Raw genomic sequence first — 137,436 nt, 5'->3', positions numbered from 1 at the left:
GTGTGTGTGTGTGTGTGTGTGTGTGTGTGTGTGTGTGTGTGTGTGTGGTGTGTGTGTGTGTGTGTGTGCAGGCACATGTGGTTGAGGTGGATTGTGATGTCTCTGTACTCAAAATGCTCCTAACTAACCCTCACTCTCTCTGGTATGGGTCAAATTCCTCTGGGTCTTCGCTGCCATGACAATTCCGTGTGCTTCTGTGATATTGTGATTTATAAGAAATCTATGTTTGGTCATTCAGACGACCAAAATATACTTCTCATGTATATTTGGTCTTCCTCCACAGTTCCTGGCTCACCGTACCCCCAACCCTTGGAATTTCCTAAGTGATGAGAGCTATCGAGCTGTCTTTTGTTATGTAAATGAGGTAACTTTGGGAGCGCACCTAAGAATGCAGGCTGGTTGCCAGAGAACCAGTCCACATGATTGAGGGCTTAAACTTTCAGTCCCACACCTTGATTTCCAGGGAGGGGAGAAGGGCTTCAGGTTGAATCAGTAGCCACTGGCAATGATTTATGTAATGAAGCCTCCATAAAAACCCAAACAAGGATAGCTTTTTGACCCTTTTCAGAGCTTCATGCTGGGGAACCAGAACACTTCCCTGTGGCTGGCCGCATGCTCCAGGAGGACAGAAGCTCCTTTGTTCAGGACCTTGCCCTCTGTATCTCTTCATCTGGCTCTTGATTCATATTCTTTAATATCCTTTTATAATAAATTGGTAATCTAGCTGTTCTAGCAAATTAATCAAGCCTGAAGAGGGGTTGTGGGAACCTCTGATTTATAGCCAGTCAGTTAGAAACACAGGTGACAACTTGGACTTGCTATTGACATCCTGAGGTGGAGGGGATTGTGGGAACCTCCAATCTGTAGACAGTTGGTCAGAAACGCAGGTGACAACCCCTAGGCTTGTGACTGAGCCTTTTACCTGTGGAAACTGATTCTGTCTTCAGTAGATAGTGTAGAATTGAGTTGAGTTCTCAGATACCCCGCTGGTGTCCAAGAATTGCTTTGTTGGGTGGAGAAACCTCCACACACATGTGTTGGAATTGGGTCCAGGAACCCTTATCAGCGTCTAAGAAGAAAGAACAACTTATCAGCTGGATAGATATGTTTCCTTTCATGGTGATCATAGTGGAATTTATTCTGGCAAATAGTCTTCTGTGTTTGTAGTAGGAGGTTGGGCCCTTCCTAGGCATCAAGGCAGGTAAAGCTCTGTTCCTTCTTTGTGTTTAATAGGGATAAATCTATGGGAACATTTAGGCTAGAAGAATACATTACACAAGAGCTGATTGTTCTTAATCTGTAGTATTTTAGATGAAGCTCAACAGAATTTAAGTAAGACTCATTTGCTAAATAAGCTAAGGCAACGAACAGGCTACAGAACTGGAACACAGTGTACAAATCAGCAATAATAAAGTGCTCATCAAAAAGTACAGGAGACACATCATACTGGGAGAATCCCTTCCCAGCCTGGCACCGCATTTTGAAAGTGATGTTGATAAGTTCCTCTATATCAAAAAGTGGGCAACCATGGTAGAGAATTGTCTGGAAAGAGAGTCATATTTTTGAAGATCGTTTTCAGATTTTGTAGTGGCTTCCAGATGGAAAAGAGAACAATATTATGAGTGACTTTAATCAGCAGAAAAAATATTAATGATGAGATGTTATAGGGAGGAATTTTTTGGTTTATATTAAGTAATATAATTTATATTTATTTTTAGTTTAGAAAGAGATATCCTTCTAACAATTAGATATATCCCAAAACAGAATAGGTCACCTTCTGAAAAATATTAGATCATTTTAGTTAAGAGCTTAATTTGAGGTTAAAATAAGCTTTGTCTTTGTTTTGAATCACTAAGTGTGACCTTGGGGCAAATTACTAACTTTCTCTGAGCCACTAGTTCTAAATTTGCAACATTTTCATAAATGTTGTTATAAAGATAAAATTATAATGAGATGTTCTTAGAACAGCGCTCACACTCAACAGATGCATTTATGTTGTCACTGGTGAGTGGTGAGTTTCCCATTTCCCGGGTGTATTCAGGTAGAATCTGGATATTCTACCTCGAATAGTGTACAGGGGATTCCAGTGTTGAAATGGAGGTTGGATTCGATTTGGTCAAGTAAGTTTTGACCACATATGTACTGACTTTAATTTTGCACATCCTTTGGTTTATTCATTTGTCCCAACAAATATTTACTGACTGCCCATTATGTACCAGATGCTAGAATTCCAGCTGATAAAGGAGATAAGATAAATCCTTGGTCTCTTAGAACTTGTACTTCAAGGCGGGGAGAAGAGATAAGAAATAAACCTTAGGGCTTCCCTGGTGGCGCAGTGGTTGAGAGTCCGCCTGCCGATGCAGGGGACACGAGTTCGTGCCCCGGTCCGGGAAGATCCCACATGCCGCGGAGCGGCTGGGCCCGTGAGCCATGGCCGCTGAGCCTGCGCGTCCGGAGCCTGTGCTCCGCAACGGGAGAGGCCACAGCAATGAGAGGCCCGCGTAGTGCAAAAAAAAAAAAAGAAAAAAAAAGAAATAAACCTTAAAAAGCAAGAAAACATTAGATAGTGGTAAATGCTCTACTTAAAGTTAAAGGAGGATAAAATAGCAGAGTGTGACTGGGAAGGCCTCTCTATGTGAAGCCATTGAGATGGTGGAGTTGTTCACTAAAGCAGCACAATCTAACTTAGTCTGACTAATTCAGGGAATGACTAGTAGTAGAGGATATGGTTAGAGATGCAGGCCAGGGCCAGATAATATTGGGTTTTGTAGGCCAGAATAAAGTGAGGATTTGTGAACAAGATTAATGAACAGCCACTGTTGTCTACTGCCTGATTACAACACTGCCATAACTCTTCAACTCTCAAACCCAAATCTCTAAAAATTTGCATGATCTGCTGAGGTCCTACCTCCTCACCCTGCATCAACTACATCATGTCATGAGAAAGTCAACCTAAATAGATTTTATGGATTTAAAAGCAAAAGGGAAAAAGAAAGCAAGCAACAGATTTTACAAGTCCTGTAAGGATGTCTTCCGATATACGCTTCACCACCTCTTCACTATAATCATTTTTTTCTATTTTTTCTTGGTTTTGTTTTGTTTTTGTTTTCTGACTTTTGCAAAGTATTTTGCCAAAAAGTATTTATCAAGTAAAGGATTAATTTATAAATATTTGTTGTAATTTTCTTTTTCTATCTTTCTATGTCCTTTTAAAGAAGGAAAGATTGCCAAGTTCCAAACTGCATTAAATGCACACCTGTCTAAGTGCTAAACCTGAGTCATAATTAACAGGAAATAAGCCAAGTAACCGTATTCTTTTCTGTCAACAATCAAATACAGTTTTACGCCATGCAGAGAAGTCATGACCGCATGTTTAATTATAGTTTTCAAATGTCTTTTTTATGAGGATATTATTGCCTAACATTTACAGAGGATTTACCACTGATATATGCCAGGCAGAGTCCTAAGCACTGTATATATACTATCTCGTTTAATCTTTACAATGATTCTATAAAGTAGATTTTATCGTTATGCCATTTTATAGATAAGGAAACTGAAGCTCAAGAAAAGTTTAGCAAGTTGACTAAGTTTACACAACTAATAAGGGGTTGAACTGAAACTGAATTAAGGCAATTTGACCAAGGATCCTACATTCTTAATTATTCTAAAAGCTGTCGTGATATAAGAAAGATAATGAGGAAAACATTTACTTGAAGTCAGGAAGGCTGTCTACTTACAGAGTGACCACTCTGATTTGGGGCAGATATGTGATATTTTCTCTGTTTTGAGATGGAAAGTTAGCTGTGGGAAATGGAGAAAGATGTGCTATATAGAACAGATTATTTAATCTCTTTGATTCTCAACTCTCTTGTCGGTAAAATGAGGATTAGAATACCTACCATATAGATTCCTGATGAAGATTAAATGAGATGATGGGCCAAGAGTAGGCATTCTATAAATACCAATTATCTGATTAAGTTCTTTATTTCCTTCCCATCTCTCACTGAAATCTTGGAGATGAGTGGTACCAAACTGTAAATCATTTTACAATCCAGGGATGAAAGCTGATGCAAACATACAGTGTTATAATTCCTTCTGGAATCAAAAAAGATTTTTACAATATCCTTTGATTTACTGTGGAGGAAAATGTCATGCACACTAAAGGTAAATTAAGTAAGACAATTGTTATGATCTATATGGTGATGGCAGTTACGTATCTTATCCAAGTTCATGGTGCTAGTAAGTAAAAGAGGCAGGACTTAGAAGCGACACTGTTATCTTCTTTTCAAGTAGCTTTCCTGCTACATCCCCCTGAAAAGGTACTAATTTATTATTTGGTTTCTCTCAACTACAAATCACCTTATTTTTCCTTTTTCCTCTAAATCATGTTAGTGGACAACAAGCTACAGAGAAAGTCTGTGTATCACTGTCTAATCTCCTTTTGGACAATATCACCCTGCCATGTTTCTGTCGAAATGAATCTGCAACACTGACGGGAGAAAAAATATCTAAAGTAAAAGTCCTCATTGTTCATTCAGGGATGGAGTTGGCTGAACGAAGCCTTGGGAGGTGGCATCACCAGGGCAGACTGGATGCAATTAGGAGACGCTGGATGCTGCTGTGTTCCCTGGCACTTCTGCACTCACTTAAAAGGGCAATTTCGCTTTGTTTCTGTCCTGGCTTTCATTCCACTTCTGCGGTTCACAGCCATGGCCAACCCTGAACGCACTTTTATATTGTATGTGTGGACAGTGTCTGTGACATATTGACCTTGCTTAAGATAGGGGAACTGGAGGCTCTTTCTTCTACGCGTGGGGAAACCAGCTATGCTGGTGAGTACTGCATGGAATGAAAGGACAGCAGAAGCTGTTTTCAGAATTTCCTGAAAATCAGGGGAATGAAGCTAGAGTTGAGATGCTTGAAACTATTTTTATACATGATTTGAATTTGCTGTGTGAAATATTGATGCAAAAAAAGCCCGTATCATAATACCTACTCATACAGCCCTTTGGTGAGTAGGGAGGGAACATTTCCTCTCTTCCTTAACTCGGATTTCCAGGGTTTACCAGGAATACAAGGAAAGGGTATGGACTATAGTGTATGCTAATTGTTATGACTGTCACCCATCCATCTGTCAAATGATGCTGAAATTGTATCTGGCAGGAAGGGTAGCACTTACTTTCAGGACTATATGTCCATGAGTTTTTATTTCAGATATACTAAGTCTCAGAAAGTTCAGATGTTTATGTGCCTCTACCTGACAAAATTCCATCAGGATCCCCATGATAAGATAAAGGAGAGGGTCCAAAAGTGCATTTTCTGAAAATATTTTGAGAGTCACCTTTTGGTATCCAGGCATAGGCAGTATCCTCTAGAGGCAAGTCTTGACTCGAGGGATAAACACAGAATTTATCACAAATGTAGAGGGGAGAAAAGTGAAGATTTATACGTTACAGAAAAAAAAAAGAGTCCATAGCTAGAGTGGATTTGGACTGATTTGCAAATAGTTGGCCTAGAACTTTTTAAAGACTATCAGCCTAAATATTGGCTACTCCCCCCAAAACTTACCTCAATTTCCACTGGCCCCATTTAGGTGAGGTCTTAAAAGATATTTAACAAAGTTCTTGGAACTGAGAGGCAAGGAACCAAAGTCATGTATCATCCTAAGGGTGTACTATTTAGCCTCTGTGACAACCTTGTTGTTGGTGGTGGGTTATTTTTTTTTTTATGTATATAAAGTAAAATTCATTCTGTGCGGTACAGTTCTATGGGTTTTGACAAATGCATGGAATCATATATCCAGCCCCATGGCCATGGCACAGAACACTTCCATTATCCCCAAAATTCCTTTCTCTGTCTCCTTTGCAGTCAAGCCTTCCCTCCACCATCAACCCATGGCAACCAATAATCTGTTTTCCACCCTATAGTTTTCCCCCCATTGTATTAGGTGTGGAATAGTATCATGTTGAAGATTTAAAATTTTTTTAATATAAATTTATTTATTTATTTTTGGCTGTGTTGAGTCTTCCTTGCTGCGCTCAGGCTTTCTCTAGTCGCAGCGAGTGGGGCTACTCTTCGTTGCGGTGCTCGGGCTTCTCATTGCGGTGACTTCTCTTGTTGCAGAGCACGGACTCTAGGCGCGTGGGCTTCAGTAGTTGTGACACGTGGGCTCAGTAGTGTGGCTCACGGGCTTAGTTACTTAGTCGCTCCGTGGCATGTGGGATCTTCCAGGACCAGGGCTCGAACCCGTGTCCCCTGCATTGGCAGGCGGATTCTCAACCACTGTACCACCAGGGAAGCCCGAAGATTTAATTTGCATTTTTCTAATCACTAATGATGCTGAGCAGTTTTCATGTGTGTATTTGTCATCCTTATATCTTATTCAGTGAAATGTCTGTTAAATATTTTGCCTATCTTCTAATTGAATTGTTTTCTTACTGTTGGGTTTTGAAAGTTCATTATATATTCTGCATAAAATTTCTTTATCAGATATAAGTTTTGCAAATATTTTCTCATAGTCAGTGACTTGCCTTTTCGCTCTCTTAACTTTGCCTTCTGAAGAGCAAAATTTCTCAATTTTGGTAAGTCCAGTTAATGAATTTTTTAAAAATTTTATGGATCATGATTTTGGCATCATATTTAAGAAATTTTTGCCTAACTCAGGGTCACATAGATTTCTTCTCTGTGTGTGTATGTGTGTTTCTAGATTGCTGTGATTTTAGGTTTTTACGTTTATGCTCCATTTTGAGTTAATTCTTGTATAGGGAGCAAGCTATGGACCAGGGCTCATATATCTTGTGTTTTATATTCCAGCATAATTCGTCAAAAAGACTATCCTGTCTCTATTTAACTACCTTTGCACCTTTTCAAAAATCAATCAACCAGGGGCTTCCCTGGTGGCGCAGTGGTTGAGAGTCCGCCTGCCGATGCAGGGGACGCGGGTTCGTGCCCCGGTCCGGGAAGATCCCACGTGCCGCGGAGCGGCTGGGCCCGTGAGCCATGGCCGCTGAGCCTGCGTGTCCGGAGCCTGTGCTCCGCAGCGGAAGAGGCCAGTGAGAGGCCCGCATACCGCAAAAAAAAAAAAAAAAAAATCAATCAGCCATAATGTGTGGGTCTATTTCTGGACTTTCTAATCTGTTCTATTGATCTATCTGTCCTTCCTTTCTCCAGTACCACACCTATTACCCTTATTTGGTTGGATTGTCAGAAAGATGATGAAATAGGTGAAACACAGGTTTTGTTTTGTTTTGGTTTGGTTTTAGGGATGTGAAACTATTCTGTATGATGCTATAATGGTAGATACATGACATTATGTGTTTGTCAAGAAGCCACAGAACTTTACAGCACAAAGAGTGAACCTTAATGTATCCAAATTGAAAATAAAGCATTTAAGAGATGGAGAGATCCCAGGATGGAATACAGACCATAACAAAAGAATCTAACTATATTACAAACACTGTGCCCGAGAGAAACTCACAGAAGGGATGGAAGAAAAAGGTGCTGATCTAAGTAACTCTGGAAATGAGTACGGTCTGTAAGACTAAAGGCAAAATAAATGTCACGTAAGCACTGTAATTGACAAAGGTGTTTCCCACAGGGATGGCAGTTAACAATCCTGAAACCATTACACATGTGTACGTGAATTGAACAGTTAAGTAAATGGATGGCAGATGGGGGAAACCACGTTTTTCCTTGTTGGAGTGTGAAGTTACAGACAATCAAGGGAGAAGGCTCCAATGATCCATGAGGTAACGGATCAAAGTTGGAGTCATTAGCATGAACTCTTGTTTAGCTTAATACAGATACAGATACATATGTATAGATATGTGTATATACAAAAATTAGTATATATATGTACATATATATTAGAATCAACAATGCACTTGCAGCAGTGAGCACACCAAGGGCCCAGATTCTGGTTTCTAATTCTATTCTCCAATAAAAGGAACAACGGCTTCTTGGGAAAATGGCTGATTTAAGGACTGGGTCAGGATATACAAAATGAGCCTGAAGAGTCTTGTAGTGCCAAAAAGTACAGAAAGCCTCAAAAAAAATCATTAGTGGGAGTACGTCAAAGGGACATAGAAGCCAACTGAAAGCACATCCAATGACCAAAGCTGGGAGATTTAAGCAACAAAACACAGTAGCATTCCAAAAGTTTAAAATCATAACCGAAAGTTTAAAATCAATATTCATACTATATACTGGTGTAAATAAATGATTGAATAAGTAAATAAATTGGGGGAAATGGGTAAATCTTCTGTGCAGAAGAATTTCACTAATTTATTTGCCCTTAAAGAGGTGAAGCTTCATTTCCCACGCCTTAAATTTGGGCTGTCCATTGTGATTTCTTTCCAAAGAGGACACTATGGAAAGAAGGACAAAAGTAACTTTGCAGTGGAGAAACCTGAGAAACACCACATCAGCCAGGTGATGAAGATCAAGCACAATGTAGGTCATGTTGATAGGGTGCGCCCTCGATACAATGTGAAAACAATGCCATTTTAACTTCGTGTCTTCCTTCCGAGAAACCATAACCCCAAGTCTAATTGTGAGAAAAACACTAGATAAATCCCAATTGAGTGATATTCTGAAAAAAAAAATCCTGACCAGTATGCCTCAAACTGCCAAGGTTATCAAAAAGAAAGAAAGTAAGAAATTATCACAGCCAGAGGAGACATGATGACTAAAGATAATGTGGGATACTGGAACAGTAACAACGAAAAGGCAACAGGTGAAATCAGGTTAAAAAAAAAAAGACCTACTAGAGCATGGACTTGAGGATACGGGGAGGGGGAAGGGTAAGCTGTGACAAAGTGAGAGAGTGGCATGGACATATAAACACTACCAAACGTAAAATAGATAGCTAGTGGGAAGCAGCCACATAGCACAGGGAGATCAGCTTGGTGCTTTGTGACCACCTAGAGGGGTGGGATAAGGGAGGGTGGGAGGGAGACGCAAGAGGGAAGAGATATGGGAACATATGTATATGAACTGATTCACTTCGTTATAAAGCAGAAACTAACACACCATTGTAAAGCAATTATACTCCAATAAAGATGTTAAAAAAAAAGAGGAAAAAAAAAGGAAGTCTGAATAATCATGGACTTCAGTTCATAATACTTTTAAAATATGGATTCATTGTGACAAATGTACTATACTAATACAAAACATAAGAATTGGGTGTGGGGTATGTGGGAACTCTCCGTACTATCTTTGCAACTTTTCTATAAGTCTTAATTTATAGAAGCAAAACGTTTTTTTTTTTTAAGTGGAAAAAATCACAAGCTTTTCTGCCTCAGTCTTAAACATGAGATTCTAAAGCAGCTTCATCTCATTTTCCGTCACCAATCTAAAAGTCCCCAAAGTATTTGCTTAGAAGAATTACAAGGCTAGGTCTCATCTTAAGGACAAGAGTGCCATATCTTTCATGGGCTCAGGTGAAGGGATGATGACATGCCACTGTAAGTGCACAGAGTCTCAGGGGAGAGCTTGAAGATGGCCACACACCCTTTGCTATTCCTCCCGTGAAGAGGTGGAGTCTCCCTTCCTCTTGAATCTGTACTCTCCTTAGTGATTTGGCTGATCAACAGAATGTGGCAGAAATGGCATCCTGGGACTTTTGAGAACAGGGCCTAAGAAGCTTCAAGCCTGCTAGAATCCCTTGGAACAGACAATCTTGGGACATCTCCTTGGGGAACTAAATGTCTTGTAGTGAGAAGCCCAAGCCCCATGAAAGACCAGGTGTAAGTGCTCTGTTGGTACCTCAGTTGAGCTCCTTGCCAACAACCAGCAACTCCAGACAAGCATGTGAGCCGTATGGGACATCCATCCCAGGTGAGAGGTGACTCCTATCCTGATCACCATCTAATGGCAACTGCAGGGTAGAATCTCAGTGGGAGCTGCCAGCTGAGCCCAGTCAGTCTGCAGACCGTGAGGGATAACATTAAAGGGTGTTTTAAAGCACAGAGATTTGGGATGGCTTATTCTGTAGCAATATAGATAAGTAAAATTGAGCACTGTTGAATGTTGCAGTTTCAAATTCAATTTTCTAGGAGCATTTCATGTAGGAACAAACAACTACACAAAAGCAAACATTTACTGTGTGCCTCACATTTGCAAGGCATGGTCCAGCAACTGCAACTCCAAGCCTTAGTGATACCGCTGGTCAGGAAGAAAGCATTTTTCAAGTAGCCATTGTGACATATCTCAAAGGAGCCACCAAGTCAAAAGATTTATGTCTTCCAAAAGATTACTTACTACTTAAAAGACTACCTACTGCTTCTTCGCAATTATTTCAGAAGTATGGCTGGTTAGAGTATATGAGGACCCTCAGAGGAAATAAACATAAAATCAACACACCTGAACTGGTATAAATTGAAAGACCTTCAACATTATCCTCACCAAATATGACTACTTTAGATTAATATATGTTTAATAGGTTATTAATATTAGATTTTTGAAGCAAGATGGCATTTCTAAAATTTCTTTTATAGAAAAGATTTGTTATAAATATGCCAACTCGATAAGTTTCAAAATCTTGAGTAGAAGTTAATGTCTCAACAAGTTATCCTATCTACATCCATGAGTTTGTTATTATTAGGTTACTATGAAATGCAGTGGAAATTGAAATGCATTGCTTAGTTAGAATGAATCTATCAATATCCTTTCTTTCTGTTTCTTTTGAATAGGGGAGAAATATAATCATGTGCAATTTGTGCCAGTAACCCAAGGGAAGAGGTGAAAAGGTGTATGAACATAAGCTTGGGAAGGAGCCATGAGCCAATGATGTGACTAATGTCTTAACCCTCTCCCAGGTAAACTCAGAGCTAAGCACGGAGGGAAGCAGGACAGTACAGCAGTTAAAGGTTCTTCTCATTGAAGCAGAAGTCCAGTTCCTCCGCTCACCAGATTTGTCACCTAAGGGTTTTAAGCTATTAGAGAAGCATTTTTAAAATATATGTATAATACTTGCCTTAGAGACTGGAGGGGTTAAAATATGATTAAGCTTTGAAAGTGCCTGGCAGAGCCTGGCACGTACTAAGCGGTGGTAAACACTGGCTTCTAATTTTAATACGTTGGGAAGAACATGATCTGGATTCTATGCCCTGGCTTCTCCGGCCACTCCCTTCTCTGCAGGGAAGATACCAGTGCTCACAGAAACAGTCTCAGCTCATTGAGAAGGAGAACATTTCCTCTGACCCATCTGTTTTTGGATGCCATAATTCTGGTCAGAGCAGTGATATGGAGAAACATCTGTAGGGCTTTGTGATCTTGGCAAATTATTTAACCCATCTCTCTGCCTCAGTCTTTTCATCTGTAAAATAGGGATAATATGGTACCTCCCATATAAGGCAAATATGAGGATCAAATAATATTATGCATGTAAAGTGTCTAAAACAATGACTGGCACATAGAAGACATTCACTTTGTCATTATTATGTTTAAACAGTTATTATCAGTGTAAAAAAATATATCATGAGGCATATAATCAATACCTTGGTATTCTGGTAGCCTTTCCATTGGTCTTTTCCCTAACCATTTTTTTTTTCAGAAAATATACCTGAGTGTAATAAGATGAAAACAATACTAATATGGTAACAGGGGTCATTTGATGTATCTTAGAGAAGTTGTTGCTTTAGCTGTAAAGGTTTTTTGTTGTTGTTGTTGTTTTTAAGGCACGTGGGTTGTTGGGTGAAATATTTAGACCTTGGCTAACAGAGCTCAAGCAATAAGCCTTGTTTAAAAGATTATGGAGAACATCCCCAAAAGGGGAGAGGAAAGAGATCAGAAGGGCCAAGAGGGGAGGGAAGAAGGAAGAACTGGCTATCAAATGGTGCGTGGAACTGCAGGGTGGGAACCAGTGTAGGGTGGATGAATGTGTTCTAAGAATAAGCACGTTCACACGTCATGTGTTTGCTTGGCTGAAAGCTCCTCTTCTCTCCAACAACCCCACCCCTATCATGTGAAAGTCTATTCACTTATGAACATGTTGGACCCATAGGGGCTTTAATGTATGCACATTAAGAAAGTGGATATCCTGCCTCGGTGATGAGCTGTAGGCAATAGATGACACACGCATAGAAAAAGGAATTCAGAGGCAGGGAGTCACTCTGCCTCATTTACCCAATGCAAAATTGTAGAGAAAATATTGACTGTTTCAAATGTCCACAAGTTATGGGATGGAAGACTCATGACCATCTTAATAAGATCTTACCATCATGTCCCTGTGCCCAGTCCAGGACCTTGCATATGAAAAATTAATGAGATCACAGCTCGCATCTGGGTTACATATGTCTCAGGCATTGTGTATATAAGTAGTATTTACTGCAAAGTATTCAGGCCTCATTCATAATTCTCTAGCTGGTCTCTGTAGCTGAGAGAGAATGTGTGTGTTGAACGAGACTACTTGAAATACATTCATTTTACCCAGACATTATTTATTCAGTGTATTTTTTTTCTTTAATACTTAACATTTACCATGTAGTGTTCCAAGTAGACAATGATGCCCTCATGGATCTTTCATGTTAGGCAGAGAAAACAGAATATATACATGTTCTAACAAGCATAATAATTTCACATAGGGCTATGAAGAGTATTAAAGAGGGTGTTTGGTTAGGGGGGATCTTGACAGGGAATTCAATAGGGAAGCCACTTAACAGAGGATTTGGGGGTTGAAGCATGAATGATGAGAATTAGCCATAGGATAATTTGGTGGTAAAGACAAATTAGACGTCTAGACAGAGGAGCATTGTGATAAAGATGAGGTTAGTGAGATGTAAAGAAGGTGAGTGTGCTGGATTGAATGGGGTACAGGGAATAGGTGAGTTCAGAGATGAGGAGAGGTATAAGTAAAGAGCTGAATTTTATTCTGAGGGCAATGGGGAGACTTTGGAAGATTTTAAACAGGGGAATGACATGATCTCATTATAAGAATGTCTTTTCCAATAAACAGTGTCCATCTCATCTATATCTCATTTGTCTATTACCACAAACCTGGACTCTAAGCTTTCAGCACTGCATCTTTTAAGAAGGCAACTGATACTCAAAGTGGATATTTGCTTTTTCCAAGGTCGTTTGAGCAAAAGGAAAAATTAAGGACTTTACATCATGGCAAGTGAGAATTGGCTGCCTCTCAACTAGAGTGCTTTGCGTTTAATAACTGATGGAAGGGAAAAGGGACCTTTCTAAAATCGCTGCTGAAAGACACAGTGTGGTACTGTGATTTTTTTCAATACTCTTTGCAAAGTAAGCTAAAACTCATCTTTGAAAGAAGCATGAGTAAAATGCTTTTCCTTACTTTTCTTCTAAGTCTGGCTTTTACCCATGTCTTTGCTGAGTCTGCATATGCACCATCCATGCCAATTGCTAAGGCATTAGCTGATGACCTGCAATCTGGGGAAAAGGGTCAAGAGAGAGATTAGAGCTGAGGGGGGAACCTAGGGCTTAGAGGGAAGGGGTGATCCGTGAAGCGGGTTTCAGCCAGCCTGACTCAGTATCACCAGAGGTGTATAAAAAGGATTTTGTGATGTTTAGATTTTTGTGAAATGAAGTTATGTACCTTGATACAACACTTCTTAGTTTCTAGAACAGTCCAAATCAGCAAATTTGAAGTTACCTTCAATATGACTAATATTTTTTGGTTTATGTAAAATTTCATTTCTGTGATAACATTATAGTGTATGTGTTTAACATATTGCATTAAATTTTGTGCTGTTTTATGGAATTCTTAATATAATGCTCTGAATCATATATGAACTCTGAAAATAGACCTTTACTTTTAATTTATTTTATAAAGCATTGTTAGTCTTCCTTATAATTCAAGGTTTGGTAATTTATGCCAAAACTTTTATCGAAAGCAAGCATAGGGACTTCCCTGGTGGCACAGTGGTTAAGCATCTGCCTGCCAATGCAGGGGACACGGGTTCGAGCCCTGGTCCGGGAAGATCCCACATGCTGTGGAGCAACTAAGCCCGTGAGCAACAACTACTGAAGCCTGTGCGCCTAGAGTCCGCGAGCCACAACTACTGAGCCCTCATGCCACAACTACTGAGCCCATGAGCCACAACTACTGAAGCCCGTGCACCTAGAGCCCATGCTCCGCAACAAGAGAAGCCACCACAATGAGAAGCCCGCGCACCGCAACCCCCCGCTCGCCTCAAGAGAAAGCCTGCGCGCAGCAACGAAGACCCAACACAGCCAAAAATAAATAAATTAATTAATTAATTATTTTTAAAAAGCAAGCATAGTAAAAACACTCTTTAAAACGTGGTGGCATTAAAACACTAAAGATATTCTGATTTTAAAAAATAAGTTAACTAAATAGAGTAGATCTAGATTAGATTAGGGAAAGATTGTGCTTCCTCCTGTTCTTACTTCTTCTCACCTTGTAATCCCATCATTCAACTTTCAGTGACCAAAGATGTTTTACGTTTCTTCTAGATACCAAACAATATGGTAGGTGGAGTGTAGGCACTGGTGAGAAAAGCAGACATCGACCCTATAGAAACAAAGGGCAATGTATATACAGTAAACAAAGAGACATAAATAAATGAATGAATATACAGTTACAAATTGTATTGAGCTCTAGGTTGCAGGAGTGAGGGGATGGCATACACTTTGTTGCCTCCCTCGTATCCAAGTTCCCCTTTTTTTCCTTAGCAACAAAACTATAGTTTTTGCTGTTGGTGGTGGTGGTATGGGGATTTTTGTCTGCTTATTGGTTTTTCGGAGTGGATGTGGTGACAGTATGCCCTACCTAAAAGAACTACTTTTCCCAGAATCCTTTTTAACTAGAGTGAGCCTGTCACTGAGACCTGGCCAATCAGATGAGAGGAGGCATGCACTCTTCTCTCGGTCAGGAACACGGACGAAATTCTGGAGTGGAGAGTGGTCATGCGGGGACTGTAGGGCGAGAAGCATGAGTGCAAAGATAAATGGAATCTGGGTTCCCATTCCCGGGCTTAGTGTTACATGGCAAAATATGTACAGACATTTACTTTAAAATGTGTATTAGTTAGGTTTTCAGGCTAATCCAGGCTGGGATGTGAGTGCTGAGAACTTGCTTAGGAAAGAGGTAGGAATTGAATAGAATTAAATATAGGAGCACCAACAGTTCCCTGAAGTTGGTCGGTTATGTCTATACAAATGCTTAAGAAAAACAAACTGAAATTTTAAAAGACAAAAATACACCATCCTTACACTTTTTTTTTAAGAAAAAAGATAGGATATTTGGTACACACCCATATTCACACAATGTATTTAGCTGTCTACTTCTCTTTATGTGTGCAGGCCTATATATCTAATGAGTAAAATGGAAATATCTATTCCTTAGGTTAAGTTTTCATTTCTACTTTTGACTAAAATAATAGTTTTCAACTTTTGTTTGTAATATTAGAGGATACGGTGAGCCTCACCCCAGACCAAATGAAGCTTAGAGACTCTGATTTAGTAGGTTTGGGTGCCGTGAGCAGGGCCACGACATTGGGAGGTTTAAAAATCCCCCCATGATTCTCATATACAGCCGGTGTTGAGACTCACTGACCTGGAGGAATGAACTGTACTTGGGCCGTTTGCATACCTGACTTACCTGTGCAGAAAGGGCAGTCAGGGAGAAGAACCTAGGGGCTAACAACTTCCTGCATCCCATCAGAAAGAAAGTCTCCATTCAAGTTCTGTCTTCATTAGGAAGTAATTGGGTGATCTTGAGAAAACTATCGAATCTTTCCAACCCTCCGTTTCCTCATTGTAGATTAAATGAAATAATAGATGCCATGCACTTACCAACCAAATATGATGAACATGCAAGGTATTTAAGATCTATGTCAGTACAATCAAGTTTCTGCATCCAACATAATCACACGAAAATGACTGACATTTTGCGATTTGGAGGATACTTTGGGGATGGTCTCACCGAAAATACAGACAATGGGAGATGCAAAAATGTGCTTTATGAGCCCCACAGAGACACTCCAAGAGTCAATAACCAGCGCACTTGAAACTAGATGCAGTAAGAAACCTTTGTGAATGCATTTGGAGGACGCCCGTCATATTAAGATGCTATTGAAAAGTAAAAAAACAAAATTTAAAGACAGCAATTTCAAATATGAACCTCTACTAAAAGAATCCCTAGAGCAGGCCTACTCAGTTGCAGGCTCTGATTTGCAAGCTAGCTGCTCCTTGCAGGACAAGCCTGTGTAGCTGCTCCATGGCGGCTCTCAGCGGGAATGTTATTTACTTAACCATGGATAATGGTTTTTCAGAGCAACCCCAGGGAAGCCAGCAAGCAAAAGTTCCTTCATTATGATGATAGTATCATAGTCTTAGAGTTAAAATAAACACTTAAGACCATCTACCCTGACCTGTTTATTTTAAAGATTTAAAATCCATAGCCCGTGGGTTCAGTGCCTTGGTTAACTCACTCTAGACAGTTGATGGAGGGCAATTACAAGCCCCCAGGCTTGTTGATGTCAATTCTAGTACCCTTTATATTTCTCTTAGAACTGTGCTTTCCGATCCAGCAGCCCCAAGCCACGTGTGGCTTTTAAGTCTTGAAATGTGGCTAGTTTGAGTTGAGATGTGCTGTCTTAGTACATTTGGGCTGCTATAAAGAGTGCCATAGACTAGGTGGCTTATAAACAACAGTGATTTATTTCTCACAGTTCTGGAGGCTGAGGTCAGGGTGCCAGCATGTCAGGGACTACTGAAAGCCCTCTTCTGGGTTGCAAACTGCTGCCTTATATTCCTCACATGGCAGAAAGAGAATGAAAGAGCTCTTTGGTGTCCCTTTTATAAGGACACTAATCCCATTTGTGAGGTCTCTATCCTCATGACCTAATCACCTTTCAAAGGCCCCATCCCATATCATCACATTGGAGGTTCAGATTTCAACATATGAATTTTAGGGGGACAAAAACATTCAGTCCACTGTACATGCTGTAAGTAACATATACCTCAATTTTAAAGGTTTAGTATGAAAAAATAGAGCACAATATTGTTATGCTGATTACAGGTTGAAATGATAACATTGGGGATACATTTGGGTTACAGATAAAACATACAATTAAATTAATTTCTTCTTTTTACTTTTTGAAATGTAGCTACCAGAAAATATAAAATTACATATGTGACTCACATTTTATTTCTGTTGGACAGCTCTGTCTCAGATTCCTTGCACCAAGGCAAGTTAAAAGAACCAGGAAACACAATTTAAAAGATTCACAGTCATTTTAAAAGTTGCAAGGACATGGTAAGAAATAAAGGGAGAAAACTTCATAGAATAAAGATCTGTGTAGTCAGGTTTAAAATTCTAGATGTGTTTTTCAAATGGCTCATCTTCTAGAAAACATGGAGAAGTCATTCAAAGAAAGAAAATGGGAGCGTTTCATTCAGTGATTTAGGGGCAAAACACATCAACATTTAGAGGCTACCAGCTGTTCTCCTTTCAATGTGTCTTGCTTGCGCTGCAGGGGGGAAAATGTATTACATACAGATTACAGTAAGTCCCCTACGTACGAACGAGTTCTGTTCCGAGAGTGCATCCGTCCAATTTGTTCTTAAGTCCAACAAAGTTAGCTTAGGTACCCAACTAACAATCAGCCATATAGTACTGTACTGTAATAGGTTTATAATAAGTTCGCATCTCTGAAAGTTCGCAACTTGAAGGTTCATATGTAGGGGAGTTACTATATAACCCTTAACTGCATGCTTCTTACGGTCATTGACAGACATCAACATGACTCCTAGAGAAAGTTGTAGTAAGGATAAGTTATTTTTATCTGAGAAATGCCTAGCAAACCTGTATTTTTCTTTTTTCTTTTCTTAAATTATCCTACAATAAATTGACTTTTTATATATGTTTGTAATACACATGTTTGTAGCAAACAGTAGGTTCAGTCAATGTGCTACTACAAATTAGACTGCTGTTCAAGAGAGGGCTTAGGGAGGGGTATCTGTCTAGCTGGTTTTCTTTCTTTCTTTTTTTTTTTTTTTTTGATGGAGATTTATTTCTTCCAGGTTTAAGATGGAAATGGAAACCTGTACCATTATTCATTTTGCATCACAGAAAGTAAGCTTCATCACCAATGGAAGTTCTAATTTCTTTGTGGAAATACATTCCTTGCTGATTAATTCCATCTTCCCTTCATTGTCAAACTGCAGAAGATTTGCTTCAAAACCCAAAGATCAGGTATATTTCATTCTTTATTGAACCAGTAACAGAAGAAAATACATTTATATTATTCAGGAAGCAATCATGGAGATACTTTATAGCTCATTTGTATCAATATCAAACTAATTCAATAAGTCAAACATGCTGCCCTTTAACCATGGAAAACTGTAAGGTATTTCAGCTGAATAAATTAAGGGCAATTAACTAAAAAATGAGCTACACACATGAAGCTCATTATTTTTAAGTTGAGGGATCCTTTTAGTTTATTAGAATTGGTTTTTTTTTTTTGATATGCCAGATGCCTGTTTTGCCCAACAAAAGTCAAAACACCTCAAAGTATAAAAACATGCACCCCATGTGTTATATAAACTTGACTTGATAACTAACATCAGCCATGTCATTTGCAGCTTTTATCTTGGTGAAAAATACATATTACTCGTCTAAAGGAAAGGTGCAAGTTTAGAATGCCAGAAATACCCAAAATATTAAAATCCAACACAAATTGGATTCAATTGTATAATTCATGCTAGAAAATCAGTTAAGATCAGGAAGAAACAAGTTGGACATTGGCCAGAAATTCCTGTAAAAGGAATAGACAAACCACACGCTGGTTGGCTTTTTTAAATATGGACAGAACAAAGAGGATGTGTTTTGTACAAACGCCTGTTCTGGGCACAGATGTTTGTGACTACATGTCATTTTCCTGAAACTTTTAGTAAAGCATGTAGATATTTACTGACACTGCCTTAGTCTCCTAATGGTTCTGCCAGCAATACTAAATGTTGGCTATTTATGCGCCCTTATGTTAAAGGAAATTTAGTCAATCACGATTGATTTTTGTCAGTGGATGCCCGTGAATGGGATGAACAGACTAAATAATCCAAAACAGTGGATGAAATGAAAAATAAGTTGGGTTCTACAAGGCCCCATGTTCTGCCATGTTTGTTGGTTCAGCTATGTGTGAATGTATGGTCATTAGACTTTTTGTTCACATCAGAAGATTTGCATTTCCCGAGAATCTGGCAACTATTATAAGAACAATAATCTCAGGAAAAACATCTTGGGTGATTGATATGAATTTGCCATGGATTAAGATGTTCAAAAAGTATTATCAGAAAAATATTCACTGAGCATCTTTTAGCATTCTAGATGTTCAGGATACAGAGGTGATTAAAATAAAGACCCTGCGTGTATTCTATCCAGAAGGATGGCAGATAAGTTATAAATAAACATACTAACGATGTTACATTAAGGTTCTGTGAAGTTAATAACTTCTGTGAAGTTAATAATGGCATAGGTGGCCTGGGCCAAGGGCAACTTCAGTCACAGTGGGACAGCCTCTCTAGGAGGTAATTTTGGTTTTTTTAACTGTGCATTTTGAAAACACATCAAATCTACAAAGTGTTGCAAAAATAGTACAATTAACTGTGTATTTCCTTCACTTCGCTTAGCCAATTGCTAACACTTTGCCATGTTTGCCGCATACTTATCTCTGTATTGTTCTTACCCAATTAAGAGCTTTGGGTATCTTGAGCCTTCACTCATGTTATTCATTCCTAAATACCTCAGTGTGTATCTCCTAAGAACAATGCCATTCTAGCAATCACCATGGAACGGTATCATATTTAGGACATTTAACACTGATGCAAAACTAGAATGTAAAATACAGTGCATATTTTAAATTTGCCAGTTGGCTCAGAACTGTCTGTTCTAACATAAGGAAGTGACTCTGACTAATAACTAATTGATGAGCTAGACACAGCCACATAAAAGTGGTTTCCAGGAATAAAGACAGAAGGAATAGAAAATCCAAAGAAAGTTACATAACATCTGTGTAAAATATTTATTTAAAAATGACAGTTCTAGCCAATATTCTAGGAATTATTATATTAATAACCAAAATCTGGCTCTACATATGCTAGTTAATTTGTTAAATTTTATGTAAAATTCTATGTAATAAGAAACCTTATCCAAATGGATAGTCATTTTGTTTCTATTTGGTTTTCCTCTATTTTGCCCGTATGCACTTTTTACCTGGTCCTCCCCCCATCGTCGATTGCAGTAATCTGCCGAGGAGCGCCACCAGTAAGGTTTAGGGAGATTGTTGCCTGCAGAATTTGAAACATGGAGATGAGGTATTGGAAGCAATTTCTGATAAGAGAGGCCTATAAATTGCTACCCCAAGGTACAGCTTGCACATTACCCAACAAAATATTTTTCTTTAAACAAGATTCAGAGGGAGGAGGGATGTATTAGCCATGAAACTTAATGGACTAAGGTGCCATTACTTATTAAATAGGACTGTTTATATGAAAAATGAACATTGAATGTACACATGGGGATAGTGTAATCCATTTATCTTATCTACATACACAGAAGATTCTGACCGTAATGGACGTGGTGGTCCCTTTTTGCTCATTCCATTTGCTTGAGTACCGTGTCTGGATTAATAAAAAGAGCATATTTTCCCAAATGAACATAGACAGAAAGGCAAACTGGCCCTCTCCTAAGGACAGAGAGATCCCTCTAGGACTTTCAGAGGGACCCAAGGTCAGGTGGCCCTCACTTGGGACCACGGAAAGATTGTAACATCTTTCATGTCCAGCAGAGAAGCAGGCTGGGATGTCTGATTCTTTCTAACCTTTGAAAACCATAAAATAAATCCAAAGCATCATAGGCCATCTGTTACTTACAACGCAATATCTACGGATAAATCCGAGCAAAGGGAAAACTATTACCCCCACTGGGCGAGAGTTGCAGTTAAATTTCCTTCTACTTCACTTGCCTGATCACTGCCCAAGATATCATAAAAAAACCCTCCTATACAACCCCCTTTCTTCACCCTTGAATTAATCGCTCCTCTTAATGTCTACATTTTATATTTTTTTAAAAGTACCAAGCTATAAGCAAGAGTGATGGGAACTCTGAACAAGAAAATGTCACATACACATTTTTTTGTCTTATTATTGACATTTACAGCAGCCTTAAAAAAAAATAACTAAAAATACCTGAAAGACCAGCAAGAATAGATGATTAAACAAATTCACCTAATAAATATTAGCCATATTAACCGCATTAAAAAGGAATGTGGATCATGTATGCCTCTGCTAAAGGAGAGCCATCATGGAAGGGAAAGGACATGACAAGACAACACAAACCCAGAAAGTCAATTGCAGAATTATACTCAGAGGAGTCCCTTTTTTTCTGTAAAAGCAAGAAGGCAAGCACTGTGTATGACTGTGTGCCACTGGATGTGTGTGTGTGTGTGTGTGTGTAAAGAGAACCATAGATTAAAGAACTGAGCTGTTCACAGTAGTTCCCTTTGAGACGTGCTATCGAGACCTGACAGTGATGGGGAGAGGAGTGCCTTTTTAGATTTATACATTTTTATGTTGTGTTAAGCCCATATATTGTCATTTAAAAAATAGCAAGGACATAACCATAAGGTAATAGAGAGAAGTGGCAGCTTAGCAAATGTCCAGCCTAGTTCCATATTCTTTGGACATATCCCTTTTTTTTTTTTTTAACATCTTTATTGGAGTATAATTGCTTTACAATGGTGTGTTAGTTTCTGCTTTATAACAAAGTGAATCGGTTATACATATACATATGTTCCCATATCTCTTCCCTCTTGCGTCTCACTCCCTCCCACCCTCCCTATCCCACCCCTCCAGGCGGTCACAAAGCACCGAGCTGATCCCCCTGTGCTATACGGCTGCTTCCCACTAGCTATCTACCTTACGTTTGGTAGTGTATATATGTCCATGCCTCTATCTCGCTTTGTCACAGCTTACCCTTCCCCCTCCTCATATCCTCAAGTCCATTCTCTGGTAGGTCTGTGTCTTTATTCCTGTTTTACCCCTAGGTTCTTCATGACATTTTTTCTTCTTAAATTCCATATATATATATGTGTTAGCATACGGTATTTGTCTTTCTCTTTCTGACTTACTTCACTCTGTATGACAGACTCTAGGTCTATCCACCTCATTACAAATAGCTCAATTTCGTTTCTTTTTATGGCTGAGTAATATTCCATTGTATATATGTGCCACATCGTCTTTATCCATTCATCCAACGATGGACACTTAGGTTGTTTCTATCTCCAGGCTATTGTAAATAGAGCTGCAATGAATATTTTGGCGCATGACTCTTTTTGAATTATGGTTTTCTCAGGGTATATGCCCAGTAATGGGATTGCTGGGTCATATGGTAGTTCTATTTGTACTTTTTTAAGGAACCTTCATACTGTTCTCCACAGTGGCTGTATCAATTTACATTCCCACCAACAGTGCAAGAGGGTTCCCTTTTCTCCACACCCTCTTCAGCATTTACTGTTTCTAGATTTTTTGATGATGGCCATTCTGACTGGTGTGAGATGATAGCTCATAGTAGTTTTGATTTGCATGTCTCTAATGATTAGTGATGTTGAGCATTCTTTCATGTGTTTGTTGGCACTCTGTATATCTTCTTTGGAGAAATGTCTATTTAGGTCTTCTGCCCACTTTTGGATTGGGCTGTTTGTTTTTTTGTTATTGAGCTGCATGAGCTGCTTATACATTTTGGAGATTAATCCTTTGTCAGTTGCTTCATTTGCAAATATTTTCTCCCATTCTGAGGGTTGTCTTTTGGTCTTGTTTATGGTTTCCTTTGCTGTGCAAAAGCTTTGAAGTTTCATTAGGTCCCATTTGTTTATTTTTGTTTTTATTTCCATTTCTCTAGGAGGTGGGTCAAAAAGGATCTTGCTGTGATTTATGTCATAGAGTGTTCTGCCTATGTTTTCCTCAAGAGTTTGATAGTTTCTGGCCTTACATTTAGGTCTTTAATCCATTTTGAGCTTATTTTTGTGTATGGTGTTAGGGAATGATCTAATCTCATAGTTTTACATGTACCTGTCCAGTTTTCCCAGCACCACTTATTGAAGAGGGTGTCCTTTCTCCACTGTACATTCCTGCCTCCTTTGTCAAAGATAAGGTGACCATATGTGCGTGGGTTTATCTCTGGGCTTTCTATCCTGTTCCATTGATCTATCTTTCTGTTTTTGTGCCAGTACCATACTGTCTTGATTACTGTAGCTTTGTAGTATAGCCTGAAGTCAGGGAGCCGGATTCCTCCAGCTCCATTTTTCTTTCTCAAGATTGCTTTGGCTATTCGGGGTCTTTTGTGTTTCCATCCAAATTGTGAACTCTTTTGTTGTAGTTCTGTGAAAAATGCCATTGGTAGTTTGATAGGGATTGCATTGAATCTGTCGATTGCTTTGGGTAGTATAGCCATTTTCACAATGTTGATTCTTCCAATCCAAGAACATGGTATATCTCTCCATCTATTTGTATCATCTTTAATTTCTTTCATCAGTGTCTTATAATTTTCTGCATATAGGTCTTTTGTCTCCTTAGGTAGGTTTATTCCTAGATATTTTATTCTTTTAGTTGCAATGGTAAACGGGAGTGTTTTCTTGATTTCACTTTCAGATTTTTCATCATTAGTGTATAGGAATGCCAGAGATTTCTGTGCATTAATTTTGTATCCTGCTACTTTACCAAATTCATTGATTAGCTCTAGTAGTTTTCTGGTAGCAGCTTTAGGATTCTCTCTGTATAGTATCATGTCATCTGCAAACAGTGACAGCTTTACTTCTTCTTTTCCGATTTGGATTCCTTTTATTTCAGTTTCTTCTCTGATTGCTGTGGCTAAAACTTCCAAAACTATGTTGAATAAGAGTGGTGAGAGTGGGCAACCTTGTCTTCTTCCTGATCTTAGTGGAATTGCTTTCAGTTTTTCCCCATTGAGGACGATGTTGGCTGTGGGTTTGTCATATATGTCCTTTATTATGTTGAGTAAAGTTCCCTCTATGCCTACTTTCTGCAGGATTTTTATCATAAATGGGTGTTGAATTTTGTCGAAAGCTTTCTCTGCATCTATTGAGATGATCATATGGTTTTTCTCCTTCAATTTGTTAATATGGTGTATCACATTGATTGATTTGCGTATATTGAAGAATCCTCCCATTCCTGGAATAAACCCCACTTGATCATGGTGTATGATCCATTTAATGTGCTGTTGGATTCTGTTTGCTAATATTTTGTTGAGGATTTTTGCATCTATGTTCATCAGTGCTATTGGTCTGTAGTTTTCTTTCTTTGTGACATCTTTGTCTGGTTTTGATATCAGGGTGATGGTGGCCTCATAGAATGAGTTTGGGAGTGTTCCTCCCTCTGCTATATTTTGGAAGAGTTTGAGAAGGATAGGTGTTAGCTCTTCTCTAAATGTTTGATAGAATTCGCCTGTGAAGCCATCTGGTCCTGGGCTTTTGTTGGAAGATTTTTAATCACAGTTTCCATTTCAGTGCTTGTGATTGGTCTGTTCATATTTTCAATTTCTTTCTGATTCAGTCTTGGCAGGTTGTGCATTTCTAAGTATTTGTCCATTTCTTCCAGGTTGTCCATTTTATTGGCATAGAGTTGCTTGTAGTAATCTCTCATGATCCTTTGTATTTCTGCAGTGTCAGTGGTTACTTCTTCTTTTTCATTTCTAATTCTATTGATTTGAGTCTTCTCCCTTTTTTTCTTGATGAGTCTGGCTAATGGTTTATCAATTTTGTTTATCTTCTCAAAGAACCAGCTTTTAGTTTTATTGATCTTTGCTATCATTTCCTTCATTTCTTTTTCATTTATTTCTGACCTGATTTTTATGATTTCTTCCTTTCTGCTAACTTTGGGTTTTTTTTTGTTCTTCTTTCTCTAATTGCTTTAGGTGCAAGGTTAGGTTGTTTATTCGAGATCTTTCCTGTTTCTTAAGGTAGGATTGTATTGCTGTAAACTTCCCTCTTAGAACTGCTTTTGCTGCATCCCATAGGTTTTGGGTCGTCGTGTCTCCATTGTCATTTGTTTCTAGGTATTTTTTGATTTCCTCTTTGATTTCTTCAGTGATCACTTCGTTATTAAGTAGTGTATTCTTTAGCCTCCATGTGTTTGTATTTTTTACAGATCTTTTCCTGTAATTGATATCTAGTCTCATAGCGTAGTGGTCAGAAAAGATACTTGATACAATTTCAATTTTCTTAAATTTACCAAGGCTTGATTTGTGACCCAAGATATTCTCTATCCTGGAGAATGTTCCATGAGCACTTGAGAAGAACGTGTATTCTGTTATTTTTGGATGGAATGTCCTATAAATATCAATTAAGTCCATCTCGTTTAATGTATTGTTTAAAGCTTGTGTTTCCTTATTTATTTTCATTTTGGATGATCTGTCCATTGGTGAAAGTGGGGTGTTAAAGTCCCCTACTATGAACGTGTTAGTGTCAATTTCCCCTTTTATGGCTGTTAGTATTTGCCTTATGTATTGAGGTGCTCCTGTGTTGGGTGCATAAATATTTACAATTGTTATATCTTCTTCTTGGATCGATCCCTTGATCATTATAGAGTGTCCTTCTTTGTCTCTTTTAATAGTTTTTATTTTAAAGTCTATTTTGTCTGATATGAGAATTGCTACTCCAGCTTTCTTTTGGTTTCCATTTGCATGAAATATCTTTTTCCATCCCCTTACTTTCATTCTGTATGTGTCTCTAGGTCTGAAGTGGGTCTCTTGTAAACAGCAAATATATGGGTCTTGTTTTTGTATCCATTCAGCCAATCTGTGTCTTTTGGTGGGAGCATTTAGTCCATTTACATTTAAGATAATTATCTATATGTATGTTCCTATTCCCATTTTCTTAATTGTTTTGGGTTCGTTATTGTAGGTCTTTTCCTTCTCTTGTGTTTCTTGCCTAGAGAAGTTCCTTTAGCAGTTGTAAAGCTGATTTGGTGGTGCTGAACTCTCAGTTTTTGCTTGTCTGTAAAGGTTTTAATTTCTCCATCCAATCTGAATGAGATCCTTGCTGGGTAGAGTAATCTTGGTTGCAGGTTTTACTCCTTCATCACTTTAAATATGTCCTGCCAGTCCCTTCTGGCTTGCAGAGTTTCTGCTGAAAGATCAGCTGTTAACCTTATGGGGATTCCCTTGTGTGTTATTTTTCACTTGCTGCTTTTAATATGTTTTCTTTGCATTTAATTTTCGACAGTTTGAATTAATATGTGTCTCGGCATATTTCTCCTTGGATTTATCCTGTATAGGACTCTCTGTGCTTCCTGGACTTGATTAACTATTTCCTTTCCCATATTAGGGAAGTTTTCAACTATAATCTCTTCAAATATTTTCTCAGACCCTTTCTTTTTCTCTTCTTCTTATGGAACCCCTATAATTCGAATGTTGGTGCGTTCAATGTTGTCCCAGAGGTCTCTGAGACTGTCCTCAGTTCTTTTCATTCTTTTTTCTTTATTCTGCTCTGCAGTAGTTATTTCCACTATTTTATCTTCCAGGTCACTTATCCGTTTTTCTGCCTCAGTTATTCTGCTATTGATCCCATCTAGGGTATTTTTAATTTCATTTGTTGTGTTGTTCATTGTTGTTTGTTTTATCTTTAGTTCTTCTAGGTCCTTGTTCAGTGTTTCTTGCATTTTGTCTATTCTATTTCCAAGATTTTGGATCATCTTTACTATCATTATTCTGAATTCTTTTTCAGGTAGACTGCCTATTTCCTCTTCATTTATTAGGTCTGGTGGGTTTTTTCTTGCTCCTTCATCTGTTCTGTGTTTTTCTGTCTTCTCATTTTGCTTATCTTACTGTGTTTGGAGTCTCCTTTTTGCAGGCTGCAGGTTCGTAGTTCCCATTGTTTTTGGTGTCTGTCCCCAGTGGCTAAGGTTGGTTCAGTGGGTTGTGTAGGCTTCCTGGTGGAGGGGACTAGTGCCTGTGTTCTGCTGGATGAGGCTGGATCTTGTCTTTCTGGTAGGCAGGTCCACGTCTGGTGGTGTGTTTTAGGGTGTCTGTGGACTTATTGTGATTTTAGGGAGCCTCTCTGCTAATGGGTGGGGTTGTGTTCCTGTCTTGCTAGTTGTTTGTCATAGGATGTCCTGCACTGTAGCTTGCTGGTCGTTGTGTGTAGCTGGGTGCTCTTGTTGAGATGGAGATCTCTGGGAGATTTTTGCCGTTTGTTATTATGTGGAGCTGGGAGGTCTCTTGTGGACCAGTGTCCTGAAGTTGGCTCTCCCACCTCAGAGGCACAGCCTTGATGCCTGGCTGGAGCACCAAGAGCCTTTCATCCACACGGCTCAGAATAAAAGGGAGAAAAAGTAGAAAGAAAGAATTAGTAGAAGTAGAAGGAAAGAAAGAAAGGAGGGAGGGAGTGAGGGAGGGAGGAAAGGAGGAAGGAGGGAAGGAAGGAAATATAGAAAGAAAGAAGATAAAGTAAAAAAACATAAAGTAAGATAAAATATAATAAATTTATTAAAATAAAAAATTAAGAGAAAAAAACAGACGGATAAAATCCTAGGACAAATGGTGGAAGCAAAGCTATACAGACAAAATCTCACAAAGAAGTATACACATACACACAAAAGGAGGAAAAGGGGAAAAAATCATAAATCTTGCTCCAAAGTCCACCTCCTTAATTTGGGATGATTGGTTGTCTATTCAGGTATTCCACAGGTGCAGGGTATATCGAGTTGATTGTGGAGCTTTAATCCGCTGCTCCTGAGGCTGCTGGGAGGGATTTCCCTTTCTCTTCTTTGTTCTCACAGCTCCCAGGGGCTCAGCTTTGGATTTGGCCCCGCCTCTGCGTAGGTCGCCGGAGGGCGTCTGTTCTTCTCTCGGACAGGACTGGGTTAAAGGAGCTGCTGCTTCTGGGGCTCTGGCTTACTCAGGCCGGGGGAGGGAGGGGCACGGAGTGCGGGGCCGGCCTTCGGCAGCAGAGGCCGGCATGACGTTGCACCAGCGTGAGGGGCCGGCCGGCGTGACGTTGTACCAGCCTGAGGCGCGCCGTGCGTTCTTCCGGGGAAGTTGTTCCTGGGTCCCGGGACCCTGGCAGCAGCGGGCTGCAGAGGCTCCCGGGAAGGGAGGTTTGGAGCGTGACCTGTGCTCGCACACAGGCTTCTTGGTGGCGGCAGCGGCAGCCTTAGCGTCTCATGCCCGTCTCTGGGGTCGACGCTTTTAGCCGCGGCTCGCGCGCGTCTCTGGAGCTCCTTTAAGCAGCGCTGTTAATCCCCTCTCCTCGCGCACCAGGAAACAAAGAGGGAAGAAAAAGTCTCTTGCCTCTTCGGCAGCTCCAGACTTTTCCCGGACTCCCTCCCGGCTAGCCGTGGCGCAGTAACCCCCTACAGGCTGTGTTCACGCCGCCAACCTCCGTCCCCTGCCTGCGCTCCGACTGAAGCCCGAGCCTCAGCTCCCAGCCCCGCCCGCCCCGGCGGGGGAGCAGAGAAGCCTCTCGCGCAGGTGAGTGCAGGTCGGCCCTAATCCTCTGTGCGGGAACCTCTCCGCTTTGCCCTCTGCACCCCTGTGGCTGCGCTCTCCTCCTCGCCTCCGAAGCTTCCCCCCTCCGCCACCCGCTGTCTCCGCCCGCGAAGGGGCTTCCTAGTGTTTGGAAACCTTTCCTCCTTCATGGCTCCCTCCCACTGGTGCAGGTCCCGTCCCTATCCTTTTGTCTCTGTTTATTCTTTTTTCTTTTGCCCTACCCAGGTACGTGGGGGGTTTCTTGCCTTTTGGGAGGTCTGAGGTCTCCTGCCGGCGTTCAGTAGGTGTTCTGTAGGAGTTATTCTACGTGTAGATGTTTTTCTGGTGTATCTATGGGGAGGAAGGTGATCTCCACGTCTTACTCTTCCGCCATCTTCCCGGAAGCCTCGACATAACCCATTTTAAACAGGCAGTGAAAATTGAATTAGCCCAAGCTCCCCAAATCTTAAAGAAGGTAATTCGGGCAATTATTTATTTAATTTAAATAAAAAAAAGAATGCCACCCCCAACCTACTTTCCTGTACATTTGGGTATTTTAGCACAAAAATTATAGATGATTTAAATGATTAGCTTGCATGTTGTAGACAATTTAAACTGAGGCTATAATCAGTGAGATACTAAGTTTAAGTTATTCAGAGTCATGTTTCCACACATTTTCATTTATTAATGATAATTCAAGAAAACTTTCAAAACTTCTCATAAAGTAGATTTTCATGGAATTAATTTTAAGTTGAAAACTGGAGTATGATATCATCATTGGAGCATAGAGAAAAGAAAGAGAGAAAAGATATCGGCTAGTTACGATTATAGCATTCATTTTGTGTCCTTTTTTCTGTGTAAACTTGTGACATTAAGTATGACTTTCTATTGCCTTCGGTTACCTTCCTGTTTTCCAAAGCTCAGAAATGGACAAGTGGGGGCAGACTCTCTCCTATCTTATGTCAGGGTTCCACCAGCTCTGCAGGTTTTGTCAAGAGGTTACGAGCCTGGAGATCCTGCTAGCAGTAGGCTGTCACCCACCTGCCAGCTACACAAAAGGGACTAAAGGGCCAGTACTTGGTGCTATTTGGGGCAGAGCAGTAGCTGTGCTGTGTAGTCCATAATTGCACCTCACAGTGGAGAAATAAATAAGCTTTTTCTTTCTTACCTCTAGCCAAGTGAGAGATTTTTAAAAGAAACATATTGAGAACTAGACATAGGTTCTCCTTGACTTCGGGGACATAGGAATCGGTGTCTGATGCTGAATGAAGGAAAGTTCAGAGGAGGGAGAGCTTAGGAGAGCAAAGAGAGAGGGGCTGCACTGCAAGCTGACTGTACCTTTACTGTTTGCAGAATAAGAATGTGTGCTTCTCCTGGACCAGCATTGGCGTGTTCGAAGGGAGCTGTCCTAGGGTTGTCGTAAAAGAGACCCAGCCGAGAACACCCACAGAGAGATGGGCACCTGGAAGTCCAGCTGCTGAGAGAGAAGGCATTGCTCCTTGGAAGGGCACACAGTTGGGGACTCCGTGAGAGCTCTCTTAGGAACCCAAGAATGCACCACATGTGAGAGAAAGAGCCAGAAATTTCTCCTCTACTCTGCTGAGACGGTCCAAAGCCAGATAACAACCGGTCCCTCCAGGTAAGACCTTTTCTCTTCTTACTGCGCCTCTCTCCCTGGTGTATCAAACTCTACAGCAGTTGTGTATGGGTGCTGGTGAGGAAGAAGGGACAGCAGAAAGGAAGAGGGGAGAAGCCGGTCTGCAGGTCAGGGGAGACAGACCAGCCTTACAGTGGCTGAAAGAATGGGGGTTCCGTATAGCTGGGCTGAATCTTCTTAATTACCAAAATGACCGTTCTTCTGAATGAAAGACCATGAAAAAGCATGTGTCTTGCTGAAGACTTCATCCAGCATAGAAAAGGGAGCTGCACAGAGAAGGGGTTTAATGGGGCAGAGGGAGAAAGAATAAAAAGCACTGTGCACGCTGCCAGGCCAGCTTGTTCAATCCGTAGTTACACATGGCCGCTTTCAGTAAGTTCCTAAATGCTGGTTTAGAACTTTTTATTCTACTTCATACATTTATGAAAACCACTCTGAGGAAAATCTCCATTCCTTTCACGTATTGTGGAATCTTTCAGAAAGATGTCTCCCCAGTCCTTTGGTGAACAATGGCTCCGTGTCATTGAAAGAGTCCCTTCTATGAGCAAAATCATGTTAGGGAAGGGACTTTGTCAGCAGAGATTCAGGGTGCTATCAAGCCCATAATTCCTGCCACTGTGAATAAGAATTATGTGTGAACATCAAAAGGAAAATGAGTTCTGCCTTGCCTGCCATCTTTTGCTATTAAGAGATTCTGGACTTTAATCAGAACTTTTGCACAGCGCCCCTCTAACCATTCAGAAAAAGTTGGTTTGTGCCATTCAAAAAAGAGTTGGAAATGGTACTTGCTTTGTTTGAAAGTAGCCAACAAAAAGCCCCCATTTAGCAAGCATTTCCTTTTGTAGTTTAGTATAGGTGTTCGGGGTCAGGCGTATTTCCCTGAAAGTAAGTCATAAATGTAGGTTGGAGTTTGCAAACCCACAGCCCAGGCGTCCATGTGTGTGTTGCCAGCCTGGTGTTTATGTTTTAAAACCCATGTTATTGTTTTGTTTTCTAAGAGCTTTACTGAGGTGTAATTGACATTTGATTCCAGACATATTTAAAAAGTATAATTTGAATTTTGTGTACACATAAACCCGCCGAATGATCACCACAGTGAAGATAGTGAACGTATCCATTATCCCTAAATATATACTCATATCCCTCTGTATTCTGTCTCTTCTGACCTCTCTGCCCTACCCCCATCCCCATGCAACCCCCAATCTTCTTTCTGTCACTGTGGATTGTGCAGTAGACTGTTTATGTTTCCCCAAAATTCATCAGTTGAAACCTAACCTGCAATATGATGGTATTTATTAGGAGGTGGGCCCTTAGGGAGGTGATTAGGTCAGGAGGGTAGACCCTCATGAACAGGATTAGTGCCCATATAAAAGAGGCCCCAGAGAACTCCCTCACCCCTTCCACCAGGTGAGGACACAGCATCTATGAACCAGGAAGCAGGTTCTCACCAGACACCAAATCTTGATCTTTGTCTTCCCAACCTCCAGAATGGTGAGAAATAAATTTCTATTGTTTCTAAGCTACCCAGTCTATGGTATTTCTGTTATAGCAGCCCAGATGGACTAAAATAGATTGGTTTACATTTTCTAGAGATTTATAGAAGATTCATACAGAATATAACTTTGTTTGTTTTCCTTCACTGAGCATAGTTATTTTGAGATCCATCATGTAGCAGGTATTAATCCATTCCCTTTTTATTGTGGACTAGTATTCCATTGTATGGATATACCACAGTGTTTATCCATATGCCTATTGATGTATATCTGGATTATTTTCATCTTGGGGCTATTGCAGATAAAGTTTCTATGAATATTTGGGTATAAATTTTTGTATGGACAATGTGTTTTTCTCTCTTGGGTAAATACTTAGGAGTAGAATGGCTAGCTCATAAAGTAGGTGTATATTTAGGTTTTTAAGAAATTACCAAACTATGTTTTTAAAGTTGTAATTTTTAAATTTCCAACCATCATTTTATCAGCATTCTAATTCCTTCACATACCTACCATCATTTGGTATCGCCAGTCTTTTTAATTTAAGCCATTTTAATGGGTTGCAATGGTATCTCACTGGGGTTTTAATTTGCATTTCCCTAATGATGAATAATGTTGAGCTTCTTTTGTTGTGTTAATTTGCCATCTGTATATCTTTGGTGAAGTCCGTTCAAATCTTTTCTGTATTTTTACTGAGTGTTTTCTTATTATTGAGTTTTTTTTTTAAACTGATTTACAATGTTGATTTACATTGTAAGTTGATTTACAATGTTGTGTTAGTTTCAGGTGTACAGCCAAGTGATATATATATATATATATATATATATATATATCACTTTTTCAGATTCTTTTTCCTCATAGATTATTACAAAATATTGAGTATAGTTCCCTGTGTTATACAGTAGGTCATGGTTGATTATCTGTTTTGTATATAGTAGTGTGCATATGTTAATCCCAAACTCCTAAGTTATCCCTACCATAAATTTGTTTTCTATGTCTGTGGGTCTATTTCTGTTTTGCAAATAAGTTCATTTGTATCATTTTTTTAGATTCCACATATAAGTGATATCATATAGTATTTGTTATTATTGAGTTTTAAGAGTTTTTTACATATTCTGAACACAAGTACTTTACCAGATATGTGCTTTGCAAATATTTTCTTCCAGTCTTTTCATTCTCTTAACATTGTCCCCTGAAGAGCAGAAGTTTTAAATTGTGAAGAATTCAAATTTATCAATTTCTTCTTTTATGGATTTTCTCCTATGTTTCCCATCTTCTCGGCATCATTGTCTTTAATTACTGTGTCGATTGCTTTGAAAAATATTATCTTAAGTATTGTGTCTGGTTTTTTGTTTGTTTCAAGGGGGATAGTAAATCCAATCCCTATTATTCTATTTTGGCAAGAAGCAGAGACCTGGTGTGTTACCTTAAATTTATTTTATGGCCAATATTTAACAAACTGGAAACTCCACATAATGATCTACAGATTTGGATTCCCTTGAAAATTATCTGGTTACACAATGGTCATATTCCTGCATAAACTAACAGGCTGGAGCAGAGTAGCCTTCAGCTTGGTTACTAACCACTAACCACTTACCCAATTCAACTTTCTGATTCAGTTGATAAAAAACAATATCTTTTTATTAAGTTTCTTAAAGATATTAAAGATATTATTAAAGATATTAAATAAAATATCTTTTATTTTATTTATTTATTTTTGCTGCATTGGGTCTTTGTTTCTGCCTGCGGGCTTTCTCTAGTTGCCGCGAGCAGGGGCTACTCTTCGTTGTGGTGCTTGGGCTTCTCATTTCGGTGGCTTCTCTTGTTGCAGAGCACGGGCTCCAGGTGTGCGGGCTTCATTAGTTGTGGCGCACAGGCTCAGTAGTTGTGGCTCGTGGGCCCCAGAGTGCAGGCTCAGTAGCTGTGGTGCATGGGCTTAGTTGCTCCGTGGCATGTGGGATCTTCCTGGACAGGGATTGAACCTGTGTGTCTTGCACTGGCAGGCAGATTCCTAACCACTGCGCCACCAGGGAAGCCCAGAAAACAATATTAATTACAAGGTTACTTAGCTTCGTTTGCACTCAAATATAGCCATATCTCTAGGTCATACATTGGATGGGCAAAGAGTTTTAGTCATTCAGTGAACAATTATCCTTTATTATTAAATGAAAACAATGCATATCTGATTGAAACGGTACAGTACTATTATCTTTATTTGCAAAGAAAGGGAGAAATTGACATTTTTAGTGCTTATATACCAGGCATTTTAACGTATAATGCTTAGTTAAATCAGTGAATTCAAGTCCTAAAACAATGCTATGATTAATTCATTCAAATACATATTTATTAACCTTCAGTGCAGATGGGGCACTGGCTGATGACTGCGATGGGGCAGAGAGTGTTATGATATCATCCCCATCTCATAGGTGCAGCCTGCTGGCCATCATGTAAGACTTGCAGCCTTCTTGTAAGCTCTATTCCTCCAGGACTGGGGGCTGGCTAATTTACAAAAAAACATAATTAATCTTATCAGTGAGAATTACCTGAGGGTGGCTCAGATTAGACACATCAGACTTCATTCTAATTTGGTATTATTGCAAGTATTATCTAATTGCTTCAGAGACCGGTTGAGCTATCTCCTCTGGATATGTGGATAGAAGTGTTTTCTCCAATTTATTTCCTACGAGGTGGTTTTGTAACTTCCCCCAGAATCCTTGTTCGGTCTAGTTACCGTGAAAGAACTGATGAGAGGTATAAAATGAAGACCAAGTGACCCATAAAGATCAAGCCCCTTTGGACTTCCAGCCTGGCAAGGAGGGAGAACAAAGATTCCGTGCCATGAAATAAACTTGAAATAAACTTGCGGTCTCAACTTCCCTCATGCAGGCTCCTTGTACGTAATGGGCAGTATTCTCTTCCCCATCCTAGCAGATGATTTTAGAATCAATTTGGATAAGGAATGCAAAAGTACTGTGTAAAATTAAAAGCAATATAAAATGTAGGAAAACAGTCTGTTGTGCTGTGAAATGATAATATTAACAATAATAAGGATAAATAACCCTTTTTGAATATTGCTATGCAAAACATTGATCTAAGCACTTCACAATTAGGAGTTAATTTAACCCTCATAGTAACTTCATGACAATAGCTACTATGATCATCTCATTTTACAGATGGCAAAACTGAGGCACAAAATGTCTCAGTAACTTGTCCAAAGTCACAGCTAGAGGGTGGCAGAAATGGAACTGAGGCCAGACAGGAGTCTCTTGAGTCCATGTTCTTAATTACAGCACGATGCACCTCTCAATATGAGAGCTGAATTGTCCACAAAGAGTATTAGAAAACAGTTGTTTTCAGGGAAAAAAATCAAGTTGGGTGTTAAAGGTTATTAGAATTCCATCTTAACAGAGTTTGTTGTTTTTTTAAATTGTTTTTTCCTTACAGGGATTTTAATAGTGAGGTTTTCTTTATAGATAAAAAATCCAAAACAAAAATAATCATATTAGATTTTAATTATCTGCTTAAATTTTTCTCCCAATATATCATGAGCCCAATATACCAGTATATCATGATACCTTTTTTTTTTTTTTTTTTTTTTTGCGGTACGCGGGCCTCTCACTGTTGTGGCCTCTCCCGTTGCGGAGCACAGGCTCAGCGGCCAAGGCTCATGGGCCCAGCCGCTCCGCAGCACGTGGGATCTTCCCGGACCAGGGCACAAATCCGTGTCCCCTGCATCAGCAGGCAGACTCTCAACCACTGCGCCACCAGGGAAGCCCTCGTGATACCTTTTGAGCAAAATTTTTGTTTTTCCTTTTTATTCCTTTTTCTACTCAAAACACAAAAGAATGAACAAAAACATATAATAGTTCCTCAACAGATACTTGATGAATAAATTTAAGGTTACAGTTTTAATTTGGCTTGCTTCAAAAGAAACATTTTGATATGGTATCTCTACTGAAGGTAGATATAGAATTATAATTAACATCTATATATTACCTGGAGAGTTTCTTCAACCTTCCCTATATTAAATAAGATTATAATTCAAGAATTAAAGGATAGTCATATTTTTAATATAAAATGATCTTTTAAAAACTATTTCTAACTAAAAAGGGTATTTAAGTAATCACACATTCAACAGATTAATTTTAAGGACACTGTAGGCATGATAAAAACTCAAAATCCTAGGTCCTGAACCTGAGTCTCATGTTTCATGTCAACTACTCTAACACCAATGACGTGAAACAGACTCATGAAACATTACTACCCAACATTGTAACTGGATGTTAGGAAAAAGAATTGAAATAGATCTCATGGGAGACATTTTTTGTCTAGTTCCAGACATATGCTGCTCTCTAGTTTAGCTTAATAGGTCACTCTCAGTATTGGTACGTAGCCAAAATATTCCCAATTTTATTTTTCTTTTCATCTAGATAAAATTTGTCAGTTTTTATTCCAAAAGCATGGAGTTCTGCTTTGATTTGTGTAGCATGAAACCCCACCGCTCATTAACCAAGCAAATGCCTTAGAAGCTAACCTTGGTAAAATTAAGGAAAAACAGGATTTCTAGGATTCTTGGCAGGAAAGGAAATCCTAATTTCTGAACTCTTTATATGCGGCGTTGACACTGCTTAGAGTGAAATCTGGCCAAAGGTGTAGAACAACATCTGGCAGCTGTTCAAGAGCCATGTTGCTAAAGCAGAGATAAAAGTGAGAAAATACAAGCATAGGACGCAAGCATGAAAAACTACAGTAAGTCACATTACACTAGATTCAAGCTCTGGAAGCTGTTAGAGCTGAGAGTGTTCTTTATACAGGCACAGAGCTATGTAGGTCAGGGACTCAATTTAACATAGATTTTGCTTTCAGTCTTGGCCTCATGTAGTAGCCAGTAGTCTCACCCTTACCCTGACAGTCCATCTTCAACACAAGTGCAGCTTATTTGGGGCTTTGTACATGGTTAGGGACTGAGTTTTATCCTAAAGCAATGGGAAGCCATGGGTGGTGGTGCCTAGATGTGACTTAGTCTTGTGTCTTTAAAACACCCCTCTGACTGCGAGACTGTGAAAAGGTTAATCATAAAGAAAGGGCAGTTATGGGCACTAAATAAGATAATTCATGTAAAAAGCCTAGCATATTTCCTATTTATAACCTTGACCCAGAACTTATCACGGTTTTAAATATATAAGCATCTATGCCTTTGCTTCTTTAATTATTCACTCCTTCACGTGGTGACTGCAGTCCCACGAGAACAGGGAGCCCATCTAACGCAGCCGACCCTGAAATCTAAGTGCCTGGCACGGAGGAAGAAATGCATATAAAGCACCAAAAGGATCAAATGAATGGATAAATGGATATGTGAGAACTCCTAGAAAATACTCCTGCTGGGAAACTTTCTTCCATTGCACTCATCTCAGATTGTGATTTGATGTGCCTGTGAACATTTGATTAACGGCTGAATCCTGAACTTGACCGTAGCTCCATAAAGGCAGCCACTGTGTCGCTTTTACTCACTCCCTGCTATTTTCTCACCATCCAGCCGTCTGGTACACAGCCCTTAAACATAAGCATTTGTAGAATAAATTAATTTAGTGGGTCCCACGGTTGTAGCAGAGGATGTACGTAGAGTCTTATAGATGGTTATTCCGTAGTTCTTTTGATATATATATGTCCTCCTCTAGCACGTATGCTCCCTGGGGGTGGGATACATGTATCTCCACTACCTGCCAACAGCTGCCCAGCAGAGTGCCTGTATCATAGCAAATACTCAATACATATTATTAACTGGATGGCATAGTTCCCAAACTAAATGTAAATAAATGTGCTTGATTAATTTCATCTTCAGGAAGAGTCTTGAATGAAAGTTCCATTGTCAATTTAACTTTTGTTGTATTTTATTTATGTTGAAGAAAACGTTGGAAGAATCTGGAGGCTTAAAAGATGTTATTCTTTTTAAATTCATGCTTTGGAAAGTCTCAAGAGGCCCTTCCTTCCCCTTGGTATTAAACAAGGCCAACGATATTACCAAGCTGAAGCTAAACTGGCATGAATTATTCAGAGCAGCAGGAAAAAGCAGCTGCTCATCTTCTCTGTCCCTAATTCTGAAGGGTGGAGAATTGGAGGGCAGTGGTGATAACACCAGGGGGGAAGAAAAGATAGATTGTTGCCCTAAACCTCATAAGCTATAACATCTGCAGCATTGCGTTTAATTTGGCGGAGTCCACAGTGCCTGCTGTAGGTAACAAGGGCAAAAAATGGGAGGAAGCATATGAATCCTTGCTTGGATGGTGGAAGTGCATGGGGGAGAGGAAAAGGGAAGGGGAGAGAGCAGAGGAGGGAGAAGGGGAGGAGGGGAGAGAGAGAGGGAAAGACACTTGCGTCCATCCTAGAAGGCAGGAGAACAAATTCTACTTAAGGAATAATATGGGGCTGGGAAAACTGTCTTCCTGTCCAGAAAAAAGCTCAAGGGAAATTTAATGTGTAAAGAAAAGTATTTGCAAATTAAAACATGTTAAAATATTGTCAAAATAAAACGACCCGGCCACTCAGCTGAAGAGAACCCCTGCCTTCCGGATAATTTTTATCTCTTTGATCCAGAGGCTATTTGGGAATATTTTGAACTTCTTGGAGACCCAATGGGTGGCATATAGGAAAGTACTATGAGAGAGAAGGGGTAGGGATGTTGTGGTCATAAATATAAATACTGGAATCATAAAGTCCCAAGGGAATTCCCTGGCGGTCCAATAGTTAGGTCTTTGCACTTTCACTGCCGTAGGCCCAGGCTCCATCCCTGGTCAGGGAACTAAGATCCCACAAACCGTAAAAATAAATAAATAAATACAATAAAAAATAAAGTCCCAGGATTTTAGGACTGGAAAGCACTTTAGAGTTCCTACCGTATGGTCTTGGGTTGTGGAATTTGAGACATGTCCAGTTTTCTTCTGGATTGAAGTGACTTTTACATGATGGATGTATTGATGGGTGGGAAACAATCTTGAATCTATAAAGTTTTATTGAAAACCACCCTGAAGACATTCTGACCACATCAGCTGCTTCCTAATGTTGCAAATCAAGAGCAGATGAATTGAGTCAGAAATGGGAAGAGAGTCCAACCTGCAATACGATGCTTTTTGGCGAAGGACAGGTAGATGCTCAGTGACACACTGAGGTTAAGACACTGAGGTTAGAGACAACACTCTCTTGTTGCGGAGCACGGGCTCTAGGCACGCGGGCTTCAGTAATCATGGCATGCGGGCTCTAGAGTGCAGGTTCAGTAGTTGCAGCACACAGGCTCAGTAGTTGTGGCTCGCGGGCTCTAGAGCGCAGGCTCAGTAGTTGTGGCGCACGGGCTTAGTTGCTCCGCGGCATGTGGGATCTTCCCGGACCAGGGCTCAAACCCGTGTCCCCTGCATTGACAAGCGGATTCTTAACCACTGCGCTACCAGGGAGGCCCTAGATGGGCCACCACACTGAGGTCCATCTAGGCTTTCATAAAAGAAAATGTGTAATAAAAATAGGAACTGCAAAGCATGTATCCCATTACATTCATTGATGTGAACTTAAAAAACACAACTAAGATCACTCCCTTCTTGACAACCTGTACAAACACCCACTTACGTGCACATAAGCATACATATATACCCATAAAGAAGTGTTAGGTTTCTCTTTAGAGCAGCAGTCATCAATCAGAAAGAACTTTTCCCCAGGGACATTTGGCATTGTCTGAAGACAGTTTGGGTTGTCACAACTCAGTGGGGGAAGGTGGCACTGGCATCAAGTGGGTAGAGGGTAGGCATGCTGCTAAGCACCCTATGATGCCAGGGACAGTCCCCGCCACAATTATCTAGCCCTCGGTGTCAACAGGAGAGAAGTTGAGAGACAAGCCACAGGAGGAATAATAGAGAAGTTCTCTCCCTAAAAATAGCAAAAGCTGTCATTGTACCCAGCGTTGTAATTGATTATTTGTAACCTTTATGATTAATTCTCAAAACATCCACAAAAGGTCATTATTGGTATCTGCTTAAGGAGAAAGGGAAGCTTGAAGAGGTTAAGTAAATCATCCAATGTCACTTGTCTCTTTAGAAGGAAAGAGGGGACAGAAAATCAGCATGGTTGTACTCATCCAGCTGGCCCCCAAATTCCTCTTAAGGAAGGCACTCTCTTTGCAAAGAAAACTACTTTGATAAAACAGATGAATATTAAAAGATATACCCCAGGCAACATTATGGGAGAGGAGAGCCAATAGGAAAGAAAAAAAAGAACTTGATTTTCATAGCCCCCCAAAATAAGTAACACTTTTTCTATGAAAATACAGATGGTGCTTTTGCCTAGGTTCTCCTGAAGTCATGTGGTTTCAAGAGGTGAATTGTTTCTGACCATTTCATATAACATGTGTTCTTCTTTTTCTTCTTGCCTTAAAAACTAGACAGAAACCAACCATGTCTATTAAAAAGAAAATTCTTATTTTTAAATGCTTTGTTTGAAACAAGTAGGTAAGACTTGTGATTAGTTGCAGGAAAGAATATCACTTTTTTTTTTTCTTCACAGCATAGGCTGTATTCACTAGAATTCCTGGCCAAAAAAAAAAAAAAAATTAAACTATACCTCATTCTCAGTATGTGAACTCACACAAAAACTTGCTAAAATTCTCAATGCTCTACCTGTTGAGACCGAGGAAGCAAAAATTCAGTTTCCCTTGGATGGGGGTTTTTCAGATAATCCTTCTTAACAGTTACTGTATGAGCTTATCTTAGAGCAGAGTTGTAAAAATTTCTCTTTAAGGGCCAGATAGTTATTATTTCAGGCCTGCCATCCATGCTGCTGTAGCATGAAAGCAGACATAAGCAATATATAAACAAATGAACATGGCTGTGTCCCAATGAAACTTTATTTACAAACACAGGCATGGGGCCAGATTTAGCCTGTTGATTATAGTTGCTGGATCACTACCTTGGATTGAGAGACTCCCATCTGACATACCAGATGCCTGTTCTTGGTACCCAAACCTGAGTAGCCATGTAAGGAGCTTTGAAAAATACCCGTGCCCAAGACCCACACCGGGAGATTCTGGTCTCACTTGTCTAAGGTGAGGCCAGAGCATCTGTCTATTACAGGCTGCTCAGGACTGGGAACCTCGAGGCTGGTTGCTGTCTGAGGATCAAAGGAGAGGTTCAAAAACTCACTCAGCACCCACCAAAGTCTTATCTGTGCAGTGTGCTCTATTTCATACAAATTGGCTTCCTCTTAATTGCACAAGAATCTTATTCACATTTGGTCCTGCTTCTCTCCCTGGAACACACTGCACAGAGAAGCAGGTCAATAGCAAATGATCAGCTCTAACCAGATAACCAACTTGGGGATGATTTTTTAAACCACCATTAAGGTGCCCAGAACATCTTCATGAATTTAGCAAATCTCCCCTGATGAGAATCACACAGGCTCTTAGTGCAGGATTTCTCAAACTTTAATGTGAACACAGATCAGCTAGGGATCATGCTTACATGCAGGACCTGATTCAGTTATTTTGAGCAGAGCTCACAGTTTTGCATTTCAAACAAGCTTCAAAATGTTGCCGATGCAGCTGGTTTGCAGACCAGCTTGGTGGTCTTGGTGGACCACCCTTTGACTTGTTCTGGAGGATGACTGCTATGACCTTGACATGCCCTCCCACTACCATGTCCCACAAAATATATTTGGAGATGCAATAACCCTATACTTAAGTCAGAATACTGCAAATATACCTACCAAATATGATGAAAATCCACACTGGGCTATTTTAGTTCATTTCTTTGTTTTTCAGTGAGCAAAGACAGGCAAAATAATTTTACTTATGTAGACAAAGTGTTTTGCACTGATTTGTAAGCAGTCAGCAATGATTAATGAAGTTGTATTGGATAAAATGGTTGTTTTCCATATCTTATAATATTGCTCTAGCTTCCCTGTTTTTGCTGAACATCCACAATCAGCAGACATTTTTGCCAACTCTACAATATGAGGTGTTTCTTCCTTGTTTCCTATGTAGAAGGCTTGAGTCCTTAACAAGGCTATCCATGCTTCCATGGCAAAGTCTGCAACGGTATTGTGCAAAGAAAATTGGCTTTGTAGATGTGTAAGTTTTCTATGCTGTGTAACAAATTACCACAAAAGTAGTGGCTTAAAATAACGCTCATTTATCATCTCTCAGTTTCTTTGCCTCTGTAGTTCCTAGTTCTGGTGAAGCTTAGCTGGGTCCTCTGCTCCAGGATCTCACCACACTGCAGTCCAGGTGTCAGCCAGGGCTGCAACCTCGTCAGAGGTTTGATTGAGGAATAGTCCACTCCCAAGCTCCCTCAGGTTGTTGGCAGAATTCATTGCATTGTCGCTGTAGGCGAAAGGTCCCCGTTTTCCTGCAGACTGTCAGCCAAGGGCCACCCTCAGATCTGCCGGTCTTAGGGGCCATCCACAGTTTCTTGCCACATGGGCTTCCTCAGTTTGATTGCTCACTTGACCAAGCCAGCAAAGAGAACCTTTCGCTCCAGTTTTATGGGATGGAGTCTTATATAATGTATTCTAATCAAGGGAATAATGTCCATTACCTTTGCCATATAATGAAATCTAATCAAGAAAGTGATATTTTATCACTTTTGCCATATGTATTGAAACAAGTCACCAGTTTCCCTTATATTCAAGGGGAAGGAACTACACAAAGGCATGGAATTTAGGGGAAAAGGCTTAATGGAGGTCATCTTAGAGTTTGTATATTTCAGTTGTTGAAAGATTTGGCTTTCTTACGTCTGGAAAAGCCAGAGACTCAACCACTTTGGGGTCATGTGATATTCATGGATAAAATGGGCATAACACAAACCCTAACTGATACAGCTACAAGAAACAAAGTGAGATAATATGCAGCATCATTGTAAAGTTTTATATAAATGTTAGGTTTTGCTTTTTTTGTTGTTATATACCCTGAGAAGACAATGAAAAATGATGGACTTATAGAATTAATACAACAAATCCATTCCACCTCCTAATAAGAGGTCAGAGGGAGATCAATTGCAGTGTTTTTAAAAACATCATTTTCAATACAGTGGGTTGGATTAATCCTTATAAATATCAACTGCGTTAAGAGTGTGGGCTACAGGGCCTTCTAGTATTCCCAAGAAACTCCTTTCAGTCCAGCTATTCCTCAGACAACAACTATACATTGTGGGGAAAGTAGAAAGACAACCAACCAAAGACACTGGAGAGTTAACCAAAGCAGGCTGAAAATGGAGGGAAGTCAACACACAGGAGAAAGGAGTAGCACTGGGTGAGTTTCTCACTTTAATGGCTTTTATCCTGAGGACATGCCCAGTCTACACTATGCAGGACAGTTAAAACTACGATGTAAAACCTGCAGCCTTGCTAGCTAAAATAGCTAGGGTATAGGGTGTGAGGCAATCACAGCTGTCAAAAAGTGAAGTGGGGGAAATACCAGAAAAGAAAAAGAGAGGGGATGCACCAAATTCTGTCTACCAGCTGTGCCCACATCACTGGATGACTCCACAAGCATGCACGCATGCGTGGGTCAAAGACCAGATGGCTCATCTAAGCCTAGAAGGATTGAACTGAAATATGAACTGCCACCTAAAGCAGGACAGACAAAATTTTGTGATTTGAGTTCAACCAAGTTAACTACCTGCTTTAAAAATAAACAAAAGACAAACACAGTACTCTTCATAGGAGTATAACAGAATCTAAAGTTTCTGTATAGCATACTGGTCACAATGTTGAGGATATAATCAAAATTACTCATTATTCCCAAAATAAATATGAAGACCAGAAATGAAGACCAGTCTTGAGCTGACCCAGATATTGGAAGTAGCAGACAAAGATTTTAAATAGCTCTTATAACTAGACTGAAAACATGAAGACAAAAATTGCTTGAAATAAAAGATTGGAACTCTCAGTGGATAAAGGGAAATTATTTCAAAAATAAAAAAAATTCTAAAATTTAAGAATATGACATTGCAAACAAAAAAATTCAGTTCATGGGCTTATGGACATAAAGAGGGTAACAAAGAAAAGAGCCAGAGAACTTGAAGATAGAAAATTATCCAATCTGAATAACAGAGAGAGAGAAAAAGGAAAAAATTTAGGTCTCCGAGAGCTGTAGGACAATATCCAGAGGTCTCACATATATATGTAATTGAAGTCTCAGAAGAAGAAAGACGGTGGAACAACAACAATAACAAAAGAAGGATCAGGTGTTTCCCAACTTTGGTGAGAGACATTAATTCATAAATTCAAGAAGCTCAGCAAACATAAGGCAGGATTAATACAAAGAAAACCACATCCAGTCATATCAGAGTTAAACTGATGAAAACCAAAGACAAAAAGAGAATATTGAAAGCAGCCAGTAAAAGATTACATACAGAGCAACAATGATTTATCAATCCACACACTTCTTGTCAGAAACAGCGGAGGCCAGAAAACAACAGAACAAGAGGTTTAATCTTCTGACAGTGTGAGTTGTAGCATCAGACAACAAGATTTAAAACCTTGTCTTAACAGCACTTAACAAACTATTTGATAGTTCCATATCTCAATATATTACCTTTTTAACTAGTAATGTGAAAATGTATCTACTCATTGGGTTGTTAAGAAGATTAAGTGAATTACTAACACATGTGAACTACTTAGCACTTAGTACATAGTACAGGCAAGATCAATCTTTGCCATTATTATTATCAAATTATAATAATTCTGGTCAATTTAAATACTTCTACTTAAATGTTTAAACACATGTATAAAGACAAAGAAATGCATTTTTTAAAAAAAATCCAAAATTAAGAGTGCCTGATTCAAATTACTAATAGCATCAGGAGTTTGCCAAAGAAAGAATGACTTCCAAAGGGACAGGAGTTAAACAATTTCACAGCAGGGAGACCCAGTTCTCCCCGCAGCTCAGGGTTGGCTCCAACAAAATCTCTCACTTTCTCACCTCAGGCTTCTGCCTCTGCTTATTCCCCAGTGCAGGTAATTAGTAATCAAAATTTTAATTACTCAATTAGTCCAACCCACAAGACTATCTGAATAAATCAATTAATGCTATTCACAAAAGAGCTTGTGTTTACAATGTAACCGTTAGAATATTTTGCTGGCGAATCAGTACCCAATGCTTTAACTCAGAGTTTGGCCACGATGGCCCCTGTCCAACGTGGAATCCACGATGAGCTTGATAGAAACAGAAGCAGGACTCTAAACCTAAGTTCTTTCCTTATTTTTTTTTCCCATTAAGGGAATTCAGGGAAGTGAGAGTCAAAAGGATGAGTGGTTTTGAGTCACCCAAGCTTAAAAACAGTTTTACTGTGCTTCACTTTATTGCGTTTTTTACAAATCGAAGGTTTGTGGCAACCCTGAGTCCAGCAAGTCTATCGGCACCATTTTTTCAACAGCATTTGCTCACATTGTGTCACATTTTGGTAATCCTTGCAATATTTCAAATGTTTTCATTATTATTATATTTGTTATGATGATTTGTGATTAGTGATCTTTGATGTTACTATGACTTGCTGAAGGCTCAGATGATGGTTAGCATTTTTTGGCAATAAAGTATTTTTTAATTAAGGTATGTACATTGTTTCTTTAGACATAATGCTACTGAATAATTAATAGGCTACAGTATAGTGTAAACATAACTTTTATATGTGCTGGGAAACCAAAAAATTCGTGTGACTCGCTTTATTGAGATATTTGTTTTATTTCAGTGGTCTGGAACCAAACCCTCAATATCTCTGAGGTATGCCTGTACTGATAATTTAATTGTTTTAAGTTAACTTTTTAAAAAATTTATCCCTTATTTCATTTGACAAATGCACCTTGTGCTTGGTGCCAGGTTCTCTGCTAGACCCTTTGGGGAGCATTCAGAAACCTCTTACTGAGGGTAGATCTTGAGTGTTCCAAGGAAAGGAAAGCAAAGTGAGGGAAGGGAAGGGAGGAGAGGGGAAGGGAGAGGAAGAGAGGGGAGGGGAGGGGAGCTCTGTGAGGTGAGGCATATGTTAATTAACTTTATATTAGTGACAATTTAACAATATAAAAATACGAAATCATCACGTTGTACACGTTAAATATATACAGTATGTATTTGTCAATAAAGCTGGGGTGGGGAATACACCACTTACTATGTAACTCTTTAAGCCTCAGTTTCTGCAAAGTGCATTAGTGCTTCTTAAACTTTAGTGAGCATATGCACATCCCAGGGATCTTGTTAAAGTGCAGCTCCTGGCTCAGGAGATCTGGCTGGGCCCAGAGATTCCGCACGTCTCACTAACTCCCAGCGGAGTTAGAATGCTGATGCTATCCTTCTAGGGATCAGTCTTCAAGTAGCAAAAGTATAGAATGAACATTATTCTATTGCTCACTTCACGGGATTGTTGAGGTTGCTTTGAGACCTTTGGAAAGCAGTTCAGATAACAAACTTAGCAAGCACTGATTAAACTGTAGTTTATTGTTAGGGATATGCCTATAAGAACCAGAGTCTTATAGAAGAGATAAAAGACATAAGAAGATAGAGATTTACAGGAGAGGTACATATTAGACAAATACCAGTAGACACCAGTTCTAGAACTGGCTTTACCACTAATAAACTCTAAAAGCTTGATGACAACATCATTTAAACCCTTTGGACAACTGTCCTTTATCCATTAAGATAAGTCATTAGTGTCACCCTCAAAATTTTTGTCATACCTAGGTGGTAAATTACCTTTCATTTCCAACTGACTTTAAATCAAATCAGTTTTGAAATTTAGCCTTATCCCAAGCAATAATCTTCTAGAAATCATAGGTGAGTGGTACTAGCTATAGAGAAGTGTTTTGCTAACAGATTAAAATAAATGTGTAACTACTATAATCAACACAATTCTTCCATATATTCCAGGACATCATCTCATATCCCACCAACTGTATGCATTAGTTGAAAAATAATGGATTTGTTAATTCCCACAATTCTCTGAAGAATTAAGGATTAATTGGTTTATGCTCCCAGGTGATCTGAATACTGGGCAAAAGGAGAGGGATTTTGTAGAGGAGGTAACATGTGAGCAGAATCTTGAAGAAGATGGAAGCGTTAAGTCTAGGAATTTAGTGTGTGTGTTGGGAGGGTGGGGAGTTGCTGTGTAAGGAGAGAAAGAAGAACGTTTGGGACACAGGGAGTATTAAGAATTAGAGCAAAGGTTGGAATTAGTGACACACTGGCTAAACTTTCCCAGAGAGTAAAGGAGCTGTCTCTTTATGATTCGAGAGAGAGCTTGAATGGTAACAGCAAGGTTAGGGAAAAATGCTCACACCATAATGGGTCCATAATGGGTTTTGTCTTTGTTAACCCCTTTTAGGATTCTCTTGAAAACTCTGGACACTCTCTCAAGAAATATACATGACAGAACACACACACGCACATGCACACACACACACACACAAACATACACTTGAAATATTTTGCCAACAGTATTAGAATGTGTATTTATCTCTAAGACCAATGAGTGAAAAACCTAGAGCTCTAATAGACCGAATGTTCGATGGTGGCAGCTTTCGGAAAACTGCAACTTGAAAGATTTGAAACTCTGTCCAGTGTCTCAGCATCATACGTTCCCTTGAGTCACAGAACTCCTTCATGATGAGAGACAAAAAATACAACTCAAAATAGCTGAAGCAAAAGAAAACATCAAATACACAAGAGTAGATTTAATTTCAGATGAAAGCTCCAAATACTGTCACAAGAATCCGTCTCTCTTGGCTCTGCTGTCCCCTCTACGTTGGCCTCAAATTCAGGTTCCACTGGGGAACAAGACAATGCAAAGAAGCTCCAAACCTGAGTTCTCTCAGATTCAAGTTATCTCAAGGCAATAGTCTTGAATTTTGTGAAGGTCTAAGCACCTCCACTGGGTTCACATTGTTTCTGTGAAGCTGACTCTATTCCCAGTCTCCAGTGTGTCACGTTCTTCAGTCTTGGCTAATCTGAGACTAATTCTTCTGGCCACAGTGATAGGTTTAGAGATGAGTATGTGACCTCTCAGAGTCATTGAGATACCATGAGAATTTGGTGAGTCTTCCAAGAGAGAGCAGACACTCTTTCCTCTGGATGGGAACAGGAGAGAATGTAATGGTTGGAGCTACTGCAGCCACCATGCAACCTTGAGGAAAGAATCTAAGTTTGGAACCAATATGTGAGAGAGTAAGTGAGAAAAAGGAGACAAAGAACGTGTGTGTGTGTGTGTGTGTGAGAGAGAGAGAGAGAGAGTATACTAGTGACATAATTTGAACCCCTGATCAAGCTGTGCCTGGAGCTTAATAGCTCCAGTTTAGTTATATTACCTACTTAATCTCCCTTTAGTTTATGGCAGTTTGGATAAGACCTGTAAATGAAAGATGAGTAACTGACACACACTGCCTGTCATGGATCTGTCAGAAATATTCTTGTGTTTGTAAGTGCAACAGAAGAGATGATTTAGAAGGCCCCCTTCATCACAGAACTTTTCTGTAACACATGTGGGAAAACATCTGTTTAAAGCTTGTGGGTGCCCCAACGATAAGTCCCCTATTTCATAGTTGATACCGTGGTCCTGAAAATCTACATAATTGAATATATCAGAAAGTGACTGAGACCTTTAGGATCTTCATCTGTGATTTGTTCAGATAACCTAATTACTGACTGAGTTTTAATTTCAGGCTAACAGTATCTTAAAGCTTTAGTTTTTATAGTCTTTATGGGATGCTCATTTGAGAGCAATTTCTATTGGTTTTTTTGGTTTTGGGGGGGTTCATTTTTAAAAATTATTTATTGAGCATACACAATTAATTCACAATGCTTTTATATTGATTTGGAGTAAGCTGAAAATCGTCCATATGCATAGACACTGAGGCCATAAAATGAAATACAAATCAATTAGTGAGTTAGGCAGTGTATTAGCTCAGGAAGAGTTAGAGCAGGTTAGTCATAGGGAGTTACGAATGAATTTTGGGTCTGGAATCCACAGGAAGTTTCTTAGGCAGTTAGGTTCGCAGTGGGATTTACCCTAATTTCTTTGACAAGTGAGTAACTGACAGATGGATAAAGCAAGGTGAAGAGTACTGTGGTGAAAGACCAGTGCCTACCTGCCACCCCATCCTGCACTCACACCAACATTTTTCCAAATAATTACTTCTTTTACTCTGACCCATGGCACTTAACAATTTTCCCCATCAGTTTCAAGCACTGATATAATCTGATTATTTTTCTGTAGGAAAAAACCTTCTTTTTCCTTATTTATTTTTGTGTTCCCCAGCTTTAATCATTTAAAGGCGTCTGTGGCTGAGAACATATCCTTGTTTCCTTCAGCTGAGCCCATTTTCTTATGCGTGATATATTTCTGAAATGATAAATCTTCTGTGTAGTCTGGCCAGAGATCGCTGTGAAGTTGGCACTGTAATGGAAGTGAGGTATATTCAGAGGTGGAAAGCAGGCTATACTCCAGTCAGGGAGCCCGGGAATTGGTTCCTGACTGTTCTATGAACTGCTGATGTAACTTCTTCCCCTAGGGCCTCAGCTTCCTCTTCCATATTTGAGAAACTATTGGGATCAAGCGTACCTAACCTCACAGAAATGTGGACTCAAAACTCATACACTGTAGTGCAGAGCAGGCTTGTAAAACTCTGGATGAGAGTATAAGCTGCCATTATTCCCATGCCTAGAGAAAATGTGGGAGTGGTAGAAGGAGACGGAGATCTCAATTCAGCCCCTCATCTACTTTCTTTGGGCCATTTCTAATAAAACTCAGGGTGGGAAACAAAAAACATCCATCCTAGGAAACTTATACCTTTCTTCATGTAATTTTTTAAATGGACTTTGTATCTAATCTCAGAGACCTTCTCTTCCTTGCTAAAGTCCACGCATAAGTTCCCCTGTGATTTTATACAAACCCCAGAGGGCTCCCATCAAATCAAAGTTGGAATTATGTGGACGTGGAAGGGTCTGGAGAAGCACGCTCTATGCCAGCTTGCCTTCTCTGCCTCCTCTTAATCATGTTGCCTTCCAGGGAGAGACGTCAGGGAAGATTGCTTCTTCCTGGCGTCTTTTCTTACCGATACCATTCAATATCACTTTCTCCAGGACGTCCCCCGATTCACTTTCTTCACAGAGGTGAGCATCTCCATTTAATTTGATCCCGAGGACATAGGCTGTAGATGGAGGTGATTTACGAGGAAGAGAGAATGTTGAGGGCTACACAGAGATTTATTGGTGTGCAAAATAAGGCAAGTCCAGATGTGACTCACGTTTGAGGCCATAAATACGCCTGATTCGTTTATAACAAAGGGGGATGCCTGGGCTTACAGCAGAGTTCTTTTTTCTTACGTGTGTTCCTCAACTTTTCTCTCCTCTTTCAGGGGAGAGCTAAAACTGGAGTTTAGGGAGTGATTGATGGGGGTTTGAATATTGTATCTCCTTCAATGCCCCAGTTGGTTTTCTAAACTACTGCCTCTTCACAAGCTAATCATTTATCACCCTCGCCTCCTGCAAAGTTTTACATGTTGGTAACTATTTCCTGTCGTTGCCATTTTTAAGCCCAATAATTAACATGAGGGGTTGATGACTTTTATAAATCCATTTAGCGTTATTACTTAAAATATTGGAAGCAACACATCAAACGAAACAAAAACATCCTGCTTCTTTTCGTTACTGCTGCTTTGAAAAAGGATGTTATCAACGACCTGGGTTGTCCATGGCCTTATAAAAAGCATTTTTACATGTGTGTTAATACACACATGGGAGATGTATCTCAGCTCTTGCCATTCGAAGTGTGGCCTGTGGGCCAGTAGGATTGGCCGCCCCTAGGAACTTGTTATGAATGCAGAGTCTCAGGCCCCACTCCAAAATGCAGAATCTGCATTTTAGCAAGATTCTCACGTGATTTGTGTTCACGTTAGACTTTGAGAAGTTTTGTGACAATTATGTTAGTATGAAATTAGAGCCTTAGAGGTGAAGAAGAGCCCACATTTCCCATGATAAAGTGGACCAGTGTGTGTTCAAATCTGTCTTTGGCTTCCATTGTGATGATATCAGAGCAAGATTTGCTAATTGGGACATAATGTAACTTGTCACTCTTTTTCATTATGCTGTCATTCTTTTTAAGCTATCAGTGGGAACATATCTTAAAAAGCATGACATAGCTGTTGCCAATTAGCTGATGAAAAATGGAGTGCGTGCCACTGGGGCCTGGACCGTACACGACAGACGTGCGCTCCGACCCCAGTGCTTAGCTTTCCTGCGTCAGCCAAGCCCAGTCTTGGGAACTAGGTGTGAGCTCTCCCTTCCATTGAGCAAACGTGACTTCCCCATCCACCTAACATCATTTGTTTTCCTCTCCTTCTTAGTATAGGGAAACTACTTAATTCCAATGCATCCAATTTCTGAAAATCAGGGCCAAAAACAAACAAACAAAAAGATATAAAATGTGAAAAAATATGTCTGCCCCCAAACAGAACGTTTTGGGTTTTTTTTTTTTTTAATAAGGTACCATTGTTGACTCAGTTAGGTGTGTCGTATTGAAGGTAAGCCTCTCAAAGCAAAATAAAAGTTGTATCTCTCTAAAAGTGGAAAACACTTTGAAACTCTCATGGTCTACATTTTTTGAAAGAAACAAAAATGGAAGTTACTCTGTTTTAGTTGGCATCAAATTTACCTGAGTCAACATCATTCTAGTAAAGTATCTATGAAGAGATAGAAAAAGAAGAAAATTGAAACAACCGAAACTGATAATTAGGACTCAGAGCCTAGTGCCCGGCTCTGAGGAAAAACTCAACCACACTGTACCATAGAATATGTACAGTATATATAACAGGACTGGGGAAGGAGAGGGGACTAGATAATGCTTTCCTTGCATTCAAGTTCTAGGACTCATCCTTAGTTGCAGAAAAGCAGATGAGGCAATTCTCTTACTCTGCCCCTTTGCTATATTTGTTTATAGAGAGCAGCTCACAGGAAACAATAGAGCAGGAAAGTTGGGGTAGGGGTGCAGGTAGCCGAGGTGCAGGTGCCCTGAGAAGGGAATCATCTCCCAAAAGGACTGTGTTACTAACAGGAAGCTCTGTGGTCACAGCTTGCTGGAGATGGTCGATTTTTTTTTTTTTTCCTCTCTTTACCTTCAAGAGTTTTGTTCCTTCTGATAATCAGAGATTTCAGCACTGTGGGTAGAGGAAGATTTTACATTCAAGGATAATCACTTTTCCCCATTCCTCTAGTCCCAAAACATTCCCAGGCTCTTCTTTGTTCCTTCCTCTTCCCTGTAGAGGTGAGACCAATTGATGGATGGCATTTGGGGGTCTCTGGTTCTTGATTGGCTGGAGCTAATCTAACAAGATCTTGAACCAAGAGATGCAATCACATCCTGCTTTTCTCTCCACCCGAGAACTAGAGGTGGAAAGGAGAGAAGTTGGTGTGCTCTGTGGATTCAAGCCCATTTGGGGCCCTGCACAGCTATGTCCTCCAACCTAGATGTTTCCAGTAATAAAAGTCACATTTGGTTCTCCTGCTGGTGACTATTTGGTCTCATCTCAGAGTTGGTTTAGAACTCGAACAGGAATGAGGGGTGATGCATGAAAGAGAACAAGATACAGGAAAGCAATGAACACCAAAAGAGAGCAATTAGGTTAAAATGAATATATTAGGTTAAATATATGTGGTTACTATGGTCGGTACATTAACTAATCTCAAGCTATAAACCTGAGAAACAGGCCTGACCGAGAAACTCTCAATGAAGGATGTGAGGAAGGACATTTACATAAAATTCACAAAGAAGCCTATATCTAGATATTTTTCTAAATAAGGTTATAGATGCAGTTATTTTTCTGTGTACATATTAAAAAGTAGCAATTTGTTAAATCTGAATATTTAAAATATACCACAACATTTTTAATATTGTAGAGGGATTTTTTTTTTCACTTTTAAATGTACCAGAAGGCTGAAAAATGGAAGTGGTCTGGGTCTCTCTTGACCCCTAAAAGAGCTTGATGGGACCCTCCTGAAGTGGCTGTAGAGCTTGGTCAAGGACCATCCCCACTCACTTTGAAGAGGTCTCAGTTCATTCAAATATGAGTAAAGAGGAAAACAAAATGTTGTCTAGAAAAAATAATCTACAAAAACTCTAGAAAGGGAAAATGTCCCCCGAGTATCATAAAGATGGTACTTCTGGAAATTACTTGTGCAACAAGGAGAAATTTGCAAGAATGTGTTTACTGTCCACAACAAAATGCAAAAAAAGATGTTCTCTGAAACAGAAGCAGCAAGTCACGGGTAAAAAAGGCACTGAGTAGTTCATTTATCTTAGAAGAGACGGATGAGATTAGGAATGGTTCAAAGAAATTAAAAACGGAGAAGTGGAATTATAATCCACACTGGAGACGCTGAGGAGCAGAGTCCCCTCCGAAGCAAAAACACATCCCTGGCATAAAGGATACATGTGAAAAGTTTCCTAAAAATATAGAAAAAGGAGTCTGTAACATGAAAACGATTTAGAGATACAGAATGAAGACTTAATAGATCTGTGCTCTGGGTTCCAAAAGAAAAGACCAAAACAGAACAAACAAACAGTATGGAATACTATTCTATCTGCTCATGATGGCAACAACAGTGATCTCCATGATTTTAGCAAAACACAAAAAGGAAATCTGAGAAAGTGTACTGTGTTCTCAGCAAAATCAGAGAGAAGAGAACTGCAACTAGGTACATATGGTCAAAATTTTTTAATTATATGAGGGCAGTAAAATGGCACCAAGAATCCTAGTGAGGAAAAGAAAAAAGTTCCCTAATAAAGCAGGACGGAGCAGGCTGGCTTCAGAATGATTATCTACAACACCTGGAGTTACACAAACAGAGGCCAGCTGCGAAGAATATGTGCTCAGCCCAAGAATGAACGCCTTGCCGTGTAGTTGCTCGTGGATAAAGGCAATTCATTTTAGGTCATCAAAGGCTCAGAAAATAGAGCATTCTTGGAGAAAAAATAATGATAGGTGAATATACACTTCACTTATGAGGGAAGAAACAAAATTAAGAGCTTGAGAACAGGGAAATCTTAGTATAAAAGTATTAGAGGCAAACGCTTGAACCTGTCAAAAATAGTACTGAGACTATGTAACTTAATAAATTCAGACACAAGACTGGAGGCATATATCAGAAATTCCTCTTGAATGAAAGGTATATAGTAGCAAAAAACAGATAATAATTATTTAAGTTAAAGGAGGTATGCAATAGAAGAAAAAAAAAGCATGCAGTTAACCCCTTGGCTGAAAGAGTAGGTCTAAATTTAGAATGTCACAATACTGTTACTACCAATGACAGAAATAAAGGTTGAAGAATGCGCACACATATATACTCATGATGCTAGTAATAGAATTTAAGTCTATTGTGAATAATCTTCCTCAGCAACTCAGAGCCATTTGAGATGGAGAAAAGGTGATAATAAGAAAGTACAAAACTAAATGACAAGAGTCACACCAAACATAATAAATATAAAATGAGTTATTAAGATAGACTTTACTAAAATATTATTCTACAAGATATTTATGAGATAAATTTAATGATCCCAAAAGATTCTAAATAAAATAATAGGCAAAGAGATGACAGTTTATTGTAGCAGTAAAGAAAGCAGAGGTTTCAATATCAATGTGGGGTGGGTGAAGTAGAATTCAAGCAGAAAGAAAACAGTAAATGATAAACAGGATACTTCGTTTATTGACAATGGATAATATCCCCAATAAAAGAAGAACAAACATAAATCTTTAAGAATCAATATTAACCTTCATTGTTTTGGAAAGACAAAGGAAAATGAGACAGGTCTCTCAACCTCAGAAATATATAGTTGAGAGGGCAAGAAAATATTGAAACAAATGATTACAATTCTAAATGCTTAATGCATCCATCCATCCATTCATTCAATAAATGGTGCTTGAGGTACTTTCTGTGAGACATAATTTACGTATTGGGGATACAGTGATGAATAAGCAGATATGGTCCCTGACTTCAGCAGGTTGACAGTCTCTTTTGTTCAAGACACAGGGATAATACAAAAGAACAAACAGTAACGTGACATGGAGAGGAAGTGAGGAAGGTTTTGTTGATGACAACCTGAAAATAAATCATTTATTTCACATCCAGTCAGCGAAAACTGCTTTATAGAGTGTGTCCCTGCTTTGTTAGGAGAAGAAAAATATTTAAAAGTGGACACAAAATCAACAACAAATACCACGAAAAAAACTCACAAGAAAATGGTTATTTACATTTTTGTTCTGTTTTGTTTTCCTTAAGAATATGACCCAAGAATTGCTACCTTCCAGACCAGGGGCCCAGAATTTGTACAAGTTTCCCTGAACCACCTTCTCTCCCCCGCTCCCAATCCAGGCTTCTAGAAAGCCTGAAGCTCTTTGGATAGAGGGTGTTAAAAGCTCAGCCAGATCTGTCTGCATCTTTTGCCTCGGACCACATTCATTAAAGGGACGGCTTGTTATTCTCTGTGCTCATCAAACGTGGGCTTATTTGGTCCCTGCCTTTGCTCCTGGCTCTGCATCCCCAGGTACAGAACAGATGTAACAGAATAGAAACATCTTTTCTTGCCTTTAACTAAAATAGATGATTTCCCAGTAACCAGCAGACACTTGGATTGTGACCACCTGGACATACTAAGCGAATGAGATGTGTCATGACACGTTTCCTGTTGGGGCATTTTACCTAGCAGCACAAGATGACTACAAATACCATCTCTAGCGAAACAAAGACCGTTCTGCGCTTAGCTTGGCATCTTGCTCTTACTCTTGATTCTCTGTACAGCCTCTTAGAAGTTGAACACGGACTGACATGCACACACGGCTATCTTTAAAGAGGACAACCAACAAGGACCCCCTGTACAGCACAGGGAACTCTGCTCAGAATTCTGTAACAACCTAATTGGGAAAAGAATTTGAAAAAGGATACATGTATATGTATAACTGAATCACTTTGTGTACACCTGCAATTAATGCAACAGTGTTAATCAACTATACTCCAATATAAAATAAAACGTTAAAAAAAATAGCCATAAAGAAAAAAAAGGAAGTTGCACATGGTGCCTTTGTGGATTTCCTCCGGACCTTCCTCAGATAGTTAATCATTTTCAAGTAAAGATTTAGCTCAATTACAGCTGCTTGGATTAAGTGAGAGTGGGGAGGAAGGGTTCTCCAGTACAAAGCGCACTAAGGAACAACGCCGTGTGTGTCACCTGCTTTGTGACATCACTGATGGTCAGGAGCCTGAGAATTGTCCGTTGCTCTCTTCTTCCACGCTGTAAAATGTTCTCCTTTCTAAGTCTGCATCTCATTTTACTTTAAGGAAGGAAACTTGGAAACGAGTTCTCTTTGTTCCATTACAGTAGTTTTTTTGGTTCTCTCTTCAGCTCATATTAAGTCATCCTGCACCAGCTCTCAGAGCACAGTGTGACTGAGGCATTAATTAGCGTGCAGAGATCTCCAGGCAGGCCGCTCTCAGCAAAGAGCTGACATTTGGGGACTGTCAGTCACTTGGAGTTATACTGAATACAAAATCCATATGAAACATTCCATCCAGGAGTCTGTGAACACGGGAGGAGGGGGAGTGGGGATTGGCAGGGTGGGAAGGAGTCAGTTTAAGTTCTTTTATATATAAGACAACACAGGGTAGAAGATGTTTGGAATTAATGAAGCATATAATCATAATTACACCTCATCATCCTACCTCCCAAATTGTGCCTGAAATCATCGAATGGCAGAACACACGCAAGAGTCTTAGTTCAGTGCTTGTCTTGCTTGGAGTGAGTGTTCAATAGCTTAACCATCATGGTCAATAACCAGCTAGTCCTCCAGCGAAAAACAAATGAGGCCCTGACCAATGGCAACAGCAGGATTAAGAAAAATAGCATGTATCTTCTGCTCCTGACTTCACAGTTGGGGGAAGGTGGGATGACATGCAGGAAAGCTGATGGCACAGAACACTGGCTCCCCCCATAGCTTCCCTGGGCCCAAAGTGGCCTTGGTCAAATGCAAATGAAGGAATACAGGAAACGAGTGCTTAGTAAACAGCCACCAGGTCTCAGGTGCTGTGCCGGCCTTGTTTGTACCGGTAGATGGAACAGAGTACTTTACACAGAAGAGGTGCCAATAAATATTCAATAGATCAGCGTGTGACTTTGAAATGTACATGTATTTATACACACGTGTTATGTGTATATTCATACATACATATGCATCTAAAAGTACAGAGTGGACATGAAAGAACATGAAATTTTGCATTCAGCGGACTTGGGCGTATGCCCACGGGCACGGCATAAATACACAGACTTACGATGAGTTTTGTCACAACTTTTCTTTTCCATTTTACTGTTGTTAATATTCTTCCCACTATCTCGTAACTTCTACTTCACTCTAATAGTCATCGTGGAAGATCTTATCATTTTCCTGAAAAAGCCATATCTGAGCATGAGCTCCCCAGATTCAGATCCTCATGGACTCACTGTGCATTTCGATATTTGGCCTAACCCCCTTATGGTGATAGTGGTTTATTTTCCTGCCTATGGAAGGGAAGCTTGCCCAGTATACTTACAGTGTACCCACAGCCGAGATGATGGCGGGATGCCATCCGGGGCCTTGATCCTGTGATAGGAAGCCCAACCATGCATGGCTGGCAGTGAACTGCCATGTGGCCCGTTCCCATGTTCACCATGAGGGTGGACAGCTGTCCTGTGCCCAAATTCACTTCTACCCCGATTTACTGTGGCATTTTGCATGCTGAGTATCTCAGTGTCCCGCAGACTAGCTCTGTAACACTTCGTACTTGATCTGATACAACAGAGAGAGCGTGAACTCATCCTCACCCAGCTCTGTATCCAATCCTAAGAAGCTAGTCCTGATATGTCCTCTTTCCCATAGGTAAAAAATAATAATAATAGTATGTGTGTATCGCTACTCAGAGGTCTAGCAGGAAACATGGATATTCAGAAAGTTCAGAGAACCAACAGGGGATTGTGAAGCCCTCAGGGATTAATGACAGTGGGTGACTAGACATAAATGGGGAGGGAGGGAGCTGGGGGACAGGGAGAGAAGAAGGTTCTTGTAACCTGGCCAGTGTTGGCCTGATGGATGAGACACTGATGGATAAGATTTGCAGCCACAGAAGAATTCCACTCCTGCCCAAACTGACTAGGCAAAGAGGGAGCAGCAGGGAACAAATACCCCAGCCTCTGTCTCCTTTGTTCTCTGAATCTCTGCTGGAGCCACCCTTGCTTGATCATTACCGGGCGAGAGGGCAGAGTAGCTAGGGTGAGGCCACATAGGGCAGCATCCTTGGGCAGTGTGGGCAGAGAGCTCAGAGTGGATCTGGAGAAAGGGGCAAACAAAACACAATCAGCACAATTGCATCTTTTCCTGCACTGGTTTCCCTCCAGTTACTTCCGTCCTCTCATTTTCACAGACTTCCAGGAAGCGAGCTGCCTCTACCTGCCCACCTGCCATGGCACATTAACACACTGACTGGCATCTGCTTCCGCTGTTGCTCTGAGGGTCAGTCCCTTCAGCAATAGGTCCCTTCCTATTGCTAAATCCCATAGCTGTTCTCTGTCCTCCTGTTAAAACCTTCTTCTGGGCTTCCCTGGTGGCGCAGTGGTTGAGAGTCCGCCTGCCGATGCAGGGGACACGGGTTCGTGCCCCGGTCCGGGAAGACCCCACATGCCGCGGAGCGGCTGGGCCCGTGAGCCATGGCCGCTGAGCCTGCGTGTCCGGAGCCTGTGCTCCGCAGCGGGGGAGGCCACAGCAGTGAGAGGCCCGCGTACCACAAAAAAAAAAAAAAAAAAAACTTCTTCCACATCACGCACTCTTCTGTTCCCCCTTCCTGGTTTCTGTACTCATTGTAAAGATCATTGTAACAATAAAACAAGCCACGAGAGAAACACAGTCCAAGACCAAATGACTGTTCATGATCGTTCTACTCCTTACTGCATTTTCACCAGCTTCTTTCCCCAACTCCCGTCCTTCCCTTTCCTTTCCTACCTCATCCAACTAAGGCACCAATGATCACACCCTGCCCTGTGTTCTTCCCAGCTTTTCTCCATGACCCATGCAGGCATATGCAAAAATGTACACACGTGTAGGGTCATTTCAGTGTGTTGGGGTTTTTTAACCAAAAAAATGATAACACTGTGTGTGTTTCTCTGCCACTGGCTTTTCTCCATTCTCAGTAGAAGGTGTAAATTCTTCTAGGCTAATACATACAGGTGGAACTTCCTTTGCTTTACATAATGGCATGGTATTTTACCTTGTGGCTGTCAGATAATCCTCAGGACTAACACAGCTGCCCTGGCTGGCTGGGTAGGTGTCCCTTCGTCATGGATCAGGGTGAACTCCTTTGTAGTCACAGTGAAGAACCTCTGAAAAGACCACCAGTTTCCTTCTTTAAATGCTCTTTTCTTTGGTTTCTTCCATCTGCCCTCTCTGGCTTTTTCCCTCGAGCTCTCTCCTCAGTCAGTTATGTGGAATCCTCTTTCTCTGTTTCTCTCTTTCCTCTGCTTTTATGTATCAGTCAGTTTTTTTCTGTGATAACACTACATTGCGAACAACCCTAGAAACTTAGTGGCTTTCAGTCACATTTATCTGAAAAGACTGGTTTTACATCTCCAGAGCATCTCTGATAGGCAGTTTTTCCTGGAGTCATGTCTTTTTTGTGGTTTTGTGTGTTACTTTTTTCATGCAAAACTTTTATCATGCAAATTTTTCTTTATGTTTTAATTTGCCTGAAGCCTTTCTTAAAGACCTTCTTTGAAAAAAAATTATAAAGCTGTTCTTGGAAGGCCTTTTTTCAAGTAATCCTAAGGGACTCAGGGCTGGGCAAGCCTCCTCTCACGCTCCCAGAGAATCCAGTAGCCTTTTCTATCTTTATGATCAGTTTTAATCTTCAGAAAATAAAAACACTGTGTTTTTCTAATTTTGACTTTTCTCATAGGAAAATTGATCTACATTATGCCTCAGTTGGGCCTGCACAAGGACCAGAATTATTAGTGTCTAGAAACAATACATATCATACAGATATCATTTTACAGTGGCCTCCCCTCCATTCAAGACCCCCAAAGGATGCCAGAAACCACAGATAGTACTGAACCCTATATATACTATGTTTTTCCCTATCCTACATACCTATGATAAAGTTTAATTTATAAATTAGCCACAGTAATAACAAAAACTGATAAAAATTATAACAGTATACTGTAATAGAAGTTAGTGAATATGGCTGTCTCTCTCTCTCTCTCCAAATACTCGATTGTACTGTACTCACTCTTCTTATGAGAATGTGAGATGATAAAATGCGTGATGAGATGAAGTGAAGTGAATGACATAAGCATCGTGACATAGGCTACTGTCGACCTTCTGGATGCATCAGAAGGAAGAGCATCTGCTTTGGGGGATCTTGGATCATTGAGCTTTGATGATGTGGACGGTCGGGTGTCAGGAGCAGACGACCACGTCGCTGGTTGGTGATCACGAGCAGGACAGAGCAGGATGGCGCGAGATTTTATCACACTACTCAGAATGGCGCGCCATTTGAGCCTTATGAAGTGTTTATTTCTAGAATTTTCCGTTTGATCCTTTCAGAACAGGGTTGCCTGCAGGTAATTGAAACCACGGAAGGCAAAACCGTGGATGAGGGAAAACTACTGTACATACTACCAGTGAGGCATATTTAAATTTAGAACTGATTATCATAGATACCCAGGAGGAAGTGGGCAGTTAACTCTGTGCCATGATGATGAGTATGGTGTGGGACCCCCCTTCATGGAAAACTAGGGTTGCCCAAATTTTAGGGGCAAAATGAGAGTTTGTTGGGGCTTTAGCTGTAGAGTAGGAAATTCCTACCTTAGATAATACCAAAAGCTAGAGTGGTGAACAAAATACCAGAAAGCATAAGGAAAACCAAGGCCCCAGGACCAAGGAAAGCACATAACATCCCCAGATCAGTTGGGAGCAAGAAAAAGGGATAAGGTCGAAATTACAAAGCCAAGAATTGAGAACTCAGGGGAAAGAAACGTAGAAAGATGAGCAAAGGTCATGTCTTCTAGAAATGTCCTTAAATACCAGAGCATCTCAGGGAGTGATAAAGGTCTGGGCTATTTCCATCTTTGGAATATTGCAGCATTTTATACATCATAATGACTTTCCAATCAGAAGTATAAAAATTGTGGTATGGTTTGATGTTCATTTTTAACAAATTAATGCTTTTAACAAAAGTTTTACAATGAAATATGTGTGCTATATGGGAGACAGTTATAAAATTTCTGAATTAAACACACACACACACACACACACAAATTTATGGAGCACTAGCTGGTTTGTCCAGTTTGAGGAACCAGGTTTAAAGTTTAGTGCTGCCTTCTTTCAATCCTATCAGTGTTCCTTTGTAACTGAGCGCACAATCTCACTTGTACCTGATATTAGAAACCTGAACTTGGGGCCTTTAATGTATGTGAAAGCTGGCCCAAACCTCCTTGCCTTGTCGCCTCTGCCCATCGCAGGATAGATCTTGTAAATCACAGCTGGTACTCATCTTTATTAGCCTGATAAGTTTGGCTGACCTCAAGGGTTAGAAATAACACTATGAATTTATAGAGCCCTAAAAAAACTGATTTAACATTTCTGATGCATTTCTGATAGGCAAAATGCCTGGGAGACATGTTTTATTAATGTTTTTGTTTGTTGGCATCTTTCATTCTTTTGCATACAAATTCTTCTTTGTGTATTAATTTTGCCTGGACTTGTGGTTTTCATGACCACAGAAAATTTAAAAGGGAAACTTTGGCAAGTACCTCTTTAATTTGATGGTTATAGACAGCTAATGTGAGTAAACTGTGTTAAAATGTGTTAATTATCCAATGTGGCAGTCCAATCAATTTCACCAGGAGGTTGCCAACATTCTCCATTGTTTTCTGGTAGGAAGCGCAGAACGGTTTTTAGAAACTACAAAACAGAGAACATTAGGAACATTCCAGTGTTAGCAAAATGAATAATAAAGTACTACTTGCAGAACTGCTCCATTTAAACAGTTGCATTTGTATTAATAATCTACTTTTTTGTAAGGACAATATAACTGGACATTGGAGAAAAGAAATTTGATTGCAGTAGACTAGAAGAAAAATAATCCTCCATCGTGGATTCCATCACTTGGAAACACATAATATATAATGTTTCATTATTTTCAAAGTGTATTCATTTAAAGTGTTGCTTTTAATTTAGTTTCAACAACATACCTTTAAGACAGCTTTTTTTTTTTTTTTCCTCTCGGTACGCCGGCCTCTTACTGTTGTGGCCTCTCCCGTTGCGGAGCACAGGCTCCGGACGCGCAGGCTCAGCGGCCGTGGCTCACGGGCCCAGCCGCTCCGCGGCATGTGGGATCTTCCCGGGCCGGGGCACGAACCGGCGTCCCCTGCATTGGCAGGTGGACTCTCAACCACTGCGCCACCAGGGAAGCCTTAAGACAGCTTTTGAAGTCAACTTTTAAATTCCTAGGATAGCTGCATATTAAGAGGTGTTCTTAATAATCACAGCTGGTATGAATCTTCATCACACCCCTAACCTATCTGCACCATTTTGGGGTACCTATCCCTTTTATCATGAATTATTTTTGTTTACTTTGCATCTTATCTACCAAAATTTAATTTCCATAAGGACATGTATTTGAAGGGACTCAATAGCTACAAGTGATAGAAACCCAATTCCACTGACTTAATCAAATGGGGAATTATTGACTCATATAACTGGAATGCCAGGTGTAAACTGGCTTCAGGTAGGGCAAAATCCAGCTCAGATCCCAACAATATTAACTTGTTTCTCTCCATCTCAGATCAGCTTTCATTATGGTTGACTGAATTCCCAAGTAGCCTTTCTCTGTGTATGGTAAGAAGGCTACTTATTACCCCAGGCTTGTATTCCACCAGCTTATCAGCCAAGGAGATAATGCCTTTCTCTTAATAGTTTCAATGAATGTCTCAAGTTTCAAGTAGGACTCACATTAGCTCAGCTTGGGTGATAGACTCATCCGTGAACCAGTAATTGTGGCTGAGGGGTGGTGGTGCTCTGAATGGCTCTGCTGGAAGCACACGGAGTGAGAGTGGAATGAAAGTGGCTCTAAAAAGGAAGGGGTGTGTTTTTCTAGAAGAAAGAGGAATGAATTGGGGGCACATGAACTCAGCATGTACCTTACAGAGCAGGACTATGCCTAACTCTCATCCTGTCTCATACTGAACCCCTCACGCCTTCCCTACAGCATCTACTCATTAAAGTCCACATCTTAAACTAGAGAAACTATCAAATAAATGAATGCATGCATGAAATGTCAGAGAATAGTGGGAAATGAATTGGCTCTGAAGTCAGACGGAACTGGTTGTAAATTTAGGCTCCACCACGGACCAGCTGGGAGAGCTTGGGGAAGATTACTGCATGGGCTCCCATTTTCTCTTTGGTAAATTGGGGATAATAATACAGGGATTTTTAAGAGGACTAGATGAGAAAATATATGTAAGTCCTAGAGTCCAGATCTTCTTGTTTTAAGAAAAAAAAAAAGTTAGGATCACACTCTCCATTAAAATGTTAGCTAGTCTATTAGTATTGTAATTATCATTTAATTTTTGAAGTTTAACAATTTTACTATTAAAACTTAGTTGATTATTCATACAATTAAAGAATACAATTTAGTGTCTATTGATTTGGGTTCAAATATATAATTTTTAATTCAACATCTGTGTTTTTCATGAAATGAAATTGAAAAGTACCATTAGAGGAAATTTTATACTTGATCTAGTTTCTTTTTAAAAATATGTGTCCCCTTAATGCTAGGAATGGATTGATAATTTTGTCACTTTACATAAGTATATAAAGACGGGAGGAAAACAATTATTTTTATGCTTTGAGACAAATAATACTCTTCTCATTACTATTTATACCCAACTCAAGAGGTGATATTATGGTAGAGTTATCATTTGTATATATAATACCAAAGAAGAATAAATATTTAATCTATTGGTTTCCTTCCCTTCTCCTTTATGCCTTCCTGTATTTCCCCAGAGGCGTCCACTCTGATATGTTTTGCTTTTACAATAACCCCAGAAAGGTAAAGGGATTGACATGCTGACCTGAGGAAGCCATCTCTTGACACTATTTACTTATTATCTGAGGAGGTAAAAGAGGTCTAAAAACAAATATAATTCTTCAGCAGTTGACTTGATATTAAATCTCACCATGCATAGCATTTGTTTTTATACACTGACAAAAATAAAATTACAGAATGCCATTCAGCTATGGGGCTGCTGAAAAAAATGTAACAGTACATGGCTGTGTTTCTCCATCAAAAATAGTTCAGGTAGGTGTTAAATAAAGACTATTGAAAGATATATGTATGGACAACACCAAATCCTATCCCTATGCAGGTTTTGGAAGAACCAAGGATAGAAGAAAAAAAAAAACAGGGTATTTTGGAAAACGCTAAAATGTACACTTCCTGAAAGAAGGAAAATCTGCCAGGTGAGATATTCAAACAGGAAGCGATTAGCCAATCCAAGGTCATGGCCCTTTCTTTGGCTGTCATCACATGTAGAGGTGGTCCAGGACAGTTTCACAAAGAAAAGCCTTCTAAAGGCATAATCAATCCAGTCTTAAGTAATCTTCTTCCCAAACATCGTCTAGTTTTCAATATTTCAGGACTTTTCAAATATTTCCACTAACAAGCCTCTAAAGACGGAGAAGAACAAACTCATATCCCCAAGAATGTGCAGATTAGCCTAAAGTGACGACGTGCCCTCTAAGCTTTATGTTTTATCTCAAAAAGTAACTTACATGTACACCTTAAATATATACATTTTTGTTAACTGCACCTCAATAAAGCTAGAAAAAGTAATTTATATATAAAATTATATGATAGAAAAAATGTACATTCCTTAATGTAAAATAAGTAGTAAAAAATATTTGTTTATTCCCACTTAACTGACTTTTCCACCAAATCTTTAAGTACAAATCCACGCTATGGCCAGATTTGTGTGACCATTGCTTCACTATCATTGTCACAGCACTATTCCATAAACACCAAAGAGACCTGGAACTGTGGCTCACTTCTTCATTGCTGAATCCCCAGAGCCTACGCAGTACCTGGCACAGAGTAGATACTTGGTAGATGTTTGTTGAGTGAATGAAAGAATTAAGCAATATGCCATGTTTATCCTCTGGCTTCCCATTTTCTCAGCACACAACCCCCAGAGGATGTGTACTTGCCTTTGAAAAGCACTGCTCGATGGGATGCAAATTGAAGCTGAAGTTCAGAATTCACAGAGACAAATTAATGGAACAGTTTTCTCTTCACGTCTGTGATTTTTTTAGCTGAATTATGGGCGCGGCTGATTTCATGGATCAAATGACCGTGTCTTCTAGGTCTGCAGACGCAGTACTCAGGAATTATCCAATTAATATGACTAATAGAGACAGTACAAATGAGCGTCAGCATGGTCATGGGGGTCTCAGGTTTCTGAGCGTCGAAGCCACATCAAATCTGCGGAAGAAATGTTCTTCTGAAAGAACGAAACTCCGGAGGATGGCTTGTTCCTCTCCAGCGCCTCCATCTGTCCTCTGCCCTCGCATTCCCCTCCTGCCCCTGGAGGTGATCAGTATTTTTGCAGATCTTCATTTCTGGTCATATGGCATATGTGTTGTCGGTCTCAGTTACCGCTCATTTCTTGGGCATTAGAAAGACCAGGCTAATCTGCTATTAAAACATGATGACAAGGCACTGACTAAACAGGGAGCACGAGGACCCATGGTCACCGTGGAAGGAAAAGAATTGCTGATTTAAAATATCCTCTTACTCCAGAAATGCTCACTTTTAGATGAAACATTGCCTTAAGGAAAGTCAACACCAAAAAAATTTTAATTTAATTTTAAAAACAACTACTGAAATTTTTGGCTTCTTTTTATTGAGCACATCTTGGGTGTTAAGTGCTTGATAAAATTAACCCATTTACCCCTCCCACGGGCCTGGTGGGCGGGGCTAGGGGAGTCACGTGTCCTCACTCTGAGCAGGATGAGAACACTTGGAACAGTTAAGCCACTTGCTCAGCATCACAGGTGAACCCGTGGCAGGTAAACCCTTAGCAGAACAAGGGTCCAAATGCAGATCTGCCTGGGTCTAAAGTCTGAATTCTTATCATGGTGCTATATGCATTGTGGCTCTTCGCAGCAGGTCAACAAAGGCAAGATGGGGAAGACTTAGACTTAGGACCCTCCCGTGAAGATGAGAATTCAGATCAGGAACAAAGAGAAGAGGATATTCTGGTAAATGTGGCTGGTGAAAATGGCAATGCATCGTGCTAGAAACCAGAGCCAATAATCTGAATGGAACAAGGTGAAGTACTGCCACCTTATACCTCTTGCTTGAGTTTTAATATCTCCTAACACCACAGCTAGTCTCTCTATTGTACTAAAATAGCTTGTGTTGTTGAAATAATGGTTTGAAGGTTACAGCTAGAAGCCTCCCATTCTAAATACCCCCATCAGCATGATTGGTCTGTCAACTTGGGTGAAATTTCACCAGTGGGTTGAGACTCGTTTTTTTTTTTTTTTTTTAACTCTTTCTTTACAATACAGAAATTTCCACCGGTAATTTTTTAGTTGCCATGTTCACCTCTTAAACCAACCCTCGGGGGTAATGTGCCAAAATACGCCAAGAGTGGTCCTAATTTATTTATACAACTTCATGTGGGTCTTTAATCATCTCCATTTGCCGAATGGTAAAGAGATTTCCCAGAGCTTCCCTGGTGGTGCAGTGGTTAAGAATCCACCTGCCAATGCAGGGGACACGGGTTCAAGCCCTGGTCCGGGAAGATCCCACATGCCACGGAGCAACTAAGCCTGTGTGTCACAACTACTGAGCCTGCGCTCTAGAGCCCGCGAGCCACAACTACTGAGCCTGCGTGCCGCAACTACTGAAGCCCGCACGCCTAGAGCCCGTGCTCCACAACGAGAGAAGCCACCGCAATGAGAAGCCTGCGCACCGCAACGAAGAGTAAGCCCCTGCTCGCCGCAACTAGAGAAAGCCCGCATGCAGCAATGAAATCCCAACGCAGCCAAAAATAAATAAATTTAAGAAAAAAAGATTTCCCCAAGGAAAACATAATTAAATAAATTTAAGAAAAAAAAGAGATTTCCCCAAGGACACACAGAATATGATAGAACTTGGATGTTAACCCAGGTCCTCAGCTTTGTCCATTATGAACTGTTGCACCATATAAGGGAATTTAGAAGTAAATGCCCCAGTAGAGCCTTAGAAAATGGGACACTGAATAGGAAGGTTTGATAAGACTGACCTGTGGAAGGCTGGAACCTGACAAGGGTATGTGTTAAGGTAATAGTCACAGGGACCACAAGAAAGTCCCAAAGGTCAAAGTCAAATGAGGAACCAACTCTATATCTCAGATTTGCCAAAGAAAGTCCAACTATAAGTTTTGATGACACGAGGGGTGGTGATTACACTATATTGAAGAAAGTGTTTCATAGGCAAAGATAGCTTCCATTGTGAGCAATTTAATTTCAAGGAATTAGTGTTCCATTCAGAAGGGGAGCTTGGAAGACCTCCTTTAAGAAAAATGAGAGTGGAGAGGATTATATAAAATAATTATATGAAAAATATATGTAAGTGTGATGTAAAGAGCTATGTAATTGCAAGCTAGCTGAGAGTGAAGTGCGGTGTCATCTGCATTGTTGCAATAGCTGCAAACACAGAGTGGTTGAGAGCCATGGAGTGGGGGGATGGAGAGATGATAGCACCCCAAATACATTGGGGAAGAAAGATGGGGAGGCCCCACAGGAGACAGAGCTAGAATGGCCAGCAACTAAGCCCGTGTGCCACAACTACTGAAGCCCGTGCGCCTAGAGAAGTGCTCCACGACAAGAGAAGCCACCGCAGTGAGAAGCCGGCCCACCACAACGAAGAGTAGCCCCCGCTCACCACAGCTAGAGAAAGCCCCCGCACAGCAACGAAGACCCAAGGCAGCCAAAAAAGAAATTAAAATTAAAAAAACTGAACTTCAAGGACTGCCCTTGTGGTGCAGTAGATAAGAATCTGCCTGCCAGTGTAGGGGACACGGGTTCGAGCCCTGGTCTGGGAAGATACCACATGCCGCGAAGCAGCTAAGCCCATGCGCCACAACTACTGAAGCCCGTGGGCCACAACTACTGAAGCCCACGCACCTAAAGCCCCGAGCTCCAGGCTACCCTTGAACCACTGTTCTTGCAACTGTCAGCTCTGGGTCAGCATTTAAGGCAGCCTGACCAGAGAACCTCTTCCTCAGCTGCACCCAAGGAGGAAGGAGCCGGCTGTAGCAGGAGGAATTGGCAGTGGATTGACAGTCACTGCTCACAGGAAGCCTCCTGCTTCTTTTTCTTTTCGTGGGATCAGCGTCCACAGTTTTCTTCAACTCTTTCCTTCCTGGGCTCTTATAAGCAAGAGGCAAGGGGAAGAATAGAGGCAACAAGAAAGGATAGGACCATTGGTCTTTATTTTGTCCTCTTGATGATTTCTCCCCCCCCTCTTCTCTTCATTCCTGCTCTAAAATTTGCCCTGACATTGAGCTGGATGGTGGTGGAGAGTTAGTGATTTATTATTCTCTGGCAAAAGCACATTCTTCCTTTCAGACGTATACCTTTAGAAGTCTTACTTTAAAGTCCACAGGCACCCCACAGATGGATTGAGAAACAGAATATCTGCCAAAGCCAAGTTAGACAATTCTGTGAGTGTGATCAAAGAAGTTCAAAGGCAAATTGGGGTCCGTAAGAAAGGAACAGGGCAAGTGAAATAGATCAAAGCCTGATCTACTCAACTGCGAGGAGGACACAGGCTCTGAGGACAAGGGATGGGAAGGAAGAACAAGAAGTAAAGAGATCAATTCATGCTTGAGCTAGAATAACCAACATCTGGAAAAGAGGTTAATAGGTGGCAGTTTGGGGATTTCTGAGTAAGACTGAGATGGGAAAACAAGTACAGAGATCTCCTCTCCCATCTCTCCCTTGAAATGCATAAAGGTACAAACCCTGTCTACCACCTGTTTTTGTGAAGAAGGTCTATTGGAACACATCTTTCACTGCTTTTACATTATAACTACTGAGTTGAATAATCATGACAGAGACCATGTGGCCTGCGGAGCAAAAAAATAACTGGATTGTTACACAAAATATTTGCTGGCCTTCCTCTATATTAATGAATGGAAAACTCTAAATGGATAATATTCTCAGAAAATATCAATTTCTGAAATTTATTCAAGGAAAAAAGTATAGTAAAAAACAAAAAGGAAAGCAACGAGTGGTAAAACAATTTTTAAATGAATACGTCTCTAGAGGGCTTTGTGACTGATTTGCTCAGATCTCCAATGCTCTACAATCTGCTTTAGAGCAGAGCAAAAGAATAAAATATTTCTAGTTAATTTTATGAAGCATAACTTTGAAATCAAAACTTAACAAAGCTTTATATGAGAAGCTACAAGATGTCAATCTCCTATATTAATATTGACACAAAAATAAAATATTAGCCAAGTCAGTCCATTACTATGTAACAGAAATTTGATATCATGAAGTAAGGTTGATTTCAAAAATGTTAAGAAGTCTGGGGCTTCCCTGGTGGCGCAGTGGTTGAGAGTCTGCCTGCCGATGCAGGGGACACGGGTTCGTGCCCCGGTCCGGGAAGATCCCACATGCCGCGGAGCGGCTGGGCCCGTGAGCCATGGTCGCTGAGCCTGCGCATCCGGAGCCTGTGCTCCGCAATGGGAGAGGCCACAACAGTGAGAGGCCCGCATACCGCCAAAAAAAAAAAATTAAAAAAAAAAAAAAGTTAAGTCTTAGTGTTATAATATCTCTGAAACTAATTGATTGATTTATTGATTGATAAGCCTAAAAATACACATTAAGATGAGGGGAAACCACTTTTATAGCTGGAAACTTCAAAGATGCCATCAACAGGTGAGAAATTGTGAGGAGTTTCTGCCAGAAAAATTATAGAAAAAAAAAAACCCAGAATTAAAGAAAAGGTGCCCACTAAGTAGGGCAAGCTGGAGATACTTGTTTCACAATGATAGCACATTCTTAAGAAGAAATTGTGTGGGGTGGGGAAGGAGGGATGGAAGGAAAACATAATTAGATCTGCTGATGAATAAAAGACATTTGGTAAAATTTATCATTACTATTTTAAAAACAGGAATAGAGACTTTCTTAACGAGATAAAGTATTTATATCAGACTCAATATTGAAACATTTGGGCCTTATCACTAAAGTTAGAAGCAAACTAAGGGACCACTATTATATAGTGTTGCTCTGGAAATTCTGGCCAAGGCAATATGACAAGGTAAAAAAGTAAGACTTACTGGTGCACTGGCTACTGCTGTTGCTGTGAGTAATAAACCGGTTTTAACTCTGACACAGGAGTCTCGTTTTCTGATAGTAAATTGTCTTCCAAAGTGGCTGCACCATTCTGCATTTCCCACCAGCACTGAACGAGAGTTCCTGTTGCTTCACATCCTCACCAGCATTTGGTGGTGTCAGTGTTCTGGATTTTGGCCATTCTAATAGGAGTGTGTAGTGTTATTTTAATTTCCATTTCCCTTATGACATATGATGTGGAGTATCTTATGCTTATTTGCCATCTGTATTTCTTCTTTGGTGAGGTGTCTGTCAAGGTCTTTGGATCATTTGTTAACCAGGTTGTTTTTTTATTGTTGAGATTTAGTTCTTTCGTCAGATACATCTTTTGCAATTATTTTCTTCCAGTCTGGGTCTTGGCTTTTCATTATCTTGACAGTGCCTTTCTCAGAGCAGGAGTTCTTAATTTTAATGAAGTCCAGCTTATCGATTCCTTCTTTCTTGGATCAAGCCTTTGGTGTCACATCTAAAAAGTCATCCTATGTTATCTTCTAGGAGTTTTATAGTTTTGTGTTTTACATTTAGGTCTGATTCATTTTAAATTAATTTTTGTGATAGGTGTAAGGTCTGTGTCTAGATTTTTTTTTTTTTTTACATGTGGATGTCCAGCTGTTCCCAATCTTATTATTTTTTAAAGCATGAAATTTAACCAAAAAAAAGAAATAAAATAACACATAACCATGTACGTATCATCTACATTTTACATATGTTAACATGTTGCCCTAAGGGCACTCTCTCCCACCCCTTTCTCTTTCTCAGTAAGCATTGTATGTACACGAATAGATCCGTTTCCTCACAACTTCCTCTTCCTCTTCCTCTTTCTTCAGAAACAAGACAGTCTTTTGTGCTCAATACTTGCATGCATTTTTTTTACTTTTAGTACATATGTATATATCCACACACAATACTCATTTTGTTTTGGGTGTTTGCAAAATATACATAGTATCCTTGTAAAGTATCTTTTTGTAGTTTGCCTTCCGTAGCACAACTTTATGCTTTTGAGAGTTACCCAGGTTGATGCATGTAGATCTGGTCCATTCATTTTATCTACAGAAAAGTATTTTATGAATAGACAACAATCTATTTCTTCACCTTCCCCTCAAGAGACAGGTTGTTTCCACAAATATTAGAGCCATTTTCCAAATGGAGAAAATTGGACATTACACAGTAGTAAGAAAATTTCTATTTTGCACTTTCCACTCAAAGAATGACACAGTCAGTTGGATTGACAGCAGCGGTTAACTATGTCTTTGAGATCTTTCCACAAGAAACTAAATTCACCTCCTAGTTATTATCTCCCTTGGAAGTTAAGAGAAGGTAGTTATAACACCACTCGACGAAGGTTGGTGGTATTCAAACATATTTTCCCGTTCTTTCTCTTTTTTCTTTTTTTGCATGCTAAATTGAGTTGTTCCCTTTGTGAGATTCAAACTCCCACTGAAACAAGTCCTTTTCCATTCTCTCCCATGGCCTTGTACATATAGGAAAAGAGAGACAATTTCTTCCAGCCCCAAACGTGAAGAAATCGAGTGATGATGGGCAGTGTTGGAGTTTTCTGAGCACTTTATTTCCCATGACTAGTATCAGTGAATTTAAAGTAGTCGTTTTCAACTGGGGGTGATCTTGTACCCCCATCCCCGCCCTGAGAACATCTGGCAGGATCTGGAGACAGCTTGGGCTGTCGTGACTGACACAGGGGTGACGCTGAGAGCCTCTCGTAGGTAGAAGCCAGGATGCTGCACACCGTGCTACAGCAGGGAGGACAGTCCCCACTTGATAATCGTCCTCTCCCAAACGTCAGTAACGCTGACGTCGAGAAATTCTGATTCAAAGAAGCAGAAACCAAAATTACACACTTCAGCTTCTATCTTTACTCCAGGAGAACCCCTGTACTGAGGCCCAACTTGACACTGAATTTGTTTGAGGAAATACATTGTTACGAGACAGACAGAACGTCTCTTCTGTCATCCTCCCACCCATGCCCAGCTAGCCCTCACAGATGGTTTCAATTCCTCTTTTATCCTCCTGTTATATAACTTCCCACCTTCCTTTGAAGGCCCCTCCAGCTCCAAGCCTGTGTATCCTTTGGAGATGAAGCCTAGTTAGCCTTCTTCAGCCCTGGAAGGCAGCGCCCCTTACCTTTCTGGGTTTATTGTTTCCCCTAAGGTTGCTCTCCCCAGCCACTGAATTAACCTCAGGGCAGTAGGAGAAACTGGCTAATTCCACAGGAGGTGAACAGGAAGGACCTTTTGCTGTCTGTGAGAATTCAGGGACCCTTCCCAGAGCCAGCCAGCCAGTCTGTTCAAGCTTGCCTTAGTTTCATGGACTCCAACTTTCTGAGAAGGTGACACTGGAGCTGGTGCATGAATCGTAATCCCAGACACATGTCCAGAAATTCCTGGTGGTGAGAATTAAGAGCAGGACATTACGACAAGGCAAGATCATTGGCCTGTGCTGGGTTCTCCCACTAACTAGCTGTGTGACCTTGGGCAAGTCCCTTTCAATGTAAGATGAATCACACAACAGGCAGCATGTTCTTAAGCTGCAGGTCCCCAAAGGCACCCAAAACAGGGGAAGGAAACTTCCACCTCTGATAGACTTTACAATCTGACATTCTAGAAACAAGTTTTTTTGATTTCAATATTCATATAGGTTTTATTTTCATTTTAAATTGCACAGTCTTTTCAGTGTTGAGGATTTCTAAAGGTCTTAATCTAGTTTTGGTTGTGAGGGATGCCAGATCCAGACTCCAGAGTTCTAGCTCCAGCTACCTCAGTGTTCATATTGCTTCTAAAGACTGAAGGCTTTCGACCCATTCTTTCATAAAACAAATAATTTGCAATACCTATTATGTACTAAACACTGTACTAGATCCTGGATTTTATAGAAATGAATGGTAGTACAAAGTACAGACCAGTCATTCATTTATTTATTAGATATCTATTGAAGCCCACTCTGTGTGAGACAGTATACATATCAGTCAACCAAGAAGAGTTCCTGCCTTAATGATGTCACAGTCTAGTGTAAGAATAGACAGGTGGGTGCCCTGGAGTAAGAGGCCAGAATAGCTCAGAAGTACAGAGAAGGGACTGATACAGCCTATTGAGCGGAGGGGCTTTCTGGAGGAGATGGCATCTGATTTCTGGAAAATATAAACTATATCAAAGTCTAATGGATTCCATAGTTGCTTGTTGGCTTTAATCCTTTTGGTGAATATTTATAGAGTATCTACTATGTCATAGGCATTATGAGAAGTTTCAGGAATTCAGAGAATAGGCAAATATAGTCCCTAAGTTCCTACAACTTAATGTCTGCAAGGCCTTAATGGACCTTACAATTTAAAGCTCTCACATAAAGCTTGTGAAACCCTGGTGTAGATAAATTCCACATAAAGTCTTTTGGGTGGTAATTGCCAGAATGGGAACCCAAGTCCTCTGGTTACCACTGAGCATTGTTTCCTCCATCGTACTGAATTCCAGAGTGGCTTGGATCCTTCAAAAGACATATCTTGAGAACTCCAACTGTTCTCTGAGGATGCTATGTCCACCTTTAGGGTCTGCCATCCTGCTGCCCTCTTTTTTTTTTTTTTTTTAATGACATAGCTCTTTATTACAAGGTGCTTTCACATGCACAGTTCACTTAAGCCTCATGGTGAACTCAGAAATAGGGACACTATGTTCCCATTTCACATATGGGGAACGTGACTTAGTGGAATTGACTTCCTCCAAATTGTTTATATATCACATAATATATATATATATATAATACAATAAAATAATAATATATGTATATATAGCCAGTCTATATATCATATATATATGACATAGTCAGTGGCCAAAGCCAGGGTGGAACCCAGTTTGTCTGATCCACAGTCCAGAGCTCTGTCCACATTTCATGCTGCCTCTTCCAACTCAGACTTCCAACCTTTTAGGTATATAATCCAGGGCGAGTCACTTCACCTTAGTGTCTTAATTTGTAAAATGGAGATGATAATGCTCACTTGACAAAGATGTAGCGACGTCTCCTATGTTTTTTATTCCTCACGTCTCTGCCTGTTGGGACCTGTCCCTCCTCCACTGTGTGGTTCCCGACAGTGACCGATCTACAGGAGTCCATCTCCACCACCACAGAGGGAGGCACTTGACCCAAAACACTCAGTCGGATTGTTCCACTCCCCTGGACACAGTATTCCAAGCGAGTGCAAATTACCCAAGCAGGGTTCATCCTTAGGGGAGGACTGCTGCTGTGAGAGAGAAGGTCCCTGTCCTTCAGAGAGCTTGATTTGATCCTGAACTTAGCCCAGCCCTGTGGACTTCCAGTTAAGTGAACATCTGTGTAGCTTCAGTTAGTTGATTTTCTGTTACTTGCCACCAAAAGTTTAAAGATATTGTAAAATTAAAGAGATTATATATGTAAAATGTGTAGCCCAGTGCCTGGCACGTAGCTGCCACTGAATAAATACGAGTACCTTTTGATCTCCATCCTCCCCGACCACCTCCCGTAAATATACTAAATTAACAAGTGTAGATCAAATGCTATGGAATTTTTTTCTCTTGCTAGTCACCTAATCTGAAGACTATATTTTGCTTATTTTTTTATAACATCTTTATTGGAGTATAATTGCTTTACATTGGTGTGTTAGTTGCTGCTGTATAACAAAGTGAATCAGTTATACATATACATATGCTCCCATATCTCTTCCCTCTTGCGTCTCCCTCCCTCCCACCCTCCCTATCCCACCCCTCTAGGTGGACACAAAGCACCGAGCTGATCTCCCTGTGCTATGCGGCTGCTTCCCACTAGCCACTCTCTCACTTTGTCCCAGCTTACCCTTCCCCCTCCCCGTGTCCTGCCGTCCTCTTATGGGACAATAAAAGGAGGTCATTCTTTTGCATTATACCGGGTATAATGCTAGACAATCTTTTTTTTTTAAACTTTCCCAAATCACCTATTTTCTGTCCCTTTAACCATTTTTATTTTTCTTCTCCCTTTGTCATCATTTGGAGGACAAAATAGAAAACCTAAACTTTAAAAAGGCCTGACAATTGTAAAATATATTGAAAGTATCTATTCCCAGCCCCTACCCAACAGAATTTTATTAAAATGGCCCTACATTATTTTTTCTAGTTTTTTAGCTTTTTTTCTAGTTTTATTGAGATATAAGTGACATACAGCACTGATAAGTTTAAGGTGTACAGCATCGTGATTTGACTTATATGTATTGTGACATGATTACCACAATAATTTAATTAACATCCATCATCTCATATACATATGAGGAAAAGAAAGAAAGGAAAAACAAGTTTTTTCTTATGATGAAACGTCTTGGGATCAGCTCCCTTAACAACTTTCAAATATACCATACAGGAGACTATAGTCATTATTATGGTGTACATTACATCCCTAGTACTTATGTATCTTATAGCTAGGTTTTTATCTTTTGGCCACCTTCATCCAATCCCCCCCACCACCTCTAATAACTACAAATCTGATCACTTTTTCTATGAGTTTGGTTTTTCTTTTAGGCAGGGAAATGATGTGATCTGACTTTGATTCCTTTTTATATTTTTATGATTCTGCCATGTGCTGAAGATATAATGCACTGTCAGAAGGCAGGGCTGGAAGCAGACAGGCCAGCATCCTCACTGGGGACACTCGGGTTACTTCAACAAGTGAGGTAGCAGTAAAAATGAAAAGAAGTGGGTGGATACAGGCTATATATTGGAAGGAGAGATGAGAACGTTAACAGTTTGGGAAGGAGGACTGAGCAACAGAGCAGAATCAGGGATGATCTCAAGGTTTTGTACTTGACCAATTAAGTCAATATTAACTGAGAAATAAGAATACTAAAAAGAAAACAGGTCTGGTCCAATTTCGAACATGATAAGCTTGAGAAAGATGCCTAAGAAGTGTCTTCATGGATATGCCTTAAAGATGGTTGAAGGGCTTCCCTGGTGGCGTAGTGGTTGGGAGTCCGCCTGCCGGTGCAGGGGACACAGGTTCATGCCCCGGTCCGGGAGGATCCCACATGCCGCAGAGCGGCTGGGCCCGTGAGCCATGGCCGCTGAGCCTGTGCGTCCGGAGCCTGTGGTCCGCAACGGGAGAGGCGGGCCACAATGGTGAGAGGCCCCGCATACCGCAAAAAAAAAAAAGATGTTTGAAGATAAAAGTCTGGAACTCAGAAAAGCACTCAGGACTCGAGATAGAACTGTGAGCGTTGTCAGAAAAGTTAGGAAACTTTGGAGACACAGAATAGAATTCCTAAAACCAGAAAGAAAATGAGGAAGTGCATTTAAAACGTTTAGTTGCATGAGGCTGTTTCTAGCAGCAGCAACCACTAGGCAATGGGGCTGTCTGTCGTCAAAGAGGAAAAAAACTCCTTCTTCCACCTTAAGTCTGTTCCCTCAAGCAAGAGCCAAAACAGGAGTCTATTCTGTGCGGGGAGATTCTGACAGCACAGAATCCCAACAGTGCCTGTGCTTTCAGAAAGGCTTCATGTGTTTAACATTTATTGTGAATGGAGCCCTAAAATTTTACCACCTTCCATAAACCTTTATTGTTTATCTGGGTTTCCGACTCCAAGCAGAAAGTACCCGTGCTCTATCACACATTCCTTGAAGTATGTCAGTGTCAAAGACACAGAACATATTAAGCACGTGGTCCCAAGAGAAAGGAGGCTTCGACAGAAAGAGGCATGAGTCTGCTTCCCTACAGCTGTTTTTACCACTTGGCTGGTGGACTGTTCACCATCCTTACTGCATTTTTCTATTCAGCTACCACCAGCTTTGCAGCCCACATAGTTAATACAAATTCTAGCAGCATAATTCACATCTCCTTTTATCATACAACTCAGATCTTATTACTAGCTCATCGTACTTCAGTAGGGATTTAGATTGTTTTATAACCATTTTCTCAAATGCTGGGCACTTTATAAATGTATGACTTTTATGGCAAATCAATACATTTTATCCACCCATTATTCAGCAGGGGACATATCTTACTGCATTCACTATGCTATTAACATTAACTTTTCAATCCAAGGGAAATTTTAAAGTAAAAAAAAATTCCTAGTATAAGACAGGAATGAGGAAATAGAGAAAGAAGAGTTGGGATTCAGGAATAAAGTAGAAAGAGTTATGAGTACAACAAGATTTTGCTTTTCTTCCATAATGCAATCAAAGTACATGAACCAGCAGAGATCCTTATTTCTCTCAAAAATTATTAGAATGGTTGGTTTAGGAAAGTGGTTTTCAACAGAGGATGATTTATTCCTCCCTCCCAGGGGACACTTAGCCATGTCCGGAGACACTTTTGGTTGTCACACTGAGGAGGAAGTATTACTGAGTGTGTAGAGGTCAGGGATGCTGCTAAACCCCTTACCATACACAGGACACACCACCTTACAGCAGAGAAGATCCAACCCCAATGTCAATAGTGCCAAGGTTGAGAGACCAGATTCAAAACATGGAGCTTCATAATTTTACGCCTGTTCATGCTCAGCCAGACCCTCAAACAGAGGTTTTAAATTTTTTGCGTATTTATATTCTTTTCAAATTTCAAATCAATCATTAAAGATGCCTTTTGATATACTTGCAAAATGGCTAATAATATTATCTAACTCTTTGGAGAATATGAACAACCTGGTAATGCTGACTTATCAAAATGCCAGTGAGTGGTTAAAGTTGAGTTGCTTAAACATAGCTCATAAACCTATCAGGGAATCAACTTTAACCATTCAAAATGTCTTAAGAGTCACACACTGGAGTGAAATTGTTGATGAGCAATGTACTTAATCTTGGTTTCTTCATAAACAAATGATTGGCTAATTGACCAGCAAAGGGCTTTGTTAGATTAACAAATAGAATTGAAATTACTAATTTAGTTACTGTTTTAAGATTGCAAATCCCTCCCCCAGCTTTATTTAATTTGGCCAAACACCTAACATATCATTTTAGGACAATTACCCACTACTTAAGTTTCAAATTTATATATCATGTGTTTTATTTGTTTTATTAACGCTTAGTTCTTCTGCTAATTTTAGGAAGTGAATAGTTTTCCTAGAGCAGATATTAGAAGATTAAACTCTTCAAACTTTTTAAAATAATAGGGAGAATTTAAGTGACTGGAGGTATAACTGTACAAATCAGTGTTACCCAATATATTGGCTAAGAAATCCTGAGGTCTTCAGACTATTTGAAAGGGGTCTTCAATATATGTACACCATAGCAGCTATTTAATACTCGTAACAAAGTGATAATCACTAGCACTTACTGACCAGCGGTTACATCCTAAGAACCTTAAATGCATCAAATCGCTTTGTAACGTCTCCAGTAGGCTGACAGTATACTCTCCCCACCTTGAAGGCCAGAAACACGGGACTTGTTGAGAGAGGTTGTAACTTCCTCCAGGTAACACATTTGCTAAGAGGAAGAGCTGCATTTGTCTGTCTCAGTCCTGATTTCTCCACCAATCTGCTATACATAAACATATTTGTGATTATTAAATACACAAATTTGAAAAGCATTACTGAACATACAGTATTCTACCATATTCATTTCTCAAGGTGTTGAAAAATAAGACTCCACACAAAGTTTTAACTTTATAAAGACTGAGAGCCATGGTAATAAATTTCTTCCCTCACTTACTTATACTTCTCAATTATTCACACAGCATGCGGTGTTAGAAATGCTTGATGAGATCCTCAGCTCACACAAGCACATTCAGTAACTTAATCATCGATCGTGAAACAACACATGACTATTCTACCTTTGTCTCTAGCTTTAAGTTTCTACTTCAGTATTCAATATACAGACATATTACTGTACCTATTAAAAACTAAGCAGTTGTTTTTTGCAGGGCTGTGTAATTTAATTGAACCAGGATATGTGTCTCCCTCGCAGACTAGTTAGGTCCTCAACCAGTCTTCTGTGTGATGAGAATATTAGGACTCCAGATATTAGGACTCCAAAAAAATATTCATCAGCATGGCTAGCTGTGAAGTCTGGGGAAGCAGTGGAATGTACTGCAGTTCTTCGGAGCTGGAGCCCTTGGCAATAGAAGGGAATGTAATGGACTTATTTTCCAGTGTTGGTATCCCCCATAATGTTTGTGTCCTGTGGTAACTCAGCATATATTTAAAAAGAATCAGTGGAACTCACTTCATTTCCTGCCTGTTTCATCTTCAGACTGCTTTAACTTTCGATTATTTTCACACGGAGCTGAAACCTAGCTCTTGGAACTGTCTGTTCTTTTATAAGCCCGACAGAAGCTACCTGATTAGACCAGGACTAATTCATTAATTTCTGCCCCAGCCTGTGAGCTGGCAACAAGTGACACAGACAAGTATTCCTTTCCAAGCCCTGCTCAATTGCATAGGCCTGAGCAAAGGAAGTTGTCTTTGATTTAAACCACTAAGTTTTGGGGTGGTTTGTTATACAGCAGTAGCTAGCTAAAACAATTAAACTAACTTAAGTTTTTAACATTCATTCATTCATCCATTCGGCAATTATTTATTAAGCACCTACTAAGTGTCAGGGCTGTTCTAGTTGCTGGGTATTTAGCTTTAAGGAAAAAAAAATCTTTCTAATGGAAGATTATATTGCAGTGGAGAGAGACAAAATTAATGTAAAGAGAGAGAGAGAGAAAGATGATAAAACATAAATATGAACATCAGATGATGGAAAGGAAAATAAAAAGAATAGTGGGCAGAGACTGACGGGGTGAGGTCTCAAGGAGCAAGTCAGGTTGGTATCTGGACCCAGAGTGTTCCAGGCAAAAGGGAAGCAAGTGCAAAGGCAGGCATGTGTCTGGTTTATCTGGGAAAACAAGGAGGCTGAGATGGCTGCAGTGCAGTGGGCAGAAGGGAGAATCCTAAGAGGCTGGGTCAGAATGGTATGCTGGAGGCCAAGTTACAAAGGGCTTTGAGGAATCTGCATCACCTTGTGTGTGAGATGGGAAGCCATGAGGGGTTTGATGAAGTAGTGACTGGGTCTGACTGACATTTAGAAGGATGACTGATGAGAACCTTTATTTACTGTATGACAGGCATCGTCCCTACTGCTTTACACTTATTAACACATTTAGTCTTCACCACTGTGTCAGATAATAGTATTGTTTTACTTCATTGTAAAGTTTTATGTGATCACGTAGTACACCTAGCAAATGATACTTCGATTTAGTTTTCAATAAATGTATTTAGGTTTAAACAATCAGTTAAGGGGGGGCTTCCCTGGTGGCGCAGTGGTTGAGAGTCTGCCTGCCAATGCAGGGAACGCGGGTTCATGCCCCGGTCCAGGAGGATCCCATATGCCGTGGAGCGGCTGGGCCCGTGAGCAATGGCCGCTGAGCCTGCGCGTCTGGAGCCTGTGCTCTGCAACGGGAGAGGCCGCAACAGTGAGAGGCCCATGTACTGCAAAAAAAAAAAAAAAAAAAAATCAGTTAAGGGACTTCCCTGGTGGTGCAGTGGTTAAGAATTCGCCTGCCAATGCAGGGGACACGGGTTCGATCCCTGGTCTGGGAAGATCCCACATGCCATGGAGCAACTAAGCCCGTGTGCCACAACTACTGAGACCACGTGCCACAACTACCGAAACCTGTGTGCCTAGAGCCCATGCTCCACAACAAGAGAAACCACTGCGATGAGAAGCCAGTGCACCACAATTAAGAGTAGCCCCCACTCGCCGGAACTAGAGAAAGCTCGTGCAGCAATGAAGACCCAACGTAGCCAGAAATAGATAAATAAATTTATTTAAAAAATCAATTAAGACATCAATTAAATGATAGTACATGGTTATATAAGAGGTCATGAAAGTGATAGGCAAAAAAGATTGAAGTTTGAGAACCACAGGTCTAGAGTAGCACTTCTCAAAATTTAATATGCATTCAGTTCACCTAAAGAGCTTGTTAAAATACGGATTCTGATCCAGTAGGTCTGGGGTGGGCCAAGATGCTGTATTTTTTTTTTTTTTTCCGGTATGCGGGCCTCTCACTGTTGTGGCCTTTCCCATTACGGAGCACAGGCTCCGGACACGCAGGCTCAGCAGCCATGGCTCACGGGCCCAGCCGCTCCGCGGCATGTGGGATCTCTCCGGACCGGGGCACGAACCTGTGTCCCCTGCATCGGCAGGCGGACTCTCAACCACTGCGCCACCAGGGAAGCCCAAGATACTGTATTTTTAACTAACACCCAGATGCTGCTGCTGGTCTGTGGACTCAGCTTTGGAACGTAGATCCCGTGGATGCAAGATCTAGGAGCCTGTCAGCTACTTACCCAAATCCATTCAACAGCTGAAGAAAATTAGGGGAGAGTCAAGCTGAATCCTGGTTACTTGGACTCTGGTGCAACACTCATTGCATCTAATGCTAACTCATTTGATAATGTTGACGCAAAATATTCATCAATGATATATCTGAAGAAACTTCCAGGATTCCTGTATTTTCCCACAGGTGCTGAATGAGGAAAAATTTAAAACCACTTTTAAAAACACAAATCCTTCAAACAATATACTTTACATCAGCTCCTAACAATTATTTCCCTTCTATTGAAGGAGAGAGATTTCCTCCCATCAGGACCTGCAACATATAATTTAATCTAATGCAACGACAGCTGACTCGCCTCCCTTTAAAGGGACTCGTTAGGATGGCCATTTCTTAATTACATTTTTTTTAATATGGACCATTTTTTAAAGTTTTTATTGAATTTGTTACAATATTGCTTCTGTTTTATGTTTTGGTTTTTTGGCCACAAGGCATGTGGGCTCTTAGCTCCCCAACCAGGGACTGAACCCGCACCCCCTGTAATGGAAGGCTAAGTCTTTAACCACTGGACTGCCAGGGAAGTCCCTCTTAATTACTTTTTAATCGAATCTTTTAATTCCTCACTCACCTTATTGGATCAGATGTCTTCAGATGGCCATAAAAATTCTTATTTCTCTGTTAGACAATCAGACCCATTCACCTCTGAACACTGAACGTGTCAGCTAAAACAAGCGACAGTCTGACATGACACTGCTCGCTACAGTAAAAGCCAAGCAGCCATTCATGTTCCACAGCTGCCATGTCCCCTCTATAAAATATTCATTCACGCTGTGTCATTCTTTATTCATCTGCCAAAAATGAAACAGCTGAGGAACCTTCAAGTCATCAGGATGGAACCGTTGCCCATACAGACATGTCAACGCATCTACAATTAATTTGAGTGTAGTGGGGAGAAAGGCCCTTGCACTGCTGTCAATACTTTTAAAAATGATTAGGAAAAAGTTGCCTGGCAATACCTTCAGGCCACCTTGGCTTTCATTCACCCACAGTTGTGAGAATGAGATCACATACGTTGGGAAGAAACTTTTTTTTTTAATTAAAATTTAATTTAAATAAAAACTCCTGCTGGCTGCACAGCAGGCAGAGATCACAGCCCCGCCCTTGGACACCTCATGGCCCAGCAGCAGGAATTTTACAGGCAGAACAGAAACTGAAGCTTTATCTGGCCAGAAACTTTTGATTAATCACATCTACTCACTTTGGCCTGGCCTTAACTCCCACGGATAGTCAACGATTCCCAGAGAAGGGTTTGGGATTTATTCCAACCCAGCAAAGAATCATGATCAACTCAAATCACCCTAACAGTGAGGGAAGAGAATCATCATAATTTTCATCATGTCATTGTTACTTTTCCGTGTTTTGTAGGTTAATTTATTGCCTTGATGAAAGAAAATTCTCCCTAATTCCTCCTTTAAGGTTCACAGAGTGTAAATATGTTTCTCCCTTGCCCCCAAGTGGAAACATGAATGAAGGGAATTATGAATTAAAACTGTACCAGTTAGTTATCAGTTGTAGAAAAATGCTACACACACACACACAACTGAATTCATTGCCTTAGAACAAAAATAATTTATTCTCGTGGGTAAGACTTAAGTCCACTGGGGCATGGTTACTCTAGGCTGGGCTTGGCTGGGCAGCAGGGGGCAGGCTGCCACCCAGAGTGGACTAGGCTGGGTGACTGACTCTTTTCCACATGTGTCTCATCCTTCTTGGATGAGTGATCTCGCCAGACACGTGCCTCTTGTGGCAGTATCAGAGGCCCAAGAGGAAAAGCAGAAACGTGCAAAGCTCAGAACTGCCATGTTGACACTTCCCAAGGGCTATTGGCCAAAGCAAGTAGAGCTCAGAGTTAAAATATAAGGATTAAACAACAGCAAGGGGGCAAGTGCATGGAGCAGAGAAGAACAGGGACCATTCCTTCAATCGAGCACCTTAGCTACCACTTCCTGCCCTTGTGTGTCCACTACAGAAAGTGAATGTGGGAACTCCACGCTCCATGAATTCTAGGCCAAGGCGAGTTAAGTTGCTCCCTCCTCCTCCTTCTATAGGCAGTCTCCCCTCTGCTGTTTAGGGCACTCTTTTTCCGGTCTATCATCATGAAAACTGAAGTTGCTCTCAAATGAAAATAATGATTGACTCCCAACAGAATATAGAAAATATTAATCTATGTGCAGAGGAATAAATGCATTCCTTCTTCTCTCGTTAAGAACTTTTCCTGGGAAGCAGATATTGTGTGTTCACTGAGGTCCAAGCTTCTCTCTCAGTACTTCTGAGCGACACAAATAGTATCTCGTCATCAGCGCCTGCGGAGGAATCTTCTAAATGGTGAACTAGTCAGCTAAGATGTATGGAAAAGTCCATGTGCAACTCATTTTCCATCAATACTAATAAATTCTCCCAATTGCCCCCAGTCTTGGTATATGTGCAGGTTTTGCAGTAGAATTTAAATTAATAGGTGTGACCTTCCAGTGACTTGTCCTGTGTTCTCATAAATTTCTTCTGTTTGCTAACGATGCTCCAGTGAGAGACATTCTGGAAGTTTCTAACATGAAAACCCACAAATTTGGCATGATTTTATATTTCTAGGAGTCTATTAAAAATAAAATAAGACAGAGACTGTAACTTTCCAAGGTGACTTTGTGTTTTGGTGGTGTTTAGAAATTATTCCTAAAATATATTTTGGAGTTAAATCTTTCCCTTTCTTCCAGAAGTAAATTATTTGGTGGTTATTAAATATCAAATAAGGCCCTGACAAATTGTTGATGAATGCTTCCTGCGGACCCAGATGTGTGAACGTCATTGCTGGTGGGGAAATGAGAATGTTTTCTGATGCCTTGTGGAGCCCAAGCTGCAAAACTAATATTTCTGTGTTCATTTCTTTCTGTTTTCTTCTGCTATGTATGATATTGGAGGCACAGCAGCAGGAATTTGACAGGAAGGGAATATTTAAAACACACACTAAATGGCTTGCTCATCTCTAGTATGTCAGTTCATTTGTGGGAATCTGTCAGCCATTGGCATCAACCGTCCTCTTTGAGTTCTCAGTTTTGTTCGCACTTCCTAAAATAAAGCGAATGTACTCATTACACAGCATATTAAATTCTGCAAATTACACCTGGCTGAACTCTAATATCTAGGGGAGCTTCCCTCCCTGGAATACACACTGCCTGCCTTCAGGGACCCTGTCCATTTTCTTTCTTCTTACAGCCAGTATTTTGCACATTGTAGGTACTCAAAACATATCCATTGACTAAATAAATGAATGGTGGCTACATATCACCACTTCTGTTCTGAAACTATTTCAGCCTGTTGAGAAAGCTTCTTGGCCATGTGAAGAATTACTGACTATGGAGAAAATGTTTTCATTCCTTAGTTGGCATTCAAGGCTTTCCACATTCTAGTTGTACCAATCCTGTAGTCGCCGTATACTACTTAGCAGGGAATCAGTGCAGGGTAGCAATTAAAGGTGAGTGTCGGTGTCCTTCTAAGTCCTGGTTCAAACCACAGCTCCATTTCCATTGGCTGTTCTGGTTTGAGAAAGTTACTCAGCCTCTCCCATCCTCAGTTTCTTCATCTATTAGAGAAAATAATAGCAAAAACTTTATCTGGTCCTTGTGAGGATTAAAGGTATTAGTATATGCACAGCCAGTATGTTGAACAGATATAAATGTGGTTGTAATCAAAATTCAATTTTATTTGCTCCTGTTGTCCTTTCCAATTTCCTTTTTTTTTTTTTTTTTGGTATAATATGGTTTTATACCAACACTGGCAAAAATTTAGGGGCCAAAGTGGAATCAACCTACTAGACCAGGCCAGGTTCAGGTTTGGGAAATAATCATTACTGAAAATTTCGTTTAGAAAGCTAACAGAAACTAGTCGTTAAGAACATGGGCTCCAAAGACAGATCAAGTTGGCTCGAATCATAATTCTGCCACGGATAGGTGGGACATGTTACTTAAGGTCACCATGCCTCAGTTTTCTCATCTGTAAAATGAGGTTAATAATAGTGTGCTTTTTATGAAGATAGAATGAGTTAATGTGCAGAGAACTTATAACTGTATGTGGGACACAGTAGACACTTTATCATGTTAGCCATTAATTTCCCCCAACAGAAAAGCATTTCTTTCCCATATGTGTTGTGTTCTTTTATTCTCTCATACCCACACATTCTAAACCAGAAATAATAATAATAATAGTAAATGAATAATAACAACACATGTAAACTGCACTTAACATGTCATTCACTATGCTAAGTGCTTTTCATACCGTTTCTCTTTTAACTTTCAGAACAAGTCTATGAGGTAGAAATAATTAGCCCAGAGTCTAATTTTTTACAGCAGACGAAACTATGATTCATTTACAGAAGAGGTAGGAATCTGTACATGGTACCAAAATGCAAGTAATGGATCTGGGATTTGAAGACTGGTTTCTCTGATTCCAAAGCCTCTCTTTTAATCGCTATGCTCCATTGCCTAAATCTTCAATTACAGATAACTGTTTAGAGTAAATTACAGTATAGGCACACAAGGGAACACTGTACAGTTATAGAAAGTAGTGTTATAGAAGTATGATTAGTTAAATGAAAAGAGGGACAAGGTATAATCTTTGAAAAAGAAACAGATTGCAAAATAGAATGCATATTCTGATAACGTTTTTCTTAAAAAATGCAAATATATGTGTACTCAGAAAAAAATGGAAGCTGTTTATAAAATGGTGAATAATGATCCTCTCTCAGTGAGGGGTTGGATATTATCTTTTAAACAGCTATTTTAAAAATAAACATTTATTCCACAGGAAACCCATTTTTCTTTAAATCATTTATTTTTGTATATGGCTGTGATGAAAATGCGTGTAGCCAAATAGAAGCATGCTTCAAAGAAACAGTTCAAAACTGGGAAAATGTTCATGATACAGCGGATATGCTATGAACACGCTCTTCACTATGATCCCAGTTTTGTTAATTTTTCAAAATCAATATTATTTTATATCTTACTAAGAGCAAAATATTATGTGTTGGAAATCTCTGGATATGGAATTCTGAGTTATTTTTTTCTCACACTTTTTTTATACCTTTCTAATTTTCTGGAAATAATCGTAGAACAAAAGAGCTAATATTGTGTGTGTGCCTGTGTATGTGTGTATACTTATTTTGTGCTAGACAGTGTCCTAAATGCTTTCCATGCTTATGTCATTCAAGCCTACCATGGAGTAGATACTACAAATACATTTTATACTTGTGATAATTAAGGCTGAGACTAAGTAAATTGTTCAAGATCATGTAGCTAATATGTGACAGAGCCAGAATTTTAACTCAATCTATAAAAACCAAAAGCCTAGTCCACAAAATGTTTGATTATTTCCTTTCCCCCAATGCACTGTTATCCTGGTTTAAAAAAAAAAACAAAAGTGGGTCCCTTTGGAGAAGACTGGGAGAAAGATTAACAGTATATAATATTTGACTGAGATAAGGGATGCCCAGATGGCTAGTGAAACATTGTTCCGGTGCCTACTAGGGTGTTTCTGGAAGAGATTATTAGCATTTGAATCAACAGACTGAATAAGCAGCATCACTCTCACTGTCGCAGGTGGACATCACTCAATCCATTGAAATCCCAAATAGAATTAAAAAGGTGGAGGAAGGGCAATTTCACTCTTTCACCTTGAACTGAGACATCCTTCTTCTCCTGCCCTCAGGCATTGGCACTCCTGGTTGATAGGTTTTCAGGCCCAGACTAGGATTTATAGCATCTGCACTGATTCTCAGGCCTTTGGATTTGGAGTGAATTATACCATCGGCTTTCCTGGTTCTCTAGCTTACAGACAGCAGACGGTGGGAATTCTCAGCTTCCATAACTAAATGAACCAATTCCTATAATAAACCTCCTCTTAATGTATCCATATATATATATGGATATATATTATATATATATCCATATATATATACGGATATATATATATATCCATATATATCCTATTGGTTTTGTTTCTCTGGTGAACCCTGCCTAATACATGGAGGCTATGAAGTCTAAGATCAAGGGAGCAGCAGATGAGGTATCTGGTGACAGCCCATTTCCTGGCTTGAAGATGGCCACCTCTTCATTATATCCTCACCTGGCACAGAGCAGAGAGCAGAAGCTCGGGAGTCTTTTCTTACAAGAGCAGTGCCCCCGTTCTTCAGGGTTCTGCCCTCATGACCTAATTACTTCCCAACGGCCTCACCACCAACTGCCATCAGATTGGGGGTTAGGATTTCAACATATGAATTCCGAGAGGACACAAACATTGATTTCATAGCAGGGGGTAAGTGGGGGGAGTTAAGCTGATGTGAGAGGTTGTACATCTGTGTCTGTGCAATTAGTACACCCCCAAATGCACCTCAGATGGCAAATCTGCTTTGGGGAATAAGTGGACAGGGGCTGAAATATATAAATCTACTTTGAAACATACTAGTTAACAACTACACATACATATCTACTACGGGTAGCCCCAGTTTATTAGGACTTGCATTCCTTTTTTTTTTTTTGGCCGTGCGGCATGTGGGATCTTAGTTCCCCGACCAGGGATCGAACCTGCACCCCCCGCAGTGGAAGCTCAGAGTCTTAACCACTGGACCGCCAGGGATGTCCCTTGCATTCTTTAATCTATATATACTTTTGAGTGGGTGTTAAAGTTTCAGATGAAGTCTGACAAGCATTGTCCACAGCGTTTCTCCAGTTAGTAAGCTGAATAGTTGTCTATCAAGGAAACGTACCCTATTCTCCTTTCAAAAGAGAAGAATTTAACGAGTGGCAGTATTTTTTTTTTTTTTTTTTTGGTATGTGAGAAATACTTAAGTGGATCTGCCACACCTTAATTTCAATCCAGATTGTGTGTTATTTTTATATTGTTTCAAAACCACACAGGTGCCATTTCTCAAAATGAGTTGTAACATAATTACTCATCGGTGACTAAGAAAACTTCTCTTCGTCTTCCTTCCCCTACATAAAGGTTGACATTCATTTTAATAGAGCACAATTTTGAGACTTGGTTTTTAAGTTTCCTAATTGCATGTGCAAATAAATGGTACACTTCTGGTAAATCAAATAATGAAAACAGGAAATGTTGGTTTACCTCAGACTAAGATAAACATCATTATGGTTCTCTTATTTCCCTTGAAAGTCTATGGCCAAATTATAGCACTTAAAGTGGCCAGCAATATTTCAGCACCTCAATTAAGGAAAATGCTTGGATTGAGAAACACAATGAATATCTTACAGTCCTAGTTGGCTTAGATTGGAGATAAGAATCCTTCCATCCATGCAGTTCTTTGCAGAGTTCTTTCATGTAATAATGTGGTCCTTCCATTACCTTCAGCATCAGAGAAATGGATTTTTATGTCCATGTTTTATAGAAATCAAAACGGACATTGTGAGTGATTAAGGTACTAGCTGAAGGTCACATAGCTAATAAATGATGGAGCACAGAGTCAAACATAGGTACGCAGATTGGAAGTCCACAGCTCATTTTGTGTCCCCAACACCCCTCCCACTTTAGATGGGGTAGATGCAGTAATAAACCAGACACATCCAATTGTAAGAGACAGAAAAACCCAGCCCAACCTGGCTAAAGCCAAAAAGGGGAATCAACTACCTAAGTAATTTTAGAGGCCACAGGTAAGACTGCTCTAAGACTGGACTTGATTAGAGGCAGAAATCCTATCATCACAAATACATTTCTCTCCATCTCTCCTCACTTTGTTGGCATTAGTTTCAGGTTCAAAGTGGAGGCGCCTAGCCAGTCCAGAGCAAAACAGATAACACGCTTCCCGAAGTATTAGCATAAAGCCCAGGATTCTCTGAGATTGGATGACTTGGATCATGTGCCCACCCCTGGACTCATCACATTGGTCAGAGAGGTGAAATCACACTGATTAGCCAGACCTAGGGGTCCATCCAAACCGTGGGGATTGAAAGTGGAAGAGTAGTTCCCCCAAAGTTTCAGGGTGCTGTTACAAAGAGGATGATGAATAGTAGACCCTCAAAACAGCAGATACCCACCATTACAAAGTTAAAAGAGACTGAGACCGTCTTACCTGACCCCTGCTGACATCCCCAGAAAGTCTTTTTTTCCTTTTTTTTAATTAAAGCACATTAAACAGCAATTACATTGCAATATGAAAATTTGTAATTGATCAATTAATTAATCTGCTACTATTTCTGGTTAAATGCCTTTCAGTTATACTGTTTTTACTGTATCCTCCCTGGCAGGCTTCTGGAATAGGAAGCAGGCTGATTCAGGTTCAAATCACAGCTCTGCCAGTTTCCTAGACTTGGACAAATTTATCAGCTTCTCTGGGTCACAATTCCTTCTCTTCATTTGTAAAGTGGAGATAAAAAGAATACTCATCCCATGGCGCTGTTGGGAGAATTAGAGATAATGCATAGAAACTGGCATGTATTAGTGCGCAATGATGTTTGATGTGGTTATTGCTGATGTGTAGTTATTGTCATCAATACCCATAGCTGTCACCTCACACTGGTCAGAGTGGCCGTCATCAAAAAATCCACAAACAATAAATGCTGGAGAGGGTGTGGAGAAAAGGGAACCCTCCTGCACTGTTGGTGGGAATGTAAATTGTTACAGCCACTGTGGAGAACAGTATGGAGGTTCCTTAAAAAACTAAAAATAGAGCTACCATATGACCCAGCAATCCCATTCCTGGGCATATATCCAGACAAAACCATAATTTGAAAGGAGGCATGCACCCCGATGTTCATTGTAGCACTATTCACAATAAACAGGACATGGAAGCAACCTACATGTCCATCTACAGAGGAATGGGTAAAGAAGATGTGGTACATGTATACAATGGGATATTACTCAGCCATAAAAAGGAATGAAATAATGCCATTTGCAGCAACATGGATGGACCTAGAAATTCATACAGAGTGAAGTAAGTCAGAAAGAGAAAGACAAATATCATATAATATCTCATACGTGGAATCTAAAACAATGGTACAGATAAACTTATTTGCAAAGCAGAAATCGAGTCACAGATGTAGAAAACAAACTTATGGTTACCAAGGGGGGGAAGGAGAGAGTGTAGGATGTATTGGGAATTAGGACTGACATACATACACCACTATGTATAAAATAGATAACTAATGAGAACCTACTGTATAGCACAAGGAACCCTACTCAATGCTCTGTGGTGACCTAAATGGGAAGGAAATCTAAAAAAGAGTGGATATATGTATATGTATAACTGATTCACTTTGCTGTACAGCAGAAACTAACACAACATTGTAAAGCAACTATATTCCAATAAAAATTAATTAAATTAAAAAACATAAATAAAGGTCAGTGGAGGAATAAAAAAATACCCGTAGCTGACGGGCACAGTTCCTAAGACTTAATAAGCGATCAATGAATGCTTTATCCCCTCTACCCAGGCCTCTCCTTACCTAGCATCCCACCAAGACCCAAGAAAGAATAGGTTCAAACACTCTCTTTTACACTGCATTCAGGTCAATAATCACAAAAAGAAGCCTTCACAGGTTGGTGTGTGTGAAGTCCACACCCCTGGCTATTTGACCACAGTTCTAATTGCTCCCTATAATGCTTTTAGAAAATAATTACTTTCTTGTAAACAAACTTTGCACTTGGCAAAAAGAGAAATCAATCTTGTATTCTGAATGCCTAAGCTCTTCCCAATATACAGGACAATGCTCAGAATGGAAACAAACATAAACAACAGCAACAGAAAATGCAGAAGACTCGATATGGAGCACAGCAATTCTGCACCTCTGGGAAATTAGAGACACAGCCTCTTTTTAATCTAATCTCTCTTTGACTCTAAAGATCAGCTTCATCTGCTTTGTTCCTATGAAAAATTTCAGTTACAGTCAATTAATTTTCCTGACACCATGTAAATATGACCCTTGTCCCTGCTCTTACTTGCAACTGTAAATTTGGTCATAAATACTTGCGTACAAATGTTAAACAAATACTCTGGGGGGAAGAAGAGGCAAGGGAGGTTGACTCTAGCTGTCTAAGCAAGTTATATCGATGACCAGCTTGGGATCATGTCCTTGACCTTTGAAAATCCCCATTGCCTGCGCTACCAGGCATCTCCAATTAAGCCAGGTTTTGTGCAGCTGTGGTTGAATGTCAAGTGGATAAACAGACTCAAAGCAGGAATTGACGCTGGATGCTCCCATATTAATGTGACAATATCAGATTTATTTTGGCATTGTTCTTAGTACTCTGGATGTACATAGAACTTCATGAAACACTTCAACTGTATCTTGTCATTCACTCTTAAAAACCCATTAAAGTTGTTTATTGTGTTCATTTCCTTGGAGATGGAAGTAGTAGTTCAGTGAGGTTGAATTAAGTAGTCCAAGGTAAGTTTGCTTGTAAGGAAGGAAGCCAGGCAAAAGCAAGTATGGAGTCAGTTTAGTATAATTAACAGAGTGAATTTGGGAGCTGGGCTCTCCCTGTGTAGTCTGGAGAATGTTAGTTAACATTCTAAGCCTCAGTTTCCACCTTCATAAATGATTGTACTGAGGCCTGTCAAGGATTGAAAGTGAGCTAATACATACAGGGCATCGATGATAGTGCTTAGTTCACAGGAATGGTCATTGTAACACCACTGCAATACATGAGGCTTCTCGTATTAGTTATTCTTTTCATCCTCATCCTAGAATTTTTTATGAAATGCATTTTCTTTTTCTGTAGTCAACAACATATGTGTATAGTCCCTAGCATGAGCATTTTCTATAGAGAAATGAAAATAATTCTTTTTATATCTCTAGCAAAAATATAGTCTCTTAAACTAGTTATTAGTTCATGATGATAGACAAGATGATAGACAAAAGTCTGTAGCACTCACATAACTATTACATTTGAGACCAGGTTTTCTGAGATTATTTGTGTAGGTATTTGCTTAATCTGCATTGAAAATTGTTTCCTTCCAAGACAAGCATGTTTGAAATAGCTGAAGAAATACGTGTAGAGTCTCCTAGATTATTGACTTGAAAAAAATGTTTAAATGTCGAATATCTTCCTGAAAGCTTTCTGACAGCATGACAAGTTAAAATTTTCACAAAACAGTTTGGCCTCTAAAATGATCAGTTGCAAAATGCCAAAAGTAATCAGGAGGGATGATTCATGACTTCTACACCTGTTCAGAGGTGGATAGAACCAACAGTGGGTGGCAGTTACATCAAAGCAGCCATTTGGACTCTCCTCCTCCTTGGCCAATTAACTCTAAAAAAGATCCTTTGAGTTTGTGAGAAAAATGACTTAGGCCTAACTCGAAAATTTGCAGGTTGGCATACATAGGTATATATTGCAATGTTCTGATCATTAGGGAAAAGAGAGAGAGAAAGACTGTAAATAAGTTGGCTTTAACAAAGCTGGCCATTTTCCAAGAGCCAACTCATTACTTTTAGGGGTTCTCAAAGCATGGCACATGGCTCACCTTTACAAAACTCACTCAAGATACTTAATAAAGACTCAGATTCCAGGGTTTGGCCTCTGATGTACTAAATTGGAATCTTGGAGCACAGGGCCCTGAATCTTCATTTCCAAAAAGAACTCCAAGTGAGATTGTGCACATTACATTATAGTCACTGGCTCTGAGGCACAAAACAGAGCAGACATTAACCGCAGAATGTGTTGAATAAACTTATGTGCACATATGCAGTTTTTTTCCTAATTATTCAGTTTTTTAAAAGTCAGTGTTTAGTTGGATTTCAGTACATAATTGCTCAGATTCTTTTCTACATATGTCTCTTCTCCTTGCATACACAGTCCCAGGTTTTGTCCTAACCTAGCTCTCAGTAAGAGAAAATTATAAGGACCATAGCAGGATGTGCAATGTGGAGAGCTGAATCCCTCGTTGCAACGGTCCAATCTGTTGGAAACCAGGGGAGTCAAGAGTCAAGGGTTTTTCCTCTCCTGCTGGTAGCAGTTTTCTACTCTTACTTCTCATATATTCATGGTCCTCAGCTCAGTCATTTAGAAAATGGGATTAGAAATAAAATTCCTGAGTCTGCTTGTAGTTACTTAAGCAAGTCACTAGGCAAGCATGGTAAAATCTTTTTACACTTCTCATTTTAGCAAGGTAAGGATTCTTGGGTATCCTGAAAACACAAGCACTCATGAGTGTGTGCACATACAGACACACACACGACTTTGAGATGTCCAATCATAAAATTTTTTTAATGTACATTATATTGCTATAACATACTACATATAATTATGCGGTATATAGTATAATTATATCACTATATAATATATAATTACATGTTATACATTATGATTAATTATACATCCCATATATACCTGAAAAAAAGACAATTTTCCTCCATCTTATATTTTAAAGTTCCTTCATACTTCATCCAGCTATTCCACAGGGGGCCCCAAAATGTGAAACTGAAGTAATTCTTCTAATGACATTAAGGGGTAGCATGTTCTTCCTCATTCTTGCTTATTAGAAGCAATAATGTTTGCCCCATCCTAACACAGAACGTAGAATGCCCTTTGCTCTCCCTTAATTAAAAATGAAATTCATTTTTTCCAAATCACGAAATTAACACAAGAAGAGAAATTAAATTAAATCTGTGCTGTGCAACTAAGTAAAAAAAATTTTTTTCACATTATTTCTCTAGAGTTAATGAAAGGTTAACTGTGCAACAAGGAACCCTCCTTCCGTCTATAAAGATGCTCCATGGAATTATGGGGCCGTTCTCCAAAGGCTGGGTTGGGGGAACCCTGGGAGGCTCAGGAGAGGCTACTGCTGCCTGAAGCTTTTCAGCCAAGCCCCCTGAAAGCATCCTACCCTCATCTCATATTCCAAGTCATAACAGGTGCCTAGCATGGGATAGAGGGAACTGAGGTTTGTTGAATGTATTTAATGCATCTATAATGTAACAGACATATGTGTTGTTTCATTTAATCCTAGTAACTGCCCTACCAGAGAGTTATGAGTATCTCCTTGATGATATGAAAATCGAAGGAGGCTAAGCTATTGTTACTTTCCCAAGATCACAAAGCTGGTAAGTGACCGGAAACAGTTCATCCCAGGTTGGCCTGACCAGGACTTAGCTGCCCATTCTGTCATGGGGGCTCTAAATCTGAGACACTGCATGCTCCGGCCATCACCTTCCTCAGTGTCCTCATGTTGGGCCACACTACCTTTTACTCCTCACTTTCTTTTTTTTTTCTTTTTTTAACATCTTTATTGGGGTATAATTGCTTTACAATGGTGTGTTAGTTTCTGCTTTATAACAAAGTGAATCAGCTATACATATGTTCCCATATCTCTTCCCTCCTGCATCTCCCTCCCTCCCACCCTCCCTATCCCACCCCTCCAGGCGGTCACAAAGCACCGAGCTGATCTCCCTGTGCTATGTGGCTCCTTCCCACTAGCTATCTACCTTATGCTTGGTAGTGTATATATGTCCATGCCTCTCTCTTGCTTCGTCACAGCTCACCCCTCCCCCTCCCCATATCCTCAAGTCCATTCTCTAGTAGGTCTGTGTCTTTATTCCTGTCTTACCCCTAGGTTCCTCACGACATTTTTTTCCCTTAAATTCCGTATATATGTGTTAGCATACGGTATTTGTCTCTCTCTTTATGACTTACTTCACTCTGTATGACAGACTCTAGGTCTATCCACCTCATTACAAATAGCTCAATTTCGTTTCTTTTTATGGCTGAGTAATATTCCATTGTATGTATGTGCCACATCTTCTTTATCCATTCATCCGATGATGGACACTTAGGTTGTTTCCATCTCTGGGCTATTGTAAATAGAGCTGCAATGAACATTTTGGTACGTGACTCTTTTTGAATTATGGTTTTCTCAGGGTATATGCCCAGTAGTGGGACTGCTGGGTCATATGGTAGTTCTATTTGTAGTTTCTTAAGGAACCTCGATACTGTTCTCCACAGTGGCTGTATCAATTTACATTCCCACCAACAGTGTAAGAGGGTTCCCTTTTCTCCACACCCTCTCCAGCATTTATTGTTTCCAGATTTTTTGATGATGGCCATTATGACTGGTGTGAGATGATATCTCATTGTAGTTTTGATTTGCATTTCTCTAATGATTAATGATGTTGAGCATTCTTTCATGTGTTTGTTGGCACTCTGTATATCTTCTTTGGAGAAATGTCTATTTAGGTCTTCTGCCCATTTTTGGATTGGGTTGTTTGTTTTTTTGTTATTAAGCTGCATGAGCTGCTTATAAATTTTGGAGATTAATCCTTTGTCAGTTGCTTCATTTGCAAATATTTTCTCCCATTCTGAGGGTTGTCTTTTGGTCTTGTTTATGGTTTCCTTTGCTGCGCAAAAGCTTTGAAGTTTCATTAGGTCCCATTTGTTTATATTTCCATTTCTCTAGGAGGTGGGTCAAAAAGGACCTTGCTGTGATTTATGTCATAGAGTGTCCTGCCTATGTTTTCCTCTAAGAGTTTGATAGTTTCTGGCCTTACATTTAGGTCTTTAATCCATTTTGAGCTTATTTTTGTGTATGGTGTTAGGGAGTGATCTAATCTCATACTTTTACATGTAGCTGTCCAGTTTTCCCAGCACCACTTATTGAAGAGGCTGTCCTTTCTCCACTGTACATTCCTGCCTCCTTTGTCAAAGATAAGGTGACCATATGTGCGTGGGTTTATCTCTGGGCTTTCTATCCTGTTCCATTGATCTATCTTTCTGTTTTTGTGCCAGTACCATACTGTCTTGATTACTGTAGCTTTGTAGTATAGTCTGAAGTCAGGGAGCCTGATTCCTCCAGTTCCTTCTTTCGTTCTCAAGATTGCTTTGGCTATTCGGGGTCTTTTGTGTTTCCATACAAATTGTAAAATTTTTTGTTCTAGTTCTGTGAAAAATGCCAGTGGTAGTTTGATAGAGATTGCATTGTATCTGTAGATTGCTTTGGGTAGTAGAGTCATTTTCACAATGTTGATTCTTCCAATCCAAGAACATGGTATATCTCTCCCATCTATTTGTATCATCTTTAATTTCTTTCTCAGTGTCTTATAATTTTCTGCATACAGGTCTTTTGTCTCCTTAGGTAGGTTTATTCCTAGATATTTTATTCTTTTTGTTGCAATGGTAAATGGGAGTCTTTTCTTGATTTCACTTTCAGATTTTTCATCCTTAGTGTATAGGAATGCCAGAGATTTCTGTGCATTAATTTTGTATCCTGCTACTGTACCAAATTCATTGATTAGCTCTAGTAGTTTTCTGGTAGCAGCTTTAGGATTCTCTATATATAGTATCATGTCATCTGCAAAGAGTGACAGCTTTACTTCTTCTTTTCCCTTTTATTTCCTTTTCTTCTCTGATTGCTGTGGCTAAAACTTCCAAAACTATGTTGAATAAGAGTGGTGAGAGTGGGCAACCTTGTCTTCTTCCTGATCTTAGTGGAAATGCTTTGAGTTTTTCACCATTGAGGACGATGTTGGCTGTGGGTTTGTCATATATGTCCTTTATTATGTTGAGTAAAGTTCCCTCTATGCTTACTTTCTGCAGGGTTTTTATCATAAATGGGTGTTGAATTTTGTCGAAAGCTTTCTCAGCATCTATTGAGATGATCATATAGTTTTTCTCCTTCAATTTGTTAATATGGTGTATCACGTTGATTGATTTGCGTATATTGAAGAATCCTTGCATTCCTGGAATAAACCCCACCTGATCATGGTGTATGATCCTTTTAATGTGCTGTTGGATTCTGTTTGCTAGTATTGTGTTGAGGATTTTTGCATCTATGTTCATCAGTGATATTGGCCTGTAGTTTTCTTTTTTTGTGACATCCTTGTCTGGTTTTGGTATCAGGGTGATGGTGGCCTCGTAGAATGAGTTTGGGAGTGTTCCTCCCTCTGCTATATTTTGGAAGAGTTTGAGAAGGATAGGTGATAGCTCTTCTCTAAATGTTTGATAGAATTCGCCTGTGAAGCCATCTGGTCCTGGGCTTTTGCTTGTTGGAAGATTTTTAATCACAGTTACAATTTCAGTGCTTGTGATTGGTCTGTTTATATTTTCTATTTATTCCTGATTCAGTCTTGGCAGGTTGTGCCTTTCTAAGAATTTGTCCATTTCTTCCAGGTTGTCCATTTTATTGGCATAGAGTTGCTTGTAGTAATCTCTCATGATCTTTTGTATTTCTGCAGTGTCAGTTGTTACTTCTCCTTTTTCATTTCTAATTCTATTGATTTGAGTCTTCTCCCTTTTTTTCTTGATGAGTCTGGCTAATGGTTTATCAATTTTGTTTATCCTTTCAAAGAACCAGCTTTTAGTTTTATTGATCTTTGCTATCATTTCCTTCATTTCTTTTGCATTTATTTCTGATCTGATTTTTATGATTTCTTTCCTTCTGCTAACTTTGGGGTTTTTTTGTTCTTCTTTCTCTAATTGCTTTAGGTGCAAGGTTAGGTTGTTTATTCGAGATGTTTCCTGTTTCTTAAGGTAGGATTGTATTGCTATAAACTTCCCTCTTAGAACTGCTTTTGCTGCATCCCATAGATTTTGGGTCGTCGTGTCTCCATTGTCATCTGTTTCTAGGTAATTTTTGATTTCCTCTTTGATTTCTTCAGTGATCACTTCGTTATTAAGTAGTGCATTGTTTAGCCTCCATGTGTTTGTATTTTTTACAGATCTTTTCCTGTAATTGATATCTAGTCTCATAGCGTTGTGGTCGGAAAAGATACTTGATACAATTTCAATTTTCTTCAATTTACCAAGGCTTGATTTGTGACCCAAGATATGATCTATCCTGGAGAATGTTCCATGAGCACTTGAGAAAAATGTGTATTCTGTTGTTTTTGGATGGAATGTCCTATAAATATCTATTAAGTCCATCTCGTTTTATGTATCATTTAAAGCTTGTGTTTCCTTATTTATTTTCATTTTGGATTACCTGTCCATTGGTGAAAGTGGGGTTTTAAAGTCCCCTACTATGAATGTGTTACTATCGATTTCCCCTTTTATGGCTGTCAGTATTTGCCTTATGTATTGAGGTGCTCCTATGTTGGGTGCATAAATATTTACAATTGTTATATCTTCTTCTTGGATCGATCCCTTGATCATTATGTAGTGTCCTTCTTTGTCTCTTCTAATAGTCTTTGTTTTAAAGTCTATTTTGTCTGATATGAGAATTGCTACTCCAGCTTTCTTTTGGTTTCCATTTGCATGAAATACCTTTTTCCATCCCCTTACTTTCAGTCTGTATGTGTCTCTAGGTCTGAAGTGGGTCTCTTGTAGACAGCAAATATATGCGTCTTGTTTTTGTATCCATTCAGCCAATCTGTGTCTTTTGGTGGGAGCATTTAGTCCATTTACATTTAAGGTAATTATCAATATGTGTGTTCCCATTCCCATTTTCTTAATTGTTTTGGGTTTGTTATTGTAGGTCTTTTCCTTCTTTTGTGTTTCTTGCCTAGAGAAGTTCCTTTAGCAGTTGTTGTAGAGCTGGTTTGGTGTTGGGTAATCTTGGTTGCAGGTTTTTCTCCTTCAACACGTTCAATATGTCCTGCCAGTCCCTTCTGGCTTGCAGAGTTTCTGCTGAAAGATCAGCTGTTAACCTTATGGGGATTCCCTTGTGTGTTATTTGTTGTTTTTCCCTTGCTGCTTTTAATATGTTTTCTTTGTATTTAATTTTTGACAGTTTGATTAATATGTGTCTTGGCGTATTTCTCCTTGGATTTATCCTGTATGGGACTCTCTGTGCTTCCTGGACTTGATTAACTATTTCCTTTCCCATATTAGGGAAGTTTTCACTATAATCTCTTCAAATATTTTCTCAGTCCCTTTCTTTTTCTCTTCTTCTTCTGGAACCCGTATAATTCGAATGTTGGTGCGTTCAGTGTTGTCCCAGAGGTCTCTGAGACTGTCCTCAGTTCTTTTCATTCTTTTTTCTTTATTCTGCTGTGCAGTAGTTATTTCCACTATTTTATCTTCCAGGTCACTTATCCGTTCTTGTGCCTCAGTTATTCTGCTATTGATCCCATCTAGAGTGTTTTTCATTTCATTTATTGTGTTGTTCATCATTGTTTGTTTCATCTTTAGTTCTGCTAGGTCCTTGTTAACTGATTCTTGCATTTTGTCTATTCTATTTCCAAGATTTTGGATCATCTTTACTATCATTATTCTGAATTCTTTTTCAGGTAGACTGCCTATTTCCTCTTCATTTGTTAGGTCTGGTGGGTTTTTATCTTGCTCCTTCATCTGCTGTGTGTTTTTCTGTCTTCTCATTTTGCTTATCTTACTGTGTTTGGGGTCTCCTTTTTGCAGGCTGAAGGTTCGTAGTCCTGTTGTTTTTTGTGTCTGTCCCCAGTGGCTAAGGTTGGTTCAGTGGGTTGTGTAGGCTTCCTGGTGGAGGGTACTAGTGCCTGTGTTGTGGTGGATGAGGCTGGATCTTGTCTTGCTGGTGGGCGGGTCCACATCTGGTGGTGTGTTTTGGGGTGTCTGTAGACTTACTATGATTTTGGGCAGCCTCTCTGCTAATGGGTGGGGTTGTGTTCCTGTCTTGCTAGTTGTTTGGCATAGGATGTCCAGCACTGTAGCTTGCTGGTCATTGAGTGAAGCTGGGTGCTGGTGTTGAGATGGAGATCTCTGGGAGATTTTCGCTGTTTGATATTATGTGCAGCTGGGAGGCCTCTTGTGGACCAGTGTCCTGAAGTTGGCTCTCCCACCTCAGAGGCACAGCACTGACTCCTGGCTGCAGCACCAAGAGCCTTTCATCCACAGGGCTCCTTAATTTGGGATGATTCGTTGTCTATTCATGTATTCCACAGATGCAGGGTACATCAAGTTGATTGTGGCACTTTAATCCGCTGCTTCTGAGGCTGCTGGGAGAGATTTCCCTTTCTCTTCTTTGTTCTCACAGCTCCCAGGGGCTCAGCTTTGGATTTGGCCCTGCCTGTGCGTGTAGGTTGCCGGAGGGCGTCTGTTCTTTGCTCAGACAGGATGGGGTTAAAGGAGCCGCTGATTCGGAGGCTCTGGCTCACTCAGGCCGGGGGTAGGGAGGGTCACGGCGTGCGGGGCGGGCCTGCAGCGGCAGAGGCCGGCGTGACGTTGCTAGCCTGAGGCGTGCTGTGCGTTCTCCCAGGGGAGTTGTCCCTGGATCCCAGGACCCTGGCAGAGGCGGGCTGCACTGGCTCCCCGGAAGGGGGTGTGGACAGTGACCTGTGCTCGCACACAGGCTTCTTGGTGGCGGCAGCAGCGGCCTTAGCGTCTCATGTCTGTCTCTGGGGTCCGCACTTTCAGCCACGGCTCGCGCCCGTCTCTGGAGCTCTCTTAAGCAGCGTTCTTAATCCCCTCTCCTCGTGCACCAGGAAACAAAGAGGGAAGAAAAAGTCTCTTGCCTCTTGGGCAGGTCCAGACCTTTCCCCGGACTCCCTCCCGGCTAGCCGCGGCGCACTAACGCCCTGCAGGCTGTGTTCACGCCACCAACCTCAGTCCTCTCCCGGCGCTCCGACAGAAGCCGGAGCCTCAGCTCCCAGCCCTGCCTGCCCCGTCGACAAGCCTCTCAACTGGTGAGTGCCGGTCGGCCCCGATCCTCTGCGCTGGAATCTCTCCGCTTTGCCCTCCGCACCCCTGTTGCTGTGCTCTCCTCCACGTTTCCGAAGCTCCCCGACTCCGCCACCCGCAGTCTCCGCCCGCGAAGGGGCTTCCTAGTGTGTGGACACTTTTCCTCCTTCACAGCTCCTTCCCGCTGGTGCAGGACCCGTCCCTATCCTTTTGTCTCTATTTTTTTTTCTTTTGCCCTAACCAGGTACGTGGGGGGTTCCTTGCCTTTTGGGAGGTCTGAGGTCTTCTGCCAGCGTTCAGTAGGTGCTCCGTAGGAGTTGTTCCACACGTACGTGTATTTCTGGTGTATCTGTGGGGAGGAAGGTGATCTCCGAGTCTTACTCTTCCGCCATCTTCTGTTTCTAGATTTTTTGATGATGGCCATTGTGATGGTATGAGATGATATCTCATTGTAGTTTTGATTTGCATTTCTCTAACGATTAATGATGTTGAGCATTCTTTCATGTGTTTGTTGGCAGTCTGTATATCTTCTTTGGAGAAATGTCTATTTAGGTCTTCTGCCCATTTTTGGATTGGGTTGTTTGTTCTTTTGTTATTGAGCTGCATGAGCTGCTTATAAATTTTGGAGATTAATCCTTTGTCAGTTGCTTCATTTGCAAATATTTTCTCCCATTCTGAGGGTTGTCTTTTGGTCCTGTTTATGGTTTCCTTTGCTGTGCAAAAGCTTTGAAGTTTCATTAGGTCCCATTTGTTTATTTTTGTTTTTCTTTCCATTTCTCTAGGAAGTGGGTCAAAAAGGATCTTGCTGTGATTTATGTCATAGAGTGTTCTGCCTATGTTTTCCTCTAACAGTTTGATAGTTTCTGGCCTTACATTTAGGTCTTTAATCCATTTTGAGCTTATTTTTGTGTATGGTGTTAGGGAGTGATCTAATCTCATACTTTTACATGTAGCTGTCCAGTTTTCCCAGCACCACTTATTGAAGAGGCTGTCCTTTCTCCACTGTACATTCCTGCCTCCTTTGTCAAAGATAAGGTGACCATATGTGCGTGGGTTTATCTCTGGGCTTTCTATCCTGTTCCATTGATCTATGTATCTTTCTGTTTTTGTGCCAGTACCATTACTCCTCACTTTCTCGTCCAAGAATTGGCAAACTAAGGCCAAATTCAGCCTGCTGACTGTTCTTACAAATAAAGTTTTATTGGCACACAGCCACCCCATTCATTTACAGTACGTATTTTCTATGCCTGCTTTTGCTCTGCAACTACAGAGTTGAGTAGTTGAGATAGACAGGGCTGCTGCACAGCCCATAAAGATTAGAACATTTATTATCTGGCTTTTAAATAATTTCTCCATTTTATTCCGATATGTACTAATATGCAATATGCTTTACATAACTCTAAATACATCTAACATTTTCTTCTAACACAGTATTTTTTTTAACATCTTTATTGGAGTATAATTGCTTTACATTGTTGCGTTAGTTGCTCCTGTATAACAAAGTGAATCAGCTATACGTATACATATAAAAACAGTGGTTAGATGCCATGAAGTAGGTAGCAATGCCTTAACTGTATGCACGTTGTCAGGCCCCAGGGCCTCTTCCATCCTTGTCAAGGGGGGTGCTAACCTTCTCTCCTTTCATACAACACTGTTATCTGGCTTTTTACAGAAGTAGTTTGCCAGTCCCTGCTCTTCTCATATTGGCCTCCTCTCTGCCCCAAGATCAGGCCAGTCCTTTTCTCTTGCTTTAATCCTCCCCAAATGCTACTCCTGTTGCCTGGAGTCACTTTCCCTGTATCTTCCTGTGGGGACTCTTGCTCATCTTTCAGGCCTTGCTTCAAATGTCATTTCCCTCAGGGAACTCCGCTGAGCATCCCAGCTAAGCAGTCCTAACTTCATTCCTTGACCTCGTTGTTGTATGTGTTTATGTACGTTTTTGCGTCGCCAGCCCTAGAATGGAGCTCCCCATTGGTAAGGATGGTATCTATTCATTCATCTCTCACACCCAAGGTCTAGCAGACTTTCTGTCATGGAGCAGATGCTCATATAACAAATGAACATTCTAGAAGAAATTCAGCAGAAGATAAACTGTAGCCAGGAATCTTCTCTCTGACTTACTCCAGGAAAGCTCTTCCCTGTTTAAAATGAGAAATACTCTTTTTAGAACCACCGTTACCTACAGATACAAAACTATATAGAGTTAAAAATATATTTATAGTTGTAGGAACAGATGTGATTAAGCTGTTGGTCAAAAGGATTAAGCTGAGCAGAAGCAAGAAGAACTACAATCCTGCAACCTGTGGAACAAAAACCACATTCACAGAAAGATAGACAAGATGAAAGGGCAAAGGGCTATGTACCAGATGAAGGAAGAAGATAAAACCCCAGAAAAACAACTAAATGAAATGGAGACAGGCAATCTTCCAGAAAAATAATTCAGAATAATGATAGTGAAGATGATCCAGGACCTTAGAAAAAGAAAAAGAATGGAGGCAAAGATCGAGAAGATGAAAGACATGGTTAACAAAGATCTGGAAGAATTAAAGAACAAACAGAGATGAATAATACAATAACTGAAATGAAAAATACACTGGAAGGAATCAATAGCAGAATAACCGAGGCAGAAGAATGGATAAGTGACCTGGAAGACAGAATGGTGGAATTCACTGCTGCAGAACAGAATAAAGAAAAAAGAATGAAAAGAAATAAAGACAGCCTAAGAGACCTCTGGGACAACATTAAACGCAACAACATTCGCATTATAGAGGTCCAAGAAGGAGAAGAGAGAAAGGACCCGAGAAAATACTTGAAGAGATTATAGTCGAAAACTTCCCTAACATGGGAAAGGAAATAATCACCAAGTCCAGGAAGCGCAGAGTGTCCCATACATGATAACATGATAAGCCCAAGGAGAAACACGCTGAGACACATAGTAATCAAACTGGCAAAAATTAAAGACAAAGAAAAATTATTGAAAGCAGCAACGGAAAAAGGACAAATAACATACAAGGGAACTCCCATAAGGTTAACAGCCGATTTCTCAGCAGAAACTCTACAAGCCAGAAGGGAGTGGCAAGATAGAGTGATGAAAGGGAAGAACCTACAAGCAAGATTACTCTACCTGGCAAGGATCTCATTCAGATTCGATGAAGAAATCAAAAGCTTTACAGACAAGCAAAAGCTAAGAGAATTCAGCACCACCAAACCAGCTCTACAACAAATGCTAAAGGAACTTCTCTAAGTGAGAAACATAAGAGAAGAAAAGGACCTACAAAAACAAACCCATAACAATTAAGAAAATGGTAATAGGAACATACATGTCAATAATTACCTTAGGGCTTCCCTGGTGGCGCAGTGGTTGAGAGTCCGCCTGCCGATGCAGGGGACACGGGTTCATGGCCCAGTCCGGGAAGATCCCACATGCTGTGGAGCGGCTGGTCCCGGGAGCCATGGCCACTGAGCCTGCGCGTCCGCAGCCTGTGCTCCGCAACGGGAGAGGCCAAAACAGTGAGAGGCCTGTGTACCGCAAAATGAAAAAATAATAATAATTACCTTAAACGTGAATGGATTAAATGCTCCAACCAAAAGACACAGGCTTGCTGAATGGATGCAAAAACAAGACCCATATATGTGCTGTCTACAAGAGACCCACTTCAGACCTAGGGACACATACAGACTGAAAGTGAGGGAACAAAAAAGCTATTCCATGCAAATAGAAATCAAATGAAAGCTGGGGCTTCCCTGGTGGCGCGGTGGTTGAGAGTCCACCTGCTGTTGCAGGGGACACGGGTTCGTGCGCCGGTCCGGGAAGATCCCACATGCCGTGGAGTGGCTGGGCCCATGAGCCATGGCCGCTGAGCCTGCGCGTCTGGAGCCTGCTCATCCGGAGCCTGTGCTCCACAACGGGAGAGGCCACAACAGTGAGAGGCCCGTGTACTGCAAAAAAAAAAAGAAAGCTGGAGTAGCAATACTCATATCAGATAAAATAAAGAATGTTACAAGAGACAAGAAAGGACACTACATAATGATCAAGGGATCAATCCAAGAGGAAGCTATAACAGTTATAAATATTTATGCACCCAACATAGCACCTCAATACATAAGGCAACTGCTAAAAGCTCTAAAAGAGGAAATCGACAGTAACAGTCGGGGACTTTAACACCTCACTTACACCAATGGACAGATCATCCAAACAGAAAATTAGTAAGGAAACACAAGCTTTAAATGACACGATAGACCAGATAGATTTGATTGATATTTATAGGACATTCCATCCAAAAACAGCAGATTACACCTTCTTCTCAAGTGCTCATGGAACATTCTCCAGGATAGATCACATCTTGGGTCACAAATCAAGCCTCAGTAAATTTAAGAAAATTGAAATCATATCAAGCATCTTTTCTGACCACAATGCTATGAGACTAGAAATCAATTACAGGGAAAAAAATGTAAAAAACACAAACACATGGAGGCTAAACAATACGTTACTAAATAACCAAGAGATCACTGAAGAAATCAAAGAAGAAATCAAAAAATACCTAGAGACAAATGACGACAAAAACACAACGATCCAAAACCTATGGGATGCAGCAAAAACAGTTCTAAGAGAGAAGTTTATAGCAATACAATCCTACCTCAAGAAAAAAGAAAAATCTCAAATAAACAATCTAACTTTACACCTAAAGGAACTAGAGAAAGAAGAACAAACAAAACCCAAAGTTAGCAGAAGGAAAGAAATCATAAAGACCAGAGGAGAAATAAATGAAATAGAAACAAAGAAAACAGTAGCAACAATCAATAAAACTAAAAGGTGGTTCTTTGAGAAGATTAAAAAAATTGATAAGCCATTAGCCAGACTCATCAAGAAAAAGAGGGAGGACTCAAATCAATAAAATTAGAAATGAAAAAGGAGAAGGTACAACACCCCAGAAATACAAAGCATCCTAAGAGACTACTACAAGCAACTCTATGCCAATAAAATGGACAACATGGAAGAAATGGACAAATTCTTAGAAAGGTATAACCTTCCAAGACTGAACCGGGAAGAAACAGATAATATGAACAGACCAATCACAAGTAATGAAACTGAAACTGTAATTCAAAATCTTCCAACAAACAAAAGTCCAGGACCAGATGGCTTCACAGGTGAATTCTATCAAACGTTTAGAGAAGAGCTAACACCTATCCTTCTCAAACTCTTCCAAAACATTGCAGAGGAAGGAACACTCCCAAACTCATTCTATGAGGCCACAATCACCCTGATACCAAAACCAGACAATGACACTACAAAAAAAGAAAATTACAGACCAATATCACTGATGAATATAGATGCAAAAATCCTCAACAAAATACTAGCAAACAGAATCCAACAACACATTTAAAGGATCATATACCATGATCAAGTGGGATTTGTCCCAGGGATGCAAGGATTCTTCAATATATGCAAATCAATCAATGTGATACACCATATTAACAAACTGAAGAAGAAAAACCATATGATCATCTCAATAGATGAAGAAAAAGCTTTTGACAAAATTCAACATCCATTTATAATAAAAAACTCTCCAGAAAGTGGGCATAGAGGGAACCTACTTCAACATAATGAGGCCATATATGACAAACCAACAGCAAACATCATTCTCAATGGTGAAAAACTGAAAGCATTTCCTCTAAGATCAGGAACAAGACAAAGATGTGCACTCTCACCACTATTATTCAACATAGTTTTGGAAGTCCTAGCCATGGCAATCAGGGAAGGAAAAGAAATAAAAGGAATAAAAATTGGAAAAGAAGAAGTAAAACTGTCACTGTTTGCAGATGACATGATACTATACATAGAGAATCCTAAAGATGCCACCAGAAAACTACTAGAGCTAATCAATGAATTTGGTAAAGTTGCAAGATACAAAATTAATGCACAGAAATCTCTTGCATTCCCATACACTAATGATGAAAAATCTGAGAGAGAAATTAAGGAAACACTGCCATTTACCATTGCAATGAAAAGAATAAAATACCTAGGAATAAACCTACCTAGGGAGATAAAAGACCTGTATGCAGAAATCTATAAGACACTGATGAAAGAAATTAAAGATGATACCAACAGATGGAGAGATATACCATGTTCTTGGATTGGAAGAATCAATATTGTGTAAATGACTATACTACCCAAAGCAATCTACAGATTCAATGCAATCCCTATCAAATTACCAATGGCATTTTTTACAGAACTAGAACAAAAAATCTTAAAATTTGTATGGAGACACAAAAGACCCCGAATAGCCAAAGCAGTCTTGAGGGGAAAAAACGGAGCTGGAGGAATCAGACTCCCTGACTTCAGACTATACTACAAAGCTACAGTAATCAAGACAATATGGTACTGTCACAAAAACAGACGTATAGATCAATGGAACAGGATAGAAAGCCCAGAGATCAACCCACGCATATATGATCACCTAATCTTTGATAAAGGACGCAAGAGTATACAATGAAGAAAAGAGAGCCTCTTCAGTAAGTGGTGCTGGGAAAACTGGACAGCTATATGTAAAAAATGAAATTAGAACACTCCCTAACACTGTATACAAAAATAAACTCAAAATAGATTAAAGAGGGCTTCCCTGGTGGCGCAGTGGTTGAGAGTCCGCTTGCCGATGCAGCAGACACAGGTTCGTGCCCCGGTCCGGGAAGTCCCACATGCCACAGAGCAGCTAGGCCCGTGAGCCATGGCTGCTGAGCCTGCACGTCCGGAGACTGTGCTCCGCAACGGGAGAGGCCACAACAGTGAGAGGCCCGCGTACCGCAAAAAAAAGAAAAAGAAACTGCCTCTCATACAAAGAACACTGGCCATCAGGTTTTTCACACAAGCACTCAAAAAAAAAAAAAAAAAAAAAAAACCACCATGAAAAACCAAAGCTTAAGGTTGTATTTATTCTAATAAGTTGGTACTGCAGGATTCAGAGTGATTTTCTTTCGTGCCTTTTAGCAATAGCAAGCAACAAAACAATCTTGTCATGGCACATCCTTCATCAAGAGAGCCAGTGAAAAACCCTCTGTATTTATGTGTCCTTATGTTTAAGATGATTTTAAATATAGGCATCATTGACATAGGAATGTCAGCTGTCCAGCTGTCTTTCATACACAAGGAACCTCACAGTTTAAAGATTCTATGCAGACTACTCATTCGTTTAAAAAGAAAGAAAGAAAAGAAAGTCAGATTGGTTAAATTGGCAACATCGAACTGGTATCTCGACATCAGAACGCAAAGGCAAAGGTGCCAGGCCATCCCAGGCACTTCCACCTTCTCAGCTTGTATAGGATGGAGCATGTTTTCTTTCATAATTATTCACAGCTTAAGCATGTAGCTTAAGTGCCTACGACTTGCTTGGAAGCCAGGAGGAACCGGCTGGGCTGGGAGGGCTGTAAGATCAAGCCGTTTATGATTGTTCTTGGGAATTAGCTGATAAATAATGTACGTAGCATCCCACTGATTCAAGGAGCACCGGTTTGATCTTAGAAATTCTCTTACTGAATTTCTGTAAACAGATCTGAAATGATTTCTGAGAGACTGCATGCTTTTCCGTGCATTTTATTTAATACATAGGTACACGTAGGTAGTCTGATAAAGGCTTGTGTGTTTGTGTTATTTCTTTTTCTTTTCAATTGGACACAACTATTTTTACCTCAAAGTAGTTTTAACCACAGATAGATGAAAAGTGTGCTCTTGGGTTGCTCTTGTGGTTTGATCTGAAATAAAAATAATGAATTGCCTTGTCCTATGTAAATATGATTTTTTAACATAGTGAAATACACTCATATTCAAAAATACGGCATTATGATTCTAACAGTTACATTATACACCTGAAATCTCTGGTGATATTGATGGAAAGGAAAAGTACTAAAGAAAAAAGGTTTGAGAAAACTGGGTATGAAATTCTGAAATGATGCATAATCTCATAGACAAGAGCTCGGCACACCAGGCTGTGAACAGGGAATAGTTACTTCCGATTAACATGTTGACAAGATGTCATTCATATGTTCTCTGGGCTGCAACCGACAGGCCATTTACTGGGGTTACATCTGAATTGTTCAAATGAGGAATCAGAGTCAACTAAGGCATTTTAACGCATTTCACGTAAGCAATATTTTCCAGAAAGCACACTCACGCACCCTGCAGTGGATCTCCAAATGAAGGGCACACCCCGTAGAGCAGCACATGCCTCCACGCAACAGCACTTAGTCTCTGCCAAAGGAAGATGGCACAGATGAACGAACTGGATCTAAAACTTTACTAATGAGATACTTTACATTCTGGTTTTCAGACTAAATGTTCTAAGGTTGATGTGTTTTATACTCAAGGTACCTTTTTATTCAGACTCACCACATTTTAAGTGCTGAATGTCCACGTGGGGCTAGTACCTAGCATATCAGACAACACAGGTCTAAAAAACTCTAGGTCATCATTCCTGAAAGAAAAGCTTCATCTGTTAAAAAATAATAATGTAATAAGAGTAGCAGTAATAATAACAACGGCTAACACTGGTATGGTGCTTATTATGTGTCCTGTTCTAAGCACTTCACAGGTATGAATTCATTTACTCTTCACAAGTATGCTATGAGGATAGCAACATGCCTAACAGATGAAGAACATAAGACAAAAAGGAAGGTTCGTACTTGTCCAAGGCCACAACGAGACCAGAATCTCAGAACATACTAAAGAATGCAGGATGGGAGAGAGATGGAAGGGAAATGGACTAATTGCCTCATTTTCCTACAAAAGGAGTCAGTGAATATTATTTTCTTCTGAGGTTGTTGATATATGTAGGATTCAAATACGCTAATTCAAGAAATAAAAGTAGCATTAAGATACTTCCAAAATGCTGGAGGGGATACATGTGGGAAAATATTGATATTAGAAAAGAAAAGGATACAGCAAGGAGACAGACTGAGCCTATACTGATGACAGAAATAAGAACAGTGACTGTCTCAACCACAATAAATAGATTTCATATTAATCAAGACGACTTTCAGAGTTAGTCAAAAAATTAAAATATATTGTACTATAAAATATATAGTAAAACAAAGTGACTCAAGTTTTTTGTTTTAAATAGAAGGATGGGAAAAATATGCCAGAGAAATAGAAAAAACAAACTTGGGATCAGAGCATCAGGCCTGATATCACTGACTGCAGTTTAAAGAAGGAAAGCACTAAACAAAGGGAAAAGTCAAGTTTGTGATTTAAAATAGAAAAAAACTATATATACTAAATTAAGGAGCACTGAAATGTATAAAACAGTGTTCTCCAAATTTTAGTAATTCACATTCTTGTTCCATGAGTTTTTGCTACATCTTCATAAAATTTATAATATGCTTAATATGATTTCTTTAAATTGAATTTTTTTAATTAAAAACATTTTAAACAGAAGCTCTACATCACTATCAAAAATACAAAACCAATTTCTAGTGCTATAAAAAAAGGTTACTATTAAACAAACCAAAACATTAGTGAATTTCCGTAGATGCTATTGTCACTGAAGAAACAGGAGGAAATAGCACCCTCAAACTGGATAATAAAGGGGTTTTGAAAAAAGACTGTTTACAAACCTGTGGGCTGGGGGGGCAAGTTTAGAAATCAACAAGGAATAGTGCAGTGCCATGGAGATAGCAACAGCTGGGAGCAGTTACCAGGCCTTGACCAGACGGAGCAAAGAAATGGAGTGATAACTAGACACAGAATGAACAGCTCTAGGGGGAGGACCAAAAGATAGGAGCTACTGCATTTGGTGATGGAATGAAGCCAACCCGAAGTAACCCAGCAGAAAAGGAGCCAGGGAAACAAAAACCCTTACCTCACAATTCTCCAGTCTCTTGCCATTGCCCTGTTGGTGGGATCCAACAGAAAGACAAAGGACAAGGAAATCAGATTATTCAAGACATACTGATCACCTCCTAGGGCAGAGATCAAAGGAAAGAGGGGTGGAGAACATATGCATGCAGGCAAAGAAGATGCACAGGACATCTCCATATTCTGCTTAATATTCTCACCTGAGTGGTTCTTCTCTATTATCACATGGAATTAGCGGAGTTAGCAAAGTCATAAAAATATGCTAACACCACTGAGTTGAGATTTTCTTCTATCATAATGAAAGCTTGAAGACAAATGAAAAATAACATCCTCACCACGTAATCCAATGTTATTCATACTATGTCCTTTAAAACATCTTACTGTTTAAACCATCTTACATCACCTTTTAAGAATTCCACACCTTGGAGTATGTATTAAGCCTTTGAGATATAGCAAGGGCACAAAAATCATATAAATATACTAGTCATTGGAAGCATCATGAGAACATTCCATCCTTAACAAATCATAAAATTATAGAAGAAAAGTCAAATATAGACAAATCTGAATAACAGTCCACAGGTATAGAATTTAAATATTGCTATAAAAAGATACAAAATGTAGCTAGCTGCTTCTTAAGTGTGCATAGGTTATTTACAAATACTGATCATAAGTTAGACTCAAAGCAAATTCAAAATTCAAAAAAAATAGAAATAAGATATAGTCAGCCACAGTTCCCAACAATAATGCAGTACACCCAGAAATACATAACAACTGAAGAAACCAAATCTCTCAAACGCTGGAAATTTAAAAGAAAGTATTTTTTAATATTAAGTAACTCTTAGGTCACAGAGACAATCAAAAGTACAATTGCTGAATCATTAGAACATGATGATACTGAAAGCTCTCCATATAAAGTGTAGGATGACGCCAAAGATTTCCTAAAAAAAAAAGCAAAACAGAAAAGGCAAAATCATAAACATTTTCCTTACCCAAAAAGAGAAAGAACAGAAATGGACAGCATGTTCAACATAAAAACATAAGAAAAAGAACTCAAAGAAAAAGTTAAGGCAAGCTGAACAACAGAATTAATACACATAAAAACAAACTCATTTATAGGAAAGCAGAAAAAGTAGAAATGACAAGTGCATGAAATAATTGAAAAGAAATATTGAGTTAATACATATAAAAGCACTCATTCATGTATTGGGAAATAGAAAAAAATTGATAAATACATAAAAATAATTCTTTGAATGAATAACAAACTACTTTATTAATAAAAAAGGATACATTAACATCCAAGCCTAAGGATGTGAAAAATGGAACTGACTAAAAGGATTCTAAAAGAATATTTCCTCTAATATATGCTAATAAATTTGAGAATGTGAATAGACCATTTTCTATAAATATAAAAGTACTGTACTGCAAATTGACTCAACAGAAGATAGAATACTTGAACAGACCCAAAAGGAAGGAAGAAATTGAGAAAATTGTCAAAGATCTGCATCTCAATAAAGTTCCAGACAATTTCATGCTTGAATTCATTCAAACCTTCAAGAAACAGATAATTCATGAGCTTTTTAAATTGTCCTAAAGCATAAAGTTAGAATTAATGCTTCCTAATTCTTTTCACAAAACCACAATAGCATAAATACCTAAGCTTGACAGGGATAGCACTGAAAACAAAACCTATAAACCAAAGCCATGAATATTGATTCAAGAGTCATAGAGTTTCAGCCAGCAGAATCCACATTACATTTAAAAAATAATACACTGAACTAAGTGGGGTTTAGTTCAGATAGTCAAGAACAATTGAATGTTAGAAAAATATCATTTCAATTCAGCATATAAATAGGCAGAAAAGAAAGTAATAAAATAATATGGTTATCCGTATAACCATAAGTGCCAAAAACTTACCTGGTAGATTTCAGCAGCCAATTCTATGTTTATTAATATAAAAACATGTCATTTACTATAAAGCAGATCTAGCTGCTAAAATTTTAACGAGATGCAAATAAACTCTCAATTACTAAAGAATGAATCACGATAATTTGTTTCCATATCAACAGCTTTCAATTTTGACAGGAGAGCGTCACTTGCTTCTGGAAGAACAAGGGAAGCCTGAATAGGAAAGCGTGGACTTCAGAATTTAACAAACACAGGCGCAAATACGGTTCAGCCAGGTATTAGCAGGGTGATCACGACCAATTATATAATCTGCCCAGGTCCCAGAGTGTTTTTTTTTTTTTTTTGCGGTACGTGGGCCTCTCACTGTTGTGGCCTGTCCCGTTGCGGAGCACAGGCTCCCGGATGCACAGGCTCAGCGGCCATGGCTCATGGGCCCAGCCACTCCGCAGCACGTGGGATCTTCCCGGACCGGGGCGCGAACCCGTGTCCCCTGCATCGGCAGGTGGACTCTCAACCACTGCGCCACCAGGGAAGCCCAGGTCCCAGAGTTTTTTAAAGCGACGTGAGGCCAATAAATCACATCTTGCCAGGTCACTCTGAGGAGTACAAATATTCAGACTAGTCAGTACACAGTAGGTGTTCAAAAACTTCTCTCTTCAGTGCCCTTGTTGCCAGCTCTGGTACTAATAATTTGCACGATTTGCATTTGAATCTGAGCTTACACGGGAAGTATTAGAAGACCCTCACCCGCCCACTACCTCTATTTAGAGAGAAAGCATCACAGGTTACTGTATTTTCCCATTACAAAATAATTCTTGCTTATTTGGAAAAATTGGGGAAAAAATGAAAATACACAATATAAAATTTCTCATCATTCTCTCTCATTGGCATCATTAGATTTTAACATATATCCTTCTATGCTTGGGATCATACTTGGAATTGTAATTTTAAATAACATTTTAAAATAGAACTTTAAAGTCTTCAGTGGAAAAGAACTTAAATTGAAAACCTCATTCCACATGTAATTTTACAGCTACCCATCCATTTTCCAACATCAGAACTTGCAGCGTTTTTGATCTGATCAAAAGTCATATACTATGAACTACAGTCTGTCAATTTTTATAAACTCGTATCATTGGTCAAATGTGGAAATGGTTCAAGACCATTTCAATGCCTTTCAGTGTCTCTTACCAGTAGCTCACTCAACAACCATTATCAAGTAGGAAGGACAACAGACACAATGGCTGGAATAGAATTCTGCCTGATGCCATGGGGTAAAGCTTCATTATTTATGAATCTAACAAAAAGTGAAGTGAAAGTTGGACACTTTCCAGTTAATTTCATCAATGTAGACAACTGTATATTTGAGTTCCTCTGTGGCAAGTACCACAAATGAATTCTTGTGTCTCCTTGAACCTTGAATTATCTGGTGAAACTGTCCATACAGCTGAGATTAACCAACGTAATGGCCAACATTCCAGTTTCCAGTGGGCTGTTGAAAACTTCACTACACCGATAGTGCCCCAAGGCTTTTGTCTGTTCAACCTTTTTATGTTGCCTATAGTTAAAGTTGGCTGCAATTAAACACAAGATTGTCTAAAAAGCCCATTATTGTCCTTGTTTAGCTGCCTAATTTCCTTCCATTTATATGTTCTTAGAGCCTTTCCAAACGACTTTTTCCTAGCTAATTTGGGAAACACACTTTACAAAGAGCAGGTAATTTTAAAAGCATCATTCTAATGTTGTTCTTTCATTATTTCTCTAATAAGCAACATAATTGGTACAGGCCGAGGCCACCTACAGATCAACCTTTAGACAAACCTTGTATATTCAAGTTATAAAACTTCGTCCTGAGCCCAACTGCATTCTCTTAGGGGAAAATTTGAGAAAGATTATAAAGCTGTAAGATGTCTTTTTCCTTGCTTCCATCGCCCCCAACTCCAACCCCTGTAAAACATCATTTATCAGTTCATGTCCTGGAGAAGCAGACATAATTGCAGGAGCTCTAAGAAATAAAGGGAAGAATCTGTCACATCCTATTTTTATCAACTTTGTTTTGAAAGCTTTCGATGTGTAACTTCTTTTATTAAATGATTTTATGCATATGTTCTCTACGAGAGGAGAATAAGATGCGTGTATGCTGTCTGCTCTATCTAGGGTGTCATTTGGAGAATCAACCTCAACTAAATCTAATTAATTCCCTTTCAACTAGAAAAGCATGAAAACGGTCCATAAAATAAAACTTTATTTTAATTGTAAGTCAATTACATTGTCAAGTCACAGAAAAAATATTAAATTGGTAGGACAGAGACATCCTACATGCACCATGGACTGCCATGCAAAGAGGTTGACTAGTAGTGGACTGATTTTTAAATCCACATTCAAGTGTTATCCAAACTGTCGTTACACCATTGAACTAATACCATTGTGTCCAATGGAGACACAATTTCATGTTGAAAAGACCTCCTTGTGTAGAATGCAGGATGAAGCGTTCATACAAACCAGTCATCCAAGGGAACAGACAAGACAGGGATTCTCTTAAATTCAGATAACAAGCCTGATCTGAAATTGTGGCTAAAAACAACACTCATGATTTTTATAGACATTTGTGATCTTTCATAGGCTTCTGGGAAATAACCCCATAAAATAATCCCAAGGGAATGTGATACTGGAATTGGTCAGGTCCAAGTCACACAATCCCTCCAGGAACTAAGGGTGGAGTCAACTTCCCCCAAAGCACCTGGGCCAAGAGTCACGAGAGGGCATCGCAGAGGAATACAGCACATTGTTAATGTTATCAAAAGTGGGGTCCGGCTACTCACCACTCAAAAGCCAATAAAGAGGCAAGGTTGGTGGAAAGGAAAATTGCTTTATTTAAGCAGCCGGCAACCCGGGCCGGGGGTGGGTGCCGGGGTGGACTCATGTCCAAAGGCCACCTCCCCCCCACCCCGACAGTCAATGGGCAAGAGCTTCTATAGATGGAGGGAGGGGGCTACATGCAGAAAACGGCACAGGCAGCTGTGACGGTCATCTTGAAACTGGTCCTGCGGTGGTCTGACCAGCGTCATCTTGATTGTTTTAGGTACAGTTAATCTTGAGTTCCAGGGTCGGTTTATTCTTGTTTCTTTGAGGCCAGTTCTCGGAATTGTGGCAGCTTATGTCATGGCTACAGTCTGGTCATCGTGTAGTTAAATTCTTCCACCTGTTGGGGGTTTCAGTTCAGTATCTACAAAACAGCTCAAAGGCCATGGCTCAGAATATGATCTCTAGCCCTTGAGGAGGAACTAAAAGGTCCTTGACTTTAATGACTAAACTAATATTATTTGGCCTTGTTTGACTGTTTTCCTTTGCTTCTGCATTTTCTCACTTCTCTAATTAACCTTATTCTTTGACTAAAGTTTTTCTACAAACAAAAGGCAGGCGGAGGACATGGGAGGGAAGGACCTTAGGGTGCTGCTTTGTTTCATTAACAGAAGAAACGTGAGTGGATACGGGTAGCATAAACAGACTTCTACTATATCAGACCCTCTAAAATTGTTCCCTTGATTAAAAGTAGTAATGGATATTTTAGTTCTTAGATATTACTTCTCTCTCCAAGGTACTTTAGTGGAACTAGTCTATTTTTATAAGATTATATGAAACAGCTTTCTAGTAATAGTTCTCTTATTTATCGTGAAAGTATTATTGAAGGTATTTTTGGGTATATCTCACACTTCCCTTTGTTTTACAGAATCCATATGAGAACTTTTTATCTGCTGTTAACATCAGTTACTGTTATGATTCTTCTGAGAAATATGCTCAATTCTGTCTTCTGGAAACTGTAACTTGTGTGACTAATTATGTTTCCTAATGTTTCCTTATTTTTACCTCTGAGAGAATATAGGGCTCTACCCTTAGCAAACCAATGTACAGAAAACATACACTGGATGATGATAATGACGATGATTGTTATTATGTAGGTTCACTTTTTTCTTTCCTGTCTACTTGTAATTTGAATTAGTTCAGTGCATTTTATATATTCTTATAAGGTACAACTCATATTTCCCAGAACAAAGAGTGATATAAACATATCAGGAGTAACAAAGTCAGTAGCTTATAGGAGCCAAGCAAGTGATGGAAATGGTGAAGCATCCCACGTGGGGACTAGCAAAGAGCATGCGCGCCTCTTCTAAAGGAACAGCCGTCCTTTAGGTCCAGCCACGTGGCACCACAAGGAAAAGGGAGACCAACATGGCCACATCTTTCAAGAGAAACCAGAACTTCACCCTAGCCCTGTACTGCCTTCACAGACATAACATTGGTGGGTAATACAGAAAGTTACAGCTATTCTTAGCCATTTATTTTTGTCTTTATTAAAAGCATAACAAATTAGAAATATGTGGTTTATTAAAGCAGAAAAGAGACTGGTGGAAAGGGTATTAGCTATATAGCTCATGGTGTCAACAAGGAGTTTGCAGAGCTGGGCTGGGAAAATGGACCAGAGCTAAGGATTAGAGTTGGAGCACAAACCTGATTACAGGGTGGGAAAGCCCTGGTCCTGCCACCACTGCACGCTCACCAACATGCTGCTGGGCTCTGTCGCCACCATCGCCCCACACTCTGGGCACAGGACACTGTCTCCACCTTACAGATGAATCCCAAATGCATCCTGCCTCTTCTGGGGGCACTTAGTAGCTGAGCTTAGCCGTATGCTCAAGACAAAGCTGCCAGGAATGAATGAGAACATGTGTCTGAGCTTTCATCATCCAGTGATCTCCTAGACACAGGACAGGGGTTCACATGCTTGGCGTGCATGAGCAAAGGGGCAAACATCTGCTATCTGCCGAGAGCAATATCTGATTAACAGCTTCTTGAAACGACAAAAAAAAAAATCCTATTTTATGTTAAGTGATATTTTTCTTTTAAAACATCCAGTTTACTATGCTTTTAATAAAGAGGAAGTAATAAGATCAGTTGTGTTTTTGGGATCACTACTTTTTATTCATCAGTGTTAAGGTTCTACCTTTGAAAGTTACACAGGGTCGTAAAATAATAATACATCCCTTGTTTGAGAGGTTAGACAAAAACTTAATGGTCTCCCTGTGGGAGGTAAAAATAAAATTATCTAGATGACCAAGCAAAAGGCTTACAGCCACCGCTGTGGAGAACCAACCAGGAGGCCTTAGTGACAGCCCCCAGGTGGTATCAAAATCCAGCAGCTCAGCCTTTTTAGGTTAGAATCACTGGGGAAGACTGAACGGGCTTAAAAGTGCTGATGCTCAGGCCACCCCAGAGCCTGGGATGTAACCTGCCTAGAAGGAGGCCCAGCATCACTATCTGTTCAGTGTTCTTCAGGTGCTTTCCTTGGTTGGGAACTACTGTCCTGAGACCAAGAAGAAGCAACTAGTCCCACAAACAAAGACAAAGGGGAAAAGTTGTTTCTTTCGGGGGGGCACAAGGTATCATCTTTCAAGAACATTCATCCGCCTGGCATGAAATTAGAACCCTGTATTTGGGACGGGATGGATGGGATGACAAGTTTTATCAAGTCCAGAGGATGGGCAGTGACTGCTGAGCGCTGATGTAAAAATGATAATAATTGTGAGGCTGGAGTGAAGCCAAACAGGAGAAAGTACAGTGACCGAGGCCGCCATGGGCGCAGGGAGAGCAGCTCCAGCAGGGAGACCAGGTGTGTGCCACCCCTGAGTTAAAGCATCTTCCACAAATGGGCTCAGGTCCTCTGATGGACACCGTGACTAGCTCTGACACAGCAGAGAATCTGGCTCTGTGAGAATGAGGCCACAGGCAAGTCGAGGTTTTGAAAGAGAAGCAAGACAGAAAAGAACCACAGTAGGGTCCTCAGAGTGTGACCTAGAGACTCCGGGAGGTCTTCCTTTTAGGGAGTCCACGAAGTCAAAACTAGGTTCATAATGACGCGGAGATGCCGTCTGCTCTTTGCACTGGACTGACATTTGCACGGGTGGCACAAGCAGTAAGTCAGCGCAGCGGCACCAACTCAAGGCAGTGGGATCAAACAGGACTCGCGGCCACCGTGCTCTTCACTTCTAAGCGCTCACAGTAAAATATATATTTTTATAGATGCTATTCATATACATATGTGTGTATTCTGCTGCCCTGCATACGTGTGTCCATCAGTCTATCCATCCATCCGTCTCCGAGAGTGCGCGCTTCCTTGAATTTTGCACCGTAGGCACCTCCCTTGCTCTACTCTGGGTCACAGCCTGTTTTCTTCAGAGCACTTAATCACTATCTGAGATTATCTTGAATATTTACAAAAATGTCCCAAATTATCCCCTTTCCTGGGACCATGTCCTTTGCACCTCCTCCCAAAGAGGTAGAATCTATTCCCTCACCGCGTTGAATTCAGGCTGGCCGCTGATTTGCTCTAGCCAACAGAATGCAGAAGAATGATAGTGGGTCAGTTCTCAGCATGGGTTCAAGGACCTTCCACTCTTTCTCTTGGAACTCGGATTTTACGAGGAGAACAAGCCCTGCTAAGTTGAGCATAAAAGACCACGCACAAGAGAGACCAGCTGTCCCAGGCAAGGCCATCCTAGACCAGCCGGCAGCTAGCCACCTTCAAACACATGAGCGAGGCCAGCCAAGGTTAGCTGAGCTGCCTGCCCTCTCTGGGGCTGACCAGGTGTATGAATGAGCCCAGGTGGGAGCAGCAAACAACCCACACGCCCTGTAGGTTCATGAGCAATAATAAACACTTGTTGTTCTAGGCAGCTTCTTCATTATTGTTGATGATGGCTCACAGCATTGCTGTGGCAATAGACAATAGATTCACCCCTCCATTCCAAGAACCAAGAGTGGTGCTTGATACTCAGAAATATATTTAGGTAACCCCCCCCCAAAATTGGTGGATGTTAGAAAGAATGAAAAATGAACTAAAAACCCCACCTCTTTATACACTAGCCCAGTTACATTTTCTCAGCTTGGTCTAGAACTAACCTCAACCATATAATAAGTTTGTTCATGCAATTAATTCAGTTCTTCTGGGCATCCACACCAATTACTGGAAGAGACAAAGACGAACTTCAGAACAGACATTTCTACTAAATAAAAAGTATTCAAGTATTTATACCTACTCTCTCTCCCTGCAGAGTCTATAAATACACCAGCCCAGACAAGCTTTATTGGTGTTAGCTGAAGCAGACTGCAGCTAAGAGACAACTGTGGTTTTCCACTTCCCTTTGAGCCACTGCTCATACAGAATGAAGAATCCCCGGTTTTGTTTCTGCCTAATCATTTATTGTAATGCTGAAGGGAAGAAAATAAATCTTGGAAACTTTGACCAAAATCAGTTTAGTTTTGCATTATCACAGCAGGAGAGGAAAACATGGGTTTTCATTTTTAAGGATAATCTCTCTTAAAGTGTGTACAAGAACTAGCTAAGTCTAAATAATATTAGGAACATTTGAAACGTTTTTAAATGGATTCAGGGCTGCACTGGTTTCTGCCAAAAGTCCGTTGGCTGCCAACTTTCATCTGCTCTCAGCGGTGGCAAAGGTGCTGAATACTCTGCAAATTGTAGATGCCATTGACTAATTCAGAGAAATTCCTGGCTTAGAACTTTTACAAATGAAGTTACCGCTTAAAGACTCCTGTTGTAGTTTAAAAAAAAAAAATTAACAAAATTAATGTCTTCTTTGAATGCTATTATTGTTTTAATTAATTTCCATTCATAATGCACTATCAATTAAGTCAATTAAAATATTGGGCTTTTAATAGTAACTGAATATTTCATACTGAAGTGAGTTTCTCTTTGTGCGTGTGCTAACGACCTTTTCATGCATCTATACGTATGTCATGAGTTGTTTCCTTTTTCCTCCCTTCCTTTCTCCTTCCCTGTCTTTTTTTTATTGAATTATAGTTGACTTATAGTATTATAGTAGTTTCAGGTATACAACGTAGTGATTCAGTATTTTTATAGATTATACTCCATTTAAAGCTATTACAAAATAATGGCTATATTTCCCTTGTTGCTTATCTATTTTATACATGATATAAATATGCTTGTTTATTTTATACATAGTAGTTTGTATCTCTTAATCCCATAGCCCTATCTTGCCCCTCCCCACCTCTCTCTGAGAGAAAGAAGATGTGAGATATATAGAAATACAATGGACTATCACTCCGCCATAAAAAAGAATGAAATTCTGCCATTCGCAACAATGTGGATGGACCTAGAGAATATTATGCTTAGTGAAATAAGTCAGGCAGAGAAAGGCAAATATTCTATGTTATCACTGATATGTGGAATCTAAAAAATAAAACAAACAAATGTGTCAGTCAAAACAGAAACAGATTCACAGACATAGAGACCAAACTAGCGGCTCCCTATCTTTCTTCATCCCTCTCTCCTTCCTGCCAGCCTCTCTTTCCTCTCCCTCTTTTTTCTCCCCTCATCTCCCCCTCCTTTCTTTTCTCTCTCTGCTTTTTCTTTCTTTTCTCCTCCCCTCTCCTCTCCTCTCTCCCTCCCTCCCACCCCACACCCTTTGGTGGCCACTTCCTAAGAGCCAGTGGATAAGAAAGGCTATTTCTTTCTGTAGCACTTTCACTCAGGTAACACACAGCACAGGCACAACATCTCTGAGTTGGTCTGTTTCCCGAGCTGACCATAGTAGATCCCGAACAGAAAATTTAATGTATCCAGGAATCACTCGACTTTTTAACTTTCCAATTGCAAACTGAATTCTTCCTTTTATATCTTAGAGGTCAGAAAAAAATTACATCTTTGGGCAACTTTCCCTTTTCCAGTTAACCTGCTTGCATATTTTCAGAATTTAATTTTACAGTTTTAAACTACCCATAAGGCTATGTGTGTTTTTGATATTCTGAAATACATCACAAATTTATCTTTGTTTTATGAACTGCCGGTTGAACACTAGATACCATCATTTGATCAATTTGTGTATTTGATCAATACATTTTACTTGTATCCATTTACATCAATCAGGACAAGTACTAAATTGGTATGCTAGTTCAATATGACTTCAGTTTAATCAATTGTGTCAGCTGATTACCTCATTTAGTTGGTGTTTTCATTCTTCTGTGTAACTAACCTCGGGATTTAAAACTAGCTTTGTCATTCATTGGGAGCCCAAAATTAACTTGTATTTCTAACAAGAGAATGAGAAACAGCACAATTAGGATACTTGTTAAAGTAGATTTTAAATCAAAAAGATCAAAACATAAAATAATAACCTGACAGGGTTTAAAAATTATTGTGAATGTTGACCCAATACTGATGTGAATATCGTGAAATATCTACACTTATACATGCCTATTAAAAGGTTTATTTGCAGAAGTCTTTTGTAAGGTAATTTGATAATACATTTTATAATAACTGTAGAAATGTTCATAAACTTGATGATTGACCACAAGGAAATAAGAAACACTCCATCTAAAAAAATTGGGAAAATATCTGGGCATGAAGACGTCCATCATGGTGCTGTTTATAGTAGTAGTAAAATATTAAAATCAACATAAATGTCCAACAATAGGAGAATGACCAAATAAATTACAGTAATATGAAACTGATGGAGTTTTGTACAGCCATTAAAAATAAAAATCATGAAGACTATATAGGAACATGGAACATTCCTATACTAAAATGTTGTGTTATCTGTGTTATCATTTAATTTATATGAGAACCATACAGCTGTAACTATTTATCCAGTATGTGCTTAGTGAGAATGTGTCGGGCCCTGTGCTAAGAGCAACAGGCCAAGGCCGGCACGTAAAGCCAAACAAAATACGATCCCTGCCCTCTGATCTGGTCCACCTGCAGGAGCGTCCCCAGATCCCCACTTAAGAAATGTGTGCCTCTTCTTGAGATACTTAATCTCTTGCAGTCTGTTTCTTTCTCACCTGCAAAAACAGGGATCAGATGAGTGACCACCTCAAGCAGCGCTTCTTTGAGTATTTAGTAACTTTTTATATGTAATTTGTTTAATACAGTGCTTGGTGTGTTAGTTTGCTGGGGCAACTGTAACAAGGTACTAAAGACATCTACTGTCCCACAGTTCTGGAAGCTAGAAGTCCACAATCAAGGTGTGGGCAGAGCTGATTCCTTCTGAGGGCCATGACAGCACCTTTTTCATGCCTCTCCCTTCAGTGCTAGTGGTTTGCTGGCAATCTTTGGCATATGCCTCGGCTACCGGAAGCATCACCCTGATCTCCGCCTTCATCCTCATATGACGTTCTCCCTATGTGCATGTCTGTCTCCAGATTTTCACTTTTTTTTTTTTTTTTTGCGGTACGCAGGCCTCTCACTGTTGCGGCCTCTCCCGCTGCGGAGCACAGGCTCCGGACGCGCAGGCTCAGCGGTCATGGCTCACGGGCCCAGCCTCTCCACGGCATGTGGGATCTTCCCGGACCGGGGCACGAACCCATGTCCCCTGCATCAGCAGGCGGACTCTCAACCACTGCGCTACCAGAGAAGCCCCAGATTTTCACTTTTTTAAGGATACCGTTCACACTGGATTAGGCCCACTCTAGTGACCTCTTATTAACTTGGTTACCTCTGTAAAGACCCTTTCTCCAAATAAGGCCACATTCTGAGGTACTGGAGGTTAGCACTCCAACGTATGCATTTGGTGGGGGGCTCAGTTCAACCCATAACACTTTGTATATTGTAAGCTTTCAACAGATGTTGGCTACTATCGTTACTATTACTACCAATATTGTTAAGAGTAGTGGCCATAGAATATCATGATAGGGTGTGTGGTAAAACCAGACGTGTTACCAAATAAGACGAAAGCAGTTGATTTGCTAGGGTGGTGAGGTTCTTAGTGATCAGGGATTTTTTTTGTTTCCTTGTTTTGTTTTTGTCGCTCTTATTTTAAAATTTCTATAATGCCCATCCTTCCACAGAGTTTGCACTATTAAAAAGGGAGGAAATCTGGAACATCTCTTAAATATAAGCAATGGCCATTCAAACATAAATGCAAATTCCCACACTTCCCTCTGGTTCCCATCTGCGTAATATTGTCTCTCCCTCTCAAATAGAAACACTGATGAAAAGTCCAGCTCCCTGGTGGACAAGGAGCAAGGTTCTCTTTCCCTTCATTCTATGCTCTCCAGTCTTTAATTATATAACAGTAGCCTGCTCACTTGCCTTTGTGTCAGTTCCTAGGATTTTATTTCAACATGTCTGCTTTTCCTGGCCAGAAGAACAAGGTGTAAGTTTTAGATTTCTCTCATCTCTCCTGACCACAGTGTAGTGATTATGACATACGTTACTGCCTATAGATTCCTTACAGGAAAAAGGTCTTCAGGCCAAGTGACAAAATCTTTGCCTTTTTTAGAGTTATTCTTTTCTCTCACCATCTTTTTAAATATTTATTTTCCTCCAGGTATTTTATCTTCCTAGTGTCTCACCATCCTTGAGTTAGGACCCAATGTTTTGTTTTCAGAAAAAAGTACCTTGGATTGTGTAGTTTTCAGATTAAGAAGAAATAAATGGGGCTTCCCTGGTGGCGCAGTGGTTGAGAGTGCGCCTGCCGATGCAGGGGACACGGGTTCGTGCCCCGGTCCGGGAAGATCCCACATGCCGCAGAGCGGCTGGGCCCGTGAGCCATGGCCGCTGAGCCTGCGCATCCGGAGCCTGTGCTCCGCAACGGGAGAGGCCACAGTGGTGAGAGGCCCGCGTACCTCAAAAAAAAAAAAGAAAGAAAGAAATGATAAAACTAACCATCATTTTGGAGTATTTGAAGAGCCATATTTTAAAAAAATATTATTCCATAGATTATTCAGCTAAGATTCAAAGGCTACATAAATCCACATTAAGAACTGTGTCTGTGAGGAATATTTAATTTCAAGTAATAGAAAATCCAACTGAAAATAGACTTTTCCTTACAGGGTCCTTGTGACTACATTAAACACACCTGGTAATCCAGGATAATCTTCCCATCTCAAGAGCTTAGCTTCATCACATCTGCAAACCTCTTTTTCACACGTTAGGTTACAGTAGCCACCGAGTTCCAAGATTAACGCACGAACACGTCTGGAGGGGACATTATCCTCTCCACCACATTATTCTTGTTAGATGGGGAAACAATATGAAGATATGACATCTTCCAATAATATTCATAAGTTTACTTTCATTCCAGTCAATTTCCCATTGAGATATTTCTGCAATTAATGAAATACTATGTATGTATGTATTAGTCAGTTTTGACTAACACAGAGGACTGGCACTGCCAAATACAAAAACAGGAAAAAGATGACCTTACCTGACAAAGGAACTCATCTCACTAATAATAAACAGAAGCATATGCCAAGAGAAACATGGGAACGTGAAATAAATGGAAAATTCATAAAATTAAAGCATAAAAACTGCTTGTATCAGTCAGGGTCCAACCATAGACACAGAACCAGTAGGAGATATACATTAAGGGTTTTGGGGTCTTTTTATGTTATGGAATTTTGCATAGCTTTTTAAAAATTCTGTATTGGACTATAGTTGATTTACAATATTGTGTTAGTTTCAGGTATATTAAGGGTTTTATTGCAAGGAGTTGGCTTAGGCAACTGTGGGGCTGGCAGATCCAGAATCCACAGGGCAGGCCGTTGAGAAGGGCTGGAACTCTCAGGCACAGGCTGAAGCCACTGTCCACAGACAGAATTTCTTCTTGACCAAGAAGCCCCAGCCCTGCTCTTAAGGCCTTTCAACAGACTGGGTCAGACCAACCACGTTATCCAGGATAATATCTCTTACATAAAATAAACTGATTATAGACTTTTATCACATCTACAAAGTAACTTCACCACTACAGTTAGATAAGAGTTTGGTTGAATAATTGGGGACTGTAGCTTAGCCAAGCTGATGCATCTAACAGACCATCAGAATGTTCAATCATACTAAAAATCTAGGAGGCAAACATGAAGTTGAAACATATATTGTTTTCACCTAATAAGATACAAACTGTCTTAAATAAGACACTGTTAATGTGAGGGTGAGGCAGAAGACAGTCCCCGGGACCATATGTCATGAGCCCTTCTGTCTGGCAGTGTTCCTGACATCTCTGGGTCCCTGCAATTTGAGAAAGAAATTTCATGTGCAAAAAAACAGAGTATCAGTTAAATGGGTTATTATTCATCCATATGATGGGGTACCCGATGATCATTAAACACTGAGTTAAGGACAGTATTTCATGGAAAATGTTCACAATATACCAAGTGAAAGAGCACGTTAATAAATATCATACACATTCGATTTTGTGCAATTATGACTAAAAAGGGTGGAAGTCTCTACATCAAACTTGAACCATAATTGTTTCTAGGCAATAGCACAATGAAAAAAGCTTAATTTGTGATTTTAGCATTTTACAATTTTTAAAACGAACATGCACTGATTATGAAGTTAGGCAGACTGAATTTGGGGTCTGTTATAATATTGAGGAGTTAGGTAAAGCCATTGTTTAGAGAATCCTGAATATCTAATAACTGGAGGATTAACACCCATTCATCTATTTAATCACTTAACCATGAATTCATTCAACAAATACATTCTACCCTTTGACTCTATGATAATGACTGTGGACGCCATGGATATACAACAGTGAGCAAAACAAATTCAGTCCCTGCCCACGTGGAGCTTAGTGGGGAAAAGGAAAAATAATCAAAGAATCACCCAAGTACATGTATACTTATAATCTATGGTAAGTGCAATGAAGGAAAAAGACAGTGCTATGAGGGTCCATGGCAAGAATACAATATTCATACTAAAAGTTTAAATTATTATCTAATCAAAATATATAGTGCCTGTGTGTGTGTGGTGGTGTATACTGGGTGTTGTCACCAGCATCCTCATCGCAAATGAATACTCCAAAACTAGGAAAAGGAAATTATAGAAAAAATATCTAGAAATACCAGAAGAGACTGAAAATCCTTCCAAAGTAATATTGAAAAAACAATTGAACCACTGCCTAATGAATCTTGGCTAACTGGCTGAAGCTCTGAGTGGTACACACCCAAAGATTTAGAGTTTTCCCCTGTGCTCCTATCATTCACGCATTTTCCCCCAGGATCTGAAAGATAAATCTGACGAGCTCTGGGTAAACACTGGCTAAGACTCTACAGTTCCTGGTACGGGAAGGCGACGTGACATTCCCTGTTATCATCGGGTCTCCTATTAGGCAGCCTCGGCAAGGAGTCTGGATAGATTAACATGCCAGGCTGGAGGCTTGGTGATAATTCAGACTGGGGTTGAGTTGAAGCCACCACTCAAACAATTGGGAGTATACAGCCACGCATGGATTCCTTTTGAACTGCAGCAAAAGTGAAAAGAGAGGGGCTTCCCTGGTGGCGCACTGGTTGGGAGTCTGCCTGCCCATGCAGGGGACACGGGTTTGTGCCCCGGTCCGGGAAGATCCCACATGCCGTGGAGCGGCTGGGCCCATGAGCCATGGCCGCTGAGCCTGCGCGTCCGGAGCCTGTGCTCCACGGCGGGAGAGGCCACAACAGTGAGAGGCCCGCGTGCCGCAAAAAAAAAAAAAGTGAGAAGAGGAATAGGGTTTTGAACTCTGGCATAATGAATCAGATCACGCAACTGGAGCCTTGCCTACTAATTAGGCTGATAATATCTTCCCCTCTAGGTGAGACCTGAATGGTGCTCCTTTTGGATGCGTCAGGAATAGGATTGCAAAGAAGGGTTCATGCACAATTAGGGAAAATAGATCTTGTGCAAAGATATTTTGGCATACGTGGCCATAGTGATTGCTTCCTCACTTCCTCCCAGATGCAGTTTGAGTGCATTATTCCTCCTTATATAGCTGCAGCACAGGGAGAGATCGTATCCTTAGAATGAGAAACTAGATTTAGAGACAAACTATGATTTTTTGCTAGTGGAGACCTATCTGTCCAATATTGCTTTAATAACAAAACAAACTTCCAGGAATTTTATGGAATTTTCCCTTCACCATCTGCGTTAGGCAGAATTCCAGAATGACCCCCAAGATCTCCATGCGTTGGTGTGCGTGCCCAGCCCATAATACCGACAGAGCCCTTCTGAAAGGGTCAAAAGACAGAGATAGGAGGAAGAGAAATCTGAAGCAGCAGAAGATGCTTTCCTGTTGGCCTTGAGTAAGAAAACCGCTGTGCTGTGGAGTGGACCACGTGGTAGGCAACATGGGAGCTGAGGACCTCAGTCCTTTAACTACAATGAACTGAATTCTGACAGCAGTCAGGGAGCCTGGAAGAAGACCCCAACCTCAGATGAGACCCCAGCCCTGGCTGACACCTTGATCACAGGCTTGTGAGACCCTGAGCAGAAGAACCAGCTAAAACGTATCAGACTCCCAACCTAAGGAAAACGAGAGATAATAATAAGTGTGTTGCTTTAAGCTGCTAAGTGAAAAAAAAATTTTTTTATGCAGCAACAGAAAGCAATGCACCATCCTTGCTCCCCTTCCATTTTATTAATTCAATTAGGTGAACTATTTCTTCTTCTGCCATCACAACTAGAAATGTGTCCAAAGACTGCTGATCTGAGTACAACATAAATGCAAAAATCATCCCCAGTCATCCGTTTTAGCAATTTAAGACATGTTCAAACTGAGATCATTTCTTTGGGTTGAATCTCTTAACTAAAGACTAGGAATATTACAGAAGTCAGTGTCTAGAACTTAGTTAACTGAATAATATTCAAGATAACTCACATTACTGATTTTCTTGCTCTGTGCCATTCATTGCGCTTAGCTCTTCATTACATTTTCTCATTTAATGGCCCCAACAACCCTGTGAGTTGGGAGATGTAGGAGCCTAATTTATGGATGACGAAACTGCAGTTTAGAAAAAGTTAAGTAACCCGCCAAGGGGCGTGTGGTTAGTAGGTGGTAGAGACCCCATCGAAACGCCGTCCACCTGCTACTCCAGCCCCACTTAGGAGCTACAAGTGACAGGCTGTGCTTCTCACCCTCCCGCAACAAAACCACTCTTAACCTGGAAAGTAAATGCGTCACCACAGCAGATGCCTCTTGCTTGACTGAACAGCAGATGTTGACAATTCCTTCTTTATTTCTTTTTTGCCCCTGCAGGCTTTTTAGTGGGATCCAGATCTCTAGTATGGTTAAGTGATTTTTGCTTATGTATCATTCTAATATGTTTACTTAGTCACCTTAAGGAAAAAAAGGGTGGGGCAGAAGAAACCCCTCAGCTGGCGGGGGAATTTGCAACTGGAGAGGATCACTGTCCGCTGTCCGCTTTGCTTGACCTGGGCTCCAGGGTTTTCACTGCTCAGCTCAGACACATTTTCTTGACTCCCCAGTTTCCTTATGAAGCAGAGTGAGGCACTGAATCATTTTCCAACAACAAAAAAGCAGGTCTAATATTCCTAAGTTGATGAGGCCCTGCTAGATCTGATGACCTTTTGTTGGGATGTCATTTACAATATGATTAAATTATTCTCCGTGGCTGAACTGATAACTACAGCAGATATATATTCCTCCAGAGGCAGCAGAAAAATCTGCTGCTTTACCCTCTCGTGCACTGCAGAGATCTTTTGCAGGCAGATTACAGATTTTCGGTTTGGGGTTTGAAAAGGTGACCCTTGTGATGATGACTTTTTTCCCAAATCTATTTAACTGCTATCATTTTTCTCCAATCTGATTAACTATATCTACATGACTATACCTTAAAAGGCTATGTATTTATTTAATCTATTAGGAAAAATGGAAAAAGTTAAAAGAATGTTAGTCAAATTTCTTGGACTGTTTTTTTCCTGGCAAGTAAGAAAAGTAATTGACATTTCTGAGCATTGTCTATTTGCTATGTTAAATGTTGTATATGCATTATTTTATTTAATCTTGACAATAACATGTGAAGTATAATCTTTGCATTTAGCTTATATTTTGAAGGCCTCCTGTGTGTTAAATACTGTTCAGCTATCTTGGAAACAGTAAGTCCTGCTCTCAACAAATTTATCTTTATATGAGGAAAATGAGACACAGACAGATTAAGTAGGATTTCCAAGTGTCCATATCTTGTGCCTGGAACTTAATAGGTGGTCCATAAATGTTGAATGTATAAAACAGAATCAGGTTTGATCCAGATCTGCCTCTTTCCACAGCTCAGGCGCGCGCGCGCGTGTGTGTGTGTGTGTGTGTGTGTGTGTGTGTGTGTGTGTACTGTGTGTGTGTGTGTGTGTACTGTGTGTGTGTGTGTACTATTCAGCCAGAAAAAAGAAGGAAATCCTGCCATTTGCAAGAACAAGTGTAGATCTTGAGGGCATTATGCTAAGTGAAATGTCAGACACAGAAAGACAAACACTGTATGATCTCATTTACGTATGGAATCTAAAAAAAACAAACTCACAGAAAAAGACATCAGATTTGTGGTTGTCTGAGGCAGGGGTGAAGGGTGGGGGAATTGGGAGAAGGTGGTCAAAAGGTAAAAATTTCATGGATTCAGACTGTTCCCACCAAAGTATATCATTAACAATTCTCTCAGTAAATTTGGGAGAGGCTAACTTTCTTAATTTGAATATACCTAAAAATGCCTTTTTGTCCTGTTTTCTTTAATAATTTTATTGATGCATGCGAACATAAAGAAACAGTGCAAACCATAATGGTGTAGTTCAATACATTTTTAAAAATAATAATAGTAATAATAATAAAATCTTAGATAACCAACACCCATATCAAGAAATAGAAGCTCACCAGCATCTCCGAAGCCCCCATGTGTCTCTGAGTCACTGCCCTTTCTTCCCACCTCAAAGATGATCTCTCTCCTGACTTTTTACCCCGTACTTCAGTTTGCCTGTGTTTGAACTTCAAATTAATGGACGAAGGTCGTTTTGAACATATTTATATTTTGGATCTTTCTAACTTGTTTTAGTATCTCACGTCTCATGGGGGTGCAAATTCTCCCCTTAGCTGTGTCCCTCAACTCTCATGAGGGACAGATGACTGTCCCTCATGGTGGATCATATCCTCCTGTAATTTTTTATTATGAGCTTCTATTTGGGACAGGCATATATTCTTTTTCCTCTTGGATTCCCATGTGTCCTGGGCTTGGAAGAATCCATGTCAAAGAGTTTGTGTGCTCTGACGTGCACTGACTGCTTGGAATGGTCTAAGGTTATATGAACCGACCTGGCTTCAGATTCCTACCCTGCTGTTGGTAAAATTTCAGATTCCACACCTGTGCATCATACGTGAGATCAAAATATACATACTTCTGGCAAATCCCCAGTACTTGCTATAACTTGCCTCCTATATAACTTTTTTCAAATTGACGCAAATATTTTTATAAATTCAAAACCAAACTCTCTGTATGATGATGCAGACATCGTAGTTATAGGTTACCTGACATAACTTCACGTCCCACATGTTACAGAGTTTTCATCAAGAATTTATTCCCAGTTAACACATGAACATGTCTTTTGTTCATGGAACTCACTAAATGGGGTCCAGATGCCTAAAAGGATGGCATATGTTCTACAAACAGATACAAATAATGAACTAGTAGATTTCCCTTTGGGCAGGCATGGTGAACCTAATTTCTTCTTCTTGGTGTCCGGACCCCTACTCTCCTTTACCAACTTTTCTTTCTGCTTTCCCATCTGGAAATTTTTCTTAGTTGTGTCACTACAGTCCTTTCCCTTTTAGCACCTCCCAGCCTTTGCTAATGACAGTCCCACCCATGAAAAACCCTACCCTCTCAACTATACTTTTCATAATATTCCTAAAGCCTACCATAAAACTTTTCTGAAGAACTGTAACTTTTCTCTAACTCCCTTTGTTTATGCGAAGAACATCCATGCCTCACAAAATGTGGTTTAATTATTAACGCAGACCTACGTCAGCAGCATCTGCTTGGCACTCTCTTGGCTCAGGGTGGACCAATATGCTCCTTAATTCTTTCAGTGAAGATCTGGAGTCTCCTTCTTAGGACCACGTTGTGTGTGCAGTGGTCCTCTTTAACCATACGGTTATCTTCGTAGAGGTACTGTTGTGACACACCTTTCACGGGATGGGCATTGCTTCTGGGTCAACCAGTGGGATGCTTGGTACAAATGGCATCATCTCCACTTAAATGAAGAACAGGATGCTGGGCTGAAAGGAATATGTCTTAATTTAAATAGCATCTTTCACAGCAGTCTTTTTCTTGGTTCACCTGCCAGGTAACAACCTCCAAATTGGGTCCATTCTTTCAGCTCAGGATACCCAGGGTTAATGTCCCTCTCGTCTTTCCGTGTCCTTTAGTTTTCTAGAATGTTCTGCCTCGTATCCCATTTGCCCATCACACCATAATCTTCATTACTTCTTTTACATTTACTCCCTTCAGTTAGGGAGCCCATAATTAGTTCATTAGAATATGACATCAACATTTTAGAAAATGCTAATTCCCTCTTTCTCCAGGTAAGAAAATTCCAATCTTCAGCCTAATTGCCTTTCCCTATAAAGGAAGGAATGTTTTCACTTTCAGAGAAAGTCACCTTCATCCTTACACTTCATTTATGTAGGAGATAAAAAGTGATTTTAAAAAACTCAGTTGATTGCTCATGTGCTGATATGATCTCAGGATGTAACAAATGCAAACACTATCATTCTCGACAGCATTCACTCAAGACCTACCACGTGCAGGGAGGTTGCTCTGCCTAACACTGACTTATGACAGGTGTTACGTATCCCCTTTCATTATACGCTCCCTAAGGATAATGTCCATGTCATGGGCACCACTTAAAAATCAGGATGGATCCCACGCAAAGTTTGGGTCAGATGTGGAGGCTGATGATGCCACACACACCCCAGGAGGGTATGTAAAGGTTTATTATTTATGTAATTGAGGTCTCTGGGAAAGCAGGGCCAGCATCTCGAGCAGGTCAGAAAGGGCTTGAGAGCAAAGAAAAGAGACTGCCCTGGGTTTTTGTTTGTTTGTTTATTTGTTTTTGCAGTATGCAGGCCTCTCACTGCTGTGGCCTCTCCCGTTGCGGAGCACAGGCTCCGGACGCGCAGGCTCAGCAGCCATGGCTCACGGGCCCAGCCGCTCCGCGGCACGTGGGATCCTCCCAGACCGGGGCACGAACCCGTGTCCCTTGCATCGGCAGGCGGACTCTCAACCACTGCACCACCAGGGAAGCCCGATGCCCTGGGTTTTTATTAAGGGTAAGGATGCAGCCAGGGTGAGAGTTCCCTCCCAGGCAGGGGCTTGCATGGTTTCAATGTCCCACTGGTGCCAAAGGCAAGAGCAGCAAGCTTCCCTATACAGATGTGGGCGCAAGGGGAAGAGAGAGGGCAGAGGCTTAAAATCTATCAGCAGCCAGACTTCAAAAAATGGAATCAGGAATTTGGATTAGGAATCTTTTTTTTTTTCTCTAATATCTGATGGAAACTCAAAGAGTAAGTTCTTTGTAAGAGCATTAAGCTCGATCACTCCAAAATGCAATGCTTTTGGAAAACCAAGCTGACACTTGTTGAGTCCGTCCAGCCTGTTTCTGCTGCCACTACTCTCCCTTGATGTCTGAAAAATGCCTCCTTTCATAGTTAGTCTTGCAGCTCTGCTCCAAAGGGAGGTTCAGTTCTGTCTGTTGATTTCCTTGGAAGTCTCACTTCTTCTGGCAGGATCTAAGATGAGGTCAGCAGTGTGTTCTCTATTTACTACGTGATCTCATCCCCCAGAACCCGAGATGAATTGAGTTCAACAATCACTCTCTGTCTCTTCACTTCCCCATCAGCATCCCCTGGTTGATCTGTGCTGAAGCTTATTATCCTTCAGGTTGTGTAGGAAAAAAAGAAAATGTATCAAATCTATTTCCTCCCCCAAATAAAAATGCAAAATGTACATTTTATACTTCCTCAATCTCCTTTGATGTTCACATACTCTAGGCTACATCCGACCCTTAGAAACTTGTGTAATGGTAATCACAGAAATTAACATCAATTTTATCATCATACCTAAAGAGCAGAAATGGACTTTAGAATGTCATTTAAGTATTTATCGCCATTTTGCATTCAGATAAATACCTAGCTTGACAAAAATAGGGCATTTATATATATGTACATATTACACACATTGCCAAGATCTGAACATTTATGTCCCTTCAAAATTCGTATATTGAAACCTAACCCCCCAAAGTGATGGTATTAAGAGGTGGGGCCTTTGGGAGGTAAGTCATGAGGCAGAGCCCTCATGAATGGATTAGTGCCTCTATAAAAGTGTCCAAGAAATGTCCCTTGCCTTTTCCACCATGTGAGGTTTCAGCAAAGAGATGGTCATCTAGGAAGCAGGCTCTCATCAGACACTGAATCTGCCAGCTCCTTGACCTTAGACTTCCCAACCTCCATGAACAATTTCTGTTGTTTATAAGCTACCCAGTCTGTGGTAGTTTGTTACAGCAGCCTGAACGGACTAAGGCACACACACTTGCTACATGTTGGTTTTACGTAAACACTCAAACCAATGAATTACACGTAGGGTAGAGTCTGTGGCCCTAAATCTTAAACATGGCCCTTATTCAAGAAAATATACTCATTGACTTTTTTTTCCTCTCAAACCCTGAAAGCATCAGTCAATTACATTTGGTCATGAAAAAAATAATAACATGAATGATAACCTAAAATTTTCAGCCAAATAAACATTGGGATCATTATATTATTAACCTTGATACCCTCAGAAATTTATTTGGCAGTCACAACCTCTCTGAAAGGATTGAGTAAACTTTTAAATACCTGGTAGAAATGCACTGTGTGTATTTCCCAAGGTACCCCTGAGGTTTAGATTATTTCAGTTGATAGTTTCTGAGAGGAAAAAAATAATAATAAAGCATTTTTTCTCCTTCTTCATACCCAAAGTTCTTAGAGAAGAATTAATTGAGGGGGTTTAATTAATCTACTTTGGTTTTAGAACTGTCTAATTGTAATTAATCAGAGAACAAACTCCTTGTACATAATTTTCATTTCCAAAGTCATGCACTAAATATCTTTGATTTTTCATGAGTTTGCCAGTGGAAGTTCATTCTTCTTGTCAAGGAACCCACTCTTACAGCAACAATTCATCTTACCCTGCTGGCCTCTTGATTACAGCAAGCAATTTGGATCCAAAGTTTCAAAGCTAAAGCAGCTTTATATGGAAAAATAAAATACACTTTATTCCTAATTGACATTGTCAGCTGTCAACCTATCAATGATTGACATATTTCATTTTCTCAAATTCAAAAAAGCTGTTTTCTAACGTCTAAAAATTGATTCTGAATTGTACATATGGTGTTATCCTATTTGTTCATTCAACAATGACTACCGCTCTATCTAGAGATGTGATTCTGTCAGTATCTAAGTACATACTTATATCTGTATCTCTGTTGACATAATTGTAAGAAGAGCTGTGGGGCTTCTCTCCAGGGATAGGATTAGAAGAGACCCATAGTACATTTTATATCTCCACATTGTTTGAGGAATTCACAATCATGTTTATGAGGTATAAGTCTCAGTCTAAACTCAAGTGTACAAAAAAATATTTTCTCATTGTGTTTTTTTCTGCAACAGAACACACAAACACACCTAGTGTTGAATCAGGAGCTAGAAAGTAAGTCAACAATCTAGATTTTTGCACTTTCTTCCTGTCACCTTGGAGTCTACAGACACCCTTGTTCCCGTCTGGCTTTTATCTGCTAGTCCATGGAACCAGCTGCATCCCCCTCTTCCTGACTGTGAAGACTCTTCACACCCTCTGGATGTCCTTAAACCAACTGTTCCCAGACATGTGGGAGACACTTTCCATGTCCTTTGCTGCCATAGCTGGCAGAAAACTCTATGAGGCTCAACTGCTCAAACATATGAAGATACACAATAAACAAGATAAGGTCAGAAAGTAAGAACTGCTGGGAAGGATATTAAAACTGGATATTATAATAGGGAGTGTGAGTGGGGTGGGGCACTTACTTCAGAGGGGGCAGTCAAGGATGGCTTCTTGGAAGTGGTGCTATTTGAGTTGAAGTGCCCTTTGCTGTCTCCTTCATAAGATCGTAAATTTAAGGTAGGACATGATCATTGAAGAGCTCAAAGACCTGGCTTGAAGGGGGTACAAAATGGTGCAACAACTGGTGTCCAGGGAGCAGATATTAATCAGTCATCACATCTGGGCATGAGCTACTGGGAGGAATAAGTCCCATCATTTGTTTTCTCCATCCTTGTCAGAGTCCATTCCATTCAACCTCCATAGGTAGAGTCTAAGAGCACAAGCTGGGGTCCTGTGCTCCCCCACTGACTAGGGAATCTTTATTTCTAATTTCACCAATAATTCTCCAAAAGGGAGTTGCACTACAAGTTACCCCACCAAAAAGTGGTGAGTGCACTATGGAAATGGATACCAAGCAGCCAGGAACCACAGACAGCTCTGCGTGTTCTTAGGGCACACGAAAGGCGTTCTACTACTTGACTTGCTAAACAGTCACTTCAACTTTTTACAATCTCATCAATATCTACGACTAGGATCCCACTGCAGCTCCACTTAGTATATTCCATTTTGAGGAGGAAATCTGTCATTTTGTGTATTATTGGCTCAAGACATCATGAAGTGTCTTCCCTAAGAATGGACTAATATAAAACTATTGCCTGCCCTTCCCCAAATCTTGTTTAAGAAGGTTGGTAAGTAGAACTAAAATTAATAAAAATGAGGCAGACATCTTGATCATCCCAAGGAAGTTTATTCGCAGAACAACCCAAAGCCCTTCCCCTAACACAGCAGACACCTGTGCTCTCAGTGCTGAGACAGACTATGGAGTTGGAAGGAAAGACCTGGGTCTGACTTCTGTCTTTTTTCATCACTAATAATAGGGTTTGGGCTACTTAATACCACTAAAGCCCCTTTCCTTATCTTTTAAGCAGGAAAATAATATCAAAACATGGGTTTGTGTGAGAGCAAATAATGTAAGGTCTGCAAGAAGGAAGTACTTAAGTGCACATCATCTAGTGCTAGTCACTAATACCCATGTTCTAAAGCCAATCCTTTCCACCAACTTAGCATTTGTGCCAAAGAAAATTGACCACAGCGAGGGTTAAAACTATAGAGATGGGCTTCCCTGGTGGCGCAGTGGTTGAGAGTCTGCCTGCCGATGCAGGGGACGCAGGTTCGTGCCCCGGTCCGGGAAGATCCCACATGCCGCAGAGCGGCTGGGCCCGTGAGCCATGGCTGCTGAGCCTGCGTGTCCGGAGCCTGTGCTCCGCAATGGGAGAGGCCACAACAGTGAGAGGCCCGCGTACCGCAAAAAATAAAAAACTACAGAGATGCTCTAAACTCTGACTCTTCCTTCATTTGAGCTCTTTCCTTACCTTAAAGTTGTTTTTTTCCCTTCTATAAGCTAAATCTAAATTATATTTGCTTGTATTGTCATGAAACTGCATTTTACAAGTTATACTTACGCTTAGATTTTAGTCTTCTATTAGATGGCTTTGGGGTGGGGGGTGGCCTCGAGCAGATTAAGCTGGATTTACAACCATCCCAAGCAACCCTGTATGGCCAGTAATCCTGTATAACATTTACAATCTCTGAAGAGCGCTGGTCTATTTGATTGAGGAATTTAGGCCTTCTAAAAATTTTCCATTTTGCATTCCATCTATCTTTACCTTGACACTATCTTCTGTTCCAGAAGTCACTGCTTAGGTTATTTTCCAAAATAAACACATCGTTTACAAACTATAAAGCTCCTGGGACTTCCCTGGTGGTGCAGTGGTTAAGAATCTGCCTGCCTATGCAGGGGACATGGGTTCGAGCCCTGGTCCGGAAAAATCCCACATGCCACGGA

The 137,436-nt window shown here is 40.1% G+C and overlaps 1 long non-coding RNA gene and 1 other non-coding gene across 2 annotated transcripts; one reads left to right on the top strand and one right to left on the bottom strand.

Annotated features, from left to right (window-relative positions):
* Nucleotides 1–17,854: 17,854 nt before the first annotated feature.
* Nucleotides 17,855–94,633, top strand: LOC113609560 (uncharacterized). The gene is made up of 3 exons (XR_003428681.1): nucleotides 17,855–18,187; nucleotides 29,825–30,110; nucleotides 94,359–94,633. It is a non-coding gene; the product is annotated as an uncharacterized LOC113609560 (long non-coding RNA).
* A 7,826-nt stretch (nucleotides 94,634–102,459) lies between these two features.
* On the bottom strand, nucleotides 102,460–102,585 carry LOC113609633 (U6atac minor spliceosomal RNA). The gene has a single exon (XR_003428742.1). It is a non-coding gene; the product is annotated as a U6atac minor spliceosomal RNA (small nuclear RNA).
* Between the last annotated feature and the right edge of the window lie 34,851 nt (nucleotides 102,586–137,436).

This window comes from Aethalodelphis obliquidens, unplaced genomic scaffold (genome assembly GCF_003676395.1).
Source record: "Aethalodelphis obliquidens isolate GAN/ISIS:26980383/991018 unplaced genomic scaffold, ASM367639v1 scaffold57, whole genome shotgun sequence".
Lineage (NCBI taxonomy): Eukaryota > Metazoa > Chordata > Mammalia > Artiodactyla > Delphinidae > Aethalodelphis > Aethalodelphis obliquidens.
This window is presented reverse-complemented; position numbering and strand designations above follow the sequence as displayed.